The 128249-nt window shown below is 40.2% G+C and overlaps 1 protein-coding gene across 1 annotated transcript; it reads left to right on the plus strand.

Annotated features, from left to right (window-relative positions):
• The first annotated feature begins 33191 nt into the window (after positions 1–33191).
• LOC126481278 (palmitoyltransferase ZDHHC16B) lies at positions 33192–120963 on the plus strand. Its single transcript, XM_050104910.1, has 9 exons — positions 33192–33378; positions 36665–36806; positions 51323–51470; positions 65495–65686; positions 75067–75184; positions 81661–81863; positions 94876–94993; positions 109895–110016; positions 120507–120963. Exons 2-9 carry the CDS (start codon positions 36760–36762, stop codon positions 120717–120719), a joined length of 1161 nt encoding a protein of 386 aa, XP_049960867.1. The 5' UTR covers positions 33192–33378; positions 36665–36759; the 3' UTR covers positions 120720–120963.
• The last annotated feature ends 7286 nt before the right edge of the window (positions 120964–128249 follow it).

Raw genomic sequence — 128249 nt, forward strand, 5'->3', positions numbered from 1 at the left:
GTAACGCCGCTACAATAGCAGCCATAGGAACTTCCTCAAGTCACCGAGCCTCAGTTATCAAGTCACCGAGCCTCAGTTAAGCGCCACCAGGGTAGACCCAGTGCTATTCACCAATACATATAATTTGACTGACAGCAGATAACTCGTGAATGTAGCCCTAGCACCGAATAATGACTTTGATGTAATTGAAACTGAGAACGTTTAACTTGTTGGTGCTAGAGTGCTGTATATGTGGTATAAATATGACAGAGGGGTGTAGGCTGCAGTACGTACTGGGAGATGAAGAAGCTTGCGCAGGATAAATTAGCATGGAGAGCTGCATCAAACCAGTTTCAGGACTGAAGACCACAACAACAACAATGCAGCATAATGGATTACATTGAGAAGAAGACGATGACCGAGTACGACCCATCCCACACACCTATCGACATCCATATGTTTGGAAGGAGAGCCTCAATCGTCAATGTATATGAAGAAGTTGTGCTGGAATTAACTTCGGGAGACACACGTATTTACATTAAATATTCAAGTGCTGCGAAAGTACGCGATCTATGCTATGCGTTAATCATCGCGATAGACAGACTGAGTCTCTGCCGCCCGTATGTTAGAGGTGAATTCTATGATCTAGAAAATCATTCACATTAGCGTAGTATAAATATGAGTAAATTAGAATGTTATCTATGTGATCTTTCAAATTTAAATTGTTCGTAACCGCAATTCCTAAATATTTTGTTGTATTGATAGCCTTTAGATTCGTCTGAATTATAGTATAATCTAAATTTAACGGATTTCTTGTAGTACTCATGTGAACGATCTCGCACTTCTTGTTATTCAGAGTCAGTTGTCACTTTTCGCATCATACAATGTCCGCCCCCGGTAGCTGAGTGGTGCCGGCACGGTAGCTCAGCGTGTTCGGTCAGAGGGTTAGCTCCCTCTGTAATAAAAAAACTGAGTTAATCGATCAACAACTAACTTAAACACGGATGTCTTACGACGTCCGCCACGTGCAGATGCAACGAACGAAAGCGAACAAAACGAGATTAAAAAAAAAAAAGTGGTAGCGCGACAGAATGTCAATCCTAAGGGCCCGGGTTCGATTCACGGCTGGGTCGGAGATTTTCTCCACTCAGAGACTGGGTGTTGTGTTGCCCTACTCGTCATCATTTAATCCCCATCGTCCCGCAAGTCTCCGAAGTGGCGTCAAATCTAAAGACTTGCACCCAGCGAATGGTCTACTCGACGGGAGGCCCTAGTCACACGACCATACAGATATCGTGTCATTCTGCAACTGATTTTGATCTTCTGATGACTTTAGTAGACGATAAATGACAACATCATCCGCAAACAATGAAGAAGGCTGCTCAGATTGTATCCTAAATTGTCTATGTAGATTAGGAACAGCAGAAGACGTATAACACTTCATTCGGGGAACATAAAATATAACTTCTGTTTACTCGACTACTTTCCGCCGGTTACTACATGCTGTGACCTTTCTGACGGGAAGTCACGAATCCAGTAGCACAACTGAAACGATACTCCATGAGTACGCAATTTAATTAGAAGTCCCCCGTGAGGAAAGCTATCGAAAGCCTTCTGGAAATCTAGAAATATGGAATCAGTCTGAGATCCACTGTTGATAGCACTGTTTACTTCGTGCGAATAAAGAGCTAGTTGTGTTCCATAAGAACGATATTTTCTGAATGCGTGCTGTATGTCAATAGACCGTTACCTTCGAGGTAATTCATAATATTCAAACACAGTATATGTTCTGATATCCTACTGCAAACTGACGTCAGTGACATAGGTCTGTAATTCACTGGATTACTCCTATTTCCTATTTTGAGTATTTGTGTGACCTGTGCTACTTTCCAGTCTTTAAATAACGATCTTTCGTCAAGCGAGCGATTGTTTATGAATGCTAAGTATGGAGCTATTGTATCAGTATACACTTAAAGGAACCTTATGAGTATACTATCTGGACGAGAAGCCTTGCCTTTATTAAACGATTTAAGCCGCTTCGCCATATCGAAAATATCTATTTCTAAGTTATTAATATTGGCAGCTGTACTTAATTCGAATTCTGGAATATTTACTTCGTCGTCTTTGGTGAAGGAATTTTGGAAAACTGTGTTTAGTAATTCCACTTTAGTGACGCTGTCACAGGTAATATTATTATTGGCATCGCACAGTGATGGCATTGATTGTGTATTGCTGCAGGTGTACTTTACACATGACCAAAACCTTTTTGGTTTACCTACCAAATTTGGAAACAAAGTTTCGTTATGGAAGCTATAAAAAGTATCTCGCATTGAAGTCTGCGCTAAGTCTCGAGCTTCAGTAAAGCATCGTGTCTTGGAGATTTTGTGTTCTTTTAAATTTGGCGTGCTTTTTTCATTGCTTCTGCAACAGTGCTCTGACCTGTTTTGTATACCATGGGGGATCAGTGCCATCTTTTATTAATTTATTTGTTATAAATTTTTCAATCGCTGCCGATACTATTTCTTTAAATGTAGGCCACATCTGGTCTATACTTACATAGTTAAGTTGGAAGGAGTGGAGACTGTCTCTTAAGAATGCGCTAAGCGAACTCTTATCTGCATTTTTAATATATAGACACAGTGTATATCAAAATGAATCATCCGATTTGCCACGTTTATATTTCTGAAACTAATAAACATAAACAATGAATTTTGTTTTTTGATGTACGGGAAACTCAAAAAGATTTTTAAATACCTTTACAAATGTGTTCAATATGCCCCCCTTAAGATGCACGGCATATGTCTATGCGGTACTCAAATTGTTCCCACACTGCAGCGAGCATGTCTTGAGTTACAGCTTCCACAGCAGCTGTTATGCGATGTCTCAGTTCATTCTTTGTTGTTGATAACGGAGACACATAAACAGAGCCTTTTACAAACCCCCAGAAGCAATAATCACATACAGTAGGGTCCGGTGACGTTGTAGGCGAGTAATGTAAAGCTGAATCATTTGGTCCAATGCGACAGATCCATCGCTCAATAATCCTTTGATTTAAAAATTCCCGCACTTCCAGATGCCAGTGTGGCGGTGGCCCATCCTGTTGGTAAATAAAGTCGTTCGAGTCAGTCTCCAACTGTGGGAAAAGAAAGTTCTCGAGCGTATAGAGATATGTGCTTCCTATAACAGTGTTCTCGCCAAAGAAAAACAGACCATACACCTTTTCTCGTGAAACTGTACAAAACACATTAAATTTTGGAAAGTCCCTCTCATGTTGTTCAGCTTCATGTAGTTGTTCCGTACCCCGTATTCTCACATTGTGACGGTTCACCTTCCCATTTAAATGGAAAGTTGCCTCGTCACTAAACGCTAAGTGTGGAAGAAAACCGTCATCCTCCATTTTGCCAAGAACGAAATTAACAGAACTCCACCTTCACGAAGAACTTGCGGTAGATGAATTTTGTATGGGTTCATGTGTAAACGTGTACGCAACACACGAAAGACGGACATCGGGGGATGTCGAGCTGCACGGTGAACGGATTTCTGTGGGCTCCTTGCGAAACTTTGGCGGATGCGTTCGACATCTGTTTCAAACACTCGTGCATGATTTGCCTTTACACAAACAACCTGTTTCTCGGAATTGTTCATGTCATCGTCGAATGCTGTGTGCTTTAGAAGGATCTACACCGTACTCAATACGAATGTCATGCTAAACAGTTATTACTGACCCGCACTCCGCAAAACGTAGAACACAAAACGTTTTCTGTTGTCCCAACACCATTTTTACTACAACTAAGGTGGACACAAAGAGCTGCTACCTAGCGGGAACCATGTAAAACTCGAGAGTTTGCTCTTTCGCAAAGTACGTTGTTCATGCACATATCTCGAATAAGATAACAGTTTTTTTTTTTTTTTTTAATAAGACGATTCCTTTTGATACACCCTGCATTTTGCGTTTATTTTTGGTGGATTTGGATATTGCAGTAGTCAGTCTCGCTACAACAACCTTGTGTTCACTAATCACTGCATCCGTCATCATGCTCACTATTTCCTCAAGATTATTTTGTTGCAAAGAGGTAAAGTATGTTTTCGGAACCATTTACACTTCAAGTGGGTTCCTGAAGTAACTGCTCAAAACAGTTTTCAGGGAAGGTATTTAGTACAATATCTGACAATGTTTTATACCTACCACCGGTTTTGAATGTGTATTTTCGCCAACAAATCGAGGGTGGATTAAAGTAACCACCAACTATAACTGTCCCAGGGATGTAACAGGGTGGTGACAGGAAAGGCATCCGGCCACCTTTTAAATTAACCATGCCAAATTCGCAAATAATCATGCTGAACCTGTGTTGATGCGGTACGAAGGCACAAGAAAGGAAGAAGATTATTTATGAGAAACCGGATTCTCTCACTATGGTTGGCCGGCCGGAGTGGCCGTGCGGTTCTAGGCGCTACAGTCTGGAACCGAGCAACCGCTACGGTCGCAGGTTCGAATCCTGCCTCGGGCATGGATGTGTGTGATGTCCTTAGGTTAGATAGGTTTAATTAGTTCTAAGTTCTAGGCGACTGATGACCTCAGAAGTTAAGTCGCATAGTGCTCAGAGCCATTTGAACCATCACTATGGTGAACGACGAGGTTCATGCAATTTTGCACTAGTAATAGAAGGAGGTGCAGGTGTTTTTCTATAATGTTAATGTGTTTCCAGAGAGAAAAGCGGGGAGGGAGTGGGTTTCCGCCCTTTTTTAAGATTTCCTGTTGTCTAAGAGATAAAAGGGCGGAGGGGAGGGGGTAGGAGAGGAGGACCTTGAATGTGTCACTTACAGTTGCCTCTGGTAAGTGAGCAAGGTTATCTGTTTGTCGTTCTCTCTGGGACAAATATGCCCTGCTCTAGTAGTAGTTTGTTTTGGGATGGTTTATTGGGGTGTAGCTCTTGGTTCTTTTCCCAGTATCACTTTACCATCGACTATCACATAATTTACAACACGAACATCATCACTGCACTCATTTTTGTCTATTTCATTGTGTCCATATTCGTCTTCTCTTTAGCATTTTCACAGTAAAGTATCTATTAGCCTGACAAATTTTTGAGCTTCGCCTCTCGCATCTCATTATCCATCGTTTGCGGTCGTTCCATTCTCCTTCATTTACGCTTCTCGTTACCGCTGCTGATGTGACTTTCATCTTTCTAGCATATAGAAGGTCTATCACGCTTTCATCTTTGATATGGAGTCCACTCCCAAATTCATTTTGGCCATCTTGTGCCTGGCATACGTTGTAAATTATGGTATGAGAGTAAGCGCTTTCGATTTTCATGATCTCTAATTGTGTCATATCTAATAAGCCTGGAAAATCCACAGCTCTGTCTCCAAAAATCCATCTCGAAAGCCAAAAAGTCGTGTATTAGCCTTTGTGTTAGTTCCCACAACTCTGCGCCATAAGTTGTAATACTTTGATCATTTTCTACTATTATTATTGGAGCACTAGCACTGTTTCATATCGCAGTAAAAAAAAACTCCATAAAACGGAAATGTCGATAGAAATACTTACAGTAATCCTATGCGGGGTTAAGATGTGTTCCAACAGTACTACTAGTGAAAAACACTGCTTTCACTTGCTGCACAGACGCAAGTACAGTCTTGGGAGCTCCTGGAGCTAATACCTAAAGTGAGGACCCCTCTTGCATGCCTCCTGCATTGCCCACCGCATTGCCAACTCAACAAAACTTGTCCCACTGTAACACGCTGAGACAAAAAAGTTTTAGATGTTACTAGCAACTGTTTTCAAATTTAGAGCTGATTTTTGATTATCCCCTTAGCCTTTAAGGATTAGATTCAAGACGTGACCCCATTCTTTTTTATACGCCGTTGTATACGCCACTCTTGGAAATTTGTGGTAAGGACTATGGGACCAAACTGCTGAGGTCATCGGTCCCTAGGCTTACGCACTAATTAATCTAATTTAAATTAACTTACGCTAAGGACAACACACACATGCTCGAGGGACGACTCGAACCTCCGACAAGGGGGGGGGGGGGGGGGGGGGGAACAGCGCGAACCATGACAAGACGCCATAGACCTCACGGCTACCCTGCGCGGCACGCCACTCTTGATGAATGATCCATTGTAGTCTTGGCCAAAACATTTGCTCATATCTTTTGCCTTTCGTTAATTGATATTCGTGACTGATCTTTGATCTGGGCTAAGGACGTAAATGATTCTCACATGAATTCTCTCTGAATGAGTTCCAAGGCCAACTATGTTTAACATATACCTCTATGGCACAGTCCATATCAATTCAGACAGGCTAGGAAAAAATCTTACCTTCATAGTCTCGGATGATATTGAGTTTAGCATATATTAAAATAAAGGACAAGTAAGGAACACGTATTTTTTTTTGTTTTCTCCAAAAAAAAATTTCTGCTCCGAGATACAGCCCTCCAAAGATGACACTGCGCATACCATTTTGAGGATGAGAATTTTGGGAAAAAATTTAATATGCTGTATCTCTGGAACAGTTCTAGATATTTTGATGGAGTTTTTTTATTTGAAAGATAAGTGCTTTATGATTACAAGGAAATCCTCCATTTGGACTTACCCGTCAAAGTCTTTTACTATAGCGTTCTGAACTTTTTATAATTTATAGAAAATTTTTTTTTCAAAAATGCCAATCCATAAAATTTAGATTTTTTTTCTGTTGACTAGTATCGTATAGTTCTACATTCCCTGTAAAGGAGAGCTTCCACTTTTACGTTGAACAGGTTTTATAAACAATTGAATTTCTTGCCCTACATCCAACCTGTTTTATTGCGTTATCACATAACAGGCTCAAAAAAGTCAAAACGTAGACTTACTTAACATGATTGTAGTTTTAAAAGATGAGTAAGAGACTCATTTTTCAAGCATTTTAAATGGTTCCAAAATATATGTGAAAGGTCCAAATATTTAAAGATTTCAATTTATACAACTTCTGTGCACTCTGTTTTGTACTGAAATTAAGCAGTCAATGAACTAAAAACGTGTTCCACTGCTTCAGTATCTTCCTTTGATACAGAGTGATGCCTTCCTGTTGAACCAATAGGAATTAGAGCACTTACAATCTTCAAAACATTATGAACAGGAAACGAGAGCTGATGGCGTTGATGCTGTCCTTCAGCTGGAAACCTATGTCCAGCAGCTGGTCCATGTGGTAGCATAAAGTTCATTACAATTTTGCTTAACTCATAACTGGTGTCTATAATCTCTGCAATCCACCAGTCACAGTCGTACACACACGCCACAAACATCCCCATTCTCAGGTTGTGAATCTGAATATTGTCCTGCTGTTTCTGAGGTGTTGACCAAACGAACGAAATTTCTTCTTTCATGCTCTTTAAAGTGCATGCAATATGCGTTCGCCCATCATTTTGAGTCCAAAACTGTGTCTTCTGAATTCCTTTCACAGGAGTAGTTTGTTTGGACCATTCTCCTTTTTCCTGCTCACGGAATTCTTCGATTCCCTCTTTCGACAAAAGAATGAGGGATGTGGATGTGTAAGATTTCACGACTCTCGTAAAGTCCTCAGCATTCTGAACCGCAGGTATATTCGGTCTGGACAGATTATGTTTTGTAGCATGGTGCTTCAGCAGGCCTCCTACACTATCACAAGGCCCCTTCCCGTGATCAGTAGCACTGTCTACCCAGTCAATTGGCACAAGCGACTTACTCAATTCAAACAGCTGGCAACGATTTTTAAAGTGACTAGGAGCACCATCAGAAATAATGATGATCTTGAAACTTCCTGGCAGATTAAAACTGTGTGCCCGACCGAGACTCGAACTCGGGACCTTTGCCTTTCGCTGGCATGTGCTCTACCATCTGAGCTACCGAAGCACGACTCGCGCCCGGTCCTCACAGATTTACTTCTGGCAGTATCTCGTCTCCTACCTTCCAAACTTTACAGAAGCTCTCCTGCGAACCTTGCAAGGTAGGAGACGAGATACTGGCAGAAGTAAAGCTGTGAGGAGCGCGCGCGAGTCGTGCTTCGGTAGCTCAGATGGTAGAGCACTTGCCCGCGAAAGGAAAAGGTCCCGAGCTCGAGTCTCGGTCAGGCACACAGTTTTAATCTGCCAGGAAGTTTCATATCAGCGCACACTCCGCTGCAGAGTGAAAATCTCATTCTGGAATGATGATCCTCTCTGCCCCCTTTAGCAGTTGAAGAATTTTGCGCTTTGCTAGCAAAGCATGTGCTGAGTCATGTCCTGTGTCACCACTTATAACTGCAGCACTTGTGGTCTTGTTTTGAAAATATGTCACTCCTTTAAAAATTGAAACCTGCTCATTACTCCAATGATACACTTGTACTTCTTGAGGGAGAGTTACAGACCAGTTCTCAGCAAAATAACAGTGAAGCACTAAACATTGTTCTTCAGCCTATACACACCCTTTCACTTGTGCAATGTGTTGTTATTGCAATTTCTACAGATTATGGTGTGTTACTGCTTTCACTGACCATTTACCAAGGTCATCAATGAAACTGTCAAAGGCAACAGTTTTCTTAATTAGTTTATTTTCCTCCCATGTCGCATATGTAATTTCTGCAGAGTTATCTGCTACGCCATCCAGGCCAAGTGTCTGTAAAGACAGTCCTCCCTTTCACCATATTCTTGAAAGAAACAACTCTCTCGCTTTACGTCTCAGACTACTAAGACTCCACACGCCCAACCAAGGTGTTGTAGTGGGACGCGAAATTGAAGCGTCACCCATCCACCAGTGTCAGCCCAGTTTGCAGGTGAATATAAGTTTAATTTAGTTTTGTTTATGTATTTTTTGTAATATTTGTAATGGTTGTGAATTGTCTAAAGTTTTATTTATTTTTTATGTTTCATGTACGGAGAGGGCGGCGCAACGAACGGAGACAGCATCTTCGCTGCCGGGACCAGGGAGAAAATTGCTGGCCACTATACGTCGCGGGTCGACAGCCAAAGAGCAACAGAAGATCCTGAAACCGAGTTGTTGCATCGTGCTTCTAAAAATCGAAAAAAATAGGAATTTGTAATGTTTTGTACAACAATGACGTCATAAAAAGTTTAATCTTGTTGTAAATGTTCAGTTCTGTCTTGTCAAGGCTCAGGTTCACGTCTATATGTAGGAAGATAATAAACTAGTGGATGCTACAAAAGTTTAAATACGTGTTCCGAGAATTTATTTATGAAGAATTATGTTAAGTAATTCATTTGACAAGATTATTAATTTTTGACAGCGTTCATCGCGAGTTTGAGTCTTGAAAGTTTATTCAATGTGACTCTAATATCTATTAAAGCAGATAACCCGCATTAATATAATTTCTGAGGAGAAACAAACTACGTCTAAATTGAAAATGTTTACGCAAACCAATTGGACGGAGTGACTTAATTCTGCGCATACGACTCAAATGATGATGTTTTAATTACAGTTTTGTTCAAGAACCATTTAGAGACAATTTAAAAAGAACTTAAATAATTTTGAAGTGTGTTGTAACTGACGTAGGTGACGAAGTCTGCACATGGTCATATATCAAAAGAAAACCATTTATACAAAACATACGTCGTTACACTACAGTGTCAGATTTCAGGTGCTCCAGTAAGTTTTTCAAAGTTAGCACACAAAGTTCAAAAATCGCGCAGTTCACTCATAAACAGACATCTTCAGGTGGATGTGGTATTATCCACTTAGGTCGTAGTGCTTAAAATTTTGATCTTCCAATATGTAAAGCTGTATAGTTGCTCTTATAAACTGCAAAAGTTTCTTTAATACTGCGAGTCAAGTACGTCTTCACTTTCACAACTTTTTGACCTTCAATTGTTACAGTTACAGTGTCTTTTTTGTTGGCACTCTAGCTATAATAATCCCATTTATATTCCAGATAAAATGAGTGTACTATTTGAACTTGAGCTGCTTCTACAGGATGAACATATTAGGGATCTGGTCTTCCAAAGAATCCTTTTACAGGCTCCCGTTAAAGGTGATTGCACCCCTTTGCAGCACAGCACGATCGCAATTTTTGCTCTCATGTTCAGATTGGAACGACCTGATCATTCAAAATCATTCAACGAAATTTGAACGTGACCCGAAGCAGCGAAGGGTACTTATGCTTTTTCCGCCCTCCTCTTCTGCACTCTCCTGTGGCATGATCACAGGGAGAGCAACATTATCATGTGCATGAATAAAACGGCAAAGGATCCCTCTAAGACACCCCAGTTCGACAACACCCTCGGTGCCACCCACGCACGTTTGTTTAGCACATTACATATGTATGTGTCAAGAACTTCGACACCAATTTAGGCTGAATTGGTGTCGAAGTTTCTGATAGGTACATTTGTAATGTGCTCAACGAAGGTGCGTGGGTGACACCAAGGGTGTTGCCAAACGGGAGGGGAGGCTGAAAAAGCATAAGTACAATTTGCTGCTTCGGATCCCATTCAAATTTCATCTAGTGGTTTTGAACAGTCCCTAGTGATTCCAGCCTGTACACGAGAGCAAAAATTGCGGTCGTCCTGCACTTCAGTGGTGTGCGATCACGTTCAGTAAGGTTACAGCGCCACTAGGTTTCCTTAGGGAAGGGTTGAAACGTCCGATGGTGTTAGCAGTGAGACAGGTTGTCAAGAACGTCTTCCTGTTGCTCATTCCACTGTGAACTATCGTTTCCGACCATGAAAAGTATGGGAATCAACGTACTAAGGAAAAAGGTGGTTTCATTGACGTCCTTTGTGCCACCACATGATGCCTTTTTCTGTCAGTTCTGAGCGGCTGTGTGTCTGAAATGTTGTCCTCGGCCGGCCGGAGTGGCCGTGCGGTTCTAGGCGCTACAGTCTGGAGCCGGGCGACCGCTACGGTCGCAGGTTCGAATCCTGCCTCGGGCATGGATGTGTGTGATGTCCTTAGGTTAGTTATGTTTAATTAGTTCTAAGTTCTAGGCGACTGATGACCTCAGAAGTTAAGTCGCATAGTGCTCAGAGCCATTTGAACCATTTCTTTGTTGTCCCCGGTCACTGGTAAGGAAAAGGTGTTATTTCAAAGCAAGGTGTGGTGGTTTTGACTTCCACCACAGAGGCGTCAAAAGAAGGGCTGAAATGAGGGTAGGAGAGCCTGTGACGACTTAACCATCGTGAGACACGTCCACGATGGCATGGGGCAGAACTGTGGTGAAATTTGGTGCCAATGTGACATCATTAACCCACCTTACAGCTCACTCGAACTTCTGAGCTGTGGCCTTTTTATCGCTTCTGTCGATGGTTCACTTTAGAGCATTGCCGCGCCTGAGGGTTACGCCACGCCTTTACACCATTGCGGCGGAAGGTTGTAGGCACCTTTCAGCCAAATTTAAAACTTATATGTCGCAATGGGAGGAAATTACAGAGTTTCGGAAACTGATCCTTTAATTCTGTTATGCAGTGGATAAATAAATATAGAGAGAAGATTTAAAAATATTTTATTAAATCTTCTCTCTATATTTATTTATTTAAATAAATAAATAAATATAGAGAGAAGATTTAATAAAATATTTTTCATTTGCATGCAGTAGTATTTTTCTATTGTGCTTTTAGCGACTGAAAAGTAAGGTCTAATGCCAAAAATATATTTTTTGTGATATAATTGCTGTTTAACAATTTGGGATGTTTTTCCCTTACCTGCACCGTGAAATCTTGCTTCTTGCTAAATTTCATGATTTTAGGCCAAAGTTAAGCATCCTAGATTTTGGTAAGTGAGTTTGAGGGTTTCAAAATATGTCACATAAATGGTCATATCTTTTAACTGCAATGACTTAGAAGCTTAAATGTTTCATACCGGCAAGGGACCGTAGACCTTAGTATGCGGCATGAATTTGAACTTGATTTGCCTATCCATAACTGAGAAATAGGGATATGATCAGACGGACAGACAGACGGATAAAAAATGACCAAAAAATATTTTTTTCGTGTGGTATAATTATGAGTGAACAATTTTCGATTTTTTTCCCTTTACTGTGTAACCTTTTTCCTTGCCAAATTTCATAGTCGTTGGTGAACGGAGTGTATCCTGTAGGTTTTGATGAGTGAGTTTGCGAGTGTCAAAATATGTGACATAAACGGCCTATCTTTTGATTTCTTTTGATCTCTTAAATTTTTTACACCGCCGGACCGAGACTCGGACTGCAGACCTTTGCCTTTCGCGGGCAAGTGGTTTCTCGACTGAGCTACACATACATATCTCACGACCCGTCCTCACACCGAAAGTATGCCCATGAGGACGGCTCGGGGGAAGTGCTTGGGTAGCTCAGTACAGTTCGCCTTCGGCGTTGTAGCGGCTCGGACGTGCCTAACGCACCGGCCGCGCTCCGTTTAGCGCGAGCTTTGTTTACATCCGTGAGGCTTCGCATAGCAGTGTATTGATTACTACAGATCACGGTGGCTCTTTCTGACTGGAAGGCACTATCAAGTTGACGTTCGACGCACAATACACAAGACCAAAAGCACACGAAATCGAACGTTTCATGCGCGAAGTGGAAAAACTACGGTCGCAGGTTCGAATCTTGCCTCGGGCACGGATGTGTGTGATGTCCTTAGGTTAGTTAGGTTTAAGTATTTCTAAGTTCTAGGGGACTGATGATCTCATAAGTTAAGTCCCATAGTGCTCAGAGCCATTTAAACAATTTTTTTGGTAAAACTTGATCCTCGGGAGCTGATGGGAATTCACCAATCAATAGTGGCCAGCGTCGTATACGTAAAACTCATAGACAAGGCAGCGTGCGACAGACTTATCCGGCGGTCCACCGAAGGTTACCGCATTTGACACGCCGACATGAACGTGGGTGTGGTTTCTGCTGATCATGCCGGTCTGGGAGTGAGAACGGTACGCGTATTCGAACCTCCGTTCGAAGTTCCTGCAGACATGGTTATCACAGCACTTCGCCCTTACGGTTCGGTCCTTAATCATGCTTCGGAGAAATGGACCAGCTTCGAGACGTATCCCGTACTCAACGGAGTGCGCCAAATAAGAATTGAACTCCAGAAGCATATACCATCTTATGTGACAATAGGTGGCTGCCGAGCCATCGCTGTATACGATGATCAACCGAAAACCTGTTCTGGCTGCGGGCAGGAAGGCCATGTCCGAACTGACTGTCTTCAGCGACGTCTAGTACAGCTACCTCGGGACACTCAGCAGCCGCCACAGCAGATGACGTCGCTGCCTATTACGTATGTGGAAGCGCTACGTAACGATGTGAGCGACGCACATGACAAGCCGTTGCCCGTAGAATCTGCGAGTATCGCCCCCGATCCCACGTCACTGACGGCGCAAATGGCCTTGTCACATTACCAGCCAGACGCCCCACAACAGATGCGGAGCCACTGTCCTACCACGCTCCAGTCAAACCCATCTTCAGATATGGAAGCGGAGCCGCAAGAGGATCGCACTGAACAGCGTCCCTCAGCAGACGTGGAAGCTCCACCACGAAAACAGCGGTCGGAGGAACGAAAGAAGAGACAGCTGTCCACAGATGACGAGCACCACAACCGAGGCGACGAACAAGACAATGGGAACGATCAAGATTCGTTTCCACCGCCAGGCCAGGACGACGTCACATCCACAGGGTCGGTGCTACAAATCGTGAAGAATCCGCCACATCAACGAGACGCGATGGATACAGATGTGCAACAGGATGAGGTCCCACCTGCAGATGAACGCCCGTCAACAGCGAGAGTCCTCACCAATGCATTAGGAGATTGGGCACAAGAAATGGAACAAACTGATGAGATGCAGGAGGCCGACTTTCAACCATTGGCTCCCACCGACAACGAAAAATGGGTCAAATGGCTCTGAGCACTATGCGACTTAACTTCTGAGGTCATCAGTCGCCTAGAACTTAGAACTAATTAAACCTAACTAACCTAAGGACATCACAAACATCCATGCCCGAGGCAGGATTCGAACCTGCGACCGTAGCGGTCGCTCGGTTAACCACCGACAACGAGTCGGGATGGAACCTTGCCCATGGCGGTCAATGAGGCAGTGTCGTGTGGTCTTGATCCAGGAAGAACGCTCCGTCGACGGCCGATCGGTAGATGCGTGAATTCCTAGCAGTGCACAAACGATGTCACACGTCTACCGTATTGGTTCAGTTAACATTAATGGTATTAGCACCTAAGTAAAGATACAAATGTCGCAAGATATGCTGCAGCCAGCGGACGTCGACATAGTTTTTCTACAGGAGGTACGAAACGATGCCCCAGTTGAGTTTTACGGTTATGACGTCTATCGTTTAACAGGTTACGATGGTAGCGGTGGCACAGCCATACTGTTACGAGAAGAAAAATTGGCGGAAGATCTGGAATACTTACTATCGACCCGTGGTGTTGCCCTAACTGTAGGGGATGTACGTTTGGTGAATGTTTACGTAAAGTCTGGCTCGACCAAGAGACACGAACGCACAACCATTTACACAGAGGAAGTGTCGCCGCTATTTCGAGGACGTCAGGAGACTTATATTGTCAACTGCGTTCTGCGGCCCAAGGACCAACGACCACACTTCGTTCCTTCCCGGCGTTATAGATGCTGGTCCGGGATCTTGCACTGCATGACACCTGGGAAATGACGCACGGCGACAGCCACGGATATACGTACTTTACAAGCCACTCAGCTAGTCGACTAGACAGGGTGTATGTGTCACGTGGGCTACGCAAGGCGACGATTGACGCCGAGGTGTGGCTTACGACCTTTACAGACCACCAGGCTTACATCTGCACCATCGCTCTACCACGACAGAAGACATGGGGCCGTAGGGGCCCATGGAAGCTCAACGTAGCCCACCTGCAGGATGAAAACTGTTTACGGGAGGTTGAAGTCTCATGACGACAATGTCAACGGCGTCAACGTTCGTACGATTCAACGATTAAATGGTGGCCCTGCTGCGTCAAACCGGCTTTACGCAGAATGTTCACACGATATGGCCAAGATAAGTCACATTGGCAACGGGCGACTTCCGAATTTTATTTCACACCCCTACGTGAGTTGGCGAAACAACCACCGTCTGCCGGCCATCAGCAGGCTGTCCAACGGATCAAAGCACAACTGCAGCGTCTAACAGCAGTGAAAATGGAAGGAGTTAAAGTATCTGCAAAGATGCTCGACAGATTATGCAACGAACAGCCGTCGTTCTACTATGTACTGAGAGAAAGAAGGCAGCGGCGACGTACACTTATACGGGATGTCGAAATGGCCGATGGATCGCGGGCCACGTTACAGGAGCATATTGCACGTGCTTTTGCTCACCACTACCGCAGTTTCAACGCGGAGGACCAGCTGGACAGAGCAGGACTGACAGACGTGCTTCGCGAAATGCCGGCGGACGACCATCCCACTGAAGTGGGTGGACTTATAGCTGAAATCACCGTGGTGATCTGGACGCTGCCCTAAAGTGTGGTGCGTTAAACAAATCCCCTGGACCGGATGGGCTCCCTCTTGAGTTCTACCGCATCTTTGCTCCCTTGATGGGACCGACGTGGATACAGATGTACAATGAACTCTTAACACCTACCTTACATGTCCCCACCAAGTTCACAGAGGGTATTATGATACCCGCTCCAAAACCAAGTGGTGGTCGTAGACCACAAGACTACCGGCCGTTGACAGTATTGAATGGAGACTACAAAATCTTTGCACGTATCCTCTGCGGTCGCCTTCAAGCGGCGATAAAGGACAAAACACATTTAGATCAAACATGTCTATTTGGGAAGAGCAATATACACACAGCGCTAGGGGCATACAGGGATGTCATAGCATTGATGTTGGCATGTCTATTATGAGGAGCCCTCGTTTCAGTGGATTTCGATCACGCTTTCGACCGAGTGGACCATCTGTTCCTCCAAGGGGTCATGGAAGGGATGGGAATCCTCCTCCAGTTTGTAGATACGATCATGAGGTTGATTAATGGCGCAAACTCGAGAGTCTTGGTGAACGGTGTTAGCTCGGAACCTTCCACCATCCAGCGCTCAGTGCGGCAAGGTTGCCCCCTTTCGGCCATCTTATTTGCAGACACTCTTGAACCTGCACTACACGGCCTCCGACGACGACTTGAAGGCGTCCAACTACGGACCTCATCCTTCCAATGCGGCGCATACGTCGACGATGTCATTCTTTTGGTCAAGTCAGGAGACGAAAACCAGGCGGCGCTGGAATGGCTCCAGCAGCAGTATGGAGCGGTGGCGGGTAGTGTCATCAACCTACGAAAGACCCGATGTATGGAAGTGGGCAGAGGGCGGCCACCAGGGACAGCAGTGCCCATCACCCCAAGGTCCCCACACTGAAGTGTTTGGGAGTGTTATTCCATGGAAACATACAACGTAGAGTGGCGGATAATTATCGACGGCTACTGCGACAGATTCGCGTCTTGGTACGACAACACGCACTGCACGCCATAGATATGTTCCAGCGTGCGCGTTATGTAAGCGTCCACTTGGCACCGAAAATAAGTCACTTGGCACACATACTGCCGTTGCCTACCACGATCGCGTCAAGACTACAGTCGGCCTTCGGACATTTCGTAAGTGCTGACCTCCCCTTCAAAATCCTACGATACCTTGACGCTGCCACCGAGAGGAGGAGGCATTGGACTCATAAACGTGAAGAACAGGGCGCGTGCGCTATTTGTTAGTACGATGCAACGCTATTGGAGAACCGAGCACGTAACCTTAATGGGCGCTGCGATCAGCGAAGTGGCTCCCCATTCACTCCGACCACCAGTCAATGTAGACGGCATCACGGCACCGCTCGCATACCTTCGGGACTTCTTCGTCGATTACAGTTACGTTCAGGACAACTTACAGGAGACCAGACTGCCCACAACTAAAGACATATGTCGAGGCTTCCTTCAGCAGCAATCTCGCAATGTGGCTGAACAGAAGTACCCGGCGATACAGTGGCAGAGAATATGGAGAGCGGTCCATCTTCCCTCTCTCCCTACAAAGGTACACACATTGTGGTATGCAGTGGTGAACGGCAAATTCTCGAACCGACAACGACTGCACTCTATTCATCTGGTCGACACGCCGATATGCCCCCACTGCGCGGTCGTCGACTCCGACGAACACCGTTTGTTTTGTTGTACGGCAATCGACTGTTGGCTTCTAACGAGGAAAATGCTGGCCCTTTTACTGCGTACGGCACACACGGCGATCAAAGCTGACGACCTACTGTTCCCGGACAAAGTATACTTTCCCACCTCCAGAACAAACGCCATAAACTGGATAAAGGGGATGGCTACATATTATTTGTATCGTACCGATGACAAGAACGTCTTAGACTTCTGACACGTACTGCAAAAGCAACATGATATCTTGGGGCAACACGTAAAATACAGAACATGTTTTTCCAGTTACTTGGGTTAGTTATTCACGGACCCTCCGGCTAGTTGGGGTGTTCTGGGTATGAGAAGTAAATGAGGAGATAGCTCAACGTTCAGGAACTAACGTTCAAGCCTGATGTATTCAGGGGACAGTACATAGTTTTTAAGTTAATGAGAAGTCGACCTGGATACACGCCAACAGGGATGTTGCAGGGTCCCGTTTTCTTTTGTTTCTTTTTCTAGTGAACTCTTTAAATTTAGACGGCGTTAGGAGCCGTTTTTACGTTTGGGTGTGTTGGATGGCATCCTTAGTTTCTGTATATTGTGTTTAGCACCTACGAAAGACCATAAAAATCAATAGACACAAAAAACACCTCAAATAAATCCCATTCATACCTTGGTCCACATTCCCAGGAAAGGGAGGGTGGAGACATGTTGGTCAGGCTTCGAGTTGCGACCCCTGCCCGCAATGCCTTCGTCAGCCCGTGACCTGACCCCTCCGAAAAAAAAGTCGATAGAGCACTTGCCCGTGAAAGGCAAAGGGTCCTAGTTCGAGTCTCGGTTCGTCACACAGTTTTAATCTGCTAGAAATTTTTGTGTAAAGCCCACACTCCGCTGCAAAATGAAAATTCGTTCTGGAAACAATCACCTCGGCTGCGGCTAAGTGATGTTTCCGAAATATCCTTTTTCCACTAGAGCTAGTGTCGCAAGGTGTACAGGAGAACTGTGAAGTTGCGAGGGTAGTAGATGAGGTACTGCCGGAAGTTGAGCTGCGAGAGCACGTCGTCAGTCGATCATTATGTGATCAAAAGTATCCGGACACCCCAAAAAATATACGTTTTACATATTAGGTGCATTGTGCTGCCCCCTACTACCAGGTTCTCCATATCAGCGACCTCAGTAGTCATTAGTAGAGGCACCTGTTTTCCGCAAAGCGCGAAATCGCTAAATTTTCACGAAATTTTACACATTTTGCTGAAAACGCGAAACTATTTACTTTTAAGCCAAATCGCGAAATAATTGACGAAACTTTGCAAAATCTCATCATTTGAACTTAACTGCGGAAATTCGATTCGAGTGATAGTGTTACAATACGGATATCGATTGTACACCGTTTCGATATATATAATATATCGAGTATTCCAAAGACATTCTACAATGTTCTGGCGGTGTATTCATTGTTGCGTGTTGGAAATCGTTGTGGATCGCCGGTGCATTGAGTGTGGTATTTTGTGTTTTGTTTTCGTGCTACAGATGATTAATATGGTAGCGACAGTTTTCGACCGAGAAAAGGAATTTTCGTCAGAAGGATTTTATGTTTTCGACAAAAGTAGGAAGATACTTATGTGCAAATATTGCAATGTGCGTATTTGCTGTAGTTTGTGCAGGTTAACGCAGCTAAATGACAGGTAACACGATTTAAGGGACAAAATAAACTTATGCTTTATTCGCACAACACATATTAATATATGTGACTACCAAATTATATTACGTTGCCTCATCAACAAAAACGGAACATATATATTCCATAGAGTCTAATGCATTCTGCACATAATATCTTGTGCGCCACTATGCACGCCGGAAAATGTTTGTTCATATATCTCCAACACTTCCCCTTGAACAAATATTTTTCAGATACTTAACACTATACATCCCAGGTTAAACCATAATGTTTCACCATCTTCTGAATTTGTCCTTGCTGTGAGGCTTGGTTAGGAGATCAGATAACATTTCTTCCGTGCATAGATAACTGAGGTTTATACTCCCCTGTTCCACATGATGTCTTATAAAGTGATGCCTTATGTCAATATGTTTGGATCTTACACTGGTGACATTATTTTTTGCAACTTTAATAACTCCCATATTGTCACAAAATATCACAGTTGGCTTCTATGTAGGAGGACATTCTATTTCACTTATCAGTGTACGGATCCAAAGAGCTTCTTGGATAGTGGAGGACAAGGCCATATATTCAACTTCTACAGTACTCAAAGCAACAATTCTTTGTCTTGTACATGACCATGATATCAATCCTCCCATTAATCTAAAACAACTTCCAGTAATGGAGTGTCTGCTTTCCAACTCATTTCCCCAGACTGCATCACTGCATCCTTCCAAATTTATGTTTCCAGTTTTAGAATATTTTAACTTATAATCAGCAGTTCCATTTAAATATCTGAATATTTTCTTGACTGCCATCTAGTGCTTTTCTCTCAGATCACTGCAAAACTTGCTTACTGCATTTGTGGAAAATGCAATGTCTAGTCTGGAAGTCTGTGCTAAGTACAGTAGACTTCCTACAGCTTCCAAATAGGGTACACTTTCCTTACATTTCTTGTCACCATCAGTTATTAGCAGTTTTGCATTGTTTTCCAGGAGTAGAAATAGGTTTACAATTTTCGATATTGAACTTTTCTAAGATCTTCCTTGTGTACAGAGATTGATCAATCCATAATTCTTCTCTGTTGGCACTTCTTAGAATCTTCATGCCTAAGTATTGATTAATTTCCCCTAACTCATGCATATTAAATTCTTACCATAACCGTTCTTTAAAAAAGTCCATCTGGCTTTCACTACTGGTTAAAATAAAAAAATCATCTACCCATATGGCCATGATTGCAAATTCTTCATTGCTCCTTTTATGATGTATACTGGGATGTGCCTTTCACTGTAACATGCCTAGTTTTATCAAACTTTTATGCAAACATTTATTCCAGCAATGGCCACTTTGCTTTAATCCATATATGCCTTTCTTCAAACACCAAATTCTCATTTTCCCTTGATAAGGTCGCTTAACTTCATCAGGTGGAATCACATATATTTCCTCTTCCAGTCTTCCATTCAGGTAGGCTGTTTTCACATCCATTTGGTGAATTAATAAGCCTTCCTTTACTGCCAGAGCTAAAAGGTATCTTAATGATGAATACTTCACCACTGGTGAGCAACTTTCATTGTAATCTATTCCTTCTTTCTGGGAATATCCTTTAACTACCAATCTGCCTTTGAATTTTGGTATTGCACTCTCAGGATTTTTAATACTAAACACCCATCTTGTTCTTAGTGGCTTTTTATTTTCAGGCATGTCAACCCATTCATATGTATCATTATCCACAAAAGATTGCAGCTCCTTTTCAATAGCCTTCTTCCAGTCTTGAGCATTTGAACTTGCTAAAGCTTCACCAACTGTGGTTCGTTCATTGTTGATTGTTTGGGCAGCATACATTTCATAATCTGGATATTCTTTTGGTTTTGCTATACGTGAAGACCACCTTAAACTGATTCCTCTGTTGAATCTTCTTCCTCAATTTGATTCTCGGGTAGCACATCAGCTTCCTCTTTATTCTTGTCTTCCTCTGTTTCAGTTTCCATCTCTGTTTCAGCACTATCACACAATATGCTTGGCTGCATTACTGTGTCATTTTGACTACTTTCCTTTATTTTAGGTCTATAATCCTCCCAAAATACTACATCTCTACTACTTATTATCTTCTTATTCACAGGATTATAAAATCTGTAGCCTTTTGAATCCTCACAGTAACCAACAATAATATATTTTTGAGATTTTGCATGCCACTTTTCTCTTAATGGTTTTGGAATCTGAACCATTGCTTCACATCCAAAGACTTTTAAGTGCTTTAGATCCAGTTTCTTCCCAGTCCAAACTTCATAAGGTGTCTTGTGACTCAGAGCTTTGGTAGGTGATCTGTTAATTAAATAACACTGCTGTTGACACAGCTTCTGCCGAAAAACACTTAGTTAGTTCAGCATCGCTTAACATACTTCTTGCCTTTTCTACAATGGTTCTGAGAAGGTCTGTAGTGAATGTTAGTCTGATGCCTAATACCCATTCCATTCAACTGTTCCTTAAACCGTCTGTTTAAATATTCTGATCCATTGTCTGATCTAATGATTTTAATTTTCTTCCCAGTCTGTCTTTCGACTATTTTGCAATAAACAACAAATACATCATTCACTTGATCCTTGCTACTTATAAAATAAACATGCATGTATCTAGAAAAATCATCTATGAATGTCGGGAAATAGAAGCTACCTCCTAAGGATTCATTCTCCATATGTCCACAGAGATCTGAATGTATGAGTTGCAAGACTTCGGTAGATCTGCTCTGATTCGATTTAAATGGCAATCTAGCTTGCTTCCCTTGCAAACACACCTTACATTGAACATTACTCATTCCATAATTTTCCATCCCAGTTGTCATATTCTTCAGTAAAGTCATACTTTTCCTATTCAAATGTCCAAGTCACCTATGCCACAAGAAACCTTTTGCAGCATAAACAGAGTGATTTCCTGTTTCAGCAGTATTTTGAACTGTATTCACTTTGTAAATACCTCTTACATTACTTGAAATAGCTACAATATCACCACAAGAGTCTATCACTTTGGCTCCCTCTATATCGAAGATAACTTTATTACCATTATTTACTATTTCGCTTACTGACAACAAATTAGTTGCAATATTCTTTACATAATTTACATCATGGGCAGTAACAATTTGCTTTTCCCCATTCACAAGCAAATTAGGATCCACTTTTCCTGCGAGTTCACACCTTAACTTAGATCCGTCAACTGTAGAAATTCCAATGTCAGTCCTTGACTGAACATCATACAAACCTGACGGAGCTTTGGTAATGTGCACAGATGCTCCTGAATCTACAAACCATGATCGTCACTCGCTTCATTAAAAGAGTAAAAAACAGAAAATGCCTTACCTTTATCGGTAGTCTTCTCTCAGGACTACTAGGATTAACATGATTCTTTTCTTTTATACTCAACTTTTCGTTACACTTTGAAGCAATATGTCTAATTTTCTGGCATCTGAAACATCTTATTGGCTTCTTCTTCTTTTACTTAGAGCATAAAACCGACGCTGTTTCTTTTTCTGAAGCATTAGAATCTGGTTCATTTTTCACGTCCTGTAGAATCTTTACTTTAACACTATCCGCTGTAATGGATATTCCCGAACTTTCCAAACCCATAATCATTGGCAAATATTCCTCTGGTAGTCCAGCTAACAATAAAGTTCCAATCCATTCATCCGCAATTTCAAAACCAATATTTCTCAGACGATTGGAGATTGAGATTATTTTATTCACATATTCATCCACGCTTTTACACTTATTCAATCTTGTGGTTATCAGATCACGAAGTAATCCTACTTTTCTGGTTAAACCACCATCTTCAAATGCGTTTTGCGGTTTGTCCCATACCTCCTTTGCTGACGTAGCCTTTTCTATGTGAACATAATTCACTGGCTCAATCAAAAGGATTAGTTTTGATTTCGCCTTCCGATCCTTAGTAGCAAAACTTGATTCCGTAGGTGCCAATTTACCGTTTACGACGTCCCATAAGTCTTCCAAGTGCAAATACGCCTCAACGGCAAATTTCCAGGTCGCGTAACTTTCGCGCCCTACAAGCCGCTCTATTTGCGGTATCTGTGTTGTACTCATTTTAAAGTTATTTTCTTCTTTGTATAGCGTACACAATCCAAGTTTATACGAACTTCCGCGCACCTTTTGCGCAAATACACGTCACCTTAAAACTTATTATTTCGCTTTAATCCAGTACCTGGGCCCATAACCTGTTGTAGTTTGTGCAGGTTAACGCAGCTAAATGACAGGTAATACGATTTAAGGGACAAAATAAACTTATGCTTTATTCGCACCACACATATTAATACATCTGACTACCAAATTATATTACGTTGCCCCATCAACAAAAACGGAACATATGTATTCCATGAATCTAATGCACTCTGCACATCATATCTTGTGCGCCACTATGCACGCCGGAAAATGTTTGTTCACATATCCCCAACAGCACTGAGTGGCAGAGGAAGGACACGTGCCTGCAACACATTAATAACAGTTCTGCCCATAAGAAGAAGAAGGAGAAGGCGCTAACAACTACTGGTATAAAAAGACAAGCTACGCTCACGGAAGTCACTGCTGCGGCAAAACGAGCGGAAATTGGTAAAGAAGAATTCATTTTATCGACCACTCGAGCTTTCATTGAGGCTAACATTCCGATGGCAAAAGTTGATCATCCGAAGCTGAGAGAATGGATGAACAAATACATACCAGGTTTGTGTAATAATTAATTTACCGTCTGCTATTCGCAGCAAAGATTACGTAATCTCGATAGCCAATAATTTTTGTTGGTCAGAATAGGCCTATATTAAAAACAATTTTTCCTCGAGCACCCTCTTAAAAAAGTCTTATAATTGGGTAATGTGGTAATTTAATTCGTTACATAGTACTCTATTAGCAGTTCTATTGACATTTTTAAGATGCTGGAGACTTACCCTCAGCTGGAAGACTACGGGAAGGTTACATACCTCGAATCATCAAAGAAGAAGAGGAAAGATTAAAAGGAGCCGTGAAAGACGAAAGAGTTTCAATTCTTTGTGATGAAACGACAGACAGAAAAGGGCAGTGTGTGTTCATGGTTCTGATAAAAGTACTTAGTTGTGGCGATGGTGCAGTTCAGAAACTATTTGTCGGGGGAGTGAAAGTTATTGCAAATGCAAATGCTACAGAATGTGCGCAAGCAATTATGAGTGTAATACAGAAACTTGAAATTCAGTACAGAAATGTAGTTTCTATAACTTCTATAACTCATTAGACACCGTGAGAGAGGAGAATGGGGCAGTCCTCTGAACTCACGGACTGTGAATGTGGTCAAGTGATTGGGTGTCACTTGTGTCATACGTCTGTACGCGAGATTTCCACACTCCTAAACATCCCTAGGTCCACTGTTTCCGATGTGATAGTGAAGTCGAAACGTGAAGGGACACATACAGTACAAAAGCGAACAGGTCGACCTCGTCTGTTGTCTGACAGAGACCGCCAACAGTTGAAGAGGGTCATAATGTGTAATAGGCAGACATCTATCCATATCACCACACAGAAATACCAAACTGCATCAGGATCCACTGCAAGTACTATGACAGTTAGGCGGAAGGTGAGAAAACTTGGATTTCATGGTAGAGCGGCTGCTCATAAGCCACACATGACGCCGGTAAATGCCAAACGACGCCTCGCTTGGTGTAAGGAGCGTAAACACTTGACGATTGAACAGTGGAAAAACGTTGTGTGGAATGACGAATCACCGTACTCATTGTAGCGATCTGATGGCAGGGTGTGGGTATGGAGAATATCCGGTGAACGCGATTCATAATGTTCGGCCTGTGGCGGAGTGGTTACATGACAATAACAACCCTGTAATGGACTGGCCTGCACAGAGTCCTGACCTGAATCCTATAGAACACCTTTGGGATGTTTTGGAATGCCAGACTTCGTACCAGGCCTCACCGACCGACATCGATACCTCTCCTCAGTGCAGCACTACGTGAAGAATGGGCTGCCGTTCCCCAAGAAACCCTCCAGCACCTGATTGGAAGTGTGCCTGTGAGAGTGGAAACTGTTATAAAGGCTAAAGGTGGGCTAACACCATATTGAAAAAATGGTTCAAATGGCTCTGAGCACTATGCGACTTAACTTTTGAGGTCATCAGTCGCCTAGAACTTAGAACTAATTAAACCTAACTAACCTAAGGACATCACACGCATCCATGCCCGAGGCAGGATTCGAACCTGCGACCGTAGCGGTCGCTCGGCTCCAGACTGTAGCGCCTAGAAACGCACGGCCACTACGGCCAGCAACCATATTGAATTCCAGCCTTACTGATGGAGGGCCCACGAACTTGTAAGTCATTTTCAACCAGGTGTCCGGATGCTTTTGATCACATAGTGTGTATGTAACAACACAAAGATGATCAGAACAGTTCTTGTAGCAGAGTGCAAAATTTAGGGAAATTCCCCTAGAACCTCCTCCTTCCTCCTTGTCACTGATATCAGAGCAACCAGTTTACCTACATTCCAACAATTTCAAAATTTTATCGTGGTCTTCTGTAAGTCCAATTACAAACGCATTACCGTCAAGGAAACACATGAGCTAATACCTCAACGCTTTCTGACAACAATCAAGTGAGGAAGAAAAATCTATCACAGATTTAAGTACTCCCGTAACACTGCACTTAAGACGGAATGAAATAAACGAACTCTCATCGGTCAGACTAGAACTCGAGAGTTTGAGATTACAAAACTGTCACAGAAATGCGCCACTCTCAGTCCAAAACAGCCTCACTTAGTTTGATAAAAAGTGTTTTTTCGAGATTCAAGCCATCTAGATTCCCAATGCCTGTAACAGGGTTGATAAATAATATTACCAATGGTCTATCAGAGAACATATGTTACGCGGGCTAAATTCCACAAGTGCTCATATTCGCTGTTGGAGTCAGCCAAAGTATCGTTCTATCGCTAATACCAAACAACTTTCGTGAATCTGCAAGCCAGGTAACTTCAGATTACCACAACAGAGCGTGCTGGGCTAGAAATGCTGAGAAATGTACCTGAGACACCCGACGTGCGGCGAGTTTTATCCTCCCCCACAGCCATTGCTATTTTTCCAGAAAACACTTTTCCGTATGTGCAGTCAGTATGTATGATCAACAATCAACATGAAGAAACCATCCCAGCAACAGCTATGAATGGCAGACTGTAACTGACACCGGAAAAAAATACCTGCAGCCTAAGTTCTGAAGTCATACTTGGTTCTTTCCGCCAACTACCAGAAAAAATTAGAAATCGTTAGACTTTCCCATTAATTTGTAGCTACAAGCCGAATAAATGATCCGACGCTGAGCCTTTCGTGATTCTTTGTAAACCTGGGTTGTGACTTCGCAGGTTTCTGCCATGGAGTTGAAAGCTACAGGATTCTAAATGGTTCTGAACTGCATTAACAGACCAAAGGCAGCTGGCATTCTAGCTGACAGTGTAACGCACGCAACGTTTAAATTTTTCGTTTTTGAATTAAGTGGCTGGATGAACATAGGGTTCCAAAATACTCATATCAGACCCCAAGAAATGCTTTCAACAGATGATCATATCAGTGTACAAACATTCGCAAAACAGATACCAGGTGGACTGATGACCATAGATGTTAAGTCCCATAGTGCTCAGAGCCATTTGAACAGATACTTTGGAAACATAACGAGGATTATATAATACTTGATATCAATAGTTGGCTAAAACAAAAATCTAATAGTATTGAAGTTATTTGCAGTACTCTAGGTGTTTACCGAAAATACAGACTACAGAGGGAGGTAGGTGGCAGATTAGTAATTGTAGAAAAGAAATTTGGATCCTCTCAGGCAAAGATTGAGTCTGCTTGTGAAATTATTTGTTAGACGTATTAGCTGCATACATGTATTTGCCACCAGATTCATCCACATAAACAAGTGAATACACCAGAAAAAAACGCAGGCCATTGCTGTGAATGCTCTCCAGCCAAGAGCGTACCATTATCTAAGCTGAGTGAGAAGGAGTAAAGGGGGCAGCAACACATACTACTTTCGTTTAACGGGAGCAGTCTAGCTAGGAACAAAGCACAATTTATTGCATAATAAAACTCAAAGCAAACTGATAATCAGTCATCGAGCATACTTATGCTGCCAAATTATATCTAGTATCTAGTGCCTTGCAACATAATATTCAGACATATGCGAATACTTTCTGTATTCACACCTTTATAGTTTCTGAGAAATGATCATGAGATTTAACAATAAATGGCGCTCTGTACACTTGCTACTAGCCAACATCCATAATATATTGTAGCTTGCTTCAAACTGATACGGAATTGATTCGTCTGTCTGTGTGATAGGCCAAGATCCAAGTTCGGTTCGAGAAGATTGTTTTTCGCCAGAGGTATGGGTGGGGTGTGTAGTTACTCTCCAGCGCTTCCGCTGGCTACGCCTTTTCGTGCCATAATAGCTGGAGAGAAGTGCAGTCTCTTACAGCGCAATGATAAAATTAAAATTTCGTAACTAGTGGGCAGGAGAAACTTCCTGCAAAACCGATATAATAGTTTTCTCTGGAAATTACCTAGAGCACATCGTTCTTGAACTTAACCACGATGGAATTATATAAGATATCCTGTAGTAGGCTAGAGTTCTTTGTGGATGTTTGTACAAAAACTAGAATTAGATGATATAAATATGACGTTAGAAGTTCGATTTGGATGTCGATACCGCGATAAGTAACATCACAGTAGGCAGTTCAATTGAAGAGGACTGGACGACTCTAAAAAGGGGCAATCACAGATGCTGGAAGGACAAACATCGGTACAAGGTTGGTAGCTGCGAAGAAACTTTACCTAACAGATGAAATACTTCAGTTGATCGATGAAAGAAGGCATACAAAAAAGTTCTGCGAAAGACAAGAATACAGCAATATAAATACCATAGGAATGAAATAAATAGGAAGTGCAGAGCAGCCAAGGCGAAATGGCTGCAAGAAAGATGTGAAGAAATCGTAAAAGAAATGATCGTACAGAAGACTGACTCAGCATGTGGATAAGTCAGAACAACTTTCGTTGAAAATAAAAGCGAGGGTGGTACTGTAAGTTTATCATAATGGAAACTGCACTGTTAAACGCAGAAGAGAGAGCACGTAGGTGGAAAGAGTACACTGAAGGCCTCTGTGAGGGGGAGGACTTGTCTGCTGATGTGGTAGAAAAAGACACTGAACTCGATACGGAAGAGATAAGGGATCCAGTTATTGGAGTTAGAATTTGAAAGAGCTCTGGAAGAATTAAGATCAAGTAAAGCAGAAAGGACAGACAACATTCCATTGGAATTTCTAAAGTCAATGGAGGGAGTGGCAAACAAAGGACTACGACTATTCGTATTGGTGTGCCGAATCTATGAGACTGGCGACGTTCCATCAGATTTTTGGAAAAATAGCGTCCAAGCAATTCCGAATATAGCAAGGGCGGATTAAGTGAGAAAACTATCGCAGACTCAGCTTAGCAGCTCATGCATCAACGCTGCTCAGAAGAATAATATACAGAAGAATGCAAAAGAAAAATTGAATATCTGTTGGATGACCCTCACTATGCCTTTCTGAAAGTTAAAGGCACCAGAAAGGCAGTTCTGACGTCGTGCTTGATAATGGAAGCAAAGCAGAAGAAAAATCAAGACACGCTCGTAGGATTCACCGACCTAGAAAAAGCGTTCGACAATGTAATGTAGTGCAAGACGTTGGAAATTCTGAGAACAACAGGAGTAAACTACAGGTGAAGGCGAATAACATACAATATGTACAAGAAGAAAGAGGGAGCAACAACACTGGAAGAGCAAGAACGAAATGCTCAGATTAAAAAGGGAGTAAGACATGGATGCAGTCTGGTGTGTTGATTGGAATGAACATTCTGATGGGTACAGAATAAGGATTGAGAGTAAATTGGAAAAATACAAGGTTAATGAGTTATACCAGAAATGGGAACAGCGAGAAGCTTAACATCAAAAGTGGTGATCACGAAATTGGTGAAGTTAAGGAATTCTGCTACCTTGAAAGCAAAATTGCCCACGACGGACGAAACAAGGAGCCATAAAAATTAATCTAGCGTTGGCAAAGAGGGCATTCCTAGCAAATATAAATCTGCAGGTATTTTAACATAGGCTTTAGATTTAAGGCATAAATTTCTGAGGATGTACGTTTGAAGCACAGCATTGTATGATAGTGAATCATGGGAACACCGGCACAGAAGAGAACTGAAGTGTTTGCGATTTGGTGCGGCAGACGACTGTTGAGAATAAAGTGGACTGATAAGGAATGAGGTTCTCCGTGTGGAAAACACCGACAAGAAGAAGGAACAGGATAATAGGACATGTATTACAATATCGGAGAATAACTTCCATGACACAAGAGAGAACCGTAGAAGGTGAAAGCTGTAGGTGTAGGGGATGACAGAGATTCGAATACATCCAAATACGTACGGCGCAAATGCTGCTCGGTGATGAAGAGGTAGCGCAGGACAGAAATTCGGGGCATGCCGCATCACACCAGTCACAGGACAGACAGGGTGAAAAAGAGACAATTGCTAATGCAATGAGGGCTATAAAATCAAGCAAGAAAGTTTACACGATCATGTTTCTCTGGCAGAAGCTACAATCACAATCAACTTAGACAATGAGCGGCTCATACTTCAAAAAATACTTCATCAAGCAAGACCAGCAGTAGGCAAAAATGCCAGAAATCTTCATCAGTATACAAGCAGTATGATGGGTCTTTTCTAAAAAAAATAAGAAAAGGAAAACGTCTGCTGCATATTAGCAACTGTATATAGGCGTCCGTTGATCAAACCACGCAGCTCAGACTTCCAAACGACCACAATAAAACTGTATTACAGAATCTCTCCGACAACCCTGACTTATTTTTGTCACGCGTTAGAATTCCTAATGGCAAAAAAAAAAAAAGATCCAACGTCTCGTCAACGTCAAGGTCATAAGGAACCGACCTCGATACCTCCGCGATAATGTTAACTACTAGACCAAGGAAAGAATAATTTATAGAATGTGTGTTTCCTTATTCACTAACCTAAACTGATCAGTTCACACCTTTGATCTATGTAAAACGACAGAGGAGGGAAGCGTTTACAATTCGCTTCATTGGATCACTTTGTGACACTGAAACTATCGAAGATGAATATTTAATATATTTCCATTCACTTGTGACATACGGAGTCATATTCTGAGGAACATGTCAGAAGCTAGTAAAGTCTATGTGGTACTAAAGCGGATCATCAGATTTACGAGCAGAGTCTACCCTAGATGCTCTTGCAAGAATTTATTTAGACCGATGGGGATCGCAACACGCCATACGCGTAAGTTTTTTCACTTATGTGCTTTGTCAACAAGACTCAACCAATATACAAAATTAACAATTCTTACCATGATCACCATACAAAAAGTAAACACGATCTACGAAAGATTTGAAAAGATCTCAGCGTAGTACGTAAGGGAGTGTACTATTAGGACAGAAAGATATATAACGAACTTCCAGTCACTAGGGAACTGCCTAAATTTTAAAAAAAAATCGTTTTGTCTTCGGATAGCTCTTTTTTTATAGACATTTTTGTTAATATATTGGACTTTTGAATTATGATGAATTTTAAATGTTACTGTACGAATCTACCTCTAGTACTAATGTCTCATTTCTTTACGTATCTTTTTATATATGAATTGGATTGTAAGCCTTTTGTATGATTGTTATTACTGACTTATTATCTGTGCACTAGAGGCTCATTTTTATGTAACGGTTTGTGTACGAATTAGATCGTAAACCTTATGCAAATTTATATCTGGTTATTACTGTAATCTGACAAGTTTTACATCCAAGCGATGCGCTCGCATCAAATATCTATGGAACTGCAAAATTAATCAAATAAATAAATAAATAAATAAACAGACGCTTAGTAGCTAAATAAATTGTATTCATATGGGATAACTAACCATATAAGCAACTCGAATCGAAATTCCCGACAGGCAGAACATAATACGTTATTCTGGATGAAGACTGTGAACAAGCAGAGAAGCACCATCAAGCGTAATTCAGGAAACTGTTCCCCATATACGTTAATGACTTAGCGGATATGTTAGTTGGAACCTCAGACTTTTCGCAGATGACGTCGTTACTTATCAGGAACTGTTATCTGATAAAACCCTAGTAATATCCCGTTGAATCTGGATGAAATATCAGCCTGCTGCAAGGACTGGTTGCACTATCAAGAAATGTGGAACTGTGCATTGCATTAAACTTAAAATTTAGTGGCTAAAGTGTGAGGATATGAAGTGGAACAGTCGCGTAGCTTAATTTTCAGATAAAACTATTTCCAGTCTTCGATGTATTGGTAGGATGCTAGGAGATTGCAGATCACGTGAGAAATAGATTCCTTACAAAGCACGCTATTGGAATACTACTGAAGTAGCCTATCAGATCGGTTTAACAGGAGACAACGAACATAATACAAGGAAATGCAAGGTGAATAAACTCAAATTTATTTAAGTACGGTACCTAGTGGCAGAGTACAAGAAATGAGGAAAAATCCTGTGTCGCATAATCGATGAAAAACGCCTAATATATCACAAAGATTTCAAGAACCCATTCCCTGCGAATAGTCTTCTTTTGTCAAGGGTGCTTAGACAAAATTAAAGAATGGCTACAATTCGCACGGGGACATGTAGGCAATCATTCTTTGTCGTGTCCGCAAGTGAAACGGGAAGAAACCTTTCTACCTGCATTTCATAGTGATTCACAGAACTTAGAGATAACTACAGTTTGGGAAAACTGGAGAAGTTTCTTCCAGGTCAAGCATCTTTTTATGAGAGGAGGCACTTTCTCATATGGGTTCTAGTAATTTGTCAAATCATGGAAATTTCGATGTGGGACAACTTGGAGATATTTTGTTTGTGTTACAGTAAAGTGTATGTACCTCACGTGCGAATTCCTGTAGAGTACAACGCTAGGTGAACACAGAACAGTTATAGATTACAAATTAGCGTCGTATGCCATTAAAGGGTTTTCCAGGGTTTTCGGAAAGCGCAGATCAATCTAACCTCCTGTAAACTGACTCAAAGGATATATGCAGCTTCGTCTAGTGGGACTGAAATTCTAAGGAATGTAACGAATACATTAATTTGTTGCATGTTTGGATCATCCAAAACAACGAGCTTTGGAAACTGTCACGAAAACCGAGTAAAATATACTTACGCCCAAAACCGTCTTTTTGTGGTATGAACGAGTGCAATGTGAGGAAGCTCATTATGCAAAAGAAATATTTTTTCATTAATCTTACATTTATTTTTGTGTTTTATGCTGACCCTGAAGAGTCTAGCGCGGATTACTCTCCACGTACCGACAAGTCTCAGTTCATTAGTGGCATGTATCCTTAGTTTGCAATTGTACTTTATATCTATCGCTGAATAAATTACGATGTCTGCATACGTTACGTCAGTCATTCGAACAAACAGCTTAAACCTGGAGTCTCAAGCATCATCGGATACTACTTCATAGATGCTTCACAGTTAAAATTTCACTAACATGGGTGGTGGATAAAATTAAAAGAACAAAGAAATCATGGTACCTTAATGATGGTCGACTTTGATTGTAATCATGAACAATGTAATAATCGTATAATTGTTCTGAATATGTGCACTCATATTCAGGATGAAAGCGAGTACGCTGAAGTCATGCGAGCTGTGTTGTATCTTAAAAATATATATCCGCAACAATACAACTACATCTGACGCTATATTTGTGCCTCAGAACCCACCATACGTTAGGTGACAGAGGGTACGTGGTATTCCAGAATACATAATATACAGAAAGTACAGAACAGTGGAAATGAGATCGTTTACCAGAAACTTGAAGCATTACAATGTATACCAGATTGCTTTAGAGTATATGAAAAATTATATTATTTGCTACTGACAACTTCTCTGTTATTGGCTTGCTTGTTTGCTTCTGTTATATTGGGTAAATTCCACATAAAGTCTATAAGCTTACCCCTCATTTCAAGTAGTCTATCGATACACTTCTTATTCTCAGCTAGCTCGTCTTCCAGAACTTTTGATAAGTCTTCGTAAAATTTAGTTGAAGACTGCGGTTGCATTTTCACACTTCGAACAGCGCGGTCAAAATCAGTGCGCTACAGAGATTAATTGCCTGTTACTTTCCTCCACAGATGTTACACTTTACTGTTCCATTTCGACCAAGGTCGTCTGTAACACAGGCAGGCGTTTTTTCGACTATAGCAGCATGGTAGTTTAATTTTATGTTGGAAAGCCATGCTATTATTACCCTTTAAAAACCAGTAAGCTTTTAAATACCCCATGAGCAAGAAATAGTATAAAAGTCAGTCATCGGAAAGAATACCGAAGAATCTCTTATCCATACAATTCTCAATGAGATACCTAAAACATTGAATAAGCGTATCTACCCCGTAAAATGCCTTTTTATCCTTAGTTTCCTCATCACGTTTAATTTGTGCATACATTAAAATTAGTCACACCAAAGGCTGTGGTTTTAAATATCTGTGGAAATGCCAGAAGCTGTATGACAACAACCATATGACACAAGTACTTACTGAGTAAAATGTACAAACGTGTGACGGCGAATATCTTGTACGGGTTGCTTGAACAGGTACCAGCAACTCAGATTGTATTACCGACCTCTGTTAAATTTGTGTAACCAAATCTTTGTATTAGATTGGTAAAACACTAAACAGCACGTTTATGTTTTTCATTACCATCTGTTTGTTTACACTTTTGCGAACAGAATGCACAGTGTCTTATCTTTTATTTGAGAAATTTCCAAATAGTCCTGCCTGCATGTTAGTTTTTCTGCGATATTTATCCAGAACTAGCAGTAAATGTAGATGTTTAAAACGTTAGCCACAGTGGAAATCTTTATACGGTATGCAATTCGCTACAAATAAATTTTCAACTTTGGGGCATAACTTTTAGGATTCGGATTTATTGTTTACTAACGACGTCGTTTGCAGCGGGAGTGTTTGGCCTCAATAGACATTAAGAAATTCGTATTATACAGAAATCACGAATAATTGCGGTTTATTATCGGATCTCAGATTTTTCTGAATTGGTTCTTTATTCTGAATGACCATTAAAGGAAGGGACAATATTTGTCAGTTGGCACAAGATTCCGACTCATATCTATTTTATGTTTTTATTACACTTTTTTAGCGTGGTCCCACACAGATTTTTCGTAAGAAATGTACAAAGTTTCATATTGGTTAAGAAAATAGCTTACTAAAAACATGAAGGAAAAATCGTAGAGAAACTTTGTGATTTTATCCCTTGTGGTACATATTTGAGGCTGCAACAGAGCCTGGATCATGGGAAAACGTGATAGGTACCTGTTGATTTGGTATTCTGTCTTATGAAAATGTATTGAGTCAGCCATGTTCAGAATCTACCAAGACGAAAATGACGATACCAAGTCCAAACATATTTTTATTTTATGGATTTGAAAAATGCTGATGCTATGTTTGTTGGATATTGTCACAGCTTAAATCCAGATCATGTTGAAATGAATGTAGGGTACCGTATTTTCTTCATGGTGTCTAGTATTGGTGGTACATTGTGTATAAACTTTTTGTATGCTCTTGATAAACAATTAAGAACTCTGTAGTCCGTGAATGCGACAGCAAAATATCATGTGAAATCACACAGCCACTAGTACAGGACTAGATCACTGTCATTATGGCGTATGGTATAGAGCCTATTGAATCTTCTTCCATGCTGCCGGAGTATGAAAAAGTGAGATTGTTAGTGGGCAGAAGGCTCACTTCAAAGTAGTTGAAAATATTCTGTATGTAGCACTTATAATGGTTGTATAAAGAAATATTGGTAGGGTCTACTGTAAATCATGATTCTGTTTCAACAGGTTGAGGACAAAGGCTCATGCAGTGCATTAGCTATTTAAGTGTCTGATGTGTTACTTAATTCTATTTTTGCATTAGAGCACCATATATTTTTTTCTAACACAATGAATATGATCAATCATTGAGTTAAAGTGAAATTATGATTGGAATTTGTAACATTCTTAGACAAGTTCTTTACTTTTAAATTTCCACTTGTTGTATACAAGATGTGGCTGTGAAGCTTTTCTTTTACTATCCTGTGGCTTATTTTCTCCAGCCACAATCAGATTTTACTGTAGGGATTCTGCAGGATTAACAGCCGATAGTGAATGAGAAGTATGTATTTATTTATTTATTTGTTCATATAAATCTTTTTTTCAGTACATATATTGTACACAGGATATTGGACAGAAAATCTTTTTAGCTATTGGTTTTTTAAAAATATCAAACATACATTATTTAAATTTTTATGACAAATTTATGACAGTTAATAATTACAAATTTTTGAAATGCTGTATATTTATAACTTATTTCCTACAGTTAGAGATTTGTGGCTCTAATGGCCTTAAAATTTCTCAAAGAAAATACTGTATAAGGAATGAGATGTGCACAGTTGCATGATTTTCAATAATAAATTGACATTTTATGTTTGTGGGAATGTGAATAGATACATTAAAGGGGTGGGAGGGATGCAACATGCTTTACAGCTTTGTATGCTCCACAGGATATAGCACTGGGGAAGGAAAAAAGGTTTTACATTGCAGATTCACGTGTTTTATTGCTCCTCATTTCTTAGTTGAAGAAAAGTCAACAAAAAAGAAGTTAAAAGTGTAACATGATGAAAGCAAAAAGTAAGTGAAGTACATCAGACATTTAGTATTCCGTTAGACCATTTTTCAAATACCTGCCAGTTCTCCCTGATTTAGTTTCTTGTAGTGTCTGTGAATCATGAAAGCTGATTGTGAGGATGTTCAGCAGTACAAATTTTCATTTCCTATTGACCAATATTATTATGAACATTAACTTGAACCATACTTCCTTCCTTCCTTCATCTCCTAAACTTATCCTTGACATCTCATGCTTAAAAGTTACTTAGACCAAAGATATAAGAGCAGTTTCATTGAGGCAGGCACACAGTGAGTCTGTCACATTAGACTTTGAGTAAGGATGATTCTAAACACAACAATATGTAAGAATTGTAAGAAAATGAAATGCCTGCAGCTGTCCTTATGATTTTATTTATTTTGTAGCTACAAGTTTCGGCATTTCAGTGTGCCATCTTCAGACTGTACTTGATGCTGAAGGCTGTTGACACGATCCCTATACACCACATCAGTGGCCTTAACTGGCTATGCAGACATTCTGTAAACTTTGGTTAAGCACTCCAACCATCAACTGCCAACTGAATCACTCAACTGGCAGTTGATGGTTGGAGTGCTGAAGCCAAAGTTTACAGATTGTCTGCATAACCAGCTGTGTTGGCCACTGATGTGGTATATATAGGGATCGTGTCAACCCCTTCACTATTAACTATGGTCTGAAGATGGCGCATGGAAGTGCAGAAACTGGTAGTTACAAAATAATAAAACCATAACAATGGGTGCAGGCGTTTCATTTCCTTGCAATAGTAAACAGCTGTGGTACCCAAGACCTCCTGTAAAAAGGATGGACATACAAAATGCGTGAGAATAGTTAACGTGCTTGTACGCGCATAAAATAGTAGTGTCTTCATCAGATGCACATCAGTCAGAAATTTTTATTCCAGAACAAGAAAAATTTGATCCTGAAAACCATGCCACATTTTACTTATAGGTGGCATTTTTTAGTTGTGTCAGAATCACCTATCACATTTATTTTATGTTGCACATTGTAGGTAACAGTTACTGTTTCTCTAAAAAGGAGATTTGTATCTGTTTTGCTTTTATATCTGAGTAATTAAGACATAAAAAATCAAATGTTGAGCAAAATTGTATTTGTGATGTCATTGAGCAAAATTGCATTTGCAATGTCATTTATGGAATGTGCATTCTATTTTTCTTTTTCCAGTTTTCACAGTTGTCTGAAATGGATTATTATGATTTGAAGTGATACTCCTTATCCAGTAAAGCAATGAAAATACACATTTTGGTTTCATACCAATTATGGTCAGGATAAGATGGAAGTTGACAGCAGCTCCAGGTTTGGTTCTGTAAGTATTTAATCTGATATGGGCCTAATTGTAACAATAAGTTTTTATAGTGCAGATTAAAGATTTGATATATGAAGGGCTTAGGTGAATTACAGCTCTTTAGAAACACTACTTTTGAATAGTGAAAACATTGTTAAAGAATGGAAGAGCATCATAAAATAAACACTAAATATTAATCCTTTATTTGTGGGTATTCTGTAATTTAATAAAGAAGAAACCATGATGAAAGGATCGAAAAATGCAACAACGGCAGAAAGGGAATTCAAACAACAAGACTCTGAATGATTTTTACTTACTTGCTCATGGAATCTACTAAATAAAACAGTTCAACTACCAATGGAGCACAGGTTCCAGTGACTCCCTGTTACACACCCCAGAAGTCTGAGAGGGGCTTTAGTGGCAGTTCAAAACTAGCAAACTCCTCCTAAGTGTAACTTTTTTTAGTTGAAACCTCTACTGCTAGGTGTATAAACACCATTTTTGGATTAAAAAAACTGATGAAAATGTTAAATTTTGATAAAACTGCACAAAATCATTCTATCTGTAAGACTTTTGTTCTAAAGTTGTCACTGTCTATTGTATCTTCCTCTCTTACGTTGCTTTCTTCTTCTTCTTCTTCTTCTTCCGAATGAGGCTACTTTGGACCACACTTGTTCAACTGTTGGGCTTTGATCTATGCCTAGTACTGTTGCATCGTCTGTCGGTGTAACTCCTTCCTTTCTTCTGTCCATGGGGTATCTTTTCTTTGGGGCTTTTCTTGAAATCTTCGGACTTCCTTCAGAGTCAGTCTCACAGACTGTCTGTTCTGGAGATCAGTTATTCCCAGTTCTTTAATGTCCTCGTTTTCTGTTAGCCAAGTGGTGCGAACCTTCTTGTTTTGCCAGAAGGTGAACAGATGGTTGGTTAATCTGTTTGAAGGCAATCTTGCAACATGGCTATAGAAAGTTACCATTCTTTTTCTTGCACAGTCAGAGAGCCTCTCGATATGTTTGTAGGGCTCAGAGTTATGCCACCTTCTGAAGTTCTCAGGTTCGTCTATCGGGCCTAGGATCATCCTGAGGGTTCTCCTCTCTCTCTGACTTCCAGTTTCTCCATCAGACCTCTCCAGTTCGTAGAAAGACATTCCATGGCATATAGGGCTTCTGGTCATATGACTGTCGTGTAGTGCTTAAGTTTCAGGTTGCGTGGCAGGCTTTTCTTGATGTAGGTGTTCATAGTCGGTCAATAGGCTAATTCCAACTTGTTGACTCTCATGAAGAATGACGTTTTTTTCTGATAAGTTGGGTTCAATCCATTTGCCGAGATACTTAAATTTCTCAGTCCTTTTGCTCTTTCCCAGGTCTAATAACATCTTTGTTAGCTTCTTTGATGCTGGTGAACAGCTGTTTTCTCCCGCATCACTTGAAGACCGACTTTGGGTGCCTGTTTTCTGAGTTAGTTTACCTGCATTGTTGTCATTTCAAGAGAATCAGCAATCAGTGTCATGTCATCTGCAAAAGCCAGGTAATCTACAATCAGTCCTTCATTCTTACGGCCCACGTAGCCACCACTCTGGACACCCGAATTGGTCAGTTCTTTGCGCCGTTCTCTCACAACCTTTTCGAGGACACAGTTGAAGGTAAAAGGGGAGAGTCCATCCCCTTGTCTCACTCCAGCCTTTATCTTGAAGCTTTTTGAGATCTCAACTCTAAATTTGACCTTCGAATGGGTGTTTATCAAGGTTTCTAGAATGAGTCTGTGGGTTTTGTTGTCTAGTTCTAATTCCTGGAGTATTTTGTTAAGTGTTTGTCTATCAGCAGAGTCGTAGACCTTCTTGAAATCAACAAAAGTGACAACCACTTTGCCGTTTCTCATCTTGGAGTATGCCAATACCATTTTAAGGTTGAGGATCTGTTCAGCACAGGATCTGGTTTTCCTGAAACCTCCCTGATAGTCTCCCAGTTGACTGTCCAGTTAATCTTCTGCCCTTGTTAATAATGCCTTGGGAGAATCTTGTGTGTTACCAAGACAAGAGAAATTCCACGGTAGTTGTTCAGGTCAGTAACATCTCCCTTTTTGTGAAGGGGATGGATCAGAGCCGTGTTCCAATCAAGTGGTAATTTCTCTGTTTCCCAGATGTTCTGGATGACCTTGGTGAGCTTGCCCACAGCATTACTTCCACCACATTTCCAGAGTTCAGCAATTATAGAGTCCTCTCCAGCTGCCTTATTAGTCTTGAGAAGTTTTATTGAAAATCTTTCTTGGCTGCTTGAATCCCGACTTCTGTTGTCACATGTACTTGAAGATTTGTTTGGTTCGTCTGTTGTCATCCACTGAAGAATACTGATCTCTCTTATACACACTCACTGTTGTCCTCTGACACACCATCTACTTGGGGCAAGTAGTGAACTAGTTATAAGGAGGGGACGAGACGGGACAGGAGAGGGATCATGACGTTTGTGATGGAGTGTAGAACAAATTAGATTATGCAGGAACGGATTAGGATATCATTACACACTGATTAATATAATTTTACAATTGATGGTTCTGTGAGACAGGTGGTAGAGGTCAACCCCTCAGTCCTAGCTTTCCCTCACTTCAGCACCATGTGCCGACTGTGTTGCCTGTTTTGTAGAGGCTTGTCAAGTGTGATTCGCTGCACTCTGGCAACACTGCTACTCACCACTGCAATCTCTCAGTCTCAAAGTTATGCTGTTCAAGGTATAGAAGGAACTTAGAGGAAAGAAGGCTGAGAATCCACAGCTGGGAAAAAAGATAAGAGAAAGTTCCAGTTGTGTGTGTGTTGAAAACTTGAACTAGATAACCACGTAGGACACATACTGAAATGTCTAGGGTTAGCTAATTTTGTTGTAAGAATAATGGCGAACTTTGGAAAAGTCAGTAATTTAAATTGTTTGCATATTTTCATTCATTTATGACCTCAAAGATAGTATTTTGAGATGGCACCTAACTTAGGCAGAAACTATTTATTGTGTGTAGAATTCCTTAATATACAGTTTATAGGTATTTGTTTACTCAGCCTGTAATATTGACAACAGCATCACAGTTCATTTATATACAATTGAAATTTATTGTCAGTAACCCTTCTGAATTTGATTAACTGAAGATATTCATAAATACAGTACCAGAAGGATAAATGATGTGCAGTTGTCTAAGCTTGGCATAGAAAGGAATGAAATATGTAGCTTTTAGATAATTCACACAAGAAATGAAATGTTTTCAAATGCAGGCTAATGTCATTTTACCTTAAGAACTACTACTATACCATTACAAAATTCATGAGCAGAAATAAGTAGGCCTAACTAATTTTAAACCTGCCCAACACTAGTAGTGACTGAAATATTGAAGCAAGTATTTTTTTAGGTGTAAAGAATAAAACTTTTTTTAACAGCATTCAAAACCTCTTGAAAAAATAAGTACAGTGATATATTGCCTGTTAATGTAGACATTGAAACTTGGGCCAAAATTATTCATGAAACATGCTAAAATTGAAAGGCAGTGTGGCTGGAAATGGCTGTTGCAGTGCTAACACCATCAAGTGAGACTCTCATGCCAGGTCCTGTTACACACAGCAAGAAAATAGGCCTACACTACTAAGACGTTATACAAAATAGATACAGGGTCAGTTAAGATTGCTGTAATCTGAACTATGTGCTGACTTCTAGTGTATCAAAAGTGCTTAGGAAAACTATTTTAGACGTACGTGTATATTCATGTGTAAGTGAACGGATTTTGTTGGGGGGAGGGGAGGATAGCTGCAATGGAGCTTGGCATGAGAGTTCCACTTGGTGATATTTACACCACCATAACATAATATGGCTGTCATTCCATTTGATTTTAGCAAATTTCTCAGAGTCTGCATCTACATCTGTACTCTGCAAACCATTGTGAAGTGCATGGCAGAGGGTACATCCCTTAGTACCAATTATTAGGGTTTCTTCCCATTCCATTCACATAAAGAGTGCAGGAAGAATGTTTAAATGGCTCTTTGTAGGCTGATCCCTTTGAGTGGTACATAACAGGTTGCAGCTTATTCCTAGAGTCATCTTTTAAAGCCAGTTCTTGAAACTTTGCAAGTAGGGGTTTACATCTAACTACAAGACTCTGGCAGTTCAGCATCCCTATGACACTCTTGCATGGGTCAGACAAAACCTATGACCATTCATGTTGCCTTTCTCTGTATACATTCAGTATCCCCTATTAGCCCTATTGGATACAGGTCCCACATACTTAAGCAATATTGTAGAATGGGTTGTATGGGTGATTGTAAGGAATCTCATTTGTAGAGTGATTGCTTTTCCCCAATGTTATACCAATAAAACAGTCTTCCACCTGCTTTACCCATGTCTGACACGTGAGAGTTGGGTTTCGCATAATCACTGTGAGAAGTTTCTGTGCCAACACTGACAAGCGTTGTCTCACTGTACTCGCCATTTCAGGGGATTTCAAAAACTATTAAAAAACATTGTTACATGTAAAAAAAGAAAAACGTAATTCAATTTCTCAGTTGGTACAAGGATCGAGGGGATTAAAAATCAATAAAATTATTTTTCCCTCTGCGTATTCCTGAAAAACCTCATTTCTGTGTCTCAAACTATTCACGAAATAAGAGGGGTCTGTATGTCTCTTTTACATATCACAGATCATAACTTGCTTCTTGAGTATTATCTATGGAACATGTATTTAACAAAATGAGATGAGAAGCTATACTGTTCTTCATATTTATGGAACTGAATGTGAATAAATTTGGTTGTTCAATTATTTTCTGTGAATGTATCTTTTGAATAAACTTAAATTTCTGCCTTTAAAGTGGGTCTGCATCTGATTCTGGGTGTAATGGAGTGTGAGGCTTCTTTGATGTAATCACATATACAGAATGTCTCTCCTAAGAGTCATCGAGCATTTTCTAAGACGATTCAGCAGATATTTGCAATTTCATTTTTGCAGCGTGTAGCTGGAATCAGCTCAAACAGATACTAATCATCATGTCTTTCATGTGATGCGAAGTGTGATGGAATGTGTTGGTTTGTTTCCCATTAAAAACAAAATTATTTTTAAAGTGCTTTCAAGAGAGTGCTCCCAAATTCGTTTTATCGATGAGTGTTGACAAGTACAGTGAACATGAAGAATAACAAATATAACAACAGCAGCAGTGCTGTCCTAACCTGCGCTGACTGCTAACGCCATGCAGAAGTGCTGCTTAGTTCTTTGCCGGAATACTGATTATTCTTTGTGTTTCACTGTTCTTGTTAATACATTTCAATAAAATGAATAATGCACTAGACTGATTTGGGATCACTGTATCAAATGGGCAAATAAAATTCAGATTCAAAAATCATGTTGTATGTAATGGGAAACAAACCAACACTTTCCACTGATGCTGGGCTTCGCATGAAAGACTTGTTGAACAGGATTTGTTTGAGCAGACTCCAGCTACACACTGCAGAAATGAAATAGCAACTATCTACCGAAACACGGGAGAAAATGCACATGACGATCCATAAGGGGAGACTCTAGGTATGTTCTAACACCTTATAAAATGTTCATCAGTGGTACTCAGCAGACATAATAGTCCAGTACATTAAGGACAAATATTTCCTTTAAATTGACATTGTAAGGACACATTCTGCTGAATTTGAGGACATGCAGGGTTCCTAGAAAATGAGAAAATGCTCGAATAGCCAGTTGAACTGTATTGAGAGTTGTTGCCCCTGTATGCTTCACATTTGCTTTTGTAGAAAGCTCGTGTGTTGAGATGGTGATAATTGAGTGTAGATGGGGAAATCAAACTGTGATCACTTAGAGTCCTCCTAGTCACCCTCCTGTAAAAACATTTATTAAATGTGAAAAATACAGACCAAATAACATAATGTAATTGGATAGATAAAAAAAAAATCTTCTCATCAAACAGTGACTGGAGAACACACCTATTAAGGTATTAAAGTTAGCACCTTTACATGTGGCTTCACCTCCCTACCCCCCACCCCCACTCCCCCTCGTCCCATGAACCATGGACATTGCCATTGGTGGGGAGACTTGCATGCCCCAATGGTGCGGATAGCCACACCGTAGGCGCAACTACAATGGAGGGGGTATCTGTTGAGAGGCCAGAAAAATGTGTGGTACTTGAAGAGGGGCAGCAGCCTTTTCAGTAATCTCAGGGGCAACAGTCTGGATGATTGACTGATCTGGCCTTCTAACATCAAACAGAACAGTCTTGCTGTGCTGGTACTGCGAATGCATGAAAGCAAGGGGAAACTACAGCGAAAATTTTTCCCCAAGGCCATGCAGCTCTACTGTATGGTTAAATGCTGATGGCTCCCTCTGGGTTAAAATATTCCAGAGGCAAAATAGCCCCCCCTTTTGAACCTCTGGGTGGGGACTACTCAGGAGCATGTTGTTATGAGGAGACACAAAGCTGGAGTTCTATGGAACAGAGCATGGAATGTCAGATCCAGTAATTGGGTGGATAGGTTAGAAAATTTAAAAAGGGAAATGGATAGATTGAAGTTAGATATAGTGGGAATTAGTGAAGTTCGGTGGCAGGAGGAACAGGACTTCTGGTCAGGTGGATAAATAGTTATAAGTACAAAGTCAAATAGGGATACTGCAGCAGTGGGTTTACTAATGAATAAGAAAAGAGGAATGCATATAAACTACTATGAACAGCATATTGAATGCATCATTGTAGTCAAGATAGGCACAAAACCCATACCCAGCACAGTGGTTGAAGTTTATATGCCAACTAGCTCAGGAAAAAAATAAAAATGAAGCAATATATGATGAGATAAAACATGTTATTCAGATAGTTAAGGGAGATGAAGAATAAGAAATAGTGATATTTTGTGTGTGTGTGTGTGTGTGTGTGTGTATGTGTGTGTGTGTGTGTGTGTGTGTGTGTTTTGGGGGGGGGGGGGGGGAGGAGATGACTGGGCGAAAGTAGAAAAGAGGAGGAAGCCGCCTGGTAGAATTTTGCACAGAGCATAATTTCATCATTGCTAACACATGGTTTAAGAATCTTAAAAGAAGATTGTGTACGTGGAAGAGACCTGCAGATACCAGCAAGTTTCAGATTGATCTTGTAATAGTAAGACAGTGATTTCAGAACCAGATTTTAAATTGCAAGTCATTCCTGTGGACTCGGAGCATAATTTATTGGTTGTGAACTATGGATTAAAACTGAAGAATAGCAAAAAGGTAGGAAATGAAGGAGAGCTTGAGGCAGCATTAGGGCACGATTAACAAGAGTAGTGGAAAGGAACAGAGAAGAATAAGAGTGAGTGGCTTTGAGAGATGAAATAGTAAAGGCAGCAGAGGAACAAGTAGTTAAAACAATGAGGGTTGATAGAAATCCTTGGGTAACACAAGAGACATTGAATTTAATTGATGAAAGGAGAAAATGTAAAATGCAGTAAATGAAGCAGGCGAAAGGAAACGCAAAAGTCTAAGAAATGAGATTGACATGAAGTGCAAAATGGCTAAGCGTGAATGATCAGAACAAAAATATAAGTATTTAGAAGGATATATCACTAGGGGAAAGATAGATACAACCTACAGGAAAATTAAAGTGACCTTTGGAGAAAAGAGAACTGTTGGTATGAATATCAAGAGCTCAGATGGAAAATGAGACCTAAGCAAAGGAGGGAAAGCTGAAAGGTGGAAGAAGTACACAGAGGGTCTGCACAAGAGAGATGTGCTTGATAGCAGGATTATAGAAATGGAAGAGGACATAGGTGAAGATGAGATGGGAGGTATGATACTGCGAGAGGAATTTGACAGAGCACTGAAAGACCTAAGTTGAAACAAGGCCTTGTGTGTAGACAACAACACTACCGACAGCCTTAGGAGAGCCAGCCTTGACAAAACTCTTCCATCTCATGAGCAAGATGTATGAAACAGGCAAAATACCCTCAGATTTCAGAAAGAGGATAATAATTCCAATTTCAAAGAAAGCAGGCACTGACAGTTGGAAATATTACCGAACTATTAGTGAAGTAAGATATGGTTGCAAAATACTGACATGAATTTGTTATAACCTTTAATCACTAATAAATTGCGTGGATATACAAACGTAGAAACAATAGCTGGTTACATGCTACCAATTCCGTATGGATCATTCGACTGCCGTGCCGTGACATGCGGCCGGCGCCGTTCGTAGCTAGGTGGTGCTCCCGCGCTCAGCCGAGTTGCGGAGAACCTCTATCGCCGTTTGCGTGTACTGACGTGGCGGCACTCTTAAATGTCGTGGCACTGTCACAACACTTTTCCCCCCTTGAAAAAAAACACTCACTTCCTGGGAGACACGGACAGCGCGGAGACATCCATGGCCTCTTGGGAGGCCCCGAGAAGATCCTGCGGAGAAACACGAGAGTACGGTCGAAAATGTCCAGGACGGAAGCCCGTGCATGGAACGTGCCTCCTGGACGAGATGATGGGTAAAAACTCCGGAGCAGCATCCATAGGTGTCATGGACCTGGGGGTGTGCTCCAGCGAGATGGGTCCCGGAGAAGGCAGCGTCGCGACTGGGGCAGGTTCCGGCAGACTCGGAAGCGGTAGCAACGTCGGCTGCAGCAACATGCACGGGAGATAGGCAGCAGCGACAGGACTGGCTTCTCGGGCTGGTGGAGGCGAAGGAAGGGGTGGTGGCACCGGCGTGGCCACCACTCGTGGGCACATCTGGTCGTAATGGCGAACAACCATGCCGTCGTCCGTACGTATTTCACAAAGCCGGCGGCCGCGAAGAGCCTTGACCACCCCTGGAATCCATTTAGGGCGAGATCCATACCCTCGTGCCCACACGTCGGCGCCCACCGAGTATTTTCCCGCACGAGGGGACACAGTACAAGGCCTGACAGGTTGAAGCAGGTGCAGTAGAGTGCGCGGTTGGCGGCCATGCAAGAGTTCAGCAGGGTTGCGATCACCCAGAGGTGTGAAGCGATAAGAACTCAGAAAATGCAACAGAGCGTCATCTGTGGAAAAATCACTAAGGAATTTTTTCATCTGGCTTTTGAAAGTGCGGACAAGGTGCTCGACCTCCCCATTCGATTGCGGATGGAAGGGCGGTGCTGTAACATGATGAATCCCGTGTCCAGTACAAAAATCACGGAAGGCCTGCGAAGAGAACTGAGGGCCATTGTCCGTGACGATTGTGGATGGAAGACCTTCTAGCGCAAAGATTTTGGACAAAGCCAGTGTCGTCGCCGCAGTGGTGGGCGACGGACATCGAACAACAAACGGAAACTTCGAGAAGGCGTCAATCAACAGCAGCCCAATAAGTGCCGAGGAAGGTGCCGGCAAAGTCAGCGTGCACCCGTTCTCATGGCTGCGCCGGGTCATGCCACGGAGAGGGCATTGTACGGGGTGCAGCCAGTTGTTGAGCACACTTACCACACGCAGCGACCATGTGGGCAATGTCCAAATCAATACCGGGCCAATAAACGTGCCTGCGGGCCAGGGACTTAGTTCGAGAAATCCCCCCAATGGCCTTCATGCAACAGTTTGAGAACATCTTTGCGAAGAGAGGCTGGCACCATGACCCATGGAGATGCACCATCCGTGGCCAGAAGAACAACACCATCATGAAAAGACAGACGAAGGCGCAAGGCATGGTAGTTGCGAAAGGGATCCGATGCCCGGCCCTTGGTCCTGTCCGGCCAACCCCGTTGAATAAAACCGATCACCTGACGCAGGACCGGGGCCCGCGCAGTAGCCGATGCGACCTGCGAACCTGTAAGCAGAAAACCCTCGACCGCACGACGTTCTGCCTCATCAATGTGGAAACAGAGTAGTTCATCTCGATTGAAAACCGGGTCGAGGCCCATCGGCAAACGCGACAACGCGTCAGCGTTGGCGTGCTGGGCCGTGGGGCGATAGTGAATCTCATAGTGAAAACAAGACAAGTATAAGGCCCAAAATTGCAGGCGGTGAGCTGCCTTATCTGGAAGCGACGCCGATGGGCTGAACAGAGAGACCAGCGGCTTGTGGTTGGTGATGAGGTGAAACTTAGAACCATACAAAAAAACGCTGAACTTTTTTAGAGCATAAATGGTAGCGAGCGCCTCCTTTTCGATTTGAGAATAACGCCGTTGCGCATCGTTGAGGGTCTTGGAAGCATAGGCAATGGGTCGTTCTGACCCATCCTCATACCGATGGGCGAGAACAGCCCCTAGGCCATACTGGGACGCGTCAGTCGCCAGAACCAAGTGCTGACCCGGACGGAATGTGGCAAGACAAGGCACCGACTGCAAATGAGCCTTCAGGCGGACAAAAGCCTGCTCACACTCGTCGGTCCAACAGAAAGGAACGTTTTTGCGTAGCAGCTGATGCAGAGGATGAGCTACCGCCGCCGCGGATGGAATGAATTTGTGATAATAAGCAATCTTGCCTAGAAACGCCTGAAGTTCTTTTACCGTAGACGGCTGGGGTAGAGCGGTAATGGCCGCAACATGCTGACGTAGAGGACGTATACCCTCATGGAACAAGTGGAAACCAAGATACACAATGGAGGGTTGGAAGAACTGTGACTCGTCCAGATTGCACTTCAACCCAGCCGAATGCAAAACCCGAAACAGTGAACGCAAATTGCGAAAGTGCTCCTCAGTGGAGGCCCCTGTGACAACAATGTCTTCCAGATAGTTTATGCAGCCGGGAACGGAAGCCGTGAGCTGTTCCAAAAACCGCTGAAAAATGGCCAGCGCGCTGGCGACGCCAAACAGTAACCGTTGGTACTGATACAACCCACAAGGAGTGTTGATGACGAGAAATTCCTTGGAAGACGCATCCAATGGCAACTGATGGTACGCCTCCGATAAGTCAAGTTTGGAAAAGAACTGGCCCCCAGCGAGCTTGGTAAATAACTCCTCAGGACGGAGAAGAGGATAAGTGTCAATGAGGCTCTGAGCGTTGACAGTGGGTTTAAAATCACCACACAATCGCAGACTCCCGTTTGGTTTAGAAACCACCACGATTGGCGATGCCCATTCGCTGGAGGTAACAGGAAGGAGAATCCCTGAAGCTGTTAACCTGTCTATCTCAGCCAAGACAGGTGCACGCAACACCACCGGAATAGGGCGTGCCCAGAAAAACTTTGGGCGAGCTGTAGGTTTAAGAGTAATGTGGGCTTCAAAATCCTTGGCACGACCCAGACCAGCAGAGAACACGGACAAGAATTCAGAACACAATCCATCCAGCTGTTGATATGGAATATCCTCAGATATGAGGTGCACATCATCATCAATGGAGAACCCAAACAACTGGAAAGCATCGTAACCGAACAGGTTTTCAGTGCCTGCATGATCCACCACGTAAAACGTGAGGGGCCGAACAACAGACTTGTAGGCAGTGGAAGCATCAAACTGGCCAACGATAGGAATTTTCTGTTTATTATAAGTTCTCACATTTCGCGTAACTGGAGACAAGGGAGGGAAGCCCAACTCCAAATACGTGCAAGAATTAATGAGAGTTACTGCAGAGCCAGTGTCCACTTGCATGCGAATGCCTTTATCCAGAACACTAACAGTAACAGTTGTTTAACTTATTTGTTTGAGAAAGCACACAGTTAACATCCATGTCCGATGCCTCGTCCTCATCGACAGGAACTTTAGGGGACTGACACACAGAAGCAATGTGGCATTTTTTCCTACATGAATTACACGTGGCCCAACGTTTTGGACACGCGGCCCTGTCATGCTGTACGAAACAACGTGGACAAGAAGGAAGTGCGGAACGAACCTGCTTCTGTGGCTGCTGTTTACGCTGCGAGCGTGGCAGCCCAACGCGACATTGTTTACGTGAGTGAACCGCCGCCACATCGTCGGTCCCCTGGGAAACAGGCAAATTGTCCGTGTCGAAAGTGGTCTGTATAGTGCCTACATCACACCACGCGTCTATTTGCGCACCAGCAGCGTGAGACACTTCAAACGATTGAGCGATGCTTAGAACTTCCGACGACGATGGGTTTGGCAGTTGTAAGGCACGTTGCTGAACTTCTTTATCGGGAGCAAGCCGTAGAATAGCATCCCTAACCATTGAATCAGCATAAGACTCATGATGAGTGTCTGTGACAAACTGACATTTCCTATTCAGACCGTGTAGTTCCGTCGCCCAAGCCCGGTAAGATTGATGGGGCTGTTTACGACACCGGTAGAACGCCACACGGGCGGCAACGACGTGGGTGTTTTTTCGGTAATAGTTAGACAATGTCACACATTTCTTGGAAGGACAGAGAGGCAGATTCCCGCAGCGGGACTAACTGAGATAGCAGCTGATAGATCCGTGGGGAAATCAAAGATAGAAATAACGACTTACACATAGGAGCGTCAACAACGCCGAAAGCCAAGAAGTGTTGCCGCAAACGCTTCTCATAAACCTCCAAGTCTCCAGCAGCCTCGTCATAATGAGGGAATGGAGGCGGAGAAGAGGAAGACAGACGATGAGTAAGCAACGTCGACAATGCCTGAATAGCAGCTGTCAGCTGTGTTTGCTGTTCAGTGAGCGCTTGCATAACCTGTTCCATGTCTGCCCGACATGAACACACAAATCCACAACGCAGGAACAAAAATATCCGACCTCGTTGCCAAAAAGTGTTATAACCTTTAATCACTAATAAATTGTGTGGATATACAAACGTAGAAACAATAGCTGGTTACATGCTACCAATTCTGTATCGGTCATTCGACTGCCATGTCGTGACTTGCGGCCGGCGCCGTTCGTAGCTAGGTGGCGCTCCCGCACTCAGCCGAGTTGCGGAGCGCCTCTATCGCCGTTTGCGCTTACTGACGTGGTGGCACTCTTAAATGTCGTGGCACTGTCACAACAGAATTCTTTACAGAAGAATGGAAAAGTGTAGAAACTGACCTCAGGGAAGGTGAGATTGGGTCCCGACGAAATGTAGGAACACGCAAGGCAATACTGAACCTGCATCTTTTCATAGGAGATAGGTTAGGGAAAGGCAAACCTGTGTTTATGGCACATCTAGACTTAGAGAAAGCTTACGGCAATGTTGACTGGAATAATCTCCTTGAAATTATGAGGGTAGCAGGGGTAAAATACAGGGAGCAAAAGGCTATTTACAACTTGTACTGAAACCAGACTGCAGTTACAGGGATCGAGGGGGCATTAAAAGGAAGCAGTGGTTAAGCAGGGAGTGAGACATGGTTGTAGCCTATCCATGATGTTATTTGGTGTGTACAGTAAGGAAGCTGTAAAGGAAACCAGAGAAAAAATCTGAAGTAAGAATTAAAGTTCAGGGAGAAAAAATAAAAACTTTGTGGTTTGCCAATGACATTGCTATTCCCAAAGACAGCAAAGAACTTGGAAGAGCAGTTGAATGGAATGGACAGGATACTGGAAGGAGGATGTAAGATGAACATCAACAAAAGTAAAACAAGGACAATGGAATGTAGTCTAATTAAATTGGGTGGCTCTGAGGGAACTGAGACCCTTAAAGTAAAAGATAAGTTTTGTTGTTTTGACGGCAAGAAACTGATAATAGCCAAAGTGGAGAGGATATAAAATGTATGTTTCTGAAGAAGAGAAGTTTATTAACATGGAATATTGATTTAAGTGTCAGGAAGTCTTTTAGAAAAGTATTTGATGGAGTGTAGCCATGTAATGAAGTGAAACATGGACGATAAACAGTTTAGACAAGAAGAGAACAAAAGCTTTTGAAATGTGTTGCTACAGAAGAATGCTGAAGATTAGATGGGTAGATCACGTAACTAATTAGGAAGTACTGAATAGAATTAGGGAGCAAGGAAATTTGTGGCACAATCTAACTAGGAGAAGGGATCAGTTGGAAGGACATATTCTGAGACATCAAGGGATCACCAATTTAGTATTGGAGGGAAGTGTGGTGGGTAACAATTGAATAGGGGAACAAAGAGATGAATACAGTAAGCAGATTCAGAAGTATGTAGGTTGCAGTAGCTACTTGGAGATGAAGGTGACTGCAAGGGATAGAATAGCATGGACATCTGTATCAAACCAGTCTTTGGACAGAAGAAGAAGAAGAAGGTGGCAGCAACAAACATGTCTTCTCTTTTTCATTGGCACATGAAGAACTCAAGACTTTGTGTACAGTGTTCTTGATTGTTGCTTTCACTTTTGCTTCAGTACAGTAACGTGACGTGTGCTCAGAACATAAAAGTGTATATGGAAATGTTTGTGCACCTGTATGTTCCAATCACAATTACTGTTCTGTGCATAAAACACATAAGTATACAAATATGGATGTCTTTGAGCACAAAATTATACTGATGAAGAACTTCATGAGAACCTTTTTGACATGACTGTTAGATGATCACTTATATTCGACAATGTAATACTGAAAGAAACTCAAAAAAACTATGTGCTAGTTAGTGGTGAATGTATGACTGTGGAATTTTTTCCACCCATTACTTATGTCTGAATTGTTACATTATTTAATTGCTGTTTCAGTTTCTCCATTAAGTAAAAGTAACTAGTGTGTAAGACAAACTATTGTTTGTTCATTAAATGCTCCTAATTTTCTTTTATAGGAGGTTCTTGAAATGGCATTTGTACAGATTCCGGGTAGCTGTGAAATCACTTTTCTACAATCATTTTACAGATCATTCTTATATTGTGGACATTTGTATGGAGCCAATATTTTCATTTGTGGACAACTTTGCAAAGATTTTAGGACCAGTAAGTAATTAGTTTTTATATACAATTGAGAGTAAACTTCTTAGTTCCTTAAATGAGTTAGAATTAATAAAAAGTAATGTCAGTGGATGAATCACCATCTGAAAATGTGGTGTACTGTAGTATTATGCACATTCTGAACACACTGACGTATTTGCCATTTAGCACAAGCATGTACATTACAGAAATCGTGCTGCTTATTCATATTCTGACAGCTGATTTCATGATTATGCTTTCTTTTGCAGCACCTGCTTTAATTTCTCCTCACATTTTCAGTCTTCCCATTGCGGATGTATTCTTTCCTTCTATATTTCAGTGTGTTCTCAAATGTCTACTTATTTTCATTACAAGTGCAAAGGCCCAGTTTTTTTGCCACTGTTTCACTGGTTACTTATCTTCATCTATGCTGTTCTTTCTTTTTGAGACTATTTTGATCTGTTACATTTTTTTTTAAAATTGAAAAGCACTCAAGAGTGGTCCAGAAGAGGACAATTTGAAAGGAATGAAGCAGCTTTTATGTTTACAAAAACCTCATTTGACATATTAATCTGTAAATTTTCTAAATTAATACGTTTTAACTACATTGGTAGTTATTTTGTTTGCTTCTTCATCAAGTAATTGTGTTCTTTAGAGTCCACCATGGGCGCACCCAGCGAGGGGCGGGGGGGGGGGGGCAGCTGCATTCTTGTATTAAAAATGTTTATTAATAGCAGTTTTTCACTGGTTTATCTGTTTTATTTAATAAGAAGTGCTATATGTTGTCTCGAGTCCTTGTTTCCTGAGACTAGTATGACCTGCCCCCCCCCCCCCCCCCCCCCCCCCACTTCAGATCCTGGGTACACCCTTGCAGTCCACCGTAAAGATCAGTCTTCACTCATGTAGGATGGGTTGAGATGTACATTAAGGAAGAGAAAATTCAGTGTACCAGGGAGATTGAATTTAAGAGAAACAAAAGTGTTACGCATAAAATAATGCTTTGGGCGAAACTATAATGTTTCATCATTGTGACGGGAACTGTAAAGCAGGCATTAAGGTTTGCAATTAATAAATTATTATGTATTTGCTTGTAAATATTACCAGGCTTTCTGTAAAACTCTATAATTTTGTAATTTTCTTTCCACTTACACCCAACAATTTTGGAAACATTGTTCCTACACTTGCATCAGCTGTCAAACTTGTAGCTATCTGGTATGTTATATTTTTCCAGAAGATTGAGTCTAACTAGGGGAAGACCATATATGCCAGTACCCATGATCTTCAGGAATTTATTCGTAACCACATTGGTTGAGTGTCTGCAACACAAAGCAGTTTTTGCCAGATATTACAGACACATTTTCCACACTCTAATGTTGTTACCATTAGCTTATCTCCTTTCAATATTGGTGATAATTGTTTATTATTTTCTATTTCTAACCTGACCTGCATACTCATTTGATCTAGCAGAAAATTATATTTGTTATAGAGCACATTCTTACATTATTTGTGGGGTGTGAAGTGTGGTACTGCTGCTGCATTTTCAGTAGCATTGGTGCAGCAGTCATGTGCTCAGGATTTCTGTACACAGTGTTTGCTGCCATGCAATTCATGCATTCAATAACTCCTTCGTTTAGACAGTGATATGAATGCCCCTGATGATTGTAACAAGTGTTCATTTTGCAGTAATGGAACACTACTCTCCACTATTAGCAGAGGGTCGATTTGTCTGATTGTGATAGATTTTTCAGTGTGGTAGGATGCAGGCAATCAGCTCACTCTATTATTTGTGTATACTGTCACCATTTACATTAAAGCTGTTAATTACTCCTTTATTTACAACTTAGATAATGGTCCACTTCACCCAAATCAGCAGCATGACATTGACAGATGTACTGTCACACATAATAAATACCCAGTACAGAGGAATTAGGCGTGTAATGGCTGCTACATCCATAGCATTTGTTAACTTACACATGGCTCATCAAATGATGAGGATGTGGGGGAACTCTGCCACTGGATATGTCGTCGGTGCACTTTACTGCCTCCTGACTCTTGATTTGCTGGCTTATGCCAGTGTGCTGCTCCTTTCAGCTAGGAAACTTTTTGGTTGCTGCCACAAAACAGTGCCTCTCTGCATCCACATTAGTGCTGCTATTGCTGGTTCTGAAGTAAAGCACTACATTATTAGCAATCCCTCCTATAACTTATTAGAGTGTAAATTAAAAGCAAGACCAATATTCACATTAAAAATATTATAATTTCACCTGTATGTATATTGCTGATAGTGTTCTGTGTAAAATATTTTTTCCCAGAGTAACTGCTTTTATTTTATATGTGCCACATTTTATCAGGTGTATTTTTCTCTGATATTTGGCAGATATTTGTAACTTAGTTTTTGCCACATGTAGATAGTCAGCCCAACTGATTATACTTTTCAAACAATGGGAAATTCAGGATGGAATGTAATATTGATTACACTTTTCATTTGATGCCCATGATTTACTGAAAACATTGCTATATTTCTCACAGCAAACAATCTGTTTTTTGATATGGAATTTTATCCGCTCATTGGCTAATTTGATACTCATTTTATCAGCTGGTATTCACGAGGACAGTAAAACATGAAAAGTGAACAATGCGTGAGTAATACAGTTGCATGACAGTAGCAGACAGTGTAATGTGGGTTGGTACATGAGATGAGTCAAATCGAGTAAGGAAAATATGCTGAAAAATGCTTGCATATTTTCTGGTGTCTATTATTGTTATGACAATGTTAAAGATTTATGAAGAATGAACCATGTAGTGGACCTACAAACATAGTCCAGTGCAGAATCACTTTCAAGATGTTTTTGCTAACAGCCTGACGTTTCAGTTTTTGTTCCCATAACATAATGATATCAGTTGGATTTCATTATGGTTTCCAAATTCAAAACAGCAGAAAGTGGAGGAAATATCCCTAAACAAATTTATTTGCAGTTTTTAATGACAGTATTTCACAATTGAGTCTAAACAGCTAACCATTTACTTACAGATTTCTTTTGCTGCACAACATTTACTCCATTTCTGCAGTATAGATTAACTTCCCGAGTTACTAAAAACAATGCACCATATATATGAACATTACTTTATTAACAATTTTGTCATCCTGAAATGTACTAGACTGATTACAGTGTCACTTGCGTAAACTTCAGTAATCCTTTCATGAAAGAATGTTGCTCATTAAATAAGTTTTTGTGACCGAGCTCACAGCTCTCAGTGGCTACTAATTGAAACTCCTCGTGTAACTATATTGTTGTGATTTTCAGCGTATTTATTTATTTGTTTTGTTAGTCCACCATCTAAGGACAGTGATAAGCTTACAGCCATTACGACGGTTGTTCTTAGTTGGTTTGGTTGGATTTTTTTTTTTTTTTTTTTTTTTTTTTTTTTTTTCAATTGCATTTAAGCCAGATGTTTCCTTCAATGCGTTGTGTCTAGTACAGCATTCATCTGACCATTGTTTATCAGATGTTCGTTTCTCATCTCAGGAAGTTTCTAATGTCACTAGAGCACTCTGAAGAAGTCTTGGTTTCATGTGTTCTTCAGTTGTATATTCATTTCCTCTTAGAGTTCTTTTTCATGTTTATGTGCCGCTGGATATTCCTATTTTTGATTTAGAGGCAAAGATGTTCAAAATGCATTTTGTCCCTTTGGAATTGTTCATTTTTCATACATGGCCATAAAATCAAACTGTGTCATTGTGCATTGTGTCTACATATGTTACCAGGCGAACGGTCTACCCGACGGGAGGCCCTAGCCACACGACATTTCCATTTTTTTCTAATTTAGAAAATATTTATTTTAATTTTTTATGTAGATCCTGTTTTTGTAATTGAGACTCGTTGTATTGTATAGGGTCTTTCTCTCTTTTCTTTGTGATTCTGCTGGTAAACATCTCTCAAAGTGGATAAGACACCCAGCAGTGTATAGACATGTGGGCTTAGGACAGAATTTTAATGATGAGGGGATTGATTTGGGGGAGGAGACCATACAGTGAGGTCATCGGTCTCATCGGATTGGGGAAGGATGGGGAAGGAAGTCAGCCGTGCCCTTTCAAAGGAACCATCCCAGCAATTGCCTGAAGCGATTCAGGAAAATCACTTTAATGATGAATTTTTGGTATTTATGGATGATCACTTTTTGTTGTATTTTTTCCCCTCTCTTCACTGGTCAAGATAGCTCTTTGAATTATGTTTTCGTTTAGTTTCTTGGTGTTGAAATGAGAGCCAGCTGTTTTCCTCTTCCTGTTAGGTGGTATGGGATCAACATTTTTTTTTTTTTTTTTTTTTTTCCCTGTGTCTTTGAGATAAATTTGAAATTCCCCCGTCGTTGTATCAAGTGAGACCTATGTTGTTTGCTTCCTGGACAGGCAACAAGAATGTGCAAATATCAGTAGAGAATTGAGGCTATCACATAACTCAACAAAACACTTTCTATTTTTTTTGTTCTTTTTATTTAGCAGTTAGCATCCAACACTACTCCTATAGTGTTTTTTTTCCCACAGTCTGTGTTCTAAAATCACACAGTAAGGTCTTTCATGGCATTTTGGGATCTTCATCATTTTAGTATCTACTGCATTCCATAATTTGCCTGTTTTTTTCAAAAGCCTCCTGATTTTTATCATTTGTTGTGGTATGTTCATTAATAAAAGTGTGTTGTGGTTGCACAATATTTTGTTAGTACATAAGTATTTCAAAGGCTGAGACAGACCTAAAGATTTTGTTATTGACAGTAAATGATGTGTTGAGAAGTAGGGTGTTTGTCGCTCTCTTTTGGACTTTGCTGTCAAAGAAACAATATCCATCCAATCAAACATTTCTTTATGTGTAAAGGAAGTTTTTTGAAATGATGGTGCTAGAATTTTATTTTAGTAGAGAGCTTTAGTCAGTTACTTCTTCTTGCTGATATATTAATGATTTTATATTCAGAGTTGCCAAGAAAGTCATAATGTTGGCTTTAAGTTTGAGAGACTCTTCTTAATTTTCAGAAAACTTGGACTTGCCTTTAGCATGATTTTGTATTTCCCCAATAATCCAAGTGGGATGCTTGCATCACATTTGAGCCACGAGGGAGTCCTCTGAAAAGCTACCAGCAGAGATACACCCGTGGGGAGGCCCCCTGGTCAGAGTGGGTGGCATCAGGGCAGATGATGTGCGATGAAGCGTACCTCATCATCATTTGCTGGTGATCAAATACCAGCAGTATCTAAGCATTCCAAGTCTCAGTACAATGCCAGAAAGTGCAAACCTAAATCATTCCCCTCCTTGGCCACACCATGGGAGGAACACCAGGCTAAGGATGGTAGCGAACCTTACTCACCTTATATGTACAAGAACTGATGGGTACTCCTTTGTTTTGATGAAGCCACAGTTTTTTGTAGAGCATTTAGAGAACACGTTTGGAGAGGTGGAGGGCTTGTCCAAAATGCGATCTGAGTCAGTCTTGATAAAAACAGCATCCTTCTGCCCAGTCACGGGCTTTCCTCGCTTGTAACAAGTTGGGGGATGTTTCTGTTACCATCATGTCACATAAGAGCTTAAATATGGTCCAGGGTGTTATTCCACATGGACCTTCTTTTGCAGTCTGCGGACGAGCTGTGCTCCAATTTAGAGCAGCGAGGTATTCATTTCGTCCGGCACGTCCATCGGAGTCCGAGGGATAATCAGGTTGCCACCGGTGCCTTCACCTTGGCCTTCGAGGGTGACACCTTACCCGAGAAGTTCAAGGTGATGGTCTACCACTGTGATGTCAAGCCATGTATCCCTCCCCCAATGCAGTGCTTTAAATGCTGGAAGTTTGGCCATATGTCTTCCCACTGTACTTCCAGTGTCATATGCCGAGGTTGCGGACGTCCATCACATCCCAATACTCCATGTGCCCCCATCCGTGTCGAATATGGAGAGCACCATTCTTCTTGCTCGCCAGACTGCTGGATTTTATAGAAAGTCATGGTATACAAGATGCTGGACCGACTGACCTCACTGAGGCTAAACGAAAATATGAGCGCCTACATCCTGTGGCTATGACCTCCTCATACGCCGCTGCTACGGGAACATTTGTAGCCCCATCAGTTCTGCGAATTTCAGTCATCTCTCAGAGCCAGAAGGCTACACATGCCCCCTTGATGGTAGGGGGCACTTCTCGCTCTGTTGCTCCCACACCACCTACCTTGGGAGCACTGCCCCCCCCCAACCATCGGGGACAGCAGTCTCCACTTCTCAGCTGGAGAAGCGTAAGTCATCTTCAGCTCCTCTCACCAGGAAGGGGTTCCTTGGGTCACTCCCTTCCCAGGTTTTGTTAGTGGGAAAGATGACGCCCGCCAGTGCCCAAAGTGCCCAAAAGCAGCTTGTTATAGGGCTTCTTGCTCATCCTCAGTCCCGGAGACTGAATCAGTGAAGCCCTCCCGGCCAGAGAAACCCAAGTCCAAAAAGAAGACCCCTAAGACCAAGGAAAACACCGCTACGTACAAGCTCTGTGTCTACATCTACATCTACATTTATACTCCGCAAGCCACCCAACGGTGTGTGGCGGAGGGCACTTTACGTGCCACTGTCATTACCTCCCTTTCTGGGGATAAGGTGGAGATTCTGGCATCCACTGAGGACCTAGAACTCATCAGACCCTCAGACACAAGGGATATGGACTGCTCAGGCAATAAGTCGGTGGCAGCAGGTGACCCTGAGGGATAAACTGCCTCATTGAATGTTCCATGCCTTCCCAGTCTCATGATGGCTTCATCTTCCGGTGGAATTGTGGCAGTCTTTTCACCGCCTGGCTGAGCTACGGCAACTGTTAAGCTTTACACCTGCTTTCTGCATTGCCTTCCAGAAAACCTGGTTCCCGGCAGTGTGGACCCCTGCCCGCCGTGGCTATAAGGTATATTACAGGATCCATAGCAACTATAATCAAGTGTCATATGGAATTTGCGTTTATGTCCTAAACTCGGTCTGTAGTGAAACTGTGCCCCTTTAAACCCCTCTTGAAGCTGTGGCTGTCAGAATAAGAACGATGTAGGAAATAACTGTCTGCAATTATATCTTCCTCCAGGTGATGCAGTATCCCTGAATGTATTAGCTGCACTGATTGATCAACTCCCTAAACCTTTCCTACCCCTTGTGGGGTGGCACCATGCTTACTGGCCGAGACAGAGATGTTGAAGCTTTACTGTCTCAGTTTGACCTCTGCCTGTTAAATACTGGGGCCGCCAAACATTTTGGTGTGGCTTGTGGTAGTTACTCGGCCATTGATTTATCCATTTGCAGCCAAGGCTTCTCCATCTATCCACTGGAGAGCACATGACGACTTGCGTGGTAGTGACCACTTCCCCATCTTCCTGTCACTGCCCCTGTGTCAGGCCCACAAACACCTGCCCAGATGGGCTTTAAACAAAGCAGACTGGGAAACTTTCACCTCTGCTGTCACCGTTGACTCTCCCCCACATGGTAACATCGATGTGATGGTTGAGCAGGTGACTACAACAATTGTTACTGTGGTGGTAAACACGGTCCCTCACTCTTTAGGGTTCCCCCGGCAAAAGGCGGTCCCTTGGTGATCACCAGAAGTTGCTGAGGCAATTAAGGAGTGCTGGTGAGCTCTACAGCGGCATAGGTGGCACCCTTCTCTGGAGCACTTAATAGCCTTTAAGTAGCTCCGTGCTCGCGTTTGCCAGCTTATCAAAAGATGGAAGCAGGAGTGTTGGGAGAGAAGTCTCGACCATTGAGTGCCATACATCACTTTCACAAGTCTGGACGAAGACCAGACATCTTTTTGGGTGCCAGACCCCCAACAGGTGTCCCTGGCATTAATATCAATGGTGTGTTATTTTCCGACGCAAATGTGATTGCTGAACACTATGCTCGAGCCTCTGCATCAGAGAACTACCTCCCAGCCTTTCACACCCTCAAATGGGGCATGGAAAGGAAAGTCCTCTCGTTTGCTGCACGTCACAGTGAACCCTATAATGCCCCATTTACAGAGTGGGAGCTCCTCAGTGCCCTTGCACATTGCCCCGACAACTCCTGGGCAAGATCGGATCCACGCTCAGATGATTAAACATCTCTCATCTGACTACAAGCGACATCTCCTCATAATCTTCTGGTGTGATGGTGCCTTTCTATCGCAGTGGCGGGAAAGCACCAGCATTCCGGTGTTTAAACCCACTTGATCTAGATAGCTGTCGGCCCATCAGCCTCACCAATGTTCTTTGTAAGGTGCTGGAATGTATGGTGTGTCGGCAGTTGGAGTCATGTGGCCTACTGGCTCCACATCAGGTTGGGCTTCCGCCAGGGTACTCTACCACTGATAATCTTGTGTCCCTCGAGTCTGTCATTTGAACAGCCTTTTCCAGATGCCAACACCTGGTTGCCATCTTTTTTGATTTATGAAAAGCGTACGACACGACCTGGCAACATCATATCCTTGCCACGTTATATGAGTGAGGTCTCTCAGGCACGCTCCCGTTTTTTTTTTTTTTTTTTTTTTTTAATCCAAAATTTCCTGTCACTTTGTACTTTCCATGTCCAAGTTTGTGTCTCCCATAGTTCCCCCCATATTCAGGAGAATGGGGTCCCGCAGGGCTCCATATTGAGTGTATCTCTATTTTTAGTGGCCATGTCCGAAAGAACGGACACCATATCCATAAAAGTATATTGTTCTGGCAACACCGGCCATGACCTCCTTCTGTGCGGATGCACACACATTCCCCGAACTCTTACGGGACTTTGTAAGAAAGTCTTCCACGAGTAATGAGTGTGATGTGGTGGGACACTACGAATGTAGTGTGTGGACATACAAGGTGAGAATGTGGGTTTCACGGGAGGCGTGTGCGAGATATCCCTGCAGTTCCGCTATCCTCTGTGCCTTCAGTGGCTCAGATGGATAAAGCATCTGCCGTGTAAGGAGGAGATCCTGGGTGTTTGAGTCCTGGGGGGAGGGGGGGGGGGCTGCACACATTTTCACCTGTCCCCATTGATATATATAATGCCCGTTAGCAGCCGAAGGTATTAATGTAATTCTAATTTCATTGTGATCTGGATTGAGGGTGAGAACACACTATCTGTATTCCTCAAGAACCTCAACACCTTCTCCATTTTGTGGCGGTTCCACCTGCTTTATATTTCTTTGTTGATTGTTTATTGTCCTTGGTGTCATCATACTACATTGCTCCACTGGCTGAAAGAATGAGTTGTGGATCCCTACACTGACTACTGCAAATTATGTAGCTGACAGGTGCACAGTACCGAGCGAGGTGGCGCAGTGGTTAGACACTGGACTCGCATTCGGAAGGACGACAGTTCAATCCCGCGTCCGGTCATCCTGATTTAGGTTTTCCATGATTTCCCTAAATCACTCCAGGCAAATGCCGGGATGGTTCCTCTGAAAGGGCACGGCCGACTTCCTTCCCCATCCTTCCCTATTCCGATGAGACCGATGACCACGCTGTCTGGTCTCCTTCCCCAAACCAACCAACCAACAGGTGCACAGTAGTGTTTCATAGTACTTTAATTTTACTGTTCGCAGTCCCCCAGTAATACACAGTTATATGTCCAGTACATATTGTTTAACTTGCGATAAGCCTCATTAATAGTTTGCAGGCGAAACTCCACATACTGCTACAATAGCTTATTGTTGAACATCTACAAGCAGTAAAAACATAACCACAAAGTCCACAGTTTTTGAAGAATAATCAGGTACATATGGAGCAGTCACTGTCATTGGTTTTTACACACAACCTAATTGTTTAACACTTACTTCACAAGTAAATTGAAGCATTGTTGTTGTAATAACCAGCAGAGGTTTCTCGTCTGAAACTTGGCCATGGATTGACTGTCTTGTGACCTAAAATCGGGCCCTTATATATCATTACAATAATCGGTACTGAAACTACACATTGTTTGAAGATAAATTTACAGAAATTACAATTAAAACTTAACTCATTAAATTAACTGAATACATCAAAAAATTGGTTCTTTTTAACAGTTTCTTCTACTGCAAGAGTTAGGCCGAATTATTTGTTTAAATCATGAAATTAACATATATAGTTATGAAAACAATACTTTTGATAAAACTGTTAATTACCTTGAAATTAATTCAGCGCTGGTTTTGCTAACATGTTTTCTATTAGAGCCAAATAGATACTTTAAGATTACTAGTATTTCATATTCCAAATGTTTATAATTAGTACAGAATTTATATCTGTTTGTACATCAACAGTAGGATTTAAGTTAAGAAACAATTACTGATTTCACCCTATAGCAAAAGATACTAACTAGGAATAGTCAAAATAAATTAGAAAATCAATTACATACATAAAAAACTAAACACAAAATTAGATCTGGTGTTATATTCGTTAAAACTGAGGGCCAGTCTTTCTATTTTATGAAAATGCAGATTATATTCACATATGCTAATGGTAAATAGTTAAAAGTAACAAAACATATTAAGGAGGCAGATGGCAAAACAAGAGGGGAATTAAAAATACCACAGCTTGCTTCGTCACAATTTGCTTTACCTGGTCCTATGAACCAAACAACCCACCTTCCTCAATGTTGACCTTCACGTCAAAGATCGCTACATCAGTACCTCTATACATATCAAACCTACCAGCCACTTGCAGTACCTCCACTTCAACAGCTGCCACGCATCTTTAGTGATGAGCAGCCCCTCTCCAAATAGATCGAGGGTCTCACGGAGGCCTTGACACACTGTAATTACCCTCCCAACCTCATACAAAAACAGATCTCCTGTGCCTTCCTATACCACTGAGGACTTGAGAACTGAATCACATTCTCTGCCAGGCTTTTGACTACCTCTCATCATGCTCTGGAGTGAGGAATGTCCCATGCACTATCCTTCCCACCCCTTCAACAATGGTATTTTGCTGCCTGCTGAACCTACACAGTATTCTTGCCCATCCCTAAATGACTCCTGCTCCCAACCCATCGCCTCATATTTCTGTAGTAGACCTAGATGCAAGACCTGTCCCATACATCCTCCCACCACCACCTACTCCAGTCCATTCACAAGCATCACCTATAGGCAGGGCTACCTGTGAAACCAGTCATGTGATCTATAAGCCAAGCTGTAACCACTGTACTTTGTTTTACATGGGCATGAAAACTAATGAGCTGTCTGTCCACATGAATGGCCAGTGACAAACTGTAGCCAAGAAACAGCTGGACCACCTGATTTCTGAACATGCCACCCAACATGACGTTCCTCATTTCAGTGATTGCTTCAAGGCTTGTGCCATCTGGATCCCTCGTACAAACACTAACTTTTCTGAGATGCGCAGTTGGGAACTCTGCCTGCAATAAATCATACATTCCTGTAACCCTCCTGGCCTCAACCTTTGTTAGTCACTGTCCTACACACATAGCCCCTTGCCTGTTCTCATTCCAGCACTACACAGATCTCTATTCCACCAATGCACCCACAATCTATTTACTTCTCTCCTTCTGCTGCCTCTCTCCGACTGCACCTAGCTGTCCTACCCTCTCTCCACTTTGTCTCTGTATTCTCCCACAAGCAGCACTTTACTGTCCACCACCCCAACCCTGTGCTATCCCTACTCCTCCCCATCCCAGCCTACTACTTATCCCCACCGCCCAGTTGCTTCTTCCATTGTCCACTGCTGCTTGCAGTCTGGCCTCAGCAGCTAGACTGTGGTTGTGTGTGTGTGTGTGTGTGTGTGTGTGTGTGTGTGTGTGTGTGTGTGTGTGTGTGTGTTTTGTCTATTTTTGATGAAGACCTTGTTGGCTGAAAGCTCACTTTGAGACAGTCTTTTTGTTGTGCTTGTCTGCAACTCAGCATCTCCGCTGTATGATGAGTAGTAACTATCCTTTTCATAATACTTCATAATATCCTTTTCATAATCCATCCTGGATTTTCTATTGTTTGATTCTGCTTCTGGTAAGGTATTCTTATAATTACAAAGGGGTTCTTACTTGAAGATAGATATTTTTAACCAGTTTCTCGCTTGATACTTAATTTATGGCTCCTTAGAAGTACCAAATTTATCTCCTTGTATTCTAAACATTTTCCCTTTTCCCATCATTACAAGTTGCTCATAGGATTTCCCTCTTTGTTTAAAAAATTGTGTTAGTGTTTGGGCATCCAAAACTGGTCTGATCAAACTATCTGATTTTGTTACCATTAACAAAGCAGTAAGGTGTTCAAACTCTCTCTGACACACCCATTCATCATCCATCCATTCAATTTCCTTTCTTACACTGTCTTTAAGTGCCACTGGTAAGGAATAGCTTTGGAAAAAAAAATAAGAAAGAGTGGGGGTTATCAAGTTTTATCTTTAACTTGCACACAAAATCTGTCACCACTCCGGTCTTCAAAGAAAACACTTGCTTGTACTTTAAAATTAGGACCAATTGCGTCAGCTTTCTTTTACATGAGATCGACCCAACTTTGATAGGTTGTGAAAAAGAAGCTGGTAACCACTGAAAGGTAGCTACATTTGTTACTGTTCACATATACAGTCAGAACATCTACATAAATTTGAGGTTTAATAGCCTTTTGCCTTCTGCTGCTAGATAGTGCCATAGGTTACTCAAATATTGTACATCTGCCACACTTCCACCTTGTGATAGAGGCATAATTGTCCAAAATATATAGTGAAATGAATAATAAGTTTGATGGTTACAGTGAATTGTATTTTCAGTTCAAAAATAGTACTCCCTAAATTGTTAAGCCATATATGTAAATGTGCACCAGAGTGGCTGGCTCTTAGGTTAGGCTCAATAACTGAAAAGTAATTTTGTGTGGACAGTAATCATCTCAGTGTTGAGCAATCTAAACTCAAGGGTCAAGAGAGAATATGGGAAACAATCATTTCATATCTCTTCTTCCAGTCTGGTCAAAAGTATCTGAAAAAGCTGCTGCCACACAGGATTCAAAATTTTGAAAAATCAATTTGGCTTCCAGCATGGGGAAAAATCACTATTGATGCAGTTCACGAGTTTGCTGATAAGATTTGCACATCATTAGACAATAAAAATAAAGTTGCAGGGATTTTTTGTGACCTCACAAAAGCCTTTGACTTAGTAAATCATGCACTTCTTATCGATGAGCTTGACAGGTGTGAAACTAGGGATAGTGTTCTACATTGGCTAACTTATACTTGTGCAATAGGAAACAAAATGAGGTTGTCTCTATAAACACAGCAAATTATTCTTCTAAATGGAAGACAGTAACGCAAAGTATCCCACAAGGTTCTATCCTATGATACGTATTGTTTCTATTCCACATTAATGACCTACCAATCAATACAAATGCCCCATCATTATTTAAAAATCTAAAATAATTAACTGTACAGTCCATATATATATCTATGATATTATCACTTTTTTGCACAATTTAGAACTACGCAATGAGAACTGCTTTGATCACACTTATAATACAAGAAATGAAAATTCTATGCTCCCTGCTAATTGTTTAAACTTTTATGCTCAGTCACCCCAGTGTATAGAAGTGAAAATTCACAACAGACTATAAGCTAAGAACAATCAGAGCATGAATGCAGATTCACTGAAGACAGAGCTACATGATACTCTGTTTCAGTGATGCTACTACTCAGTTGAAGATTTCATGAATGAACAGCTGAATATTTGAGCAGGATGTAGGTTATTGGTTGTCTTGTTATGTGAATATGTAATGGTATCTTTTCACAAAAAAAGTTACATTAATATTTAAATACAACTCCATCTTATTAACTGTAGTTTCATATCAGTGAAATTGTATTAACCATATTTTGACTTGTCCCCTGTACTCTAATCAAATAATTAACATGTGTATGTTATCAGATGAATAAATCACAATGCATTCTGATGAGTAACTAGTCAACAAATATGCTAACAAGCATACCTGCACTTTGTGGGCCACACTATGCGGATGACAAATGTAGAAATCAGTTACAGTACAGTGATATGGTTTTACAATGTTAAATCTTCAAATGGAACTTTGAATATTATCCTGTGACCAAATTCATCTGTGTGTTTCAGATCTGTGTGTTTGTGGTATGCTCCCTGACAGTGTCAGTGGTCTTGATTGCCTATTGTTTGGGGATACCTCATTGGTGGGAGAGAAGCCCAGCAGTCACTGTGATGCTTTTGATCACTGGCCACTGGCTTTTGGGTAACATCTGTTTCCACTATTATATGGCAGCTGTTGTTTCACCTGGTTTTCCTCCAGAGGTGAGTGCAGTAAGAGGGCAACTTTGGTTGTTAATTGAATGTTTGATGACACAAACTGAAAAACTTGACTCTTAAGTTGAACTTTATTAGTAGCTAAACTTTTTATCACTGATAGGAAGTTATTAGAAATGTCTGTTTCTGAATAGCTGACACCTTTATGGACCAAAATGATGTCAAATCTTTATATACGATATTATGATTTCTAGTATTGAGTCCATGCACTGAATTGCTACTTTGAGAAAGAAATATGTTATGCATGATAAATGTCTTTATAAAATTAATATATTGGGACACAGTAGTTAGTATGCTCTGTTTGTTGATCAGGTCTCTGTAAGGTGTTCTTGAGCTCACTCTACAAATAATTCATACTACAGTCTTGGAGTCTCAGAACTTTAGTTTGGTTTGACGAGTTAACAAAAAGAAAAAAAAGAGGAAAAAAAAGAAAAAAGAGATCCCATATGACATTTTGGAATGAAAATACAATCTACCTTTTTTATTTTTACATCCCCAATGCTTGACAACATCCACACTGTGAATAAAGATTTATTCACGCACCTCAACAATTCTGCATTATGCTCCTCCCAATTGAATCAAGTGGCAATCCCAAGAATATGACACTATCAACTTCTTATATCTGCTTGTCATATTTTAGGTATATACTGTTAAAGGATTTTAACTCCATATTTTGTTATCTGTTCAAAGCTTAATTACAAAGAATTAGCTAGTGGCCATTTATTAATGTCCATGAAAATTTGATTAACAGCTCTTCTTTAAGAACTAAAATTGTTTTTGTATTCATTTAAATGTTTGTATCACTTGCAAACAGAACAAACTTGGCATCTGGTAAAGTTATCATGATAGGTCATGAATGTACACAGAAAGTAAGAGCTTAAGATGAAGCTTTGTAGGACGCCACATGTAACAATTTCCCAGTTGTGTGATGATTGATATCATAGTACAGGACTCTTTGAATCCTTTATTTTCTGTAAGAGATAAGACTTGGACCATTTTGTGGCATTTTCCTGTTAAACTATAATAATCTAATTTACTTAAAAGGATATTGTGATTTACACAGCCAAATGCCATTGACAAATTATGGAATATACCAGTAGCCTGTAATTTATCGTTTTTACAAATTAAGTACATTTTTGCTGCATTTGTAAATAGCCTTCTCAAAATTGGAACCATTTAGAAATACAAACTATGGCTTTGACTAGACATTATTTGTAGGCAGAAGATTGAGAAGGTACCTGTACATAATTTTTTTCTAAAATTTTTGAGAATGCTGACTAAAATTAAATTGATGGAATTTGATGGTATTTCTTTATATTCTTTCTTATACAGAGGCTTAAATTCAGCGTATTTCAAGTGTTTGGGAATTAATGCAGTCATAATTTGCTGGTTATACAACTAACTTAATACATTACAAGATTCAGAACAACACTGTTTAATTAACCTTAGTAATCTATTGTCGCAGCCACTATATTTCTTGTATGTGGAAGATTTTAAGGTGATCATTACATCTTCTGCTGTAGTGACAGTCATATTTGTATTATTGAATTTATTTGTAGTGGTTGATCTGAAATATTCTATGGCATTATCTGCTACACCTGACAACACCGTCTTTTCAGCAAAAATTAAGATATGCTTATTAAAAAGTTCTGCAATGATGCAAATATTTATTATGAATGTATCATGTACTCTTACTGCAATGTGCTCATCATCTCCGGTTCACCATCCTGCTCATTCCTATAGTCCACATGTCTTTATTGTTACTGGAAGATGTTGTTTAAATGTTGTGACAAAATAAGAATGCTCTAGAAATGACTGCACTTGTTTAATAAAAGTGGAGGAACTTCATGAAACATGCCCAAGATATCATGTACATAAATTCTGAAATATGTAAAGCCAAGAAAAGTTTAACTTATCCCAGGACTAATTTAGTATAACACTCACACGGAACTGATTACAGTGGAACCTCACTTAATGAGCAACTGCCATAATGTGCAATTCACATAGCGAGCAAAACAAATTGTAAAAAATGACTCGTTTAATGAGAAATGGTTTGCATAATGAGCGACGACAATTTAGTGCGACGTCACCAGTCATTTGTTTGCAGTGGTAGAAACGTTCAACAATAAGCACACCTTTATTGTCGGCAGCAGCATATGAACAATGTCTTGAGTACATACTACAGTCTGGGTTTAGCGTGCTTACTGCTACTGTCTTAGTGCGCCTTTTGTACACGCATTTTTCTAAGCTTGTGTTCACGTGTTTTTTGTGCAAATTTGAATAACATTCATAGAAATGTCCACGAAGATAAAGCCACAAGAAGATGGCCGCAAGAGAAAGGAAATGACCTTAGAAATGAAAAGTAAAATCATTGCAAAACACAAACGTGGTACGAGTGTTGCTGATTTAGCAAACACACACGATTGGTCTGCATCAACTATGCCGGCCGGTGTGGCCGTGCGGTTCTAGGCGCTTCAGTCTGAAACTGCGTGACCGCTACGGTCGCAGGTTTGAATCCTGCCTCAGGCATGGCTGTGTGTGGTGTCCTTAGGTTAGTTAGGTTTAAGTAGTTCTAAGTTCTACGGGACTGATGACCACAGATGTTAAGTCCCATAGTGCTCAGAGCCATTTTTTTTGCATCAACTATTTGCACTATCCTCAAGAACAAGGACAAGGTTAAGGAGATAGATGCTTCAAGGGGAGGGACAAGAGTATCTAAACAACGGTTTTGTATTCTGGACTACGTCAAAAGGTTGGGTCTCTTATGAGTAAATGAAAAGCAATTGCAAGGCACCACAATTAACCAGAAAATTAACTGTGAGAGTACGAGGAATGATTTTTTGCTGACCTCACTAAGAAGACTCCAGGGTCATCAGCGGCTGACGAAGTGTTTGGGGGATGCCATGGGTGGTTTGAGAAGTTCAAGAGAAGAACCGGCATCCACAGTGTAGTGAGGCATGGCAGAGCAGCCAGCTCTGACTCAAAGGCAGCAGGGAACTTCATCAGGAACTTCAAGTTGCTTGTAGATTCTGAGAGCTATCTGCTGCAACAGGTATTTAATTGTGGTGGGATGGATCTATTCTGGAAAAAGATGCCAAAGCATACCTTTATAACAGCAGAGGAGAATGCATTGCTGGGTCACAAGCCAGTGAAATACTGTCTCACACTGCTATTTGTGCTAATGCAAGTGGCAGTTTGAAAATTAAACCACTGTTTGTTTACCATTCAGAAACTCCATGAGCCTTTGAGAAGTTTAAAGACCAGAAGATAAAGTTAAATGTGATGAGGAGATCCAACAACAAGGCTTGAGTAACACACGATTTTTTTTTTGTGATTGGATCAATGAAGTGTATGGTCCTTCGGTGAAAAAATATGTACGTAAGGTGACTCTGCCACTCCATGTCTTGCTTGTTATGGACAATACTACTGCTCATTCTCCAGGCCTACAAGACCACCACCTTGAAGAATTTAAATTAATCAAGATCCAATTTCTGCCTCCCAACAACTTTCTGTTACTCCAGCCTATGGACTAGTAGACTTTTTCCTAACTTCAAGAAGCTCTACACTAAAGCACTCTTCAAGGATTGCTTTGAGTTGACTGAGCTACCAATCTCACTCTCAGAGAGTTTTGGAGACATCACGTCAACATCATTGTCTGCATCAAGATGATCAAAAAAGCATGTGAAGGGGTTATCAAGAGAACTCTCACTTCTGCTTGGAAGAAGCTTTGGCTGGAGGGCATTGTTGAGTGCGACTCTGAGGCATTGAGTCAGTACCTGTGGAGCCTATAGTCAGCGAGATAAGAAACTGTATCTTAGACTTTGAGTTTGCAGTTTAGCACTAATCCATTGACTGTTATCACTTAATAATAACCAAACATTATTAATTTTTAATTACAAATAGAGTAGTGTTCTCAGTGTTGCATATAGGGTATACCACAGCACACAGTGTACGTCTAGTCACACTTGTTTGTCAGATGAGCACCTTCTCTACTTCCTCGTAGTCTTCTACAACAGAACCAAAACTAATCACTTAGAGCAAACGAGTTGGTAGCTCTGCATCTGCTGGCTGGCTGTGCTTTGGTCAAATGACTGTCTTCTCCATTTCCTCCTGTTGGCCTCCAACTTTCTCACACCTCCTACAACATAACCAGAGGGAAGCTCTGACTTACTCTTCAGTTAACTAAATTCACTGACCAGCTTCTCTCAATAGATTTACTTAAGACACGGCTATCGACTTTTGCAAAGGAAAGGTGCTGTTTTGTGCAAGGGAACAAAACCTTTCCAGTTAGGTGGGTGAATCTAACCTCAGGGTCAACTGTTCCATATGTTTTCTTCTTCTATTAGTCACTCGCCTTTTCCGTGCGGCATCGCCTGTGTATATGTTTGACACAATATTGACCACACCTGCTCCTCTCTCACTGTTTCCATCTCTTTCTCTTCCTACAGCCCTCTGCCTACCTCATCCACTTACCTCCTGCTCCAATCTGCTCTTCTCCACCCCATCCCTGTCTCTGTCCATTGTCTCTGTTCATCCCGTCTTGTCTGTCTCCCTCCCTGTCCGTCCCTTCATCCAGGCTGATACTATTCTGACAACACACCTGTAATTTTTTTGCTCCTGAAGGAAAATGATTGCCCCCACTGCAGTAGCAAATATAGTAGCAAGGAGCAGCATTCATATTCAAATAAAAATTACTATAACCAGTGTTTCTTAGTATTCTGTCATTCATTGCACAATTGAGCTATTATGTTTGTCACAACATTTTTATCCACTGAAAGTATTTGTAAGAAAATGGTCAACACTTTCATATAATTAAGTGAGTACTATTTTGTTCGTGCTTCTCTAGACATTTTGATGATTTCTTTAATGCCTAATATGGCTGCACATTCATATTGTCAGCAAAAGTCTACTGCAGGGAGAACACAAAAACAATTGACCAAATATCATTATTTCAACCTCCTGCTGGGCCTTTTCCTGTGTCTAGCTTTCATACTTACTAATACACAGCATACTGTTAACGTGTTTTACTCTTTTATGTTGCGTGTGATCTTCATGTTTCACATATTAGATCACTGCTGCTAAAGCCATGATTATTTGTTGTATTTGCTCCAGTTAAAAAGGGATTATATAATCCATAGTATGTAATTTACTTTACTTTACATGATCAGGCTCACAGTACCGCATGCAGCTAAAAAACTCCTCTTGCAGTGGCTTCTACTTCCTGCTTTCTGCCAGCAATCACTCTCTGTGTCAATCTGCAGCAGGTCCCCATGGGTTCCATCTCTATGCCTTTTTTCCCTGCCTAGAGGTCTTCTTCTGTGGGGAGTAAAAGCCACAGATTTCAAAGGCCAATGGTGTTTATCCACCCAAGCTGTGCCCTGCTCATAAAAGCCACCATGTGGTTCTCATCAGGCCTGTAATATTTAGTCTGTAGTGGATATCATCCAGTCAAAGGAGCATAGATCTTAAAGACTTTCCACCTGAAAACTAGAAGATTGTTTAAGAACTTTTTTCCAGACATTCCAGGTTTCGCAACTGTATAGCCTTATTGATTGAATCACTGTTTTGTAGAGCTGGTGTTTTAAATTCCTTGAGGGACTGTGTGATTTAAAAAGCTGACTCAGACTAAGGTGCAATCAGCCTGCAGCTTGGGTTGCTGCTTTGATTTTTTTTGCTTCACACGATGTGTCCTCTGTAAAGATTACCCCCCCTTCCCCCCCCCCCCCCCCCCCCCCCCAGATATTTAAAATTCTGGACCTTTTTGTAGGATCAGGTTCCAACTGCCAGGGGCTGAAGTGATTCTCTTCAATAAGCAGGATTACTGCCCATCGCCAGATACTCAGTCTTCGATTCATTCACAAGGAGACCAATCTTCCTCACTCCACTTTCCCATACCACCGCGCGGTCACTCGTCGGCATCAGCTCTTCCTCAGATTGGATGGCAGGCCTATATCATTGGTAAATCCAAGAAATCGGTGCCACATTGTCTCTTTGTGTCTTTTGAATCAGTGAGACAAACTCGAACCAGCTTCACGAGTCTCTTGGGTATTCCAATCTCAACTAGGCAATTCACCAGGCTCTCTCAGTGAATGCAGTCATACACTTTCTTAAAATAAATGAAGAGCACTTGAAGATCTTCGAAATATTCCCACATCTTTTTGATGAGATGTTGCAGCATATGGATGTTGTCCACAATCAGATGGTCGTTTCTAAAAACACCCTGAAATTCACCAATCATTTGTTCTGCAAACAACTGGTTTATATCCCACAAACAGTTGGACTAGATCTTACAGTAGACATTCAGGAAGGTGATGCTTTCTTGTGTATAGGCCAGATGATCATTGTCTTCCAGTCTTCTGGGATCTTCTCTACAATCCAGATCCTCTTGATTAGTTGGTGAATGCTCTTGTGGAGTCCTGCCCATCCAGCCTGAATAACTTTTGCCTGGATTCCATCTTGTCCCAGGCTTTTGTTCTTCTGGAATTTCACTATCCCCTAATGTAGATGGCGGATAATCTAAATCTACAGTGTCATGAGGATGTAATTTGAACAGATTTGTAGGTTCATCGTAGTTGAGCAGCTCCTTGAAGTATTGTTTCTATCTCTTAGTAGTGTTGAACAAATTATAGCACTTGGAGTATTCTCTGGTATTCCTTCGTTAAGAAAATAACTTTATGATACATCTTATGATCTTTTTTCCTCAAGAAATCTAGTTGAACCTCCTCTATCATTCCTTTTCTATAAATTCTCAAGCTCCCCCTAAGTAGTTCTTTGTACTTCTTCAGATGTGCTTTGCCTTGTGCAAAAGCAGTGACTCGTGGACAGCTTTCCTTGGTTTCTCGTATCTTGGTTAATGCCTTAATGCATTCGTTCCCAAATCAGATCATCTTACCCTCAATCTAACTGCATTTACCACCTCATTTTACAGCATGTTTGACGTCTTTCTATACTACTTCTGGTTTTTATGTGAATTGTGTGTAACACAGAACACAAAAGTATCATGATTTGCTGTCTTATAGACATAAGTATTTGAATACTCTGGTTATTTTATTTATACAATAAAACTGATAGACCATAACAATTACACAGTATTCTATTACATCCAGTTGTCAAGTCTCTTACAATAATATGCAGAAGTTGTAAGAGGTCATATTTACTCCATTGTGTCTTGTGACTGTTAACTTTATCTGTGATGTAGTAGTAGTAGTAGTAGTAGTAGTCGTTTTATTCACTCATAGATCACTTTTACAATGATATGTAATATCTCATGGTATTATGCTCCATTCCTTTTCAACCTTCCCCACACCATCCCTCTCTACTCCCTAAGGAAGGAACCATTAGTTCTAAAAGCCAAGTAGTGTGTCACTTCCATGTGTGTTTATTAGCGGTACTAGACATTTCACCACCTGAAAGTAACCAGTGGCGAGAAACTCTGTCTCATAATTTACAGATGTTAGTTTATTTCCTTTACATAGCTTCCTCGATTATGCAACAGTTTATCTGAAAAATTCTCAGCCAATTAATGGAAACAACATACTGTCACTTATTTGCAAGTAGTCTCTAACATAATATCCCTGAAGGTTAATTTGTGTTACACTTTCATGCAGTGGCAAATGTCACCATGAAATGGCTCTTACGAAAGTCTGCAAAGAATCCCTTCATATTTACAGCTGCATATTGATTTAAAGAGCATTCTTTGGTAAACCAAAAGGCAATGATATGAAAATCTTTGAGTATGGGAAAGTGATGTCGGTTCCTGTAAGGTGAAGCTAAAAAATAGGATGGGGCTTTATCACTTCCTAAATGTCCTTCACATGGATAATCTTGGAAGCTAGTATGGGATGTCGAAACTCAGTAACTCCTCTTTGATAGTGAAAAATGAAGGGGAGGAGTCCCTTTATGCTTTGAAGTTCAAATGAGTTTTATTTGGCTTTGAACCCTCTGTATCAAAAAAAACGGCAGCACGAGATAAGTTTTGTCTATTGCGGCAGATGCGTACAACTTGGCTGCTTTTAACTGCTGTGTGAAATGAATTACTGGTAGAATATTCTACAATTTTAGGTCATTCCTTATAAAATATGTACCACCTTGAATAAGAAATCTTTTCACATGTATTCTGCTATCAGTGTTAAAGACCGCAAACTGTTCAGGTTATTCTAGCACTATTTACTAAAACAAAAAAGTTTGCATGCCATGTCATTGTATTACTCTCTTGTGTTGCAACTAATTAGTTTATTTTAGTCATTTCTGAGTATTTATTCTTCACACTTTTGTATATAACATCTGTTAGATCATGTCAATTGTATGAAGATACAGAAAGTAAGATTTCCAATGTTGTTTCCTTTAAAGTAGTTGTATTTAGCTGAGAAAATTGTACAAATGCAACAGACCTATGATGTGTCAATCAAATGCCAGCCAGACAGGTCCCATCTGGCACCAGTACCGCTGCAGCAGTGCCCCAGACTGGTGTCTCTTATTCATTCTCCACTGCCTGTGAGGTTCGGTTGGTAATAAGGTTCCTTAATGCATCTTCAGCTCTGTTAGGTCTACGGGCAGAACATCATGAGCAAGCAGATGGTGCATTGCTGTCGTAGGCTTTTTTCCAAAGATCATCAAAGTGTCCATGATGAAGAACACTGTGGGTGGCCATCCCTCATCAATGATCACCTGGTAGAGCTGGTGTGACAGCGCATCCTGGAGAACCATCGCGTTGCGATTATGGAGCATGGCAACCATTTTCTGCAGACACAGTGCCACAACCCTTGTTGTGTGAAATTGTCACTAAGCACCTGCTGTTCAAGAAATTGTGTGCCAGGTGGGTGCCAAAAAACCTGACACTCGACCACAAAACGAAACACTTTGGGGCAGCACTGACATTTCTGCAGTGATATCATGATGACAGCAATGAGTTTCTCGACAGGATTGTCATTGGTGGTGAGATGTGGATTCTTATTCTCTGACCAGCATTTTGACAATGATGAAGAGCTGAAGTTGACTGTCGCACACTGGTTCCATTCACAGGTGGCAGAGTTCTAAGACACTGGAATATAATAGTTGATGCATGATATGAAAAGTGTCTCAGTTCTCTTGGTGACTGTGTTGAAAATAGCTCAAACATTGCTGTACCTGTTATCAATAGTGTTTTACATAACTGTGTTGTCTTTGCTTTAAAAAAAAAAAAAGAGGAAACTTTCTTTCTGGATGCGCCTCATAGTAACAAATATTATTAAACTGAATGTGGGAGTTCTTATCATGAAGTTCTTACTTCTGGAGCATCTTCATAACAACTACTTCATCATTTTTTACTTATGTGCCTTTAATGATATCTATGATATTTATTTATGTTGTCTGTTTTTCCTTATTATCAGGGTGCACTTATTCCTGAAGCTGCTAGCATCTGCAAAAAATGCATTGCTCCCAAACCACCTAGGACACATCACTGTTCTGTATGCAACAGGTGCGTTCTCAAGATGGATCACCACTGCCGTATCCTTATTATTTAATATAAGATGAAACTAAATGTAACATATTTCTACCTTATATGTTAAGATGACCTGTACTAAATATGTATTGAAGTCTAGCTCATAAGGAAAGGTCTGCAGGGGTCAGATCGACTGTTTAAAACCACCTACAGGGTGACGTAATTTAGGGTCTTGGGTATCTCACCCTGCAGCTATTCACCTTAGTGGGCCCTCATTTGCATGTAACCAATGGGGTTCATCCTCTTGCAGCATGAGCACAGGATGCATATTTCACTAGCCAGTGTCCAGGGTGTCCTGTCTTGTGAGGCCAAGTGTGCTCAAACTTTCATGGTCACTGAATAGCGGAAGGACAGTGTGCTTGCTGCCAAAGGAGGTCCTTATGGGGTTGCCACATGGAATAACTGTGTAGCACTGCAGCCATTCACCTTAGTGGGCCCTCATTTACGTGTAATTGAGAAAAAAATTTCATAATTTTGTGTGATATTCTGGAGCTTTAAATTTGACAGATCTATGTGTAGAGGTGTTGTAGCATGGTGGTTAGTATATGAGACTGATTTGCAGAAGATGGAAGTTTCAGATTTCATCAGGTGCTTCAAATTTTTTTATTTTTAAATGTTTATCAAAATTACTTTGATTATTATTGTTACTCAGATAATTGGTTTATGTAACTTTTTAAAATTTCTTATAGTGTGTCACATCATTTTAATTATTGTATTAAGTTTTTCGTTTACTCTTATTTTTTCTTGTAATCATTCTGTTTTCATTTGAAATCTTTGTGAATGTGATTTTAATTATTTTTGTTTATATATCATAATATTCAAAAGTTTGAAAACTCTGATGTAACAGTTAAAAATCAAAAGGCAAAATAGTATGTATTTGCTGTGAATAATGTCAGAAATGTAGTTTTCATTTCATACAAGGTGCACTTTTATGGTGAACATCCTACAACATTTAAAACAGAAACTGATGTTGGACTATGGACGAAATAATGCAGGTGAAGATTTAAATGAAAGAAGGAATTATAAATAAATGTGCGAAATGAGGAATAGAAATAATGAATGCAATAACATAGACAAAAATATAACAGATTAAATCAAAATTAATACAAAAATAAATCACAGGCAAAAAATTCCAAAAGATAGAAAGGAAAAATAAGAGTAAATATAAAAGACAATATGATGATTAAACTGATGTGCTGAAAGGTTAAAAATTTAAAAAAATTACATTTAAACACATCAATTCATTAACAAAAATGATCAGATTCATTTCAGTATGTATTTAAAAATAATTTATTATAATAAATGAGTAAATGAGTAATTTATTTATTAATAATAAATTTTGAAGCACCTCATGAAATTCGAACCCATGACCTGCTGCACTTGGGGTACACACACAAACCCCTACATTGCAACACCACTGTATATACAACTGTCAATTTTAAGGCTGTACAGCATCACACAAAATTACAAATTTCTTTGTTAATTACTCACAAATGATTGAATGGCTGTAGGATGTGATATCTGGGACCTTGACGTACATCACCACATAGATGATTTCAAAATCTTGATCCCATTCCTGCGGACCTTTCCGTATTTGTGATTCAGTTAAGCTGAGCTTCTGGATTAATTTTCCTGTGTATTAGTGGCATATCAGATATGGTGTCATTAAAGCATAGTGTGATCTTTTCCTTCTTTCCGCTACTGTTATACGGAGGAAGTATATTGGTGTGAGATTCTCAGAGTATGAAACTGAGTTTATGATCGTGATAACATAAAATTTGGTATAAAGTAAAGAATTTCCACAACAGCATGAAATTCACTGTGGCCAACATTCCAGATTCTTGAGCCGCGTAACGAATGTTTGTAGGGGCTCCTTTTGTAACTACATAGTCCAGTCACATTAATGTGACCGGCTGTCAGAAGCTTGAATAAGCATATTTTGCAGGGTGGATGTGCAGGAAGCGTATCTGTAGGTTCTGGAAGGACTGAACAGGGATGTGGAGCATTGATGCCTCCAGTGCTGTTGCCTGCTGCACTAGGTTTCTTGGTTGAGGATCCATGGCACAAACAGCTTGATTACCATAATGCTCCCTCCTCTAACATAGACCTTTTCACTGACCGAACAACCATCTGTCCAATGGAGCGTAAAATGTGATTCAATTGAACAAGCAACTCAGTGGACATCCTGTTGTGGTATTGGCATGCAAATTCCAGTCTTTGTCGCTGATGAACAGTAGTCAGCGTGGGTGCATGAACACATGCTGTAGAGGCCCATGTGCAGCAATGTTGCTAGCCCCTTGATTTATCTGAGTGGTCAGTCGCTCAGCAGTTCCACGTCTATTCACCTGTACACATCTCCACAGCCATTTTTCATCCCTGTCATTGATGGCCCATGGTGTGCTACAGTTGCTTTGGCACTAGTTTTGGGTAGCACCATTTTGACACACACAGTATACTTTAACCATAGCGGCCTGGGAACCGTTTACAAACTTAGCCATTTTTTGAAATGCTTTGACCCTTGACCCGAAAACCAATGATCATCCCCTTTTGGATGTTAGATAAATTGCTTCATTCCCACATGTGCCAGTTGTCATGATTCTGCGCATCAACTGGGGTTTTGCTGTCGATTAGTGTCTAGCATCTTTTTCTCAGGGACAGGGCCACAAGGTGGTGTGGCAGTTGTGAAAGTGCCACCGAGTGACAGCAGTGAAAATGTGTTTGCTGTACTTTGGTGAGAAATGGCAGACTGGGGGAAGGTGTGCAGTTTGCTAAGTGAAATTATATGGTGCTGCCATAAACCATTAAGCATCACCATGTGTTCTGAAGTTACAGAAAGGAAATTGTATGAAATCATATGAAAAGTGGGTTCTAGAAAAGGAATATGAAGGTGAATTGACACTGGCAAGGATACTTTTGATTGTGGCCAGTAGCTGATGAAAGTTGGATTGATGAGCATCCTGTTGTCACTTGGTTTTTAGAACACTGTCCAGTGGGGTAGAGCTGGACTGTTTCATGGTTTCTGAAGCTGTGCTAATGATTTTGCAAGTGAGTGCTGTAGTTGAATGCTGTACTGAGTTTTTATGTATGAATCTTCAGTCTGCCCTTTTGTAACCAGGGAGCTGGGAGGACACGTGTCTCTGTATTAGGAATGAAGGACTGCCGGTTCTTGATCAATTGGATGCAAGCCATGTTTGGAAATGTTTCACTCAGAGAATTTCTATTTCTTATTTAGCTCTCAGAATATGAACAACTTAATTAAAACAACAGAAATTGTATGAGTCAGGGAACAAAAATGAAATCAAAGAGTGAGCAGAATTCAGCAAACACTTTGCATCTCGTAAGGACAGATTGATTATCAGATGTCACCCTCTCCCTCCCTCACAGTTCTAATTGTACTTTCTGCTGAAACGGTCATGCCATCCAGATCACCCCACGATCGGCGGATGCTGCCACTTCTGTCATAGACTCATCAGGCATTGTGGCAGGTGTTCGCTGTTGACTGTCCAGTTTGCAGGTACCAGCATAAGAGGTGCAGAAAGTAGGTTTAAGGTAAACAGTGGAAATCAGAGTTGAGATTCCTTTAACGTTGACCTTAAAGGTATTCTTGTTTCGACTGAGGACTGTGTATGGCCCTTCATATGAAGACTGAAAAGGCTTATGCGCAATGTCTTGCATAACAAAAACCAAGTTACATGCCCAAAGGTTAGTGAACATGATAGTGTGGCCGGTATGCTGCTCTCTCGGTGCAACTGAATGTTGTCTGTGAATTTGCGAACTTCATTTCTGAACAGTCTGAAGCCTCAGTAAGGTGTTTACCTATATTGCTGAAGAATTCACTGAATAATTGACTTGTTTGACTGTAGACCAGTTCTGCTGCTGTGGCATTAAGATCTTCTTTTATGGTAAAGCAGAGACCCAATGGGACAGTTGGCAGAGTTTTTGCGACTGTTGTGATTCATGGGCTCCAGGACATTTTTAATTGGCAGTGCAAATGCTCAAATAAGCCATATGCTGTTGGACGACAAGCTGCACGTTGAATATCCTGCTTGGCCAATAAAACGGCGTAATTTGAATAAAAATGACTCAAATTGGCTGTCTTGGCTAGTGATGATAGAGAGAGGCACTGTGAAACACGTGAACCATCCACAAAAACAGGTTGTCACAATGTTTCCAGCAGTGTCCTCAACCATAGGAGAAACTTAAGCCAAAGGGTGAAGTAGTCGATGGCAGATAAGCAGAAGGTGTCCTTCAGATGGCAGTAATAGTCCAGCAGTATCCATACGAGCATCTTCAAATTGTTGCATGGGTGGAACGAGATCAACAGATGTGTCAACTGTCAAGGTGAGAGACATTTACAGAATAGGATGTGCTGGAAGTGTGGTCTGTCATAGCAGGGTTCATGTTAAAGCCAGCTTCTGCTTAACTAGTCCACTGTAATTTGTCACTTGGTTTCAGCAAACCTGAAATGCAGTATAGTGAACCTGAATAGGCCGAACAGAGTACAGACAGTGGTCTAATGTATTCTTCTGGAGAAATGGGTGTTTGATAGAAAGCACATACTAAGTCTGTTGTTGAGAAGACGTGTCTGCCGTGGTATTGAATAAGAAATCTTTGATGTGTGGGACAAGGATACTGATTGGGAATTGTTCTGGCATTAAGTTGCTGGTAATCACTGCATGAGTGCCATCCGCTGGTCTTCTTTACAAGATTGTGGAGAGGTGAGGCCTAACTGCTGTTTATGGGCAACAGATTCCATGGGCACTCATAAAAGAAATTTCCTGCTTCGCTGCATTCATTCTCTTGGATGGTAATGGATGAAGTTGAGTGTGAACTGGTGGTCCTAGTGTTGCTAGAATACAGTGCACTTTCGAATGCTGTACAGGCGCTAGTGTGGGTAGCTGCTGAATGACCTCTGGGAACTATATGATTTGACAAACAAACTCATGCTGGGAGGCTGAAGTTTAGTGAGTGTTACATGACCATATGTCGTGATTGTGAAACCATTGGCTGCATGGAGGCAACAGTTATCACTGCTGCAGTGAGGTAGTCGAGAAGACAGTTACATCAGTATGTCAGTACCTGTGTCGTCTAGAAACTATACTTTCATACAATGTTTGTTGACACATTTGACAGCTGCCATCAGGGAAGAAAGTCAAGAATATAGTGTCATTGCAGACTTTTGGGCACATTTCCCCATCTCACACAGGGAACAGTACAGTCAAATTTTTGAGCCAATTTATGCGTGATACCAGCATACCCTTTCAGTTGAGGACAAACAGTAGTGTTTCCTCAGTGAGTGTTAGTGCTGTGATTGGGTGACTGGAATGTTGTGTTTGAAGAGCGGCAGCTTATGTGATAAACTCGATGATTTTCATTTGTAATGAGGCCAGGGAATTGTCTGGTTATGGAAATATGCTTCAATACTTGTGGACTGATACATCTTGGCTATAAAGTCCACCATTTGTGTTAGGGTGTCAAGGTCACTGTCATGTATGGTTGGGTATCTTCTGTGCATCAGATAGCAAGGGCAATGGCCAAGTGTTTCGGAGAATTTCTTCATTAACAGTATTTCTAGCCAGGGTCTGCAGGTGATGCAACAATTGTGGAGGTGTGCAATCACATAACTCCTCTATGCGGAGTAACTTTTCCATTCATTTGGCTTCATATTCTTCCTTTATCTTGGTAGCTTGTTGATGCCTTATGACTTGTTATTGAACTAGATCCCAAAGAACTTTACAAAGGTCACAATCTATTGCTAAACAGTGATTTTTGCTTGTTTTGTGTAATATGTTTCTTTGTGAGAGTAAGAAAAAAGCCGAGTTTGGACCCTTCATTAGTATGCTTGTGTTAACAGCAAAAATAAATTTTATCCACCCTTCAAAGTCACTGGAAGGCCATTTATATAGGTTAAGAACAAGAGTGGAAACAGTACCAATCATTGTGATACCCCATATGCTCACTACTCTATTTCTGAGATAAATTTCCTGCCTATGACCCAGTCTGTCGGTGATACCCTCTACTTTTATTACGTCGGTAAGAGTCCATCCATGTGGCAGGGATGCCATGAATGTCATAAGACTTAAGTGTACCTAGGAGAATTCATGATATGCACAATCAGAGACTTTGAAATGATACATTTAGTTCTAACAGGACTTCATTTGTGAGGTCTGCAGGTCTACTTTGTTAAGGCAACTGTAGGAAGGTGTGTTTGTTCTGAAAAGTGTGCCACTGCTGGAGTACAGAATATCGTATTGAGCTTTCAAAGTTTGAAGGGAGATATTTCACAGTGGAAATTATGTTACTTATTCCATTTTAATATTGGCTATTCCTTATAGTTTTAATATAAGTTATATGCTGAATAACAATGGAAAAATAAGATGGATTTGTTTGCTATGAATGATAATAAACTCTGAAGTAAGCAGTAGTCATTTATTCTGCATTTACAGACACAATTTATTTTTTTCCTTGATTGATTCATCAGCATGGCTGAACAACTGTGTTGGCCATTTCAACCATCGCTATTTCTTTTTATACATGGTTTTTACCTGCCTAGGTGTACTGTTTGTCATTATATTTGGCTTTCAGTTAGCTTACTCTGAGATTTGGCTGGAACCGGATGATGGTGAAGAGGAAGAACTTGAAGGACACCCTGTTCGCTTCAACAACTCTGTTTGGATACCTGTGGTATGTCCAGTATCTCAATCACTTAACTGCCTATTTAGTCTATATTAGGTTTAGCTTCTTTAGGAATGTAGCAGCTTCTAATCAGAAATATAGAAAAATGTAAAAAATAACCATTGCTTCCTGAGCTTTTAGACAAAATCCTTCTTGAGAGAGCTGACATTCACACATTGTCTCAGCTCTGTTGCCAGAGTGGGACAATAAACGACTTCAGATGGGTTGCAGAGATAAGTTAAGGTGCAGTAAAAAAAAAGTACCTGGAGGAGTATGAAGAAGATACTGAGGAGAAGTTGAAAGAATGGGCTCGGACCATGAGTAGGATTGAGGCAGATAGAAGTAGAGGTTAGTTACTAACAATGGTAGACACTACTAAAGTTGCAGTGAAGTTTATGAAAAGTAGCTGTTAGTGAGAGAATCCACTAGGCATAAGCTACAAAGCAGCCTTTAAAATAAATGAGACCATACTATCAAATGTTCTGCTTGTGGATGATCTTAGCTCTTTGCTTCAGCTTGGTATTAGTCATTCATTCACACGAACTGTTAATTGGCAGGCTCCCACATAGAATACTGTGCGTATAGTGCAGAAATATTTGCAGATGACATAACTGCTTTTGACAGCAGTCCTACCATTAGTAGCATAAGAAATGCTAGTGTAAGGTATGGAACAGAATGTATGGGATAAGTATTTGATCTGAGTCTTACAAAACAACATCCATAGATTGGGAGTGGCATAGGGATTGATTAGAATATTACGTAAGTTGGATAGGCGGTAGAATATCACTTTGGAATGCATGGAAATGATGTCGGGGAGGATTTTTTTCATTTTAGAGTATTGTGAGGTACAATCTAAGCCCTGGTTGAGTGCAAGTTTCATTTTTTGCAGCCCCAGCTGGTACTGTGTGGTGAAGGTGATCTTACTTTGATACTGGTTGGCATTGTCTTAGTGGAGATATTGTTGCTTGTTAGTTGTAGCAAGATTGAATGCCAGTGAGTTTGAGGTTTACAGCTAAGAAACTGGCTTGCTGTCCCAATGAGCTGGTGAATCATGCTGCCAAGCATTACTTGATTGACTTTATCATTCACTAGTTCACAAATATGCTGTGTGGATTGTCTCCCAGCACATCAGCATTTTGAAATGGCTTGGGGTCTTTTCCTCCAATATACCCTTCAGTCCCAGAACCCCTCCATGATCTACATCTACATCTACATCCATACTCCACAATCTACCTGACGGTGTGTGGCGGAGGGTACCTTGAGTATCTCTATCGGTTCTCCCTTCTATTCCAGTCTGGTATTGTTCGTGGAAAGGAGGATTGTCGGTATGCCTCTGTGTGGGCTCTAATCTCTCTGATTTTATCCTCATGTTAATCTCTTCTAAATCTACATGCATATTCCATAAAGTGACTGACATTTGCACAGGGAAAGGGGATATATTATAATTCAACATTACCTGTGTGAGTAATATGACTGTCTGCAGCAAGAGCTGTGTAATTCTGTACTGGATGTGACTAAACATTTCTTGTTAACCCTCGGTACGTTCACTTTGCAGGAATATAGAAACCTTACCACATTTGTGTATTTTCACTGCTATTGCCAGACATTCTTTCCATAAATTACATGTTCCGGATACAAAAATGATGAACATGAATGGCAAAAGTTAGATTACTGGCTTAAACTGTTCTGCATCTCACTGCGGCAAGCAACACCACAGATGGTGGAGAGGCATAACAATGAACAGAGCAGAAGGTGCAACTAAGCTCATTCTACATTTGCTTGTTGCTGTGGTAGTTGCCCTGTAAGCAGCTACATGTCACTCGCTTCATTATTCTCATTCTGGTATAAAATTCAAATCTCAACATGCCTGCATTTCTCACCCCATTACACCCTTTTGTCATGCACCAGCTTCACAGTCCAACTGGTTATTTTCAATTCTATCCTAGCTCACCCATAACTTCCTATAATCCTTCCTCACGGTCTGCATTCTCCACTTTCCTCCTGGTTCTATTTCCTTAGCATTACTCTTAGTCAAAAATAGATGACATGTTGCACATTTGCTTATTTTTCCTAATGTTTATTGTGACAGTCTCAGCAACAAAAGTGTCACAAATGATTACTAGTTGTGATCAGTTAATGTTCATATTCAGATCTCGTTAAACACTAGTCGATCAAAACTTTGTAATACTTTGTGACAATTTGCAGCTGAGACCATTAATAGAAATATTTTTAATTTCTTGTAGTACTCCCCTATCTTGATGCCTGTATTCATCATAAGAATTCAGCTATTTTCCTGTGTATATGAACACATTCCAAATTTTCTTGTTTTCTTGTCATTATTGTTATTTTATGTATTTATTTTTTTTCTTCTTTCATCCGGGGATTGGCTCAAATGATACAGGATTTGTCATCATAATAAAAGAAAATAATAGAAGTATTAGTTTTTCTGCCTGACCTATTGATAAATGAGAACAATATACAATGGTAGCTGCAGCCTGGAGCTATATGTAGCTAGCTGCTGTGTGCAACACCACTAAAAGTGGCACTACATGTAACTAAGGCCTGTTTTGAAAAAATTGGGAAGAACAAACTGTGATGGTGCCACGGGTGTAGGCATTACTTAAGTCAGGAAAGTCGATTCAGGATGCAGTGTAGGATGAAGGGTGCATACTACCAGTTCCTCCGCAGTCATGAAATCAGAAATACCTGCTCAGCAATTTCAATCTTGATTCTTTGAGAATTTCATACAATGGTTGTTGCAAGTGACTTGGGCTGGAACCCTTCAACCCTCAGCAGTGGAGAGTATTGTTGTGACAATGGCAATAGATGCTCCACACTGCAGTGCATTGCAGCACAGTGATCATGATCATTCTGCAATAACACTGTATCAAATGCTGACATGGCATGGCAGCTGAGTGCTTGACATGCATGCCATTAGTGTCAGATGCTTATGAGTGAAACCACAGCACTGTGCAGCAATGTGGAGGCACTCAGAACCCAGGACCTCTGCAAAAGATGCAGCATCAGTGGAGAGAAGACATGAGTTTCTTGTAGAAGAGCTTGTGTGCTCTGGACAGGCAGTGACTATGGAGTGGGTCAGGAGTGAGGCATGCTAGTATGACACAGGCTCTGAAACAGAGGCACTCAGGTGACACCCAGTTGAAGACAACATAGTACTAGCTCTGAGCTGTGAATATTTATGATAAATTTGCACAGCTTTGTTATGACTGGGCCCTACCTCTGTTCACGTAGGGACTGAGGAAGCACAGTGTCAGGTTGAGACTGGAGGTAATTCAGCTAGCTACTGTGGTGACTGAACTTTTGCACCATGCCACTCCAGCAATATTCTGGCCTTGACATAGGAATTCCTCAGGAAACTAACGGGGACATGTGGCCACAGTTTGTGAAGTCTGGAGGGGTGTTGGCACAACATGCTTTCTCCCTGTAGAAGATTCGGTCTATCAAATCTGAGGCTGCTGCTAAAATTGTGAATTGCTTAAATATTACATAGTACACTTTAAATTTTTTCACTGCTTATTTACACTTCTCACACTTTCAGTCATTCCTATTGGTCCAATCCAGCACCCATCACATGGAGACAGGTACACTCGGGTCTGTATACAGAAGACCCAGAGGTGACCTGCTCAGTCTGGACACGGAGTCCAGGTTGGTGGATGATTCTTTACCAAAGACAAAGACACTACAAGTGAGAACCCAGTTTACAATAGAACCTGAAGCTGAGATTCCTACCACTAGGACTTGATATCTACTGTGAAACTGCTGAATATGTTGAAATATTTATTCTGTGCTAATGTACCACTTCTGTGCAGCTGTAAGCTCATCCAGGGAGCTGAATAAGGTGGGATCCAAGATAATTTTCAGAAGATGAGGTTTTCAATGCGTATGCTTTGAAAGGTTTGTCAGGTAGATGAAGTAGTGGGTATGCTAGATTCAGAGCCATAGTGCCTTTTATTGTTGTCGGAAGTCAAAAAAGTCAGTCCTGAGATGTCACTGTCCATACCATTTTAGTAGCAGCGTGTTGCCCACAGCTGTAAATGTTATGTCTCTTCAGGCTGCCCTCGATTATAACAATTCCCGATAACTATAACTGGATCATATACAGTGTTTATCCATTGATGCCTTGTCCTCGAAAATAAAGTTGTATGGCAAGGATGTCTCATGGGAATTCCTCCACACCTGTGCATCCTAGGAATAGCTTCATCAAACATTTCTCCGTGACAGTTTGGATCAACCTGGATGGCTGTCTGTGCCATTGCTGCAGCTTTTCTTCTGACAACTTAATAATCAAGCCTTGCCTTCTTTCTGTCCTTACCTTAAAATGAACTGGGTTCAAGATCACTGCACACCAGAACCATTCAATTGCTACATTCTCTTCACTGCTACAGTACATGCCAGCTGTGCATTAAGTTCATTCTCCATAAGCTACTGGAATCTACCACCTAAAAATACTTGTAACTACATTCCATTTACACTACACAACAAAATAAGCAAATGGCATCACCTGTCACATATAGTCTATCACAAAACTAAAAAAAAAAAAAAAACCCTCCAGATTGGTACACTAACAAGACAAAGAAACAGTACTCAAGGAATAAGTATTCACAACTTACATCGAATAGTCCACACATCCCCATGCTTCATGTCTTCATGCAATCTCGTGAAGAATATGAATAAAAACGAAACCTTTCAGAAAATAAATGTGAGTAATGAAACCTACTAAAATCCGCATTACTCTATAATTTTTATGACAGCCTAACCCTCCACCTTAGTGTGTACGGTAATATGTATGGAGTTTGTATGGACAATTCTTGTCCTACCTCCTGTGTTGCCTTCTTCTTACCAGCTCCTACCCCTTTTTTTAGAACTGGAGCCAGTACTGGCAGTGTAGAGTCCAATGTGATATGTGATTTATTCATCTCATTACGTACAATTTTCAAATTATTTGATATGATGTACAGGAGACATGTCAAAGTTTACAAAAGAAATTTTTTTCTCTAAAAAAGAGAAATACAAGAGTTTGCATTATATTTTACATTTCTAAGCTACAGCTACACATGTACATAAAATAATACATGTTATAAAATCCCTGTGTTCAGACTGTGAAGCTGTCCTCAATGAGTTCATCGACAGAATAACAACACTTTTTCCACCAGAAGAGTAAAGAGCAATCTTTTCATTGAATCAAGCTCCATCTTAAATATACTACTACCTTTTATTTTGTTGAAAATTTTTAACCCCATATACTCTGGCATTTGGGCATAAAGTTTTAAACGATTTGTTGGAAGTTTGAAGTTATCTCTGTGGCGAGTGCTGTAGTTGTGGTCAAAATGGAAAGTGTCTAGTGTATGCTGATTTTTATATAGGAACACCACCAACTCATATATGTAAAAAGAGGGGCTAGATAATATTTTTAAATTTTTTAACAGTGGTCGACAGGATTCCCATTTTTTTTTTGCAATGCACATGTTTCTAATTACTTTCTTTTGTAATACTATGAGCCTAGTGACATTTGCTGAATTTCCCCAGAAGATTATGCCATAACGAATAACTGACTCAAAGTAGCCCATGTGCCCATGACTATAACACGAGTAGATGGTTGTAGCTTTACATTCACAGGTGATGTCATTTAAAGTATTTAATATGAACCTTGATACTGTGTGAGGAATTTGTCTGTCTTTCCTTTTGGAGCATATGGACTTCTACTACTCACTATTCAGTTAGCTTTGCATTCTGCTGCCCCATTCGCACCTGCCATTCAAGTGCATTTGTATTGGTCTTTTGTACCTGCTTCCATATCTCCTGCAATGGTCTCATGAAATATTGTCCTGGATACCTGTTCTAGTCCATTTTAGTATCAACTGTCGGTCGACGATCAGTGGTGACATTGTCTGGGCATATACTACTTCATATGAGGACAGAACTTAGAATTATAAGCTGCAACTATGTACCGCAACAGTGTATCCAAATTCTTGTGATGGCTATCTACGTAGTGGCTTAACATTTTTACTGTTATCCTATGCACTCACTCCAATTGCTTGTAGATGTCGTATGCTTGCTCTTAACTTCCAAATAGACGACACAGATGTTTCATCAGTTCCGATATAAAATAGGTGCCCTGATGTGGAAATAACATTTCTTGAACACACAACTTCAACAACCAATTATTAACCATTGCCTGTGCCACTGTGTCACCTTGCTGATTCAGGATAACCACCATTCCAACGTAGCATGAGAAATGGTCTATTACTGTCAGCACAGTGATACCCTACTGGCATTTGTAAAAAAGGATGTAGGATGTTCATACCAATAATTTCAAATGGCTTACTAGCCTTTGGTAATCTTTGCAGTGGAATATGCTGAAGGTTCAGTTCAGCGCACTGTGCACACAGTGTACTGTTCCTCACATTTTGTTCTACATTCTGTTTATGTGTACACCACCAGCACTGTTCAGCTATGTGCCATTCTGTGGTTCTATGACCCCCATTGTATTGTATTGTGTGGAAATTGAGACTTAGAAACAATGGAGAGGCTTTGTCCCCACCGTAGTCCTCAGTGGTACACAACCCCACAGCAGGCTACAGCAGTCCACTCAACCCACCGCCACTCCATAGCTCCACACCGAACCCAAGGTTAGTGTGTGGTTCGGCCCCCAGTGGACACCCCCCACCCCCTGCCCTCCTCCCCCGGGGAACGTCTCACTCCAGATGAGCGTAACCCCATTGTTTGCATGGTAAAGTAATTATGGTGCACGCGTATGTGTACGTGTACATGGAGAAAGTGTTTGCACAGCAATCACAGATGTAGTGTAACTGAGGCAGAATAATGGAACCAGCCCACATTCGCTGAGGTAGATGGAAAACCACCTTAAAAAGGATCCACAGACAGGCTGGCACACCAGACCTTGACACTAATCCGCTGGGCAGATTCATGCCGAAGACCGGCATGCCTTCCCGCCCGGAAAGCAGTGCATTAGACCACACAGCTAACTGGGTGGGCATGACCCCCATACTCTGATAACATGTGATCATGTGCTTGTTTCAATACTTCCTCCTGCATCATGGCTAGAACTACAATATGTGGTCCAAGTTTTGTTATCTTGCACAATATACCATAATGCATGGAGTGACCTACTCTCTGTAATACACCAAACTTCTTACTGAAGCCATCTGCAGTCCCGTGATTCTTGCAAAGGTTTATAACTTACTTCAAAATTGAATTTGCTTATCTTTAGTGCTCAGCATATTAGTTAGTCTGCTAGATAGATACTTTATCCCAATAACCATTTAATGCCACAACGGTTCATTATAACTTTAAATTTCTTATCATACAAATAACATTGGAAATGTCTCATCATAAAGGAGGCCCAGTATTTCCTTCTCCGTGGTACAATAATTTCTCTCTGCTTCGTTCACGGGCATAGATAGTCAGATGTTCAACCCATCTACTTCTTGACTTAATGTGTAGCCAAGGGTATGGCTGCTAGCATCAAAAGACAATTTTAACTTTTTCATAATTGTGAAGAACCAGCAGCAGACTAGTTGTCAGTAGTTCTCTGTGTCTCAAATGGTTGTTCATACTCGGACGCCCGCTGGAATTCTACACACTTTTTCAACTAATGAGTAAAAGACGATGCTAATTATCAAATTTTGAGATGAATTTCCTATAGCAGTTTGCTAGTCCTAAAAAGACCGTAACACTTTCTCCTTCTGAGGTGTTGGAAAATCTTGTATGACCTTCATTAACCTAGGATCCATTCATACTCCTTGATGACCGATCACATATCCTAAATATAGTTACATAAACTGACATTTCTCTGTATTTAGTGTCTGTTGTGTTGTGCATAATCTCTTAACAGTTCCCTTAACCACAGCCAATGCTCCTCCACATTCTCCCCCAAAAACAGTTTTGTCGTGCAAATAACCATATAGTGCCTTGGTTTCAACCCCCATGAGATTATGTTCAACAAGTGTTGACACGTGACCCGCATATTTTTGAACTGGCAGTCCCCTGATTGCAGTTCCTTGAGATACTGGGGCCTGGGCATATTCTTTGTGCCATGGGTGTCTTGCTTGCTGATTATAAATCCCAGGCATTCAATGGACCGATGAATAAATTGCACTTCTGGAGATTAAATTTGAGACTTGCACCTGTTAATCAAGAAAACAAAAGTTGCGAGTTCCAAAGATGCTCACTGGTGGACAGCCCTGTAATTATGTCATTCAAATAATTGCAGCACAAAGAAATGGCCTGTACCAGTTGTTACAAATAATGCTGGAATACTGCTGGGGCACTGGAAATACCAAATGGTAGCTGGTTATACAGGTAGAGGCCAAAGGGGGTGTTAAGTACAAACAGTTCCTGAAGATTCTGGCTGTAATGGTAAGTGCAAGTGCACTTATGGCAAGTCAACATTAATGTAACAGTCACCTTTTTCAAACTGGAAAACAGATCTTCTGAGTGTGAAATTGGAAAAATATCTACAATGACTGCAGCTACATAGCTTTAAAGTCACCACATAATTGGAGAGCCATCCGCCTTATTTATTGTTATGAAGGAAGAAGCTCCTTTGGTCAAGTAGACTGGGGTAATTGCATCAATGTCCTCCAACCTATCCACTTCTGCTTTGACTACATCCCACAGGAAGTGCAGAATCACACACATCTGCAAGAAGTGAGGCATGGACCCTGGTTTTAAATGAATTTTTACTCCTGCAGCTGTAGCCCACCCTAAGCCAGGAGTGAACAGATCCAAATATGAGGCAATTAATGCTTCAGTGCCCTGAAATGTAATCTCTGTGGACACCAAATGCACATTTTCCTAAATTGAGAAACCGAACTGTTTGAATGCATCTAACCCAAACAGTTTTTCTGCATTACCAGAAGTAATGACTAAGAATGAGAGTTTCCATGAAACATTCTTATAAGAGACTTCTGTAGCAAAAGCACCTTTCACCTGTATGTCATGGCCACTATATGCAGTCACTCTCCTATGAAATAGTTGGAGCGAAGGGGACCATAACACAACAGAGGTAGTACTAGTTGTCACAAAAGATGGTGCATTGGTATCCACCTTAAAGGGCCTCTAATCCATTCACTCGTCCCATTAATAACAATTTGGCAGGCTTACCTGTTCCCAGATGAGTTAATGTTTCAGTAGAGTGCACTACTTCATTTGGTGAACTTCGATGAGGTCCATCAGAGGAGGAAATGGTAGAGCAAGACTTCGTCGCATTGTGCCTATACTGCCTTGTGGTGGGCAACTGACGCACACTTTTAATGTGATCTTTAATGTCGTGAAAGACACAGGTGGGGGCAGTGGGATTGAGGATTCCAGTGAAAACATCGAGAACAAGAAAGTAAGTAGCACTGATTGAAGTTCTGTTTAGATAGAGAACTTTGAAAATTCTTGAAAATTGAACTAAAAGAGAGAGTACGTCCAGAAACACTAGAAGTATTGCTGGTGTGGGCATGTACTTCCAGCCTGTTGTGTTGAGGGGAAGGACATCAGTGCAACATAACGTGGTTACCGGAGTGGCCTAAGTGCGCCCTGGATTTCCCGTTGTGCTTGTGGGAAGTGTGACACTGCTGACAGAGCCTCCCACCAGCTGTTGGTTTCCTGCATGAGTTTGGAAATCTGAGCTGTTTTAAGTGCTTCATCTATGAAAGCATCAGAATGCCGGTGGAGGGCTTGACTGCGGTGCCACCAGTAGTGAGGCTTGTAAGTAAGGGTTTACCTCAGACAGCTGTGACAGCTCAGTGTCACTGTCACTGCTGGTTACAGTAGTCCACAAATGCTAACTCATCATCCTGTGCTTGCCCAAAAAAGGAGAAATTAGCTTAGTGGCACTAGCATCTAGGATGAATACTGATGAACTGGACAAGGGCCTGTCATCGTTCAGTACATCCAGCTACCTATGCAAGTTTATGTAATGTAGTGACGTGGTGGGCGGACGCAAGTCTGTTGTGGCAGAGTGTGTGTGTACAATGGACAACCTGTGGCTTGGCAGTGGGTGTGGAGTGAGGTGCACTGGTGTGCAGACTTCAAACTGGAGATTCCTACCCTGGAGATACAGAGTTCAGTTGGTGTCATCCTGAAGATGGACCCAGTTGGATTGTAGTAGTTAAAGTTCCAGCAGCATTAGGTCTAGGAGCGGTCCATAGATCATCAGCTAGTAGAAGTAGCAGCTGGATGTAGTTGACACAGTGACCCACATCATGCCTTTGCTGGCATGGAGTATGTAGCAATCTAAGACAACATATTGCTAGATCTGAGGTGCAGTTTTTGCTGTAAATTTCCCAACTTTGTTATGACAAGGCCCTGCCTCTGGTTACACAGGGACTGAGGCAGTGCAGCAACAGGCCAAGGTGTTAGCTAATTCAGCTCACTGACAGATGTCTTGTGCTATGCCACCTCAGCAGTATTTTGGCCCCAGCACCAGAATTTTACCTGTCCTGCCTGGCCATGGGCTGTGAAGTCTGCTGAAAGGGGTGTTGGTGTAACTATATTTTCGTTCTGAGGAGAGATGAGAGGACATCTCATTTCAGGACTAGACGTCAGAGAATCACAGCCCTAGTTGAGCAATGTATTGAGTAGTACTGAGTAATGAGGTGGGATTCTTCTGGCTACCTTGAAAGCAGAAGACATGTTGATCAAATAGAGGAGGAGATAGTATGACATGTTAGTCGGTGTTTGTGGGTATGAAGTTATTATGAAGAGGAAATAGGGTAAACTATACGTATTTACTTGATCAGAACATAACACAGTAAGATTACCAGAGAACCCTTTAATTTAAAAAAAATATTGCTGCTTTAGAATAGTAAGATTAACAGAGAACCCATTGAAACTTCCTGGCAGATTAAAACTGTGTGCCCGACCGAGACTCGAACTCGGGACCTTTGCCTTTCGCGGGCAAGTGCTCTACCAACTGAGCTACCGAAGCACGACTCACGCCCGGTACTCACAGCTTTACTTCTGCCAGTATCTCGTCTCTTACCTTCCAAACTTTACAGAAGCTCTCCTGCGAAACTTGCAGAACTAGCACTCCTGAAAGAAAGGATATAGCGGAGACATGGCTTAGCCACAGCCTGGGGGATGTCTCCGCTATATCCTTTCTTTCAGGAGTGCTAGTTCTGCAAGTTTCACAGGAGAGCTTCTGTAAAGTTTGGAAGGTAGGAGACGAGATACTGGCAGAAGTAAAGCTGTGAGTACCGGGCGTGAGTCGTGCTTCGGTAGCTCAGTTGGTAGAGCACTTGCCCGCGAAAGGCAATGGTCCCGAGTTCAAGTCTCGGTCGGGCACACAGTTTTAATCTGCCAGGAAGTTTCATATCAGCGCACACTCCGCTGCAGAGTGAAAATCTCATTCTGGAGAGAACCCATTAATTTAAAAAAAAATGTTGCTGCTGTGGAATTAACACTCTATAATTACAGTTTATCTTCCATTCTTAATGTAATGTGTACAGGACTACACCGATATTTCTTGTAAAACATCAACTACCTCTGTGTCGTAGGAACACAGGCCCATTTACAATTAGGGTAGCTGCTTGTTATGCAGCTAATAGGAATCTTCAATTGTTGGATCTGCATAATTGGATAAATTATAGACTGATTGTCTAAAGGATTTTCTTAGTGAGTCTCTGCATTTTGTCTATGTTAGATTGGCTTTTGTTGAGACTTCCTATACATAATACAAAGCCTCACTCTGAACCCAGACAAGGAACCAAAGTTGACTTGGAAATTGTGTGTGTGTGTGTCTATATATAATGAGGGACACATTCCGCGTGAGAAAAATATATCTAAAAACAAAGATGATGTAACTTACCAAACGAAAGCGTTGGTACATTGATAGAGACAATAACAAACACACAAAATTCAAGCTTTCGCAACCCATGGTTGCTTCATCAGGAAAGAGGGAAGGAGAGGGAAAGATGAAAGGATGTGGGTTTTAAGGGAGAGGGCATGGAGTCATTCCAGTCCCGGGAGCGGAAAGACTTACCTTCACATCCATCCGCACATATACAGACACAAGCAGACATATGTAAAGGCCATCACTATGAAATCCCCAAACCACCTTCCCTACCCTCTGGCTCCTACCCTTGTAACCGCCCCTGGTGTAAAACCTGTCCCATGCACCCTCCCACCACCACCACCTACTCCAGTCCTGTAACCCGGAAAGTGTACACGATCAAAGGCAGAGCCACGTGTGAAAGCACCCACTTGATTTACCAACTGACCTGCCTACACTGTGAAGCTCCTGGGATTGGAATGACTCCTTACCCTCTCCCTTTAAACCCACATCCTTTCATCTTTCCCTCTCCTTCCCTCTTTCGTGATGAAGCAACCGTAGGTTGCGAAGGCTTGAAATTTGTGTGTGTGTTTGTGTGTTTTTTATTGTCTTTCTACCAGCGATTTCTCGTTTGGTTAGTCACAGCATCTTTGTTTTTTAATATCTATATATATATATTAAGATGAAATGAATTTTTATTAGTAACAACAAATTGTATCAGCAAGTAAATGTGTTGGGATGTGAGTGTAAGAATTCAGTGATTTTTGAAGAAGATTCTGCAACGTGTGCAGTTACTTCCTTTACGCTGTAATCTCACCACTTACTTTTTCTTAATGAATACTTCCTTTGTCTTAGATCCATTGCACCAGAGGATAAAATATACACAAAATAGCCCATCACTCTTATCTTGCAGTCAAAGTCAGAGAAATAGATCTAGCGATTATATGACAATATCAGGTAGGCTTAAGGAAAAAATAAAGAAAAGGTGCAGAACTTGAAGCTATGTAGCTAATGAATGACTTTAATGAGAGAAACAGGAAACCATTCAGTTCTGTTTTATGGGTTAGTAGTGTTGCCTTGCGAACTACTTTTGTGTACTAATGTTTCTGCTGTAATCTGATAAGTGAGAAGTAGCTGTTGTGCAGAGTCTCTGCTGGTCTGTACAGGTGAAATGAATACGAGCTGAAATTAATGTTTTTTTCTTCTCTTTGTTCTTAGACAGAAATGGTGGTTGAATTAAGCTCCTCACTTGATGAAGGGAAAGAAGAAATACATCCAAAACATCAAAGATCATGGAGGAAGAACTGTATGTTGTATATGGCATTTGTAAATGTGGGTTAGTATAAAAATTGACTCATTTCAGATATTAAAATTTATATTTACCTAAAGACAAATTTATTTGTGCTCATGACTGCACTTCATTCTGTACAAAAGCCAAAGTGTAGTAGGAACAGTAAATATATGTGAACTTTGCTTCATATATTGCTTCAGTATTATTGCTCTGCATATTTGTTTTGTTAGTGTCTATATTGTGGGAATAATGGGAACTAATGCATCAGATATAATCTGTGTCTTGTTCTACATCTACATTCATATTCTGCAAATGGCTGTGAAGTGCAAAGTAGAGGGTATGTCTCATTGTCCCAGTTGTTAGGGCTGTTACACCATTTTATCCATGTATGGAGTATGGGAAAAATCATTGCTTACATGCCTCAGTGTGTTCTGTAGTAAGTTTAATCTTATCTTCACAATCACTATGGGAGTGATATCCAGATATTGTAGTATACTGCTAGATTCATCACTTAAAGTTGGTTGTAAAAACTTTCTAGGCAGGTTTTCACTGGATAGTTTGTGTCTATCTTCAAGTGTCTGCCAGTTAAGTTTCTTCAACATCACTGTGACTCAGTCCCACAGGTAAAACAAACCTGTGCTCATCTGTGCTGTGCCCTTCTATGTGTGCTTTAAATATCCCCTGTTAGTTGTATTTGATATGAGTCCTGAACAACAGAGGCAATATTCTAGGATGGGTTGCACAAGTGTTTTGTATGCAGTCTCCTTTGTAGACTGATTGCATCTTCCTAGTATTCTCCAATTAACTGTAGCCTGCCACCCGCTTTACCTACAGCTGAGATGGTGTGATCATTTCATTTCATATCCCTACAGATTGTTACACGCAGGTATTTGTAGGAATTGCCTGATTCCATATGTAAGTCACTGACACCATAGTCATAGGATAGTATGTTTTTTCATTTTGTGAAGTGCACGGTTTTACATTTCTAAACGTCTAAAGCAAGTTGCCAACCTTTGAATGATTTTGAAATCTTATCAAGATATGATTAAATATTGATGCAGTTTCTCGTAGAGAGTACTTTATTATAGATAACTGCATCATCTGTAAGAACTCTCGGGTTACTATTAATATTATCCACAAAGTCATTAATGTACAACGTGAACAGCAAGGGTCTCTACACACTTCCTTGGAACATACCTGAAGTTGCTTTTGCATCTATCAGTGACTCCCCATCCAAGATAATATGCTGCATACTGCCTACCAGAAATCCACAATCCAGTCACAAATTTCGCTTGATATCCCATATGATCATACTTCTGATAATAAGTGCAGGTATGGTACTGAGTCAAATGCTGTTTTGGAAACTGAGAAATACTGTGTGTACTACACTGCTTTGATCCGTAACTTTTGGTATGTCATGTGACAAAAGAGCAAGCTGGGTTTCTCAAGACTGCTGTTCTCGGCAGCCACGCTGGTCAGTGTAGAGGAGGCCATTCTGTTAGACACACCTCACTATGGACGAGTACATAGTTCCATCAGGCATATATTAAATTGCTTTATTCCACACTCTCATTGTCAGTTGCATCTGTAGCAACAGGTGTGGGTGTATCATCCTTGTCTTATCAAAAAATTACATGATGTGTGTATTTGTGCATAGCACAGTTGTCAGTGTTAATCATCTTGAAATGTGTAGCTATAAATGACACTTGCATATGCAGCTGACATGAACACGTAGTACGCAAAGTACTGATTTGTCAGTTGCATGAGCAAGTGTGTGTAAGTGTGACTTTTACCTATCTGTTTCAAGGTGATAACAGTTGACAACAGTGTTATGCACAAATATGCATGGTGTGCAACATTTTGATGTGACAAGGATGATACACCCACATCTGTTCCTATAGATGCACTTAAGAATGGGCTGTGTCTGAAACTACTCACGCACAATAAAGAAATTTAATATATAGCCTTGTGGAACAATGTCCTCCTTCGAATTGATAAAGGCTGTGGTGCCCACTGAGATGACAGTGATACCTCATTGTGTTTGACTCCAGTATATGTTCTAACATTCTACAACAAATGGATGTTGAGAATATTGGATGATACTTTTGTCGGTCACTTCTGCTACTCTTCTTGTATACAGGTGTGACTACTTTCTGCAACTGTGGGGCACAGTTCATGTTAGGTGTATGTGTTGTAGATAATAGTCAACAGCTACAAATTGGGTATAGAGTCTGATAGGGATTCAAGTGGGATATGGTGCTTTGTTCTATTTTAACAATTTCAGTTGTTTCCTCACACCACTGATGCCACTATCTATTTCCCTCATATTTTCTGTGATAGGGAATTTAAATTGTAGTTGTACTCCTGGGTTTTTCATTTTAGAACATCTTTCAAAAGTGGAATTAAGAATTTCTGATTTTGCTTTGATAACATCAATTTCAGTTCTTGACTCATCCCTGGAAGACTGGACACTAATTTTGGTAACACTAACATGGCCAGACTTTCTCTGGCCTTTGTGAGAGTGCTTTCAGCAACATTCTCCTACTGTAGTCACTGAAGGCTTTAGATGTTGCTGTCTTGATAGCCAAATGCATTTTGTACTTGTTGAGTTCACACAGCCTGACAAACTGGGGAACTTGCATTATAGTAACTCTCTTTGCTATAAACACTGAAAACGGAGGAAGTATTACAATTCTGCTGCTGGATTGGGCCAGCAGAAGGTGCTACGCGCATATTGTAGACCAGCAATTTTTTTGCTTGTCTGTGAATATTTTAAGCATACCTGGCCAATAAATTTATATGGCATGTGGTGTCAAAATTTGGTGTTTCATGAAACTTCCTGGCAGTTAAAAAGTGTGTGCTGGACTGGATCACAAACCTTGTCTTTTGCCAGCTATGCTCTGAATTACTGAGCTATCCATGCAAGACACATGCTCCACCATCACAACTTTGCTCCACTACTTCCTCTGCCCTACCTTTCAAAAATTCATGTTTGGGACACGAATGGGTGCTGCATGAAGTGACTGTGTGAGAAATTTGTGTGTGAGGAATTTCAAAGTGTTTGCTCAGTTGGTAAACTGGGCAATACAGAAATGTTCCTGTTCAGCTCTGTGCTTTTTGTTTCAGTATAGAAACAATAATTGGCTCAAAGGAGCTCATGTATGTGAGCTAGTTAACAATGGGAAACTCCAGAGTTTGAAACCTCTGCAAATTAAATTTGTCTGTTTGTGACTGGTGCCAAATATGGAGATAGAGCTCAGTACTTTCAAGAGCAGAGCATTGCTCATTGTTGGAGGCATCATTCTAATGCAGTGGTACTGTATTCGTTTAATTTGGTGAGTGCTACCATAACGTCACTGTGATTATGCTATAATCTTTATTGAGGTGCATCAGCTGATTAGTGCAGGATGACCATTGTGGTGGGGTGTGCACCCCACCAGGTATGAGCCACTGTGCAGAGAATGTGTATCACTTGGCTTGTGTGAGAAGAAGGTATCTTATGTGCTTATGCGGGCATACTACTCTGTAGATTAGTCTCAGGCCAAAGAATTATGCAGTCAAAGTTAGTGATAAGTGATATCAAAGCTCACTGCAGTATCTTTTGCAAGATGCTGATGGGCTAATGAACCTTTCATTTGTTTTTGCAATCTGTTCTGGCTGGTCTGATCAGGACACAGATTGATCCCTATAAATTCAGATACCTAATCAAATTTTTCACACAATGAATCACATAACAAGAAGTGAAAGGCACTGGTAAATGAGTTCTGAGTCCTGGTTCTTACAAAATCACTCAGGATTAAAACAGGATAAAGTTATCTATCAACTGAATTGGTAATATGGGTTCAGATTAACCCCAAATTTATTCACTTCTATTGATCTTGCAAACCAACAGGAAGCTCACATTATTGTGCTTTACAAATATGAAAACAAGAAAAGGATATATAAACAGTGACCATCAGGATAATTTAATGGCATCTTAAATCTGTTTGACAGACCTGCAAGGAATGGATAAGGTAAGAGTGACAGTCATCTCAGTCCTCCTCTCAAATTCATAGTCACTGTTGGGTCTGTAATAATTTCTCTGATTGTGCCAGAAAACGCTGTGTTGATTACACATGCAAATATCTGAATGTGCTCAGTCATGATGATCCCTCTACTGTAAGATATAACATAGTCACATTATCTAATGTAGTTTAAAAGAAAAGAAATGAAAGCACATATCCATTATCTTCCCGCAAAAGGTTCCCTTTCAGAACTACTGGTCACAGCTGTGTACATTAACTTTACTGTGGTTTTATCTGCAACAGTAGTAGTTTTGCTCAATGGAAACCTCTTTTACGCGCTTTGTAACATTAAAAAGTGCTACCGCCTCACGTGCATCATTAATCAAAATATCAACAAACAAATGTAGCATTGTGAAGCAGCTCGTGAGTATCAGAATACACAGAAGTGTGTGTTTAGTTATATTCCACTGAACAACTGACTGTTAGTATTGTTATTTTGCATGGTACTTATTGAATTATCAGTTAATTTATTACAAAGGTGAATAGTTCAAAATTATTTTAGGCCATAAAAGAAGGCATGAGTACAAAGTATATTTTGAAAACAGTTACATATATTTGTAAAAATATTGCTTCTATAACATTAAAAAATCATCTAAGCATAAAAAAATTCCTTTCTCCAGGAAAAATCAGATGAGGGGCTTTCCTGCATCAGGGGAGATAAACTTTTTCATGTGATCTTCCGTCCAGATGATGCTATTTCTGCCCTCAAAAAATAGAAAAGCTTTGACAATAACTGCTACACAGGTTTCCCAGCTGAAAAGTGCATTTTAGCGACACTTTTCCCAGCATGACTCTCTCTGGCTTTTTCTGAAGGCTTTAAAGTGAAAAATGCACTATCAAGTTGTTCTTTGAACAGAGATAATGGCTTGTAAAATAATTTATTTTGCATTGACCTGACACACTGCATTACTTCCAAACACAGTTCTTTTAAAAAATTGGCTCCTAGAGAACAAGACTGCAATTGTAAGAACTTGGAGTTTCACACAACAGTATAATGTCACGGTGCATGAAGCAGTGTGGCCACAGATTGTACCTGCTGATACGTGCTCAGGCTGCTGCCCTCTGCCTTGGTAGCTTCCCATTAGAGTTAATTCTGTCCCTAGGGAAGAATTCGGCACCCACAAATGGCTTCCCGCAGTGCCTGTTACATGGCTCATCCATGTCTTCTATGGAGGTGTGCACCATATTAAGTAAAGAATGTGCAACTAAATAGTTAGGAGTAAAAATGAGATGGGTCTTAGCAGCTAGGTCTTTGCAATTATCATCGTAACCCACAATAGCATCATACAGATTTATACATGTTGGTGCATAAAAGGGAACTGTAAAAGTTATCAGCCTAACATTTTTCTGACATGTTTCAACTTCTGCCAGGTTTCAAAATAAAAATGGGAGACAGAAGTTTGGAAAAGTTACACTATTTTATATTCATTTGGAACTTGGATGAATAGCTTGAGCATTGAAATTTTGTAAAGTGGATGCACAGTTGAGTACTACTGATGAATGCTACGATATTGTGATAGGCTACCGTAGAAAAAAAGGAATGGGAAGAGGTATAACTCAATGCATCTGAGGTACACCACATCTGAATTACAGCCCGATGTTCTAACACGCAGTGACATAAAGCACAATGAGGTGGCAGAACCTCAGGGAGGGGGGTAGATGAAGAAATCAACAGAATTTGTAAGAACTTGGATTGAGTCGATTGAATTCACAGTATAATTTGACTTATCAATGCTCCAAGTTTAGACTTAAGAACGTATTTTTCTGACCTTGTGAGGTGTTTGAAAATCCAAACATTTGATGTGTTGTACCAAGTTTATTCGTTTCATGTATAATAATATAAAAAAGCAGCTATAGGGAAAGTTGCTCTTCCTTTTATAAAAAATCATCACAAATCCAATCAACAGGGTGCGAAGAAGGCACAGTATTGGCACAGTGATTAAACTGACAAGAAAAGAGTGTGGATATTTAAAGGCTGTAAAGGGCTTTGGACTACTGTTCGCCACAACAGGAGATACAAAATCCCTTACTCATGTGGTCAAGTGTACCTAGGATTTGATAACAGGAGCACAAACACCTGGCTTAAAGAACACGAGTATTTATTTTTTGGGCAACTCAGATAAATTAACAGTAGCAGATCTTGCCCTGACACCAGGGTACACCCCAAATTCATTCTCTGATGTACGGTTTTATTAATGTCCAATGCTTAATCTGCTAGGTTGTACAGAGAGATCACAGAAATTACAAAACTAAAATGACTTTAACAGAAAGGGAGGGGGACTAAAAATTGACAAGTTATGAGAGTTAGTGCTAAATAAACTAAACAGCACCAACTGTTCTGTAGCATAAGCTCCATAACATGTCAATGTGACTTTGCTATCTGTGGTTTCGTATAAGCAGTTTGATTTTCTGAGATTGTTTGAGTTTGAAAATCAACCTAGAAGTTTTTATAGCCTCTGAGGATTTCTACGGCATTAGGATACGAAATGTTAGGCAAAGAATATGTTTGGACCACGACATAATGCCGAAGTAAGTAAAGTCACCAAGGGTACAAGTACTGGCCGAGAAAACAAACCCTGCATTGCACTGTTGGTCCTATTTAGCAAGCTTCTGTACTATGCTTCTTCCCCTTCGTGTTCTTGAAGCAGATGTGCTTTTTTCCACATCTGTGTTATAGTTACTTGGCAGCTCTGTTATTTGGGGGAAAAAAAAATTGCGGTAAAAAGACCATGTGAAAATATTGGAAATCACAGATATTGGGTAGCCAGTGCTGTGATTACACTAAATGCCCCTGAAAATTAATTGTAAAAGTAACCTTCCTCATATTGATTCACACTGTTGAGTGACTGCTGAAGCAGTCATCAATGATATGCTGCTTATACCATTGTCCTAAAGGTATGTTGTACTGTTGCATTTTTATTTTTATATGTCCTATTGTGACAGCCAAAAATTGGATAAACTCTATACAGTGCAAAAGGATCCCACTGTTCATTGTCAAGTTTTGGATAGTCTGTCTCTTGCTGAAACTATGCTAAACGCTTTGTACCATTCACAGTTTTTTGCAATTTGAATGCAGTGTGCTGCAGCTTTGTATTGTTGAACTTAGATTCGTTGTGGAGTTACTGGTGTCACTCTGCAATGAAGACCGAATATGCGACACTTTGGCATTACAAGTGCTAACCATTTACAGAGAATGATGTATAAAACACAAAGTGTTTCTGGATTTAATAAGTCCTTCCACCAGCTTCATACTGGTATGGTTAGCTATCACAAGAAATTTTGGCAAACGTGATAGGTTACCAATAGTTATTGTACTCAAACAGAAGTGTCCAAAGAACTGTGAGAGTATTTCTTTTCAATCACCACTAGCACCTTGCCTTGTATCTACATGGAAGCTAGACTTGCACTGTATGAAGCTTGAAAGACTGCCTCAATAATTGATTCACGTGTACCTCTTGTGGCATTTAGAGTAGAAGGTGTGCTTGGTACTAGTTAAAGCCATTGGATAAGATTTTTCTGATTGTTGAGGGAGTTAGTTTTGGTCTCTCATTGAACCAGAGGAGAACCTCGCATTGGCCTCGAGCTGTCTTTATAGCTTTCTCATTGGTTGCATTGGAAAGACTTTAGAGCCCATGGCCAGATGTCATGTGACTTTTACCTTAGAATCCAGGAAGCTTTGTAGTTGCTTCTAATGTTGTTCCTCCTTTCTCCTTGATTGCTTAACTGTTTTAAACACCACAACATGTAGTTCTACACAGACAGCCCCTCATTGGTATTTTCTTGCCTTCTGAAAGCTTATGACTTTATCAGAGATTGTCATACCAGGGAATTGAAGGACAACTTACCATATTTATATGATCCTTGTGAATGGCGATTTTTCAAGTACCGAGTCAGTAAGTGTGGGATTCCCCGAATAAGGCATCAAGACATTTGTGTGAATGTACAGCTTATGATGGAGGGCTGTGCAATCACAATTCAAATGACTAGTGATCCTCAAGCTTTTGGAACTGTGATTTATTTATTTATAAAAATATGCTTTCTCCTGCTACTTGTGAAATTTTTGGATAAGAAACAAATGTCAGGGCAAATAATACAATAAAATTTTGGTTGACACAATCATATAGAAAGCCTGTGAACAATTATTTGAATGCTCTTAACTCACTGATTAGTGAACACTCAGAGGATGCCTTGAATTTGGTGTGTAGTGGATACAAATACAAATCAGACAAGGACTCCTTGTTATTTCTGTGGGAGTAAAGTTTCATTGATAGCAACAATAGCACCATGGTTTAAAAATACTGAAGAAGTTAGAGTATACAGTGCTTTATATTAATTGTCTTTCAAGAATTGTGAACCAATGTCAGGTCATGTACACTTCAAACAAATCTTATGGCATAAAATAGATACATTAAAATGGCCCTAGTCAATGAACATCATGTTGCATGTATGGCTCAGCACAAGAACTATTAGGCAGAAGAGTATAGCTGTGAGTCACTAACTTCTAGCAGTGCCACTAAAGAAAAGTAGCTGCAAGTTGTAAAAATGTTGGTGGCTCACAATTCGCATTTGAATGTATTGGATTATTATTTTGATGACAAGTTTTGAGTTACACTTCATATAGAAGATACTGAAAACCCAATCTCTTGTAGTGCCTTCTTTGTATTGCTTCCTAGTTGTACTAAAGGTATTGTCTGGTTACATGGGTAATTTCTTTCTAAGAGGATTTAGCATGCGGGGTGAAGGTTAGAATATAAAGAAGTATTTTATAATAAGGTTTACAATTATTTCCATATCAAAAATGAATGCAATTGCATTTTTAGTCATAATTTGAAGAAAATTGTGTAGTTTAAAAATAAACCATAGATAAAGTAGATTTCTGGCTTTCTCTATTATTTTGTCTGTTGAAATTTTCTTCTATCATCAGTTGAGTAATGTCACTTCCTTGAGCACTAACCCTGTCAAAACATTACTGGCATGGCTGTTAACCCAAAAAGATGTTACCGACAACAGATTAGTTAATTCTGATTCATACTATATACAAAATAATTTGAACTGGTTGCATTGCTAAGGAGCTATTTTTCATAATGTCCTTGTGCTGTAATAAATTTTATAAAAACTAATGAACTCTGTAACATACTCTTGTACTCTGCTGGAAGAGAAAACTATAGAACCTATGTGTCTGTGGAAATGACAAGCAGACTGAGTGTGTATAAACTCAGATGTGATGTACTTACAAGCTGACCACACTAGTTGAACAAGTTCACAAGATCAGTCTCATTTCCTTCATGTTAAGCCACAAACACAATATTTTCCAATGGAACCCAGTAACATTTCAGTGGAAAACTATCCAGCCTGTGCTGTTGAGTTCACAGATTCTGATTATCCTTTTTGCAATGTAAGGATACAGTTACAGGTCTGAAAACAGTCACTTACTAATACGTCATGTTAAATAGCTCCTTATCAATATGAGCATTACCATTTCTTTTATGTCCAGGTGGTATTACAGGTACGTCTTAAAAGGGGTGTGAGGGGAGAAAAGATACACAATTGGATGCAGATAAATAATGCAGCTGCAAAGAATTGTACACTGAAGCACCGAAGAAGCTGGTATAGGCATGCGTATTCAAATACAGAGATATGTAAACAGGTAGAATATGATGCTGCAGTTGGCAATGCCTATATAAGACAACAAGTGTGCGGCACAGTTGCTCGATCAGTTACTGCTGCTATAATGGCAGGTTATCAAGATTTAAATGAGTTTGAATGTGGTTTTACAGTCAGTGCACATGGGACACAGAATTTCTGAGGTAGCTGCGAAGTGGGCATTTTCCCTTACGACCATTTCACGAGTATACCGTGAATATCAGGAATCCGGTAAAACATCAAATCTCAGACATTGCTGCAGCTGGAAAAAAAATCCTGCAACAACAGGGCCAACGATGACTGAAGAGAATTGTTCAATGTGACAGAAGTGCAACCGTTCCGCAAATTGCTGCAGATTTTATTACTGGGCTATCAACAAGTGTCAGCATGTGAACCATTCAATGAAACATCATCAATATGGGCTTTTAGAGCCAAAGGCCCACTCGTGTACCCTTGATGACTGCGTGACACTAAGCTTTATGCCTTGCCTGTGCCCATCAACACTGACATTGGACTGTTGATGACTGGAAACATGTTGCCTGGTCGGACAAGTCTTGTTTCAAATTCTATTGAATGGATGGACATGTACAGGTATGGAGACAACCTCATGAATCCATGGACACTGCATATCAGCAGAGGACTGTTCAAGCTGGTGGAGGCCCTGTAATGGTGTGGGGCGTGTGCAGTTGGAGTGATATGGGACACCTGATACATCTAGATATGACTCCGACAGGTGGGACATAAGTAAGCATCCTGTCTGATCACTTGCATCCATTCATGTCCTTTGTGCTTTCTGATGGACTTGGGCATTTTCCGCAGGACAATGCAACACCCCACACGTCCAGAATTGCTATAGAGTTCCTCCAGGAACACTCTTCTGAGTTTAATAATTTCTGCTGGACACCATACTCTCCACACATGAACATTATTGAGCATATCTGGGTTGCCTTGTAACTTGCTGTTCAGAAGAGATCTGCACCCCCTCGTACTCTTATGTATTTATGGACAGCCCTGCAGGATTCATGGTGTCAGTTCCCTCCAGCACTACTTCAGACATTAGTAGAGTCCATTCCAAATTGTGTTGAGGCATTTCTGCATGCTTGCGACTGCTCTGAACGATGTTAGGCAGGAGTACCAGTGTCTTTGGTTCTTCAGTGTATTTCATACATTGTATAGTAAGTCTAATATTAGTCTTGAAGAAATGTGAACAAATTTGGAATTTGTCTGTAGATTCATTTATGGCAAAAATCATTAGACAGCAATAAGACAAGTTGATCCAGTAATTTAGGAACTGAATTGACCTACATAAAGAAAATCTGCTATTGTTAAGGATGATTTCAAAGACTTCATTAAACTATATATAAATAATACTAGTCACTGACATTTCATCGTCATTTGGGCTAGATATTTTCAGAGATGAATTGGCAATGTGTCTCCTGGGATTGAAACAATAATTTAATTTTTTTATAAGAATAAACCACCATTTGACTGTATATTACTGTATTTTTCTTCTGTACTGTTTAGATTTCAGCTTTTATGCCGTTATCAAGTACAGTGCTAAAATTTCTTGATAATGGCATAAAAGAAAAAATTTAGATAGTAAGAAGAAAAATACAGTAATATAAAGGCAGATGATGGTTTATTAAAAAAAAAAAAAACTGCATGACTGTGACTCAGCACCATCAAAAACTTTTTTTCAGTAGTGAATAGTTCTATATATTGATCATTGCCTCTCAGATCAAAAGGAACTGTTTGTAATTATAAATATACCTTCATCAGCAATTAAAAAAGGAGGGAATAATGTAAGAAGAGCCTTAAGAATCAAAAATGCCTTTAAAAATAATTTACTGATTGACTCTGCACTATGTTGTTGTGCTGCTGATCATTCTATCTAAATTAGCTATGTGTAATAAATATCCGCTAAGAACATCAAATCATTTTAGAACTACTTAAGATGTGTCAAATGAACTGAAGTAAGAGCATCTGCTTTACACTGCATAAATAAGTTTTGTCTGGTTCTGAATATAGATTGATTTTTGGTGACCCCACATCTTGTAATCTGTAGCACGGATTTGGAATTCGCAAATTTCCTTCATTGATGTAGCGTGCACCAAACATATGGTACATCACCTCCTCATTGTACAGTGAACTAGCAACTTTGGCAACTATTTCTAAGATTTCAGTAATGTTTATCCATGAAACGACAAATAAGTTGTGTTAAAATAGTATCTGCTTGGTGAAGAATATCCAGGTGAAAAAGAGGAGATGTCTGTAGTGTTAAGTTAAACTTTTGGTAACAGGTTGTGGTTTTTATTCCAATCCAATTTGTACAAAGTTGCCAGCCAACAAGTCTTAATTTAAAGAGAACCATTCTTCAACAGTAAAATACTACTCACCTGCAGAACCTATGAAATGTCTATAAATTTTTGCTCTGCCCGCACCCGCGCCCGCGCCCTGTAATAACTTCATTAATATATCAGAGTGAAATATAAATATTACCAATCTTGAATCAGAAAAGTGAGTTCTATTGGTAGCAGGTATAGCAGGCACTGTTGAATTTCTGTGTGTTGCCTCTCTCTCTCTCTCTCTCTCTCTCTCTCTCTCTCTCTCTCTCTGGAGCCCGCACCCGCGTGTGACCTTTCCTGTTTTCTATAATTTTGTGGCCGGCCGGAGTGGCCGTGCGGTTCTAGGCGCTACAGTCTGGAACTGAGCGACCGCTACAGTCGCAGGTTCGAATCCTGCCTCGGGCATGGATGTGTGTGATGTCCTTAGGTTAGTTAGGTTTAATTAGTTCTAAGTTCTAGGCGACTGATGACCTCAGAAGTTAAGTCGCATAGTGCTCAGAGCCAAATCTATAATTTTGTGTCTTTAGTAGTAGTGGTGGTGGTGGTGGTGGTGGTAGGTAGGTAGGTAGGTAGGTAGGTAGGTAGGTAGGGGGGGGGGGGGAAGAGAGAGAGAGAGAGAGAGAGAGAGAGAGAGAGAGAGAGAGAAGGCAACACACAGAAATTCAACAGTACCTGCTATAGCTGCTACTAATAGAACTCACTTTTCTGATTCAAGATTGGTAATATTTGTGTTTCATTCTGATATTTTAATGAAGTTATTACAGTATATGAAATAACAATAATATGGAAGGGATACATTGCCACTTACCACATAGAGCAAGCATTGAGTTACTGACAGGCACAGTGAAAAGAATTTTTAAAATATTCAGCTTTCAGACTACGTCCTTTATCAGAAGTTGGAAATTTACTCGTGTGTACCTGGCCACTTATGTCTCTAGGCACTAAGGTTCAGTCTAGTCCATCCTGGATTTTCTTTTGTTTTATTGAGGTATATGTTGAGTTAGTTTTTAAGGTATTACAGGAATACTGTTTGTCTTAGTAAAAGTATGAACCCCACATGCATTGTTACTACAAGGGTAGTTTGAAAAGTTCTCGGAATCACCATGAGAGGTCAGTGCTAGCGCAACGAGTTGTTCATGTGATATTCATTGGACTGTTGCCTGTAAACACGAGCCACATCAGTACTCTGTGACGGTGATGTGGCCCTGTTGTTCCCGCGTAGTGATTTGCAAAGATGGAAAAAAATCGATATTTGAGCAGTGATTAAGTACTTCCTAAAGAAAGGTAAGAAAGCAGAGGACATTCATGCCGATTTCCAGAATACGCTGGGGGACTCTGCTCTTTCATTTTCTACTGTTGCCAAGTGGACAAATGAATTTAAATTTGGCCAGGAGAGCTTACATGATGATCTGCGCAGTGGTCAGCCAAGATGTGTCACTAATCCAGAAAAAATTGCAAATGTGCACAAAATGGTCATGGAGGATTGCTGATTGAAAGTGTATGAAATTGCTCCCACTTGCCAGATGTCATCTGAAAGGGTATATCACATTTTAACTGAAGAATTAGAAATGAAAAAATTATCTGCAAGATGGGTGCCTCGACTCTTGATGCTGGATCAAAAACGCAGGGAATGGACATATCGGAACAATGTTTGGCCAGTTTTAGGAGAAACGAACAAGATTTTTTTGCACTGGTTTGTGACCAGAAATGAAACTTGGATGCACTACTGGACCCCAGAGACAAAACAACAGTCAAAGCAGTGGAAACATGCTGATTCTCCACCACCAAAGAAAGCAAAGACAGTTCCTTCAGCGGGAGAGGTCCTAGCGTCAGTGTTCTGGGATGTGAAGGGTTTCTGTTTGTAGATTATCTCTCCACTGGACAAACAATTACTGGGGAATACTATGCTAAACTCATGGACAAATTGCAACAAAAGATACGCTAAAAAAGGCCAGTTTTAGCAAGGAAGAAAGTCATCTTCCACCAAGAAAATGCTCGCCCATACACGTGCCATCGCCAAGGCAAAATGACACGAACTAAAATATGAACTGTTGCCACACCCACCTTATTCACCTGATATGGCTCTGTCAGACTTCCATCTCTTCCCAAAACAGAAAATTTTTGTTGGTGGACAAGGATTCATTTCAAACAAAGAATTGATAGCCGGATTTGACAACTGCTTTGCAGGCCTGGGGGAAACTCATTTTTGAGAAGGGATCAAGGCACTGGAACATTGTTGGACCAAGTGCATTAATCGACAAGGAGGTTACTTTGAAAAATAAAAAATGTTTCAGTGATGTAAGTACTTTTTTCTCTTCCGTTCAGAGAACTTTTCAAACCACCCTCATATCATCAGCAGTTTGACATCCACTGCTAAATGAAGGTCTCTGCAAGACTTTCCCTGCCATTATGGTCTTAATCTGTATCCATCCATGCTCCCCTACATGACTTCTAAAGTTGCGAAGCTATCTTCAGTTAAGTTGTCCCAGTCCTTTCTTATCTCTTAGAATCCATCAAAGAATTCCAGGGTCCATCTACCAGTGATTTTTTGATTGTATGTCTCCGTCCACCTCAATTTCATCAATAGCTGTCATATTTATGGCTTGCACTACAGTCTGCACCCTGCTGTATTTCTATCCGTCCTGTCTCTCTTACTAATTTCCAACGTTCACTTCTCCATTGCTTACTAAGAAACCCTCAGTCTTTGAATAATCCCCCCCCAATAAAAATTTGTCTTTTACTACAATGTAATTGTCCTCTTTCTATCTCCATCTCACTGCATTCCTCCCCCTCTCTCCCTTCCCTTGTCACACATCATATCCCTTATATGCAGCTAATATTTTAAGCGGATAATTTTATAATATTTCTTAAATTTGATATTTCATTGCATATAGGTGTGCTGATTGCACTTGGCTCACTAATGATGTGGCATGCACGACTAATAACAAGAGGAGAAACAAGTATTGAGGCGCACATCAATAAACAGGAGACAAAGAGGTTAGCTGCACTCAATAAGGTAACTCATCATTGTTAGAAATGTAAACTAGATTATAACTTTGTGTAAAGCATATGTAGGAGACACCACTGTTTCATAAATTAATTAAAATGAACATGAGTGAAAGATACTGTGTGTGTCATACTTATTTTATTAAAATAAACTGTTGCTGGCTAATGAAGACATTTTTCACTTGGTTTGCATTTACATTTATATTTCATGTTTAAGTACCCTCTTAACCATGTTGGATGTTGGTGTTTTCTTCACTTTGTCTTAACATAACCTTCACATTTTATATTTAATTGCTCAAGAAGAAAGAAGCAACTGTGTCAACCCTCAAGTGCTGTATTTTATGGTTGTGAGATACTGAATAGATGATCCTGTGTATAAACAGCTAATAAACTGTAACACACAATATCTGTCAGTAGAGCTTAAAATCTGTTTCTATCTGTGAAATAAATGCCTGATGATCTGCTCTTATTAGAAAACCATAATAATTATTTTAATAAAAAACTTTTTAATATAACACATTTTTAAAATGGACTAAAAAATATAAAATAATTTCTCCTAGCCATATACAAATTTCTAACACCATAAAAATAGTCCTGGAAATTTATACTTGTGGATTTGTAATAGCTGTGACAATACTTGCAGAATTTAAAGTGGAAAAACACGTGTTGTATACAGTAGTAATAGTAAGGAGGTGAATATTCACATATCAATAAAGTATTGCATGTGCCCCACATTTTTCATTTTAAATTCTACAAGTATTTTCACATCTCTTAAAAATTCACAAGCACAAATATTCAGGAATATCTGTATGGATTTAGGAATCTGTATGAAGCTGGGAGAGTTTATTTTTATTCTTTTCAATCCATTTTAAAAATGTGTTATGTAAAATGTTTTTTATTTAAATAATTATTTTCTGCTTTTTAGTTTTGTGCATTTGAAATCTTGTAGTAAATTTCAAACCATGTTGACATTACAACAGACATGAGTGGTAAATTCCAAGCTTATTTCAGTTTTTCTTCATCCTAGTCAACCAATACATTGCTTCCTCATACAGTTATGTCATGGAAACACCTCCAAATGCAAAAATTAAAAAAAAAATCAACGTATATGGAGACTTAACAGCAATTGTTCCACTATAAAACATTTGTAAGTGGAACAGTAAAAGGGGGAATAGCAGTGGTACACAAAGAATCCTCTGCACACCCCAGACAAATATGTTAGTTAATATTGCATTGTCATCTGGTTCTGTGCTATTCTGAAAGTTTTATCAGAACTACTGATAGCCTTGGAAGAGCCATCTCATGAGCAAGATGTATGAAACAGGTAAAATACGAAGCCTATTCAAAACGTTCTAGAACATTCTGGAACATTTGTAAGTTCGCAGCAGTGGTTTGTTGGAGCGAAATGTGGTTGGCATCCCTGCACACACCTGTGTTGTATGTGTAACTGCCAGAAGTTTCATTGATGTATGTCTGTTAGTTATTGTTCAGTGCTGTATTGAGTAGAACATTGTGGCACACAGTTTGTGAATTTCAAGATTGCAGAGTTAGAGGAGCAATGCATATGCATTAAATTTTGTTTGAAACTCAAGAAAACCTTTACAGAGACACACTATGATGCAGGAAGCCTACAGTGATGAGAGCTCAAGCCATACTCGGTGTTACGAATGGTTCACATAGTTTAAAAATGGCCAGATGGAAGTTCAAGGTGAACCTCATTTAGAATGCCCTTCAACATCGGCTGGTGACGCTCATGTTAGGAACGTCAAATTGTACATGCCAATCAAAGACTGACTGACTGAGAGATTGCAGAAGAATGTAACATATCAGTTGGACCGTGTCATGAAATTCTGACACAGCACATTGGAATGCATCATGTTATCGCCAAGTTTGTCCCATGGCTCATGAGTCAAGACGAGAAAGACTTTCACCTTGCAATCTGTGAAGGGTTTTTGGATCATGCAAATGAAAATAAGAGGTTTCTTAAGAGAATCATAACTGGTGATGTCTTCACAATGGGTCGGGAAACATTCTCCAAGACCAAAAAAAGCTTATTATGCTTATCCATTACGGATATTTTAGAACCGTGACTGTATAATGAATGTAAATAAGTTATAAAGAACTGCAACCAGTCACTTTTTTGAATAATTATGTTTTATTCCATGAACCGGTTTTCGAACCTTTTCAGGTTCATCTTCAGATGGTTTCAGGAAGTTACATCATTACTGCTGGCATAATGCGGGGTGCTGGCCCTATGACAAACAGATGGGTCACACTTTAATGTATCACCATAACTATAGCTTATCTGTTGATATGGATGTAAATCTAGTTTTTACTTACTGCGACAGTATAGGTGGCTTTTTTCGATTAGTGTCCATCTGTCTGCCTCCATTTTGATATCCAGTAGTTATATCAGTACACACACTTCCACACAAACTATATTAATTTACACTCTGATACCAAGACTTTTCCAGCACCCAGCATGCGCTTTACAACTGTTGCTTGTAACAAAGATCTTGACAGAAAGATATGGCATAGGCCTACTTTGTACATAGATGTAATTTGTTGTTCTTTACATGTATTAAAGTCGATATAAGGGCAAGTATTTTAATCACAGTGGTGATAACATGAGAGCACAAGATAAAATAAATAAATAAATAAATTACTATAAGAACAAACTTCAGATGATCTGATATCATATTTCTGTTTGTATATTACAGACATTATTGGCATTAATATGAATACGCAGGAATCAATAATACAGAGTTATGGATGCAGCTGTGTGTGTGACTAGGTCCTTTATATTTAAATTAATAACAAATCTTCAGATGAACTGTTGACTTATTTCTGCTGTTATGTTAACATGATGTGGGGTATTATCAAGAGTAGATTCTGTTTATTTTAGCTAAAGGTATATGTATAAAAGTTATAGTGATTGTAATGGACTAAAGCTGTTTGTATGGCTGTACACTTTATATTTAAAACATCATGGACAAAAGTTCTTAAACTGTTGACTTACTTTCATTCTTACATTAGAGTGATCTGGAATATTGGTAAAGGCAGCTTCTGTTTGTTCCAGCTAGAATTAATATGTATAAAAGTACTGATTTATGTTAGCAGTAGAGGGCTTTAACATGTAGAAATATAGTACGGGCTTTATTCTGTGGTAGGATATTACGCTGACACCAGTGTAGTTAGGATGTAAGGAGAGGGAGGGGGGAGGTCGTTTGGAGGGGGGGGGGGGAGGGGGAGCCAGTGTAGGGTTCATTGTTTGATTACTTGTTTTGATCTAGTAGATCTTCAAAGTTCTGAAGGAAAAATTTGTTTCTCAGTTCAATTTGATCATTGAGTAGGTAGTCAGGTGCTGTATTTGTGTAGATAAATATTTAAATTTCTTCATGAAGGTCAAGTATTGTGCCTTTGTTGGCAAAATGGAGTATTTGGAGATTCTGTTCTATGTTGGTTGCAGAATGATTGTGTTGGGCAAGATGTGAGGCAAAGCTGGACTTGTTCAGGTTGTTAAGACAGAGTGCATCTATGTGTTCTTTAAATCTCGTTGTGGAGCGTCTACCAGTTTGTCCAATGTAGAAGCTTGGACATGAGTTGCAAATGAGCTTGTACACACCTGACTTTTGACACTGTTGTATAGTGGTATTGGTGCTGTGTGTGATTTTATTTTGTATTATGTTGTTAGTGAAGAAACTTATTTTTATGTTGTATGTCTTGAAGAGGTTGGCAATTTGGTGAGAAATCTTCCCTAGGAAATGCAGGCTAATAAATGTGATTTTCTTGTTTGTGGGTGGTTGTTCAGCAGTTGGTTGATTTAATTTTGCTGTATGGATTAGTTTATATTTATTGCAGGGTTGTACCCATTGGTGGATGCAATTGATTTAATAATTTCTGTTTCTTTTTGTCTTTCACTTCTGTCCATTGGGATTTTAAGCATGCGATTACCCATTGTTCTGAAGAATGCTTTTTTTTATGTTGGTCTGGATGGCAAGAGGATTTGTGTATGGTAAAATTGGTGGTTGTTGGCTTTCTGAAAATTTGAAATTTATATTTCTGATTTTTATTTGAGATTGTTAGATCAAGATAGTTAATGCCTTCTGGTGTTTCATGTTCTACTGTGAATTGGATTTTATTTTATGTATTTTATTAAGTTCTTTGGCTAGGCTATCTGTTTCTTCTGTTGTTCCATTGAACAGAATATGTGTGTCGTCAACATAGCGTTTGTAATAAAGCAGCTTATCTTTTAGTTGGGTTTGGGACCTAAAAAAGTTGTTTTCAAGGTTATTGATATATATGTCTGCTAGCAAGCCTGCAAGACTACTTACCATTGCCAGTCCATCTTCCTGAATGTAAGACTTGTTGTTGAACAGGAAGTAGTTGTGTGACAATATAAGCTACAGCATCTCTATGAGTTCATAGATTTCAGCTCTACCCATTGTCCCATGTTTGAGTAAGTTATTTCTTATTAAACTATTTGTTTCCTTGACAGGTATGTTTGTATATAGGTTTACTATGTCAAGAGATGCAAATTTAGCTGTGACTAGGATGGGAATATCTTTTATACTATTGATGAGCTCATAATTGTTTTTAATGGAGCAGTTATTTTCAAATACATATGCCTTGCGGATAATATCATCAAGTTTTTTGGTTATTTTACAGCTTGGGCTATTGATAGAGTTCACAATGGGACATATTGGACATTCTGGTTTGTGGATCTTAGACTGTGATCTCAGTTTTGTTGCTGATGGGTTATCACTATACAGTGCTTGCTTCTAATGGTGCCAACAAGAAGTTGCAGTTTTTAAGCAACTTTTTATCATGGAATGTAACTTCCTGAAACCATCTGAAGATGAACCTGAAAAGGTTTGAGAACCGGTTCATGGAATAAAACATAATTATTCAAAAAAGTGACTGGTTGCAGTTCTGTATAACTTATTTACATTCAAAAAAATCTTGTCAGGTCAAGTCAAATGTCAAAGCCATGCTGACAGTTTTCTTTGACTTTGAAAGATGAATTCATGCCACAGGGACAAACTGTTAATTGATGGTACTATCAGGGCATGTTGCAACACCTGCGAGAAAATGTGAAAAGGAAACTGCCTGAAATGTGGCTAGATAATTCATGGCTCTTGCATCACGATAATGCACCCGCACATTCATCCCAGTTGGTGTGTGACTACTGCAGAAAAAACGAAATCACTGTGCTGTGTCATCCTTCGTTCTTTCCAGGCCTTGCTCCTGCAGACTTTCTTTTATTTCTGGAGTTGAACACCCCATTGAAAGGATGAAGATTTGCAATGATAGGTGAGATAAAATAAAATTCGCAGATGGCACTTCACACGATTCAGCAAGAGGCACACACAGATTCCTTCCAAAAGTGGAAATGGGATTTGGAGCAGAGTATCAATTGCATAGGAGAGTATTTTGAAGGCAACCATGCAAAATAAGTAAAAGATAGGAATAGAAAAATTTTGTGGACAAAGTTCTGGAATTTATTGAACAGGCCTTGTACTCTTAGATTTCAAAAATAATATAATAATTCCAATTCCAAAGAATGCAGGTGCTGACAGGTGGGAGAATTACCGAACTATTAGTTTAACAAGTCATGGTCACAAAATACTAACACAAATTCTTTCCAGAAGAATAGAAAAACTGGTAGAAGCCAACCTTGGGGAAGATCAGTTTTGACTCCGGTTAAATGTAAGGACATTGAAGGCACTAGTGACCCTATGACTTGTCTTAGAAGAAAGGTTAAGGAAAGGCAAACCTACATTTATAGCATTTGTAGACTTAGCAAAGCTTTTGGCAGGGTTGACTGAAACACTCTTTTTGAATTTCTGATGTTGCAGGACTAAAATACAGGAAGTGAAATGCTATTTACAACTTGTACAGAAACCAGACGGCAGTTATGAGAGCCGAGGGGTGTGAAAGGGGAGCAGTGATTGAGAAGGGAGTGAGACAGGATTGTAACCTATCCTTGATGTTATTCAATCTGTTCAGTGAACAAGCAGTGAAGGAAACCAAAGAAAAATTTGGAGTAGAAATTAAACTCCAGAGAGAATAAACAAAAACTTTGAGGTTTGTTGATATCATTGTAATTCTGTCAGAGGCTTGCAAGAGCAGTTGAGTGGAATTGACAGTTTCTTGAAAACTGTATATAAAATGAACGTCAACAAAATCAAAACAAGTATAATAGGATGCTGAGGGCATTAGATTAGTAAATGAGTCTTTGAAAGTAGTAGATGAGTTTTGATATTTGGGCAGCAAAATAACTACTGGGTGAAGTACAGAGAACATAAAATGTAGACTGGTAGTGGGAAAGAAAGCATTTTTGAAGAAGAGAAATTTGTTAACATTGACTGTAGATTTACATATGAGAGAGTCTTTCTTGAAGGCATTTGTATGGATCCATATATGGATGCGAAACATGGACGATAAACTGTTTATATGAGAAGAGAAACCTTCAAAATGTGGTGTTACAGAAGAATTGTTGAAGATTAGATGGGCAGATCATGTAACTAATGTGGAAGTAGTGACTGGAATTGAGGAGAAAAGATATCTGTGGGGCAACCTAACACATTCTGATCACCATTTAGTATTGGAGGGAAGTGTAGGGTGTAAAAAAACCATAGAGGGAGACTAAGAGATGAATACAGTTAGCAGCTTCAGAAGGGTGTAAGTTGCAATATTTATTCAGTGATGAAGAGTCTTGCACAGGATAGAGTGGCGTGGAGATCTGCATTGAATCAGTTCAGACTGAAGACATCATCAATACCAGGAGCAACAAGATTTGGTCACAGGGTGTGAATGTACTTTATCAATTATTTTATCAAATAAATATGTATTCATATTAAATAAACTGATCTGTGAATATGTATAACTGCTTCCATTTCAGTAACACTTCAGTTATGCTTAATAGTCATATTGTGATTGCTTCTCAGTTTTGGTTATTGATAACTTGATACCAGTGTCTGAGTTTAATTTGTACACCACAGCTTCCAGCACTGAAGATGATCACTATGTGCTCAAAAGTCGATTCTGCTATCAATAAAATATCAATATTACAGCCAATGCTGACCTTCCTTGTAATTTAATATTGCAACTTGTTAGTCAGTTGCCCTTTTTGAAGATTCAGGCATCCAGTATTTGGGTTCCTGCATTCATGTTAAACATTATGTTGTGTGATTTATGGTTAACAAAGATGCCCTTATGGGCTAGTGGTATCTGTATCTCATAGTGAAGAGATGATTTTGGCAGTGGTTACTCACATGTTGCCATCTGCCATTGAAATACTGAGCCAGCTGTTGAACTGAAACTTGCCTATCTGTTAAGAGAACTGAGACAAATAAAGATGGTTGTCCATCACAATTCACTGATTAGGAAAGGTATTTCACTGTAGTGCTGACAAGGATTGTAAACAGCGGATGTGTCGATACCAGGGCATAAAGGCATTGCGAATTGCATTCTTTGTGCTCAGTTGGCCAATAACTATACCTTGCAGACAGACATGTGAACAATATATGTAGATGTGATGGGATGTGTAGTTGGGCTCAAAGAAGCTGGGTGGAGTAATCTGCAAATTCCTCGATATTTGAATAGGAGTGACGCCACTATTCTACGATGTAGGTAGGAATTGGTAAGCCATGGCTGAACTATGTCGAGAAGGAAGATGTCAACCTAGTCAAATGTCAGAATTTGGGGCCCGAGCAATGGTTGGAGAGGCACTCGGAGCCCTGGATTCATCATAATCATCAATATGACATGCAACTGGTGCTTCAGTGAACACAAGGAGCAATAATAGGCAGCTCACAGAAAGGGGCTGAGTTCATGACGCCCCTTGTGCCGACTACCATTGACTTCTGTACATAAACAAGGCCGTTTGCAGTTGTTTGGGGTGCATTCAGCGTGGAATCTCATTGACTGAAGTAGAATTGTCTTCAGTGATGAATCTCGCTTCGAACTGAGTACCAATAACCAGCGAAGAGGTGTATGGAAGTGCCCTGAACAGCAGTGGGACTCCAACCTGATTGTCACCCGCCATACAGCCTGACAGCCAGGAGTGGTGATTTGGTGTGTCATTTCATGTCATAGCAGAACCCCTTGGTTGTCATCTGCAACCCCCTTACAAAAAGTGGTACATCAGTATTATTCTACACCCTGTTTTGTTGTCTTTCATGGCTAGCCATCCTGTGCTTACTTTTCAGCGAGATAATGCACTCCTGCACGCGGTGAGAGATTTTACTGTTTGTCTTCCTCCTTGCCAAATTCTTCCTTGGCCAGCCAGGTCAATGGCTCTCTCCCCAACTGAGAATGTTTGGAGCAGTATGGGCAGGTCCCTCAAACCAGCTCCAGATTTTGACTATCCAATGAGCCATTGTTTTTGATTGTGTATTAGTGAAAATGGAAAATGTTCTAAGTGCCAAATGTGACACACGTCAGGAGAATGAAAAAAACAATGTATCTCTGTTTGTGCATAACTGGTTTGTATCAAGAAATTGAGATGATGATCTAGTATCACAAAATTATGCTGCTCAGCACATCAGCACGTAATGAGACATGCTAGAATGTTCTTAATAAAGTATTTATTTTTTGAGTGCTGTACCAAGAAACTGTCTGGCAGCCACTATTAATAATGCTGTTTATTTACACAGATAGCGCTGTTACTGGTTGTGGACAGACAGGTTCATGTTTATGTTGCATTTGTTGTTGTTTACATTAGTTGTCAACAAGTAATGTAAACGACAACAGATGTAATATAAACATGAACGATTGTCTGAAGATGAACCAGTTGGTCCAAAACTGGTAATAACATTTTTTAAAGTAAATAGCATTATTCATAGTAGTTATTTGTTGTTTCCTTCTTTGCAAGGATCATCTTGTATGTTATACACTGCCACGATATCAAAAATGTCAGTATTCAACAAAATAGTGGCAAGTAAATTTTTGTTCCTGGTACCATTGATATTGAACCACTAAGTTTTGTTTGTGATAATACAAGTACAGAAATACAGCATTAAGTTTTTAACCACGACTCGACACTGTCTACTAATGCATATTTGAAAGACTTTCCCCATGGTTTGTCACTAGTATAAAGTCTGTGGACATTCAACAGACAACTGAGAACACAATAGCACTGAAAGAATCATTTTTTCTGGAAATCATGAAACATACACTATCTGATAAAATATATCCAGACAAACGTAAAGCAGGATTAACCACTAGATGTCACAAAATGCAGACCTTCCAGTACAAAAGGAGGCTAGGAGTATTGCGTTGTCAGTAGAGAAGCAGTAACGGCAGAATGAATTGGCCGGGCAGCTCAGTAACTTAAAAAGGCAACTAGTGAGTGGATGTCACCTGAGCAAAAAATCCATAAGGAACGTGTCAACCCTTGTAAAGCTGCCAAAGTCAACTTTGATGATGTGGTTATGAAGTGTGCAGCAGAACAGCAGCAGCTAAACCAAGACCAGACAGACCATATATACTGATAACAGGGACCAATGAGTGTTGTGGAAGTTGTTTTAAAATACCACATGAAATCAGTGGAAGGAATCACAAATAATCTTCAAAGTGCTACCAGCAGTGCAGCTAGTAAAATGACAGTGCATAGGGAATAAGAAGAATGAAGTTCAGTGGTCAAGCAGCTCCTAATAAGCCACTCACTTCTATAAGTGCTAAGTGAGACTCGAGGTGGTGTAAAGAGCAACACCACTGAAAAAAAGTACTTTGTAGTGAGGAATCCTGCTATATCCTGTGGTATTCTGATGGGAGGGCTTGGGTTTGGCAGATTCTTGGAGAACATTACCTACCATAATGTGTAGTGCCAGCAGTGAAATATGGAGAAGGTGGTATTATGGTATGCTTTTCTTGGTTGGGGTACAGTCCCATTATTGCACTTAAGAAAATACTTTGTATGTAAAGATATGAATACATTTTACAGTGTACAGTGCATGGTAGAAGAACAGTCCGGAGATGGTGATTGATTATATCAGCATGACAACGAACCCTGTCCTAAAGCAACATCTGTGAGGCAGTGGTCTGTGGACTGTGAGGCAGTGGTCTGTGGACAGTAACATTCTTGAAATGGATTGGCCTGTCCAGAGTCCCGACCTGAATCTGATGGAACAGCTTTGGGATGAGTCAGAACATCGATTTTGCTCAAAACCCCAGCTTCTTGAAGAATGGACTGCTTTCCTCCAGACATTCAGCAACCTCATGAAAAGTATACACAGCAGATAGTGTAAAAGACAATGACCTTATTCTTATGTTACTCACATTTCATTTTCTGTACCTTTCTTTGTTTCGAATAATTAGACTCATAAGTTATTATTAGTTTCAAAATTTTATTATGGAGATGACCTCTTGTTAGCCATGCTATATATTTCAACAACTCTTTCAGGAAATGTGCAGCATGAACTGGATTATAAGAAATATATAGTGTTGGTCTGTTGCAGCAACATACAATTCTGTATAATTTTGTTTGGTTTCTAGGTGTACAAAAATCCTTACAATTTTGGTCCACGAAGGAACTGGAGATACTTCTTGGGAATGGTAAGAGGCAGAGGGTGGCGACATGTCCTCCTGCCCTCAAGTCACAAACCATTAGGTGGTGGATTGACATGGCGTTCAGTACACTCAGACTCTGAGCACGATAGTGATGATGATGATGGTGATAATGGATTATCGTATACCAAAGATCCATAAATTTGATAATTTTAATAAGCTGTTTGGATACCAAAGAAAAGTGTATTCTTAACTTTGAAATGGAACATTATCTTTTTTATTCAGTGAACAATGACCAAGTGCTATTTATATTTATTACAAAATAAATTGCAAAAAGGATGTTGTTTTGTACAATTCAAATTTTTTAATCTATGCACAATAAAATGAGAAGTCTTTCAGTATTTGGTTATTGTGTATTCAGATAAGTGACTCCACATAATAAAGGAGCTAAGCATTTGTGAATTCACACCTTCACACTGTATAATTTATTCATATTGAATAAAGAATTTTACAGTTTTCATTTTAATACTGCTTGTTTCTCATTTTTGCAACACAATACATTCTCCATCAGTACCTTGTTATGCACTGACACTTGATGGCGTGGCATACCGATGTATAGTTGGGTTACATATCACTAAGGTGAATTAAATGTGGTATACCAAAAAGACATCTTAGAGAGAGTAGGTTCCTTTAAATGGCAGTGTGCTGCCCACGTTGCAAGAAGAAAAGACAACAGATGGATGAAGCTAGTACCGGAGTGGAGTCCAAGAGAGCACCGGAGGCCTAGAGGAAGACCACCAGACAGATGGGACAAAGACATCGAGAAGATCACTGGTAACACCTGGCAGAGAACTGCCCAAGACCGTCCCACTTGGAGAAGACTGCTGAAAGCCTACCTGAATCCACGACTCGAAGATGCCTCATCTTCTAATGATTGAATTGGCTGATGATGATGATGATGATGATGATGATGATGGTGATGATGATGAACAAAAAGAAATGTAATATAGAAGTATAAAAACTGACTTCAATTGTTGAAGTCTAAGGTTTAAAAAAGTGCTCTGATGTTTTTTTTATATAAGGTAAGATCTGTAACATCAATGTTTTTTCATTTGGTGTGTAATGGTACCATTCTGTAGCTGTACAGAGTCCCTTCCAAACAGTCTTTTACCCAGTTGCTTCAATGATAATTTTTACCTTATTTTTCTTGTACGGTTGGCTTTCCAGAATTCTGTTGGTGCAGTGGATCTGCTATGCATTGTCACCAACACTTGCCATGTGACTTCTTCTCTGTCTGGACAAGGTCAAGGGCTGGAAGAGGGCTTTGTAGTATTCAATCTGTGGGGGAGGGAAGTGATGTAACTGCTTTTTAAGTAACTTGTCTCTTTTTGGTTCCATTTGTGTAACTTTTACAACACTGGGTAAACAGCTCGTTTATTAATCAGATCATCTCCTCCTAACTGAATTTCAAAACAGGACAGAAGTGAATGACATTTCTCTTCAGTTTCTTTCAGCTGTTTCGGTGTGTTGCCATTGTTGCAGCACATCTTGTTCTCTCTCTTCCAAAACACTGCCAAGCTGCTACACCAAAGCTTAAATGACCACTTCATAGCAGGTGGAGACACACAGTCACCACCGCACCATGCTGCCGTTTTGTGCTTGTGTGTCTCACTCTGACTGTACAGTGATCAGAACCAGTGCTGAATGGTGGAAAGTTTTTGCCCAATCATTCATCTGATTATGGGGAAGAGGTGGAACAACATGTTACACGACACAATATGCGACATACTGATATTGGTATACTTTCATTATCATATACTGTAGAGTTTCCTTGTGAGGAGAAAACTGTCCATCAAAGGCCAATGCTCAACTCAGAGGTGTTTTAAGGTGACTTGTTGCACTGGTGGCAGGGAGCAGAGCTGCATTGTGGCCAGAAGCCATATTCACAAGTTGCAGCTTATTATCACTCATGTCCCATCACTGTTTCTCCCACTGACACATGATCCAGTGTATCAACAGTGAGATGATGGTTTGCAAGGAGGATGCACTTTGTGTAACTGTTTTATGTTATAGGTATCCATGGATGCCAAAACAGTAAACCCCTTTTTCCTGTAACTGCAAATGCTCAGTGCCCAACAGAATGTTACCTTGTTCCTTCCTTTTGTGAGGAAAGGAAAGATTTCCAGTATATTCACTGGGCCTCTTTTGTGTAAATATTTCTGAAAGATAGAACTGCTAAATAACTACAGACAAAATAGCAGAAACTAGTGGAAAAACAAAAATGGCAGCTTAGACAGTGCAAAGAATAAAAATCTAAAAAATCTAAATACTTTTCCATCAGAACATAAACACGTTAAATAAGAAAGATGAGTTTCTCATATCCCTATAACAAATTTAAAAACTAAAGGTATATTTGTACATGTGTTATGCATGACAGAACATCGTTCGACAAAGGCCTTGATGGCCAGAAGCTTATGTTGTGACAGTTTTTTTTTTTTTTAAAATCTGTGACTCGGCATCTTCGCTATACGCTATGTGGTGAGTAGCAACTTTCCTTTTCATAATATTGTTGAAATATTCTGCAAACATATTCGGAAAAAATATCAGTGGCTCTGAAATATAAAAATGTCAAAACAGAAAGTGGTCCTGTTAATACTGTATTTTACAGCCTATAAGATAACACATTTTTTTCTTCAAAAAATTGCCTCCAAAGTTCAGGTGCATCTTATACACAAAATTAGTATAAAAATGTCCAGTGTTTGATTTAAAATTCCCACCAGTCTTAAAATTAGCCATATATTTGACGCTGTTGGAAACCTCTACCTTGCAACACTGGATTCAACTGGCAGCAGCAGTGTGCCAATGTGAAAAATGAGAGTTCAAGCTTGGTAATATTGTCTCCCTCCTGCTCCGCCATCAAAAAACCAGATGAGCGTCTAGTCTTTGATGGGTCATTGCAGTCAATAGTGCCATTGAACTTAAATAGAAAGTGATTTGTGTTATCTGTATCTGTACGATATTTTCTTAGTATCTAGTTTCGTAATGGAAAAAAATAAAATAAAATAAAAGGCATTCATATGATGCAGGCTATAAACTGAAAGTAATAGCATATGCAGAAGAACGTGGAAGCAGAGCAGTTGAGTGGCATTGTGGCCCTCCACCAACAGAAAAAAAACCATTCGTGATTGACGGGCGGTAAAGAAGAACTGAAACAAAATGAGGAAGACTAAATGTGCAAATAGAGGACTGAATGCAAAATGGGGTTGGGGACTTCAGATAATGATTTTCAGGCATTTTAAAGGTCAGTTGGATTTTATAAACTAAGAATGTTTTTTAGTCTGCTTTGCAATTTGATAATAAAAATGGTAAATCCTACAGGCTTGGCATCTTATAGTCTGTAACATATGGTATACAAAAATATAAACAAAACATAATAATACACACATACTTGATTGCACAGAAAAGACATACATATTTTTTTATTTAGTTTATGCATGTTTCAGTTTATTTATTTATTGGCTCTTTCATCTATGGTGGTATGTCGTGCTACAGGTATCTGCACACAAATAGGCAACTCAAATTTTGATGTTCACCAGGAAATGAGTTAAGGAGGTCAGTCACTGTGATTCCTTGTAGGTCTTTCACACAGTGGTGAAAACTTTATTTACTGTACTTTTTGTTGTTCTAAAAGATGGGCCACTCTGTAATCTGCAGAGAGTGTTGACCATTACAGTTAACACACACATTGAAGCTGAGTATGACATTCCTGTGTCATTGGCTTTGTGTTCACATTTTCTGCCTATTTCTTGTGCCTTATGTGGCATTGTAGAATGAATAAAACACTGATATTTGAAACATTTTAACTTACTTGGAATATAAAGCAATATCTTAAGCTGGATGCAGCCAGCAGTTAAAGTTTTCTAGGAAGACTGGTGTGGTGAATGTCAGTACAAATATCAGTATATGTATTAATGACACTGATGATCCTAGCTATTTCCCATTCTTGCTCCAGCTGGCTAATCGGTTTGTGGTGTCTTCACAGTTAACATCATCCCTATAATTAAGAACAGTGCTCAACTCACATCTCTACCTGAAGAGTCCTCTTTCTTTTAATCTATCCCTTTGTTAAGTGTCCCAGCAAAACTTTTTAGCTTTTATAAGGGTGACACCTTCAATAATGAACCTCCTCCATCTGTCATTACTATAAACCATAGGTCTCTGGGGTGGTTTTTCCAAAGTCTGAAGGAATGTTCTGCCTGCAATTGCTCTCTTCATTTTATAAAGGAAAAATTACAATGCAACTATTAAATATGTTGATTTTGCATAAATAAACGTATTGCATGAGTGCAATATTTTTCCCTTGTGAAAGACTTGTAGTGCTGCACAGAATAATAATTACTGAACAACCAAATTATTATTGGAAATACTGATCACTTTATTTACTAGTTTGTCTGCTCAGGGCTCACTGAACCCATTGGACCTTCTTGCTGAGAATTAGTGGATGCAATTTTGTTACCACATGACAGTACAGAAATGACTGTCAACTCAAACAAAACCCTACTTACCTGAGACTGCACATCTGTGGTGATGAGCAGTACCTTACCCAACATGCTTAAAGTTGTACTAAGGCCTTCACAGACAGGTGTCACAACATCCCCCCCCCTCCACCCCCCCCCCCCCAGTCTACAATATAGCCTGCAAAATGATCTCTCATGCCATATCCACACATTACCCCAATCCTCTGAGCACCCCCTCATCCCCCAATAACAGCCCAGACTACAACAAATTAACCATGTCTTTTGGCAGAATTTTGGCTGCTTATCATAAAACCTAGAAAGAAGGAACATACTATTTATAATCTTTCCAGTCCTCACTCAATCTATGAATTATCCTAGTCCATTCTTATGCCACACCTACTCCCAACTCTTTGCCATAAGGATCAACCCTGCATGAAAGACAAAGTACAAGATATGTGTAATTGCCCCACACAACACATCATTCCAGTCTCATCGTAAGCATGTCTTTTTCTATCCTATTGGAGGCAAGGCAACCTGTGCAAGCAGTTATATCATCTGTTCTACTGAATGAAGGCCATTGCCATCCTTCTCCCCAATACCAGCTTGTCAACAGTACAAATATAATAACTGTCCTTACAACACGGCTTTCAATCTCATCAGTCCTATTGGTCTCAGTTCCCACCAGCTACTGTCTGTCTTCACTCCTACCCCATGCCCCCCCCCCTCCTCCACATCATTCACTCTCGCCTCTCCACAGTCTTCCTCTTTTCTGTCTCCCCCTCTCAATCTACTCCTTCACTTCATTTATTAAGAATTGTGGTACAAACTTTACCGTACTTCTGCACATGGTTTTATGTGATGTCCTAAACCCAATGCAATGAATCTGAAAAACGATTGATGCCTCTTGGCAGTCTATGGTATTGTCACTATGGCTACAAGTAATTATGCAGGTACTTCTTCGACTGTTCTGTTTCTCTGTAAATAGCTACTAGCTACTGAGAAGTCAGAATGTAGTCTTTGCAATGGAACTAAAGGAATTGTGCTCCACAGCACAATAAAGGAATGGTACTGAGCTGGCTGCAGGATCAGAGCTGTGATAATGTCTCTGGTGTGTCATCATTTCTGCCTGTTGGCAGAAGATTTCCATCTTTGCCAGTAGTAGGCAGAAGCAATTTAGTCCGCAGTTGATAGTGCCCTCTTTGGCAGCTGGCAACACAATTGACGAATATGACGTGCCAATGGATGTGGGTGCAGGAGCAGAAAGTAGTCCAGTTTTGTGAGTGCTGTGTGAAGGTGGCTGCTCACAACAGAGGTGCCAGGTCAGTGGTGTTCCTGTGTAGTGGTGATATTTGTGGTACACCTGTTAATCCTGGCACACGACAGTTTTATCATTAAATTTTTGTTGTGTTTCTGATTCCTCAATAAATAATAATGTTACATGACTCAATAGCCTGGTGCAAATCTTTTGAATGTACAACATGACTTGCGTGCCCCTGAGCCAACAGCACTGTGTTCTCAGGTGGTCACCCATCCAACTACTAATAGCCTGACATTTCTTAACTTTGGTGTTAGGGCAAGGACTGGTGTATCCAATGTGATAAGGCCGTTGGGAATTCTTCAGTAATATCAGGGAAATGAATTTTTCATATTTAATGGAACTGATTGTATTACCATTCAAGAAATACAATTAAAAGTGTTGTTTTGAGAGATTCTTTATGTGGGGGTGTTTACATAAAGTGTAATTTTGTTATACATGTATTGTAAAATATAAATATTTAACTTTTGTATATGGAATATCATTCATGGGAAAGCATTGATAGAAAAGATACTAACTCTTTCTACTTCCTTCACAATATATCATTACGTGAAAGCATGGAAATAATGATTAAGGAGCCACAAAACCCACTAGTATAACATGAGCAACTAGGGTCAAACCCTTAACATCAGATCTTAGATATTACAGTTGTGCAATGTCTTGTCAATGTCAAAATATTCTTGTCATGGCATGATGTTCTGTTGGTGGTTTGTGTGAATATCACCATCTGAAATTCATTGTGGAAAGTTTCGATGTGACACTCCATGATGTTCGGTGTGAGTTGACCTGTGGCTTGATTTTGATGCCACATTTCAGCAGTGAAGCCATCTGTATTTAGCACAGTGACTAAACTATTGCAAACTCACCTAGTTTGCATTCATACTCAAGAAATATTTACAAGGGTGAAAGTAGCTTTTCCATAGACTGCCTTTTCATGAACAAAAGAGCCAGTGTAAGTAATAGTCGTTCTTCATAATAAACCATAATTGAACCTCAATTGGAAGTTAATGCTCTTCATTTGTGTACATTTTACATGTTACATGTGCCCCATGAGTTAAGTGAGTGTGGCTAATTGATAAAATCTGAAGCTCAGCCAGTAATAACTGGGTTTGGATTTGTCAAAACCAAGCTTTCTCAGCTAGGACCTTAATGCCTCTGGTCCTCTTACTGTAACCTTTGTGAGCACAAGTTGTAACAGTTCGAAGCAGGGCTGTCCTACATTTTCTTATTCCAGTCATTATGCTAATATTATTTTTTCTTTTTTGATATGTATTCACTTGTAGAGCTTATAGGATAGGTACATGAAATAACTAATTTCTTATTCATGCTGTGGTTCACAAAACTTTATTATTTACAGGATAATTTTCAGTCTACTGATGATAATGGTGTATTTAGTTCTTAAGGAAACATTTTAATTAAAAAAATATTTATAATTTACAAACCTGTGGACCTTGCACATTTCAAAATTCTGTACTGCTAAAAAACAGTTTATTTCAAGTTTGACATATCTCATTCAAAAACCCTTATTCTCCACTCTTCAACAAACATATTTTTTCCCAAAATGTAATATTTCAGGCGTTATTTATATCTAAAACTTTCATGTTTCAGAATGTTCCAATCTTGAGACCTGATTCTTCTCAAAATTCAGTGCTATAATTTTGTAGCTTCAATTTTTCTGTGTCCGAAGCTGATTATTTTTAGTTAAATAACTTGTTGTTTGCTAATTACTTCAATTAGAAAATTTTACTTTCTAAAAACTTTTAGATGACTTTGGGAATCCCATTTTGCATTAAATTGCTCTCCCACAAAATAGTACCTATAAGTTGCCATTTTCTAATTATACAGCAAGTAGTTACACAAACTTACTTTGTTGCCTATTGTATGTTTGCCCCCTTTAGA

This window comes from Schistocerca serialis, chromosome 5, assembly GCF_023864345.2.
Source record: "Schistocerca serialis cubense isolate TAMUIC-IGC-003099 chromosome 5, iqSchSeri2.2, whole genome shotgun sequence".
Classification (NCBI taxonomy): Eukaryota; Metazoa; Arthropoda; class Insecta; order Orthoptera; family Acrididae; genus Schistocerca; species Schistocerca serialis.

What these genes read in the sequence shown, in the direction of transcription:
- LOC126481278 (XM_050104910.1), top strand. Translation starts at nt 36,760, where the DNA reads ATGGTCAGGATAAGATGGAAGTTGACAGCAGCTCCAGGTTTGGTTCT. An exon ending in GCAGCTCCAGGTTTGGTTCT is followed by an intron (nt 36,807 to 51,322) that starts GTAAGTATTTAA and finishes TTTCTTTTATAG; the next exon opens with GAGGTTCTTGAAATGGCATT. An exon ending in GGTTAGCTGCACTCAATAAG is followed by an intron (nt 110,017 to 120,506) that starts GTAACTCATCAT and finishes TTTGGTTTCTAG; the next exon opens with GTGTACAAAAATCCTTACAA.